Source organism: Dama dama, chromosome 21, assembly GCF_033118175.1.
Source record: "Dama dama isolate Ldn47 chromosome 21, ASM3311817v1, whole genome shotgun sequence".
Taxonomy (NCBI): domain Eukaryota; kingdom Metazoa; phylum Chordata; class Mammalia; order Artiodactyla; family Cervidae; genus Dama; species Dama dama.
In genome coordinates this window covers 21,805,000-21,949,178 of record NC_083701.1, presented here as the reverse complement: position 1 = coordinate 21,949,178, position 144,179 = coordinate 21,805,000, and the positions used below count along the sequence as shown (strand labels likewise).

The 144,179-nt window shown below is 42.9% G+C and overlaps 2 protein-coding genes and 1 long non-coding RNA gene across 4 annotated transcripts; 1 reads left to right on the top strand and 2 right to left on the bottom strand.

Moving 5' to 3' along the window:
- Positions 1–1,542: 1,542 nt before the first annotated feature.
- On the bottom strand, positions 1,543–2,538 carry NPBWR1 (neuropeptides B and W receptor 1). Its single transcript, XM_061122748.1, has one exon. It carries the CDS (start codon positions 2,536–2,538, stop codon positions 1,543–1,545), a length of 996 nt encoding a protein of 331 aa, XP_060978731.1.
- Positions 2,539–83,793: 81,255 nt separating this feature from the next.
- On the bottom strand, positions 83,794–85,151 carry LOC133042286 (uncharacterized). The gene is made up of 2 exons (XR_009689466.1): positions 84,947–85,151; positions 83,794–84,190 (listed from the first exon to the last, which is right to left on the bottom strand). It is a non-coding gene; the product is annotated as an uncharacterized LOC133042286 (long non-coding RNA).
- Positions 85,152–85,302: 151 nt separating this feature from the next.
- RB1CC1 (RB1 inducible coiled-coil 1) lies at positions 85,303–125,856 on the top strand. Of its 2 annotated transcripts, XM_061123298.1 has the most exons (24): positions 85,305–85,515; positions 95,315–95,429; positions 96,351–96,471; positions 97,417–97,543; positions 97,687–97,857; positions 100,648–100,850; positions 102,244–102,670; positions 105,714–105,884; positions 108,552–108,736; positions 108,901–109,087; positions 109,168–109,249; positions 109,371–109,432; positions 110,646–110,749; positions 111,152–111,278; positions 111,367–113,267; positions 116,682–116,847; positions 117,396–117,504; positions 117,587–117,815; positions 118,380–118,434; positions 119,303–119,350; positions 120,529–120,587; positions 122,109–122,245; positions 124,126–124,196; positions 124,910–125,856. In XM_061123298.1, exons 3-24 carry the CDS (start codon positions 96,401–96,403, stop codon positions 124,985–124,987), a joined length of 4,770 nt encoding a protein of 1,589 aa, XP_060979281.1. In that variant the 5' UTR covers positions 85,305–85,515; positions 95,315–95,429; positions 96,351–96,400; the 3' UTR covers positions 124,988–125,856. The 2 variants fall into 2 exon arrangements, with proteins under 2 accessions (XP_060979282.1, XP_060979281.1); XM_061123299.1 differs by lacking the exon at positions 95,315–95,429 and having other exon boundaries at positions 85,303–85,515.
- Positions 125,857–144,179: the final 18,323 nt, after the last annotated feature.

Here is a 144,179-nt window from a genome sequence, read left to right as displayed (position 1 = left end):
AAAGGAAAAAAAAAAAAATCTTTTAAAACACTCATTAATGACTGAAGTTTGGTTAATGCTCTGCCCTCAGGTCTGAAGACTATAGATTGGCTGTTGCCAATGTCACTCCTCTATTAATTCACTTTTGTCTCCTGTAAGTAAAGATAAAATAAAGATAGGGTGCTGTCTGGTTTCCTTTCTCAGCTTGAACCAGACATCACCCAGGGCCCTGTGGAAAGGAACCCAGGAGAGGTTATTATAAGGTGTCATCATTTCAACTCCCTCTGAGGTGAAGAGGATGAAGCATATGAGGAGAAAGGGAACGCTGGAATGGATGCGCATCTCCTCTTGATCTCATTAAGTCTACAAAAGCCTGTGAGGTTAGTACACGTTTTTGTACACGTTTTAGTACACACATATTTATAAGGTTCTCAACTTCGAAAAGCAATATGCACACAAAGAATTGCAACGAACTGCTCCAAGCTGAACTAGAGGTCGTCAGGGGCGGAGGGGCGTAGGGGGAGAGAATCCCTCTGCAGAAGGAAGCGATGACCAGTAACCGAGCCACAGAAAGAGCGGCTTCGCAGCTGCGCTCGGTCACCTGTACACACAGCGCTGTTTGGGATGCTCGGCGCCTGCAGTGGCTCCACCAGGGGGCGCCTCAACCCTGCCGGGGACTGGGCTCCTGGCCTTTCTGGAGCCTGGCCGGCGGGGCTGCGCGGTGACCCCAGGGGTGGGAAAGTGGAAAGGCTAAGAGAGAAGTGGCTGGGGTTATCACCGCTTTTATATTAATAACTGCTACGTAGACATCACAGCCCATTTCCATCCTCCTCCACCCAAAGCCCCGGCTTCCGCTAGACGCGCGCGCGCGCGCGCGCACACACACACACACACACACACACGCACGCACACATTCGTCTCCTGCCCCGCCACCCAAGCTGCTCTGTGTCCCCCGCGAGGCCCCGGGCGGCCTCAGCCTCTCTCCAGCTCGGCTAGGTGGGAGCGCCCGCGCGCGCCCGGACCCTCTTCCCCCGCGGCGAGAGCGCGCGGAACAGCTCCAGGGGCCCTCGCCAGTCTGCTCTCCAGCTGGAGCAGCGCAGACGGTCGCTGCTGGAAATCCGAGAAGCCGAGTATGGAGCCGACGCCAGGGCGCCCGAAGCATCCTCGGGCCTCTCCCCTGACGGCGCCGAGGGCTCCTTCTAGATCCGGGCTGCGCTCGGCTGGGGCGGGAGGCTAGAGGGGAACGGGAAGAGGGTCTCAGCATCACGACCCCCTTCCTCCCCTCCCGTGTCAAGGTCAGGGGTTGCCTCGGTGCTCTTTGGCATTAGGCAGCCGTCTGTGCGCTGTCAGCCGCAGCGGTCCCCAAGCTCCGCGGGCTTCCGGAGCACCCCGAGGTCTCGGCAAATTCAAGTTGCGCGCGCAGCCACAGAGCTTCCGAGGCCGGAGGTGCCGGGACAGGCCGGAGAATCCGCATCTCTAGCAAGCTGGGAGAGGGGTTGCGGGGGCGCCGCGGGTCCGGAACCACCCTGAGCGACCCCGAACGCCGGCTCCTCGCGAGCGGGCTTAGCGGGCGGCGCGACATGTCAGCCGCTGGCGGAGGCTCCGGCGGAAGCTGTCGTCGAGGAATGCGTAGAGGAAGGGGTTGAGGCAGCTGTTGGCGTAGCTCAGGCTGGTGATGAAGTAGGACACGGCGATGACCAGCGGCGTCTGCGGGAGGTCGGTGGTGAGCGCCACCACGGTGCTCAGGTGGTAGGGCGTCCAGCAGAGGAGGCACACGGCCAGGATGGCCACCACCAGGACGGTCACCCGCTTCTTGGCGCGGTCCAGGGCCTTGGCGTGGCTGTCGAGGCGTATGGCGCGCAGCCGGCACAGCAGCGAGGTGTAGAGGGCGCAGATGGTGGACACGGGGATGGCGAAGCCGAGCACCAGCGTGTAGAGGCGGCTCGCGCGCCACCACAAGGCCTCAGGCTGTGGGAAGACCAGCACGCACTGGCGCCGGCCCTGCTCCTCGTCGAGCCGCGCGAACACCGCGAAGGGCAGCACCACCAGCGTCGCGACCCCCCAGACGGCCAGGCTCACCGCGCGCGCGGCGCCGTACGTGCGGCCGGCCACCCGGCGCGACTCAGCGGTGGCCAGCACCACCAGGTAGCGGTCGGCGCTCATGACCGTGAGGAAATAGAGGCTGGAGAAGGTGTTGTACTGGTCGACGGCCACGACGAGCTTGCATAGGAGCTCCCCGAAGGGCCAGCGCCGCAGCAGAAAGTCGGCGATGTTGACGGGCAGCACGAGCGTGAAGAGCTCGTCGGCCACGGCCAGGTTGAGGATGAACAGGTTGGTGACGGTCTTCCTGCGCGGCGCCCGCAGCAGCACGAACAGCACCGCCGAGTTGCCCGCCAGCCCCACCGCGCAGATCACTGCATACACAACGGGCACGGCCACGGCCAGCGGCGGCGGCAGCGGCGGCGGCGGCCCGGACGCGTTGGGGCAGCCGAGCGTGGGCGCGGGCGCGGGGCACGACGTGTTGGCGCGCTCCGGCCCCCAGTACGACGCGTTGTGCATCCTGGCGAGGACAGAGACTCGGTCTTCGCCCCCGCTGCCCCGCGGGGGCTCTGCGGTCCCGGGGACCCGACCGGCGCCCGGAGCCCGTCTCCGGCCTTCCAGGGGAGGTCCGTTCCTGCCGCCTTCTCCGCGCACCGGCGCCGCGAACTCCGGGGCTGCGAGGCGGAATGGACGGAGGACACCACTGAGGCTCGCGGACCACGCGCAGCTCTGCGGAGAAGAGCAGCTCCGAAGGGAGGGGGCGGTCGGCGCCCAACCTGCCCCACGTGATCGCTGTCGGCCACCTGTTGAAATCTTCCTCTGACCCGTTGGCTACATCAAGGAAGTGCTAGAGAGAGGAGTCCTTACCTTTATAGGAAAAACACAAACCCACTTCCCCTACCTGAGCTCCCACCTCGGCCCCGGAGGTCCGAGTCAGCCCAGAGAGTCCTGCAGCGGCCAGCTTGGGTCCCTCGATGTTCCGTGCGCCCCCCGGGAACAGCGCGCCCAACAACAGCCGCTGCGTCACCCGGCCAATGCAGGGACCGGGTCTGCGTCTTCGCGAGCTGGCTGGAGAGGCAGCGGCGGCGCGGGCTGGCTGCGCGCCCTCTCCCGGTGTGAGCCCCGAGGCGGCCGCCCGAGGCTCCGCGGGTCCCGCCTCGCGCCTGGAAGCCGTGGGCTGGTGCAACCCAGACCGCGCGCCCTGGAGACCTGACCGCTGCCCCCAGCGCCCAACCGCAAGCAGAATAAATAGGTCTCGAATCGAGAACCGCATTACCCGAAACTTAAGGAATCACTTTCTTCCTTCCAGGAGTGTGACCTCACTTGGTTTGAATTAATGAAAAACTCTTCTGTTAAGACTTAAGGAAAAGCAAACTTAGAGTCTGTTTTAAAATGCAGTTAAGGCTCCTATTCCAGTTTTTTTACACTATACCCCCAATTTGTTGTTTAGTCGCTAAGTCGGCCGGAATCTGTGCGATCCCACGACTGTAGCCCGCCAGGCTCCTCTGGCCATGGGAGTCTCCAAGCAAGAATACTGGAGTGGGTTGCCATTTTCTCTTCCAGGGGATCTTCCCGACCTAGGGATCCAACCTGGGTCTCCTGCACTGGCAGGCGGATTCCTTACCACTAAGTCCTCTGGGAGGCCCCGTAAAAGAAAAAATATATATATTGAATGCTACAAAAAATGCTCACAACAATTTTAGAAAGCTACATTCAAAACAGTAAACAAAACATTTAAGAAACACAAAAAATTTTAAACATTTTCTAAAAGTTTTAAAAAAATTCCTGTTTTCTTCCTCCACCATCCTTTGGGAGAGCCAGCAAATTACAGCTCAGGAGTCTGTCCTGCGTCCCTGGGATCAGACACCCTTTCACAGGAGCAAGAGCCCGAGTAACATGCATGTTTGGTCCTTTGTGAGGCCTTGATAGAGGAGAGGGCCTAAGACACTGGGGAGGAGACTGGAAGCAGCCAGTGGAAGAAGCTTGGAAGGGGCAGAAATCCAAATGCTTTCCTTTACCCACTCAGTCCTCTTTTTACTAGAATCTGTATAATTTTGATTTCCCTGCAGTTTCATGCTTTGTGTGAAAAAAATGACAAGAGAGTCAGGCTACGTCCATGAGCAAAAAATGTGACAAACACCACGTGGTATTAAGTGAAAGAAAAAAATATATATAGCACAGATAGTGTACATATAACACATATGTATACTTATGCATCCCTGGATAGGGAAAATCCCCTGGAGAAGGAAATCACTCCAGTATTCTTGCCTGGAAAATCCCATGGACAGAGGAGCTTGGCAGGCTACAGTCCACGGGGTCACAAAGAGTCAGACACAACTGAGCAACTACCTAACACATGTGCATGTATATGTCTATATGTATGTGAATATAACTGCTTCATTTGCAAGCATTTGAATACTTTCTAGCTTTTAAATTACTGACTTCCAGCTTAACTGCATGTGGACAGAGACCAAACTCAATACGATCTCAATTCATTGGCATTTGTTGAAATATTACCTTGATACCAAAACCAAGAAAAGACCTTAACAAGGAAGGAAAACAACAAATTCATGTATTTCATGAACAGAGATGAAAGAGACTCAACAAAAATCTTAGCAAATTGAATCCAACATTGTGTCAAGAACATTGTACAACATAACCACATGGGATTTACCCCAGGTATACAAGCTTGTTTCAACGTTTAAAAATCCATTCATATAATCTATCACATCAACAGCCATTTGAAGGGAAATCACATATCGTATCCATAGAAACGGCAAAAGCATTTGACCAAGTTCAACCCCCATTCATGATAAAACTCTCAGCAGGAATAGTGAAGAACTTCATCACCTGGAGAAGGAATATTTACCCAAAAAACCCTCCAGGTAACATCACACCGGATGATGTGAAGTTAATACACACTTTCCCCCTAGATTGGAGCAAAGCCAAAGTGTTCCTTCTCACCACTCTTTTTCATATTGTACTGGAAATCCTAGCTAATGCAATAGGAACTCTTTCTTTTTACTTGCTCCTTACCTGCCAACAGGACTCAGGGGAAGGTCCTGGCACACAAGGGCACTATCCCCAGAGATCTACAAAGAGCATGGGGTGGGGGTCGGGGAGTTGGACAGGGCCTAGAGACCAGAGTCTGCTCTGTGTTCCATTATCCCTGCAAGCCCCACAACCATCTGTTCACCAAACACCTGCTTGTCCATCTCCATGTGACCTGCCTCATTCTTGCTGAAGTCCCCACCCCCTCTCCTCCTCTCAGATGCCATAGAACCCTTGACTTGTCCTGGGGCCTCATAGGACTGGGCCCCTGTGTGTATGTAATTAAATCTGAGTTTCTCCTATCAGTCTGTCTCACAACAGTTTAATTCCTGGACACAGCCATAAGAACCTAGAAGGAGGAGGGAAATGCTTTTCTTCTCAAATAGCACTCTAGCATCAGTTTGCTTTTGCAGCTTAGGAAGATAATAAACACAAATTGCTCCTAATGTGTCTTCATATTGGAACCCCGTGTGCCATAGGCATCACTAAGACTGAGAGATGGGCGATGAAGGTGCTGGCAGCCTCAAGTCTGAGGGCAAAAGTGTATGTATAATGCTGCTTTGTTTACCCAGATGTTCCCTGGAAGACATTTCTAGTAATAAAATAAGTTGCAACATTTTTCTGCAGTTCATTTGTTTTTTTTTGACATAAAGCTTCTTAGAGCTGCTTGGTTATTACTGTTGCAAAATGAAATGCTTTGATGACACTAAACAGATGACAGCACTTTCTGAGTTCTGCGCAATGTACTCCTGAGGGATTCACAGAAGGAAACAATGATCAAAACAAAGTGGTCACTGAGTTTATTCACCAAGTCGTGGCAGGGGGTTGGGGGGTGAGGGAACAGACAAAGCACAAACTCTGTTACAAACCATGGACTTTGATTAAAATAATTGATGGATACCAGTTCATTGATTGTAACAGATGTACCACACTGGTTCAAGATGTTAGTAAGAGGATAATTCCTCATCATTATACTGGAAGGCAGGTCAGTAGCACAGAAACTAACACCGCAGTAGAGTTGAAGTCCAAAATATGGTACCTACGGGGACCAGGCACTTACTGGCCAACTTATGGCTGATTACGCGTTATCCCAGGCTGGTGTGTTCACCCAGGAGAGGCTGGGTGCTTTTCTGACCAGGCTGACTCAGCAGCACTTTATCCAATAGAACAAGTGCTCTAATAATTAGTTCAAATAGTGAATCTTAAAATTTGTATGTCTTCTTTCATCCGAGAGTTTATAATTGTTCCATTTAAAATCTTGCTGTGTCGTTTATTCACCTTCCTTTCTTCTCTCACTAATAGTGGCCCCAAGCAGTCCTAATTTCTTAGTCAGCTCTGTCTGGTGATAGTTTATTTATTTATTTCCTTTACTTCCTGATGGCCGGGGTCAAGTTCTTGCAGAGTAGGCTGGAAGAAAATATCACCAAAATGTTATCTGAGATTTGTCTGCCTCAGGGTGTGGGGAATGCATGACATATACAACAGTCACCGAGGAATCCTAATGCAAAAGACAATGTGTAGAACACCAAGAAACAGGATGGTGAGAAAGCAGCCATCAACAAGGCAAGAGTTCTGCAAGGTAATCATAAATCGAAGTGAAAAATGGTAGAACCAGGAGGTGAAGGCCAAAGACGTTTCTTATTGCAAGTCCTCTCAGAATCCTGCGTATACTAACGTTAATCAGGAATGCCAGTTCATACCGCAGTAGGTTACCGGAGAACATTTCTTTACGTGGATGCTTCCCAGAGATAAGCATTCTTCAGAACACACCTTAGAAAATGCAGCAAAGAATAAAGTGCCATAATAAAGATGAAGTAGTGCTGAGGCAAAGTCTGGTGAGAAGAATTGTTCTTCCCAGTGAGGGGAAAGCAAGGGAGGCCCCACTGAGGAGGTGGTGTTACAGCTTATTTCTGAAGGATACGATGAGGGAAAGCTGGAACGGGCAGTCCTGGTCAAAGAGCATGAACGACAGAATGAGACATGAAAGTGTATAGTGTACCTTGAGAAGAGAATGATTTTCACATTCTGTTCTAGGAGACTAGGAGAATGGTGCACCATTGACCAATAATAGAGAGAAGGAAACATAAACTTTGACCAGAATGACCTGGAAGATGAAGGAAGTGCAATGTGGGAGACAGAGGTAAGGGACTATTTGGGATTCGTTAAATGTGTGGTGAAGAAGTTCTTGGTGTGGTTTTCAAGAGACAAGTGAGACTGGAGATTAGAACAGAGCCCTAAGGAGGAAATAAAGATTTGAGGGATCCTTTCCCATCCAACATCCAGAAATATGGGACCAGAGAAAGTAGCCTATTAGAGATCAACCCTTGATGATGTTAATCCCAATACCTCAGAAAGCAAATTACTTGATAAAGCTCTCAAAATCACATCCATCTTTACAGCAGCAGAGAATATGAGTTCTGATCATAGATGTAATCCTCTTAAAGATGAAATGACCTTCTTTGTTCTTTGTTATGAGATCATAACACACAGGACAGTCAAATGGTAGTCTCTCAGGAAATTACAGCAGAATTCCATCCTAACTCTGATATCTCAGCCATCTTTCATGTTGTTTGAAAGAAAACTGGTCTACCTTCTCTGGTGTGACAGATAATGGGAAATATCCACCTATATCAATTGGTGTGTGTGTGCTAAGTTGCTTCAGTCATGTCCAACTCTTTGTGACCCTATGGACTGTAGCCCACCAGGTTTCTCTGTCCATGGGATTCTCCAGGCATGAATACTGCAGTGGGTTGCCCTGCCCTCCTCCAGGGGCTCTTCCTGACTCAAGGATTGAACCTGTGTCTCTTATGTCTCCTGCATCGGCAGGTGGGTTCTTTACTACTAGTGCCACCTGGGAAGCCCACATCAGTTCATTATCAGTAGTTAATGGATTGGCTGAATGGTCAGTGAGGGACACAGAAAGGACAGGATTGGAAGACTAGTGACAAAGAAGCTTGGGGTGTCCATGTACCTCGGTGGACAGATCTCTCAAATGGGGTTTGTATTAATTATGTGTTGCTATCTGTTACAGCAAATGACCCTCCAAAACTTGGTGAATTAAAATAACAACCCAGTAATGACTTAGCTGGTTCCCTGCTTCACCATCTGCTGAGGATGCAGTCCAGGTATTAGAACTGCTGTCTCCTGGAGAGGATCTACCTCCAGCGAAAGTGATTGTGGGCAAGAGTCAGTTTCTGGATCAGGAAGCCCTAGTCCCTCACATGGGCTACTGGCCATGACCCGCCCCTCATCACATGACAGGTTGCCCTCACGGTCAGGGCAGGAGGAGCCAGACAGTCTCTTGTCACCTCAGTGGCATGTGAGCACATTTCGTTTCCTGGAAGCAGGACCTTGAGTCCAGCCCATGCTCAGTGGGAGGGCATCGCTCAGGAATATGAATGCCCGGAAGCAGAGACAGCGGGAAGCACTATTTGAGGCTGCCCACCCACCACACTCTCCTGTGAATACTCATCCAAGGGCACCCATGGCCTAGGGGGCTCTCAGGACCCAGGGACACAATGATGCGCTCTGTGGATTCAGTCAGCATCCTCCCCCAGCCCCCTGTACCTTTCCACAGACAAGAGAAAGGTATCCATGGCAATAAGGATGCTATTCATGGCTTTGGCCAACACACACTTCTCTTCACCAAGGCTGACCTTGCTCTCTGCTGCCTCATCTGCCAACAGCAGAGAGAAATGCCTTAGACCCAAACAGGGAACAATTCTCCAGGAGGAACAACCAGCTACCTGGTTGCAGGTTGGCCACTCTGGTTCTGTTCTATCACAGAGGACAGAGATTCATCCTCATTGCATGTTGGCTTTACATGTTAGTCTTCAGGGAGCAGATTTTTCAGTGGAAGATGATTGAATGTAAGGATGTTCACATGGGCTGTGACAGGCACGATGACCTGTGGGACTGTGGGGCTGACTCAAGGAGGTGAACATAGCCTTCATCTCTGTGTTTTGACTGTCAGTCACATAGGAGGTGCTCAAAAAGTGTTTAACAGATGAATCAGTACATTCAAATTACTGTATCGAAGAATGCTACTGAGTTCATCATGAACCTTCTCAAGTGATATTGTCATTTCAAACATTTCAGAGAAGATGTTTCGATCCAAGCGTTGTCTTCAGATTTTCAGTTACTGCTCAGGGTAGTGGAGGAAACTTTGCAAGCAAGGAAGCCTTCAGATGAAACCAATTATGTGCTGCCTGCATGGCACCCATGCAGAGGTGGTCCTGGCTGTTGGTCATTATCCGTGTGTCTCTGTGGTTATGCTCGGCCAGCCTTGTAACTTGCGAGGCGTCTGTAAAACTGACCATGTTTACAGCTCGACTGTCAGATTGGCTGGCAGGCAATGCATGTATGGCTTACGTTTCTGTCACTTAAAGGTCACAAGACTTTAATAAAAGACCAAAGGCTATTATCATTCATCTGCTTTCTTTTATGGCCCTACGTGAGAAACACAGGTAATACTGATAATTTTGGAGGTTCTTATTAAGGTACCTAGAATATAATACTGAGACCTGGAAAAGATGTAAGATGGCATAATAACCCTGTATGTGTATGGTAATTTACTACTCAGGACTTAACATCTCTACACAACATGGGCTTTCCCCCTCTTTGCTGTGATTTGAAAGAGTTCTGCTGCCGTGTTCCTGGGCAGGCTCCCCCAGATGACCTGTACCTTCCCAGTACTGCACAGGCCTGAAAAATCAAAGACACACACCTTGGCTGCCCCCAGAAGAGCTCTGGGCCCCACAGCGTGATACCCAAGACCACATTGCACTAGAAGCTCTGAGAAACCAACACTGTTTGCAAGGCTTCCCAGGGAAAACATCATGTGTGTGGAACCCCAGCATCTCCCGCCCAAGTTGTAGGTGCCTTACATACATGCGTGCTTATTCGCTTCAGTCATATCCAACTCTTTGCGACCACATGGACTGTGTCCTCTGTCCATGTGGATTCTCCAAGCAAGAATACTGGGGTGGGTTGCCATGCTCTCCTCCAGGGGATCTTCCCAACCTAGGGATTGAACCCGCATCTCTTATATCTCCTGCATTGGCAGACATGTTCTTTACCACTAGCACCACCTGGGAAGTCTGAAGATGCCTGAGGGAAACTGAATCTATGAATCCTGTAAAGTTATAATTGTTTCAAGACTAGCTCATGTGAAGGAACTGGTCAAGAAGTCTTACAGTTTTGATGATTGAAACCAAGATGGATATTTTCATGTCACTTTCTGTGATAGCCCAAAGGAAAGTGGGAGTGTTTGTAAGGACAATGGCAGAAAACTCATTCTGCTAAGAAACTTAGGTTTATTGGAAGTGTGTGAAGTGCCAGGTTCACCTGTGTCATCTTGTCTAATTCTCAGCTCAGTGCTGTTACTTCCTGCCATCCTCTCAATGAGGAGGCTAGGCGTAGACAGCAGGATTGAAGGTCACAAAGTGGTAAGCAGATGCTGGCGAGTTTAGAATCAGACCAGCCATTGCTCCTAATTACTCCCCCAGACTGCATTTCTCCTTCGATTATTGCTATACAAGGCCAGGAAAAGAAATAAGATATCCAGGACCCCTTATAAATAAGTAACACAATTCTGAGTATTTAAGAAAAAATATAGGCCATGCAAGCAAGCCTTGAAATTATATCCAATTAAGCTGTCTGATTTGCCTAATATTTTTCCAAACTACAGACACTTTTGTTTACCAGAGAACACTTTACTTAAATTTTCAGTTCTTAATAGCACTCAAGGACGTCCCTGATGGTTCAGTAGATAAGAATCCACCTGCCAGTGTAGATGACGCCTGTTCGATCCCTGGTCTGGAAACAGTCCACATGCTGTGGAGCAGCTAAGCCTGTGTGCCACAACTTCTGAAGCCTGAATACCTAGAGCCAGCGCTCTGCAACAAGGGAAGCCACAGCCAGGGGAAGCCCAAGCAGTGCAGCTAGAGGGCAACCCCACTCACTGCAACCAGAGAAAGGCCACGCAAAGCAATGGAGACCCAGGGCAGCAAAAACTAAATAAACAAGTATATAAATTATTTTTAAAAATAGTACTCAATAACTCTTGATAGTATGTTAGTGACATGCAACCATCGTGTATCCGGGTTACTTCAGGTCAGTTTGATAACTGTTTGATAAACCAAGAGGGTGATGTCATAGCTACCCAGGGGACTCTTTGTGTCCTCTCCTCTCCCCGCTCAGCTGTTTTCTTTTCACTGATGAGGCCAGAGACAGCCCTTAATAAGGTGCAGGAATAATACGGCAGCCTCTCTAAAATATCACGTTATCAACTCTCTGATAAAGCTTAATTTTCTGAAGAATTTTTCTTTTGTAGATGCATTCAGTCTATAGTCCCTGGGGTCGCAAAGAGTCAGATACGACCGAATGACTAACACTTTAATTTTTCACTCTTTTCACTCACTTAATTTAGGAAGAATATGTACTTTTGTATTACATATAATGACTCCATATAATAGTTCAGTTCAGTCGCTCAGTCATGTCTGACTCTTTGTGACCCCATGAACTGCAGCACGCCAGGCCTCCCTGTCCATCACCAACTCCCGGAGTCCACCCAAACCCATGTCCATTGAGTCGGTGATGCGATCCAACCATCTCATCTTCTGTCATCCCCTTCTCCTCCTGCCTTTAATCTTTCCCAGCATCAGGGTCTTTTCAAATGAGTCAGCTCTTCGAATCAGGTGGCCAAAGTATTGGAGTTTCAGCTTCAACATCAGTCCTACCAATGAACACCCAGGACTGATCTCCTTTAGGATGGAGATCATGTAATAAGTAGATATTAATTGAGTGCCAGACATTCTGATATGGGTCAGTTATAATCATCATAATTTGAAATAATTTTTTACATTTATATTTTATGATCTTCCTAGCAAAGGTTCTGAGAGAGTCATTTCCTAGGCAGGTTGATAAGAAGTCTAGGGGTCCCCAAGGAGAGAGATGTCTGGGATATTCAAGGAGGAAGAAAGGACAAACTTTTTTACTTTTTTTCCTCTACATTCCTTAGGATTATATAACAATAATGTATCCTGCCTAAGCACAGTCTTTGGATTAAACCCTCTGGCTAATTCTGTTATATTAAAACATAAATTATGGGAGTAGGTCTGGTCTTTACAAGGATGTATCCTGCCTGAGGACGATCTTTGGATTAAGCCTTCTGGCCAACTCTGTTATCTTAAAATGTAAATTATGGGAGTGGGTCTGGTGAGGTCTTTGCAACCTCCAGACATTCTTTGGATTCATTGTAGAGTATATAACTCCATTGCTAACACTAGGAAAGGGGGTACTCTTTTGCCCCCTTCTGATGCCTATGTCAGAGCTTTCTCTATCTCTTTTATACTTTAATAAAACTTTATTACACAAAAGCTCTGAGCGATCCAGCCTCGTCTCTGGCCCCAGATTGAATTCATCTCCTCCGGAGGCCAAGAATCCCGCGTCTCATCGTTCAGCAACAACCTTTCAGTTCTAAATAATTAAAGTTTATTTCCAATTAAAATAAAGTTAAAATATAAACTCTGGTACATGAATTTGTAACGAGACCATAATTCTAAAGAAATAGAATGCCACCATTATAATTAGTCTATTCTTTTAACTTGAAGCCCTTTAAAACTAAGAAATGGAGCTGTCTACACCTCAAGTTTGGTCAGTGCACACTCCACATAACCCCACTCAGGGACTCTTGTTGAGATGCACTTTTGAGCAGGTTCCAGGCCCAGCAGTAATCAAAAGGCACAATAAGCTTGAGAAGTTCCATGAGGAGTCTTAACAGGAGGACCAAGAAATGTGTAGGTAACACTTGGGAAAATAGGCAAGAAATAAGAAATAATGCATCCTGCAACTGGCCTCAGTGCAGGAGGAGGGTCTCTGGAGTGCTGAACCCCTGAGTTCTCCAAGTTGTAAGGAATGACTCAGGGTGCAGGTCCCCCTTTAAGTTGGGCACGAGAGGCCGGGGGTGAAAGAGAAAGAGAGCAATGAGTTAAACCAGCCTGGGGCCAACTATCTAGAAGAACCGTGGGTGTAGTCACCAGCAAATAGGACTGACTGGAAAGTGAAAGTGAAAGTTGCTCAGTCATGTCTGACTCTTTGCGACCCCATGAACTGAAGTCCATGGAATTCTCCTGGCAAGAATACTGGAGTGGGTAGCTGTTCCCTTCTCCAGGGGATCTTCCCAACCCAGGGGTCGAACCCAGGCCTCCCACATTGCAGGTGGATTCTTTACCAGCTGAGCCACAAGGGAAGCCCAAGAATACTGGAGTGGGTAGCCTACCCCTTCCCCAGCAGATCTTCCTGACCCAGGAATCAAACCCAGGTCTCCTGCATTGCAGGCAGATTCTTTACCAACTGGGCCATCAAATAGAAACAAAGTCTCCGGGGATTCAAAGAAGGCTGCCCTGCTGGGACCTGCAGGTGGGGCTCGTTGAGAAGCAGACTGCATTTGCAGAGCCCCTGGAACCCCCCTGGGGGAAGGGAAGGGAGGAAAATGGGACTCACAGAGAAGCTGAGCTCTGAGGCGGCCTCAGTGGTGGCTGCCCCATGGGGGCTCTGAAGCTGGTGTGATGTGGTCAAGTTGTCCCCACCTGGGGCAGGGGTGGGGGGCTTTGTACTCCTGCATAGACCATCTGGATGTAGCTACCCCAGGAAGGGGCATAACCTTGGCAAGTCAGCTCCCTGCCACTAATGCCTGCTGAGGCCAACTGTCCACAGCACTACAGGTTACCAGGAAAATAAGTCCTTCCATTATAAACAGAGGTCTGGGCAGTGACCACTTTACCAAGAAACCAGTCTGAACTACAAGAACCTGTGACTTGTTGAGCCATAAAATGACACTTGAATCCCAATCAACATGGTAGGTCATGAGCTTGAATCCATAGGGAGGAGAAATTCTGACATGCAGTAGATGTACTTTCCCCTGCTGTTTCTAAGTACAACTAAAACCTTGGACACAACATATGAGACAAATATAAGAGATCTCAGTGACTTCCCTGGTGGTCCAGTGGATAAGAATCCGCCTGCCAATGCAGGGAACACAGGTTTGACACCAGGTCCAGGAAGATTCCACATGCCAAGGGGCAACTAAGTCCATGCACCACATCTGCTGAAGCTAGAGTGCCGAGATCCCACGCTCCACAATAAGAGAAGCTGCTGCAGTGAGAAGCCCGCGCTGCAACTAGAGAGTAACCCCTGCTCACCGCAACTAGAGGAAAGCAAGGAAGACCCAGCATAGCCCAAAATAAAGAAGAGAAAACTCAAAGGGGTGGAGAGCAAGCAGGCCAGCCAGGGACCCTGTGGCCTGAGGGACATGGGGAAGTTACTCAGCTTTTCTTCTTGCCTCTCTCAGCCCAGATGTGGAGCCAAAGGAGCAGGCAACCTGGAAACACCAGCAGGTGCAGATCAAAACAGTCCTCCTGCCGCCAAAAAAATCTGTGCTCTCTAGCTAAAGGACAAGGAAAACCACAATCTGTAAGGACAGAAATTTATAGACAATAGCCACAATACTGCAGCCAAATGCCATGGAAAACACTGCATCCCACCACACACACACCAGCAAAGGAAAGTGAGGACCCCAGTCACCCCCCAGCACTGGCCTATAATGGTCATTCCGAATCTCCACAGTGGAAGGAAGAACCAGGGGCTTTTGTGACCACATGCATACTAGGAGATCCCACACAGTGTCACCAGACCCCACAGGGGAGATGGCTTTCACCTCCACCCACCAGGAACCAGGAGACCAAAAGCCCTGGGGAGTCAGTGTGGACTTCCACCTCTGCTGGCAGTGTCATGGGCTTGTGTCCCTTCTTTTGCCCGGGAAATGCCAGAAAAAAAAAAAAAAAAAAAAAAAAAACAGTTAAAATATACAGTTTAATTAAGATGCAAAGTCTCATAATAGAAGGCAAAAATGTCCAGCTTTGAATAGAAAATTACCCGTCACACCAAGAACAAGAAGACCCAGGTCGAAAGAATGAAAGATAATAAATGAAGCCAGCAGCACAATGACAGCAATGTTAGAATTATCCTGCAAAGATACCAGCGGCGGTGATAAAAATAGTTCCGTGAGCAATCACAAAACACTTAAATTAAGTGAAAAACAGAAAGCCTCGGTAAAGAAAAGCAGCCCAATGGGAATTTTAGAACTGAAATAAATACAATAATGGAAATTAAAAGCTCAGGGGATGAACCTAGAGCCTATTGTACAGAGTGAAGTAAGTCAGAAAGAGAAGGATAAATACCATATACTAATCCATACATATGGAATCTAGAAAGATGGTACCGAAGAATTTATTTGCAGGGCAGCAGTGGAGAAACAAACATAGAGAATAGACTTATGGACACAGGGAGGGGGGAGGAGAGGGTGAGATGAATGGAGAGAGTAACTCGAAACTTACACACCATATGTAACATAGACAGCCAATGGGAATTTGCTGTATAGCTCACGGAACTCAAACAGGGGCTCTGTACCAACCTAGAGGGCTGGGATGGGGAGGGAGGTGGGAGGGAGGTTCAAGAGGGAGGAGGCATATGTACACCTATGGCTGATTCATGCTAAGGTTTGACAGACAACAAAACAAACACACACCACAAACAACAAAATTCTGTAAAGTAATTATCCTTCAATTAAAAAATAAATGATTTTTTTAAAAAAAAGAAAATCTGCTTAACTGATACCATTCAACTTTGGGATAATTTTATTGTTTTCAATAGCCAAAAAACTGCCTTACTAACTTTATACTCCTATATTAAACTTGAATATTAAGTTTAAATTAAAGGGAAAAAAAAAAAAAAGCTCTGTGGATGAGCTCAACAACAGACAGGAGGGGACAAAGAATTGGTATATGGAAAAGGGGAAAAATAGGAAATTTCTAATCTGAACAAGAGAGAAAACAGGTTTTAAAATAAACAAACAAGGCTTCCCTGGTGGCTCAGTGGAAAAGAATCCACCTGCCAATGCAGCAGATGTAGGTTCCATCCCGGATTGAGGAAGATCCCACGTGCCCCAGAGCAACTAAGCCAGTGCGCCACAACTACTGAGCGTGTGCTCTAGAGTCCCGGAACTGCTACTGAGCCCTCGTGCTGCAAGTGCTGAAGCCCAGGCACTACTACTACCAGTAGCCCAGGCCCAGCAAGAGTAGAACGTGCTCGCCGCAACTAGAGAAAAGCCCACACAGCAATGAAGACCCAGCACAGTCAAAATAAGTAAGTAAAATGTGAAATAAATACACAAACAAACAGAGGAAGGGATGAATCAGAAGCTTGGGATGAACATACATGCACACTATTACACATAAGGTAGATAACCAACAAGAACACTACTAAATATTCTGTGATAACTTATATGAGAAAAGAATCTAAAAAAGAACATGTATGTTCCTGCGGAACTGAATCACTTGGCTGTATACCTGAAACACCCTGGCCAGGCACCATAGTAACCATTTGCATGAGTTGTTTTATGGCAGGAGATCCTGATAAGGAATACGGAACTAATAGGCCACCACCAGCCGGAAGAGTTCAGATCGAGAGGAGACACTACCTGTCCGTCCACTTCCCAGAATCCCTCTTGCTGGCATCCATCTTGGCTGAGCGATGCGTGCGCCACCAGGAAAGACTCTGAATTAGAGTGATTGGCCAAAGACCACCCGGAAACTAATCCCATCACCATAAAACCCAAGACTGCGAGCCACGCGGCAGAGCAGTTCTCCTGGGTTCCCTTACCTACTGCTCTCCACCCGGGTGCCCTTTCCCAATAAAATCTCTTGCTTTGTCAAAAAAAAAAAAAAAAAAACAAAAAAAACAACTACACTCCAATAAAATAAAATAAATAAAGAGGGACTTCGCTGGTGGTCCAGTGGTTAAGACTCTTGAGATTTCACTGCTGGGGGCAGGGGTTTGATCCTTGGTTGGGGAGCTAAGATCCAATATGCTGCTTAGTGATGAAAATAAATAAATAAACAGAGCCTGGGGGCCCTTCTCCCTGTGGGATAAGAACTAGGGGTTACCAGTGGGGAAAAGGGTGGCATTAGGAGCAAGATAGGAGAAGGGGATTAAGAGGCACAAACTACTAGGGATAAAATAAATAAACCCCAAGGGTGTATTGTGCAGCACAGGGAATACAGCCAATATTTTATAATAACCTTAAATAGAGTATAATCTCTCAAAAGATCAAAGAACTCTGCTGTTCTTAAAACTATAATATTGTGAATCAACTATACTTCGGTTTTAAAAAGAAATATATTTAAATTCTTATGTTAAGTTTCAACAAATTCTATCCCTCCAAAGGCTCTTGGTGCCAAGTCTGTCTTCAGACCGTTGGGTCTGTGGGCTCACCTTTTCTATAATTGCTGGTATTTCTCTAAAGGTTACAAAGGAGAAAAGTTCTTGAAAAGTTAATGAGTCTGTCTTCTGGGGCTCCGAAAGGAAATCGAGATTGTCCGTAGCTTAATGATGGTCTGGCTGCCCTGTACAAGGACGTTAAAAAGCATGTGCTTCCCTCATCAGACAGGTTTTGACTGGCTACCTGCTGCCCTCCCTAGGAGCTCTGAGGCAGGCAGGGAGCCTGTATCAAGCAGAACCTTCATCTCTGATCCATTAAGTGACTACATTCAAGCTCATACCTTGACATTTACCTTAAAGATGTCAAACACATCACACCACATCATCCTGTTGCTCATTTGATCAAAACCTGCTCTAAAGGGCTAATTTTAATGGGCACACATTGGCCTTGGCATCCAGGACTTCACTGCTTCCAGTGACTCATAGATGAAGACAAGGTAGAGAACATCTGGCTTCTTTAACGTTTAATTCGAGCCAGCACTCATTTACGCAGCACACACTGTTGTAGCCTCCAGTCCGGGTAGGTCCTTCTCCAACTCCATCATACCTGTCACCATCTGCCCCATCAAAGTGCTCCTTTTCCCTCCTCTTGGCTTAATGAAACCACCATGTAAATGATCATCATTTTAGACTCACAGACGTAGAGAACAGACGTGCAGTTGCCAAGGTAAAGGATGAGGGAGGGACATATTGGGAGTTTGGGACTAGCAGATGCAAACTGTTATATAAAGAATGGATAAACAACAAGGACCTACCATACAGCGCAGAGAACTTTGCTCAATATTCTTCGCTCAATTTGAAAAAGAATAGATACATGTCTATGTATAACTGAATCACTTTGCTGTACACTTGAAACTAAGACAACATTCTTAATCAATTATATTTCAATATAAGGTAAAAGAATGAATAGGGACTTCCCTGGTGGTCCAGTGATTAAGACTTCATGCTTCCAGTGCAGAGAACACGGGTTTCATCCCTTGATCAGGGAATTAAGATCCCGCATACCTCGCAGAGTGGCCCTCAAAAAAGAATGGATAAACAAGAAGGTCCTACAATATAGCACAATATATTCAATTTTGTGTATCAAATACATGTACATTGAATATACATGTACCAATGTATATTCAATATCCTGTAATAAATCATAACAGAAAAAATTTGAATAAGAATACATATATATGTGTAACTGAGTCACTTTACTGTACTGCAGAAATTAGCACAACTCTGTAAATCAACTATACTTCAATGAAGTAATTTTTTTAAAAAAAGTAATCAGTGTTTACTTCAGTACCTTCTCTCCATCTATATCTAGTCAATTAACAAAACATGCTGATTTTCTCAAATTTCTTGCCTTCTCTCCAACCATCTACCCATTTTCGGGCTGGGTCTGCTGTAATGGCTTTCTGCTCCTTCTTGCCACCATTAGACTTGCCCTGCTGGACTCTGGCCTTGGCGCAAATCCCAGGTCATCAGTACGACCCCACCTCTGCCCCAACTTCTGCCCTCACTCCGTTGTCCTCAGCCATCCTTCCTCCATGCCAGCCAGCTTCCTGGCAGGTATCACCCCCTTGACTGGAACCACCCCATCACTCATGTCATTTTACGGCTTCCTGCCTATAATATGAACCACAGAAAGGCTTACAACCCATGCACTTTTTGCCTCATGGATTCATTCATGTAAGAAAATTTTAGTAAACTACATGCTCTCTGCAAGGCTGGAAGTGTGATGGTGAACTGAATGTCTATACAAGGTGACAGTCTAGAGGACTCCTCTGGAAATCCCAACTCCTAACCCCAAACCCAGATGAGTCTTACTGGGAGAGACTTCTGACCAGCCAGGCTCCCACCCCCATTCTGTTTCACACCAGTCTCCTCCCCCAATTGTGCTTCCTGCTGTGCTCATAAATATAAGAACAAATAGATCTGCTCTCCAAGATCTTATAGTCCTTCAGAGAAGATGAGAACCATGTGCATGTCCCCCTAGAAGTGCAGAGAGCAGTCGGAGAAACACAGCATCGCTGTCCTAGGTAACAGAGAGTTTCCTCCAAGAGGCAAGCCCTGGGCACCTGGTGAGAAGCATCTCCTGGTGCCTGGAGATGAGAGGAGTAGGTAGCAGCCCACACATCTGAGGACATCACAGAATGACAGGGGATGCAGAAGTTTTCATGGGGAGGGAGCATTAATATGGGTAGAATTTGCAGAAAGGACGGTGAAGAAAGGGCAGGCATTGTGGACATGAGCGGTCCCTGGCAGTGGGAGACCAGGCTGGGGTTGTTTCGAGGATCAATTTCCCTGGAAGGGGAAAGGACAGCCAGGGGATTGATGTCTTAATAAACAAGTGACCAATGTTTTAGGAGAAGGTATAATCTCAAATTGGCTAAATTTGTTTGATTCAGTTTTTATTTAAGTTTTCTGAGTCGGCGGCGGATGGTCACCATTAATTTAGAGTGCTGTCTGTATCCAGGCAACAGCTTGGGATGTCAACATACTGTGCATCATTCAACAATCTACTTGTTCAATCTGAGTTTCCAAACATATTTTTTCTTTCTTCTCTCAGTGTGCTAAGCATGAATTTAATGCACAATTATTGATGGATTTATTTCAGTTCTGATATAAATAGATAATATGCCTTCTGAGTCATGTAGCTGCATCCTTTTGCTTTTTGTCTTTAAATTTGATTTGTTTGAGGACTTCCCTGGTGGTCCAGTGATTCACAATCTGCCTACAAATGCAGGGGATACGGTTTGAGTCCTGGTCTGGGAAGATCCCACATGCCAAGGGGAAACTAGGCTGGTTCACCACAACTACTGAGCCTGTGGGCTCTATAGCCCAAGACAAGAGGAGTCACCACAATGAGCAGTGCGCCCACCACAACTAGAGAAAGCCCACATACAGCCATAAAGACTCAGCACAGCCATAAATAAATTTATGGTAAATAAATAATTTCCTTCTTTTTTAAGACTGAGCAATATTCCATTGTATAGATGGACTACGTTTTTAAATAAATTTGATTTGCTTGAAAGTTAAATGAATTCCTTATAAAATTATTAAAAATACTCATAAAATTTCCCATGCATAGGTTAGTTAATTATGCCTTCCTTATGGCCTGCTTACATCCAAATCAGCAATGGTGTTCTACCTACTTTTCTTTCCAACATTTCCAAGGACTTCAGTTTGTGAGGCCATGAAATAACTGTTGGGATTGCTGCAAAGCAAATATTGGTCTGGGTCACATCCAACTCCATAAGACAAGAAGACACGTTCTTTTAAAATATCCATGAAACATCTGTGAACACCCTGAGCCATAGGACAGACCTCAATATATTTAAAAGAATTGAAACCACACAATGTGTTCTCTGGCCACGACAGAATCATTGAGATGGATAACAGGAAAATCTCCAAATATGTGGTGAGGGTGGGTATGCTTAATTGCTCAGTCGTGTCTGACTCTTGCGACCCCATGGACTGCAGCCCACCAGGCTCCTGTGTCCATGGAATTTCCCAGGCAAAAATACTGGAGTGGGTTGCGGTGCCCTCCTCCAGGGGATCTTCCTGACACAGAGACCGAACCCAAGTATCCTACATCTCCTGAATTGACAAGTGGATTCTTAACCACTAGTGCCACCTGGGAAGCCTGTGGAAAGTAAGCAGTAAGTTTCTAAATAATCCTGGGTCAAAGGGGACATCTAAATGAATTAAAAAATACATTAAATTGGATGAAAATGAAAATACTATTTCTTAGTTTGTAAGACATACCTAAATTAGTGCAGAGAGAAATAGCACAAAATGTTTACATTAGAAAAGAGGGAAAGTCTCAAATTGACCATCTAAGATTCCACCTCTAGAACCTAGAAAAAGAGGGATAAAGTAAGCACAAAGAGTGCTTAAGGAAGTAAGTGATAAACAGAAACTGGTGAAATTGAAAGCAGAAAAAGAGAAAATTAATGAAAAAAACCAGTTGGTTCATTAAAAGAATCCATAAAATTGGCAAACCTCTAGCAGGACTGACAAAATAAAAAGAGAAAAGACACAAACAGCTCTCAGGAATGAAGCAGGAGACATTAGTACAGACTCCTAAGACTCAGAAAGGGTAATAAGGAAATACCGCAAACAACTCTACAGACAGACAGATAGACCATTAACAACTTAGATGAAATTTCCTCAAAAACAAATTACCACAGCTCACTCGATATGGGAAAATGATTTGAATAGCCTAGAATGATTAAGGAAATTTAAATCTTACTTTAGAAACTCTAAAAAAATAATTTGAAAAGATACATGTACCGCAATGTTCACTGCAGCACTATTCACAATAGCCAAGACAGGGAAGCAACCTAGGTGTCCATCAACAGAGGAATGGATAAAGATGTGGTACATATACACAGTGGAATACATCTCAGTCAGAAAAAAGAACAAAATAATGTCATTTGAAGCAACATCGATGGACCTAGTGGTTGTCTTATTGAGTAAGTAAGTCAGAGAAAGAAGTATCATATGATATCACTTATATGCAGAATTTTTAAAAAATGGTACAGTTGAACTTTTACAAAACAGAAATAGAGTAGAAAACAAACTTCGGCTACCAAGGGGAAAGGGGAGGTGAGGGAGAAACTGGGAGATTGGGACTGACGTATACATACTGCTGTATATAAAACAAGTACTAAGGAACTACTGTATAGCATAAGGAACTCTACTCAAAACTCTCTAATGGCCTATATGGGAAAAGAGTCTACTTCAGTCCGAGCATCTAGAAAAAACCTACAGTTAGCATTTCACTAAAAAAATTGAACACTCATGGGCAAAAGAAAATGAACCTTTACTTAAACTTCACTTCCCCACCAAAAATTAACTCAAAATGGATCACTTATTTTTAAAGTAAAGCATAACACTATAAAGCTTTTAGGAAAAAAAGTAGGAGAACATCTTGGGATATAGTAGTAAAAAGAGTTCTAAGACACCAAAAGCACAATACATAAAAAGAAAAACTAATAAATTGGACTTCATAAAAATCAAAATTTTTGCTCCATCAGGAGAATGAAAGGAATGAATGAAAGCTACTACAGATGGGGAGAAAATATTTGTATACTGCATATTCAACAAAGGACAACTACCTAAAATATATAAAGCCCTCTCAAAACTCAACAGTAAAATAAACAACCGAGTTAGAAAATGATTGAGGGACTTCCCGAGTGGTCCAGTAGTTAAGACTCTGAGCTCCCAATGTAAGGAACACAGGTTCGCTCCCTGGTTGGGGAACTAAGATCCTGCATGCCACAAGGTGCAGCCAAAAAATAAAGAAAATAAAATTAGAATAATTTATTTTTAAATGGTTGAAAGACATGAAGAGACACTTCACTGAAAAGAATACACAGATGGCAAATAATCACATGGAAATATGTTCGCCATCATTAGCCATTAGGAAATGCAAATTAAAACCACAATGAGATATCTCTATGCACCACACAGAATGGCTTAAATAAATAATAATGACAACACCAAATGCTGATGTGGATGTGGGGAAACTGGATCATTCATACATTGCTGGGGGGCAAGGGTGATGTAAAATTGTACAGCTACTCTGAAACACAGTTTGGAAGTTTAAAAACAAAACATTCCATAATCGTAGAGTCCTTGCACTTCTGAGTATTTATTCCAGAGAAACAGAAACTTGTGCTCAAACCAAAGCCATACACAAGTGTTTGTGGCAGCTGGATTTGCAGAAGCCCAACCTGGAAATGATCTAAATGTCCGTCAGTGGGTGAAGAAGTGGTACACCTATACAATAGAAATCCTGTGTGTATTCAAAGTCGTTCAGTTGTGTCCAGTTCTTTGCAACCCATGGACTATATCCAGCAAGGCTCTTCTGCCCGTGGGATTCTCCAGGCAAGAATACTGGAGTGGGTTGGCATTCCCTTCTCCAGGGGATCTTCCCAACCCAGATCGTCTGTGTCTCCTGCATTGGCAGGCGAATTCTTTGCCATTGAGCCACCTGGGAAGCCTAAAGGAAATCCTGTTGCTGCTGTTCAGTCTCTCAGTCATGTCCGACTCTCTGTGACCCCATGGACCGCAGCACACCAGGCCTCCCTGACCTTCGCTATCTCCTGGAGTTTGCCCAGGTTCATGTCCATCAAATCAGTGATGCCATCCAACCATCTCATCCTCTGCCACCCTCGTCTCCTTTTGCCTTCAGTCTTTCCCAGCACCAGGCTCTTTTCCCATGAGAACACTAGATCACTCCATTAACAGGGCAAAGAATATGGTCAAATAACCAGAACTCCAATGTTGCACCTTCAGAAGGAATCAGCGATCACATTTCCCCAGTTCTCACAAGGCACAGGCACCCCTGCTGGTGCTGAGAACAATTCAGAGGAAAAGGAAGGCTGCAGCCTGTTCCTGCATGTCTGCCTGCACACACCTGGGTACCCAGCACAGACAGAAAGGTGGGATAAGAGGGCATCCTTCCTCATCAACTCTCAGGAAACACATGTTCCAGGTCACAGGCAAGCAGACGAGATTATGGCTATGTTCATGAATCCTGCCCTTTCAATCTCACTGAGCTCCTGGTGGCACTGTGGTCTTAACCATGAACTTTAGGAACCTGAGAATTACATTCACTGGAAATGCCAATGTGCAGAGAACTGGAAATAGGGACTTAAAAGTCTAAGCCAAGTTAGCTTGCACTTTATTTTGTGGACTGATTTTTAAAGACATGGAGGACAATGTCCTGAAAGGTGGTGGCAGCATAAATGAGAGGGACTGAGGACAAAGCTGGAAGGATGAAACGATGTGAGAGGAGGGAGTAAGAATCAGAGGGAAGAGGGGGCAGGTGGACTGGAGCCAACGAGAAGAAGAAACACAGTCAACCACAGAGAAGGTTTCAAACGGAGTAAAGGCTCAGGCATCAACATGAGGTATCCTCTTAGAAGCAGTATGTTTATTTGTACATAAGAAAGCAATCTAGACTTACGGGACTTTTCAAGCTATTGAGTTTTGGCTTAATCCTGGCCAAATGTCTCTTCCTGATACCATTTGGATTCTGAGCAAACTACTTAGCCTCATTCTAATTTAAAACTTGTTGCTAGGTAACTACATCCAAGGTTCTTTCTGATCCCTAGATCAAGATATCTGTGCCAAAAAGTAGGTGAGCTAATTTGAAGGTTAGAGTTGATACATGCACCTAAGAACTTTCATTGTCTGTCATTTATGGAACCATCTCTGTGTGAACCGAGTCAGGTATAGTCTCACAGAAGATGAGTATTCACTTGTTGTTACCCTTAGTACTGCGAGGATGCCAAAAAAAAAAAAAAGATTCCAAATGTAGAAGGAAGTGTAGCATAAGGACTAGAAGGAAATTCCTCACAATGTAGCATTAGATGGTTTTTGTAAGTTATTGTAAAACATATATTTTCATATATTTCATTTTATCATGAAATGATATATAACAATATATGCTATATATAACATATATAAAACATATAATATATATATAATATATAACATATATAACAATGATACATAACTATATACATGTATATATATGTGTATATAACAGATGATATACAACAATATGGGGTTAAGTATTAAAAATGTTTCTTGGCCTTAAAAAAATAAATAAAACATGAGGAAATAGAAGAGGTCCCTTCCACTCAGTGACCAACACCCCTCTGTCCTCGACTTCAGAGTTACAGGAGTGTGAAGAAGCATTTAGTGAGCTGAAAACACACGACCTCACTTGTCTGCACCTTCTTGGGGAGGAAATGGGAGGCCACAGAGACAGAATAAATTGTAGCATTTGGGTCCGCCAGAGGTCAGGCAGCCCCGAGGATTGCCATGGTGATGGGCTCGGGGGGTTTGGGGGGACTCTGGTCTATAGGATACGGGAAGGGCTGGGGTAACTGAGAGAGAAACAGGGCACCTACAATACACTTGAAGGCAGCTCATTATACCATTAGCTGTCAGCCTGGTTCCAGGTCCTGTGTGGACACTGAATACTGCCCAGCATCATGGTGAACTCATGCACGGGTATGTGTTGGGCACGTATTGCTCTGAGGGCAGTACACAGCCACCACATATAATGCTAAACACCTCCTGTGCATTTTTGACAAAAAATATTAACAAATAAATAGCACAAACCTATAGTGTGTCTACACAGACTTTAGAGGAGGGTGTTAAGTGCCAGTGATTCTTCTTAATCCATTAAACAAGAATGCTTTGGACGAAATCACCAAGATAGGAAGGAGACCTCATAAATCATATCTGAGCAGAATGTGCTTGAAATGTGGCACATTTGGGGCAATAAACGAAATCAAATCAGGACAGGGACTGTTCCCATACAATCCCAGTGGTGCATTCAGTCACTCCCTTTCCTCCAATTGTTTTTTTTTTTTTTTTTTTTTTTCATTAAAATCCAATCAACAGCACAGTTCAAGTTCTCTTGCACCCAACAGTAACACATAGGAAGCAATAAGCTGTGTGTGCCCTGGGGGGACACCAAGTGAAGACTGGGTTCCAAACCCCACAAGTCGACAAGACTTGACAGTCGCTGATTACATAAATCTGACACACTGCCAGGTGAGACTGGGTGAAATATGTTGATAATAAATACAAGAATGTTGGAACTGAGTCACACAATTGTTTCTTGTTTTATGGGGGAAAAAATGAAAACAAACAGTTCAAAAATTAGGCTGGAGGGAAAATCACTTCTTCCCTGGACATCTGAGAGGCTGCGTGGCAGCTCCGCCTATTCTAATTGTTCTGAAAATCAGATTTGCTCACAGTGATGCATTGGGTTTTTTAATTCAACAATATTCTTGCCTGAAAGCTCAAAAACTAATCATAGTTTTCATGCTATTGCCAACAGCTTTCAGTGCTTGTCAGAGTGCATCCTTCTTTCAACAGAAACCTGCAAACAAACACACAGACAACCCTAAATGATCGAAGAGCTTCATTTCATCCTTATTTGGGTACCATGGGAAAACAGGTCTTCAGTTTTTTAAATATATTTACAGGAAATTCATCTACTTAATGAGTGAAATTAACTTCCTTCCCCTGAAAGTTCTTGTTGAAAGTTAGTTAATTCCGAGCTCAGTACTGAACTTTGGGGAAAAGTTTCCATTTTTCTCCCTACATAAAGCCAAACTGATGGATAACCAAAGGTAAAGGCAATTGCCCTAGGCATTCCACTGAACATAAGGATGGAATGACGTTGCTGTGCCATTTCCGTGATGTTTGTTATGCCAGGAGATGGCACTTACATAACAGCTGGTACAGCACTGTTGTTCTTTTGAAAATGCCAAGATCAGAAGATTCACTAAGCAAAAGCAGGCTTGTGGGAATTCACCAACTCTTACAGAAGGTGGTGATCAGGCAAGGACGGTGTATAAATTCCTTAGCATGTGCAAAAGAAGAGAGCTGACCTCTTCAGTTCTGGAAGTACCATGAGGGCTTCCCATAAGGCAGAACTTGTAAGCTGACTCCTAAAGGGAGGAAGAGATGGATAAAGAAGATGTGGTACATATATACAACAGAATATTACTCAGCCATAACAGGAACAAAACTGGGTCACTTGTAGAAACATGGATGGACCTAGAGTTGTACAGAGCAAAGTAAGTCAGAAAGAGAAAAACATGTATCATATATTAACATGTATATGTGGAAACTGGAAAAATGATTTAGATGATCTTATTTACAAAGCAGAAATAGAGACACAGACATAGAGAACAAATGTATGGATACCAACGTGGGGAAGGGGAGGTGGGATGAATTGGGAGATTGGGACTGACGTACATACATTACTGATACCATGTACAAAATAAATAACTTATGAAAACCTTCTTATAGCACAGGGAACTCTACTGAATGCTCTGTGGCAGCCTAAATGGGAAGGAAATCTAAAAAAGAGAGAATATATGTATACGTATGACTGGTTCACTTTGCTGTACCACAGAAACTGACACCGCATTGTAAAGCAAGAATGCTCCTATAAAATTAATGAAAAAAAGACAAGAAAAAAGAGGGAGAGGGTAAGCTGGGTTGGAGTGATGAAAGCAGAAGGTGAGACGTGGGAAGGGCCTTCCACATAGTGAGTGCAGCTCCTGGACATGTCAGAAGCTTCAGGAACTCCGCTAGCATGCAATCTCATCCGCAGCGTCTCCGGATGTGGCAAGAATACTGGAGTGATTTGCCATTCCAGGGGATCTTCCCCACCAGGGATGAACCTGCATCTCTTGAGTCTCCTGCATAGGCAGGCAGATCCTTTACCACTAGCGCCACCTGGGAAGTCCCTTAAGAGTCACAATAACTAACATTTTTTAGAGAGCTGCCTCTCCTTAAAGGACCACGTCAAGTTGCTCCATCGACGATCCCTAATGACCTTGATAAGCTTTCTTGAAACTTTTAAGGCCGTGAAAGCAATTTATAGAGTAGATCACACAAAGTGAAAGTGAAAGTTGCTCAGTTGTGTCCAACTCTTTGTGACCTATATGATATTTTTGCATATAATTTGGAAGTTCTTTGGAACAGGTCTGTTTCTTAATGAGAAGTAAAATAGACATGCAAAGAAAATAGTAACTCTCCTATATAACAGCCATGCTGTGCTGTACTTAGTCGCTCAGTCATGTCTGACTGTTTGTGACCTGAGGGACTGCAGCTGCCAGGCTTCTCTGTTTCTGGAATTCTCCAGGCAATACTGAAGTGGGTTGTCATGCCCTCCTCCAGGGGATCTTCCTAATCCAGGGACTGAATCCAGGTCTCCCACATTGCAGTCAGATTCTTTACCATCTGAGCCACCAGGGAAGCCCAAGGATACTGGAATGGGTAGCATATCCCGTCTCCAGAGAAACTTCCCGACTCAGGAATTGAACTGGGGTCTCCTGCTTTGTAGGCAGGTTCTTAACCAGCTGAGCTATGTGGGAAACCCATATAACAGTCATGGCCTACCATGAAAAGTGATAGGAAGAGAACCCCGTTTATGAGAGCAAAACAGGAGTAAACCTAGGAATGTAACTAAAAATAAACTTGCAAGGCCATTATAAAGAAAACTTTATTGAAGGAAAGCAAAGAAGACCAGAAAAAAATAGAGACACACCATTGTTTTTATAGGAGGCTCAATACTCTAAAAAGGCAATGCTTCTAACAAATTAATCTCTCAAACTAAATGACTCCATATTTTGACAAGTGATGTCTAGCTCATTAAGGAAATAAAGCAACTGGCAAGAACAATCTGAATACTTTTAAGGAAAACTTCCTACAGCAGATAATCAAACATTTAATAATTATTTAGTCATTAAAATAGTGTTGTCTTGGAATAGCAATAGAAAAACAAAAAAATGAGAAGAACTGGCATACTATTGTAAAATACAATAAAGTAGCATTTCAATTGATAAAGAAAAGACCTGCTGTTTAATGTATGGCTGAGTAAGCATATTATACTAAACACAAAAATAAATATCAGATAGATTAAAATCTAAAAATTAAAAAACAAAGCTAACCATTCAACTTTTTGAAATTATGGTAGAGGTAAAAAAATTTGAAAAGCACTGTACATTTGTCACCAAAGAAACAGTTAATAAAGTACAGTGTAACAGTATGCCACAACCTTCACCACCAGAAAGAGTAAGGTACATTTCTTTGTACTGACATTTAAAGTTTCCAAGAAATTAAAAAAGAATAAAGTAGACTCATTTGTACTGACATTTAAAGTTTCTAAGACATTTTGCTGCATGGAAAAAGCCAGTGGAATGAGCAGACATCAACCTTGATCTCATTTATGATTCCATAATGAGACACAAAGAGATTAATACAAGTTGGCAAGAATACACAGAAGAACTACACAAACAAGGTATTAATGACCCCAATAACCATGATGGTGTGGTCACTCATCTGGAGCAGGATATCAAGAAGGCCTTAGGAGGCATTACTAAGAAAAAAGTTAGTGGAGATGATGAATTTCCAACTGAGCTATTTCAAGTTCTAAAAGATAATGCTGTTAAAGTGCTTTGCCCAATATGTCAGCAAATTTTAAAAACTCAGCAATAGCCAGGACTGGAAAAGGTTGGTTTTCATTCCAATTTGGGGATTGGAATGAAAAATTCAAACTACTGTACAATTGTGCTCATTTCACATGTAGCAAGTCTATGCTAAAAATTTTTCAAGCTAGACTTTAGCAGTACATGAACTGAGAACTTCTGATGTACAGGCTGGGTTTTAAAGAGGCAGAGGAACCAGAGGTCAAATTGCCAATACTCATTGGATCTTGAAGAAAGCAAGGAAGTTCCAGGAAAACATCTACTTCTGCTTCATTGACTATGCTAAAGTCTTCGACTGTGGGGATCACAACAAACTGTGGAAAATTCCTAAAGAGATGGGACTACCAGACCACCTTACCTGTCTCCTGAGAAACCTGTATGCAGGTCAAGAAGCAACAGTTAGAATAGAACATGGAACAACGGACTGGTTCAAAATTGGGAAAGGAGTGCAACAGGGCTGTATACTGTCACCCTGCTTATTTAACTTATATGCAGAGTACATCATGTGAAATGCCAGCCTGGATAAATCACAGGTTGGAATCAAAATTGCCAGGAGAAATATCAATAACCTCATATATGCATATTATACCATTCTAATGACAGAAAGTGAAGAGGAATTAAAGACCCTCTTGATGAGGGTGAAGGAGGAGAGTGAAAAAGTTGGCTTGAAATTCAACATTCAGAAAACTAAGACCATGGCATCTGGTCCCATCATTTCATGGCAAATAGATGGGGAAAAAGTGGAAGCAGGGACAGACTATTTTCTTGGGCTCCAAAATCACTGCAGCTGGTGACTGCAGCCATGAAATTAAAAGATGCTTGGTCCTTGGAAAGAAAGCTATGACAAACCTAGACAGTGTATTAAAAAGCAAAGATATCAGTTTGCCAACAAAGGTCTGTCTAGTCAAAGCTATGGTTTTTCCAGTAGTCATATATGGATGTGAGGGTTGGACCATAAAGAAGGCTGAGTGCCGAAGGATTGATGCTTTCAAACTGATGCTGGAGAAGACCCTTGAGAGTCATTTGGACTGCAAGGAGATCAAACTAGTCAATCCTAAGGAGCTTAACCCTGAATATTCATTGGAAGGACTGATGCTGAAGCTGAAGCTCCAATACTTTGGCCACCTGATTCAAAGAGATGACTCACTGGAAAAGACCCTGAAGCTGGGAAAGATTGAGGGCAGGAGGAGAAAGGGATGACAGAGGACAGGATGGTTGGGTGGCATCACTGACTCAATGAACATGAGTTTGAGCAAATTCCAGCAGATATTGAAGGATGGGGAAGCCTGGAGTGCTGCAGTCCGTGGGGTTGCAGAGTCAGACACAACATGGTGACTAAACAACAACAAAAGAAATAAATCACATAAGTGAAAAAATAGATGTGTTTACAAAGATATTCAATGCAGTAGTATATATGATATCATGTAACTGGAGGCAACCTGAGTGTTCACTGACAACCTGATGATTAAGCAAGTTACTGATCACCCATACTTGGAGATGGTGCCAAGGACAAACTGTAGACATTGAAAGAGCTCCATGGTACGTTGTTAAGTGAGATTGTGTGGGCTGTACCACTACCCAGGTTGGAAAAAGACACTCAGTCTACACGTAGTTTGATGGGCTGACTGGTGTCCCCAAATGCATGTGCTGGAGCCCCGCCCCCCAGCACACTGGACTGTGTCTGTATTGGAGTCAGGGCCTTGAAGAGATAAGTTATTATAAGATGAGGCTGCTAGTGTGCGTCCCAGTCCAATCTGACCAGTGTTCCTGTAAGAAGACAAAATGTGGACACACAAAGATTCCTGGGGGAAGAAGGGGCATGTGAGGACACAGCCAGAAGATAGCCATCTGCAGGCCAAGGAGAGAGGCCAGGCCTGCTGTCACCTTGATCTTGGACTTCCAGCCTCCAGAACTGTGAGAAAATAAGCTTCTGTTGTTTAAGCCGCCTGGACTGTGGTGTGTGTTACAGACGCTGCAGCTGACTAATACTGACGAGTAAGGGTGTTAGGAATATACGCACCCAGCTGAAAATAGAGGTCACTTCTGGAGCTCTGGAATAAGAGGGGGGAAAAGGAAACAGATTAAATATATATATATACACACACATATACATATATATATATACACACATACATATATACTTTTACTATATATACATATATATATATACACATATATTACTATATATACACTTTACTATATGTATATAAAATTTTACTACATAGATATACTTTTACTACATGTATAAAGTGTAAGTATACTTTATATATGCTTTCATGTTGCTAGAAATGTTGAGAACAGTTATTTCTTTCCTAGTTTTTAAAGCATAGTTGATTTGTAGTGTTACTTTCTGCTGTACAGCGAAGTGACTCAGTTATACACACATACACATTGTTTTTCATATTTTTCCATTATATTTTATCACAGGATATTGAATATAGTTTCCCATGTTCTATAGTAGGACCTTATTGTTTATACATTCTATAATAATTGCTTACATCTCCTAACCCTAACCTCTCACTCCATTCTGCCCATCTTTCGTAGTTAAAAAAGAAAAAAAAGGGGGGGTTGCTCTGACAAGTAGGGGAACATTTGTAGATACACACAAAGTAAGACTTTCACCCGTTACATGATATTTTAAACAGAGTAGATGCAAATAGTACATTTTGAGTTTAGTTAAACAGGAATGTCGTAAAGTTTATATATGGAATATATATTTTTGAAAAGACTTATAATATCACTTCTATTTTCAGATGGTACATTTTCAAAAAAAGAAACTTCACAGCCAGTGTAATTTTAGGTCCAAAGACCCTAATAGAAGACTGCTCCATTTCCTCGATGCCTCTCCATCACTGCAGCAAGCTGCCACCATATTTAGCAAAATCTGAGTTATTCCAAATTAAATAAATAACACATACAAAGTCAGAAACATTTCCACCCCAGAGAGGGCAGCAGAATCCACAGCAAAGTTCTGTGACTCCATCATTCAAGGCCATGCCTCCAAGCCACAGGTTCTGATGGGCTGTCTGACCCAATGGTTGGCTCCAAGGACTTACTATGTGTTTAGGTCACTAAAGGACAAATTCAAGAAAAAGAAGCAAAGCAATGAGGAAGTCATCATGATTCCCAGTTCTATAACAGGTGGAAACTTTGCATAAAAACTCTACCATCAAAGAGTCAAACCACCTAGAGGGGTGGGATGGGGTGGAGCAGGAGGTCCAAGAGGGAGGTGGCATGTGTATACTTGTGGCTGATTCATATTGATGTATGGGAGAAATCAACACAACGCTGTAAAGCAATTGTCATGCAATTTTTAAAAATTCAATCTTAAAAAAAAGATTTCAAACAGCTGGAAGCTGTGTTTTAACCCAGCACTACTTTCCACTCTCTGACACCTTCATCCTCCCTATCCAACCCAGGATTAGGGTTTGGATCCGTATTGTGACATATTTTTTTAACCTGAATCTTGTGGTGTGGGTTTTGCCAGAGAAGAATCCACTCTGAGACAAATGATCTTGGAGGCTCTGAGAAGAGGAACCAGGGACTTAGAGGAGAGCTATAAAATGACACTCTGGTTGCTGCATCAACAATAGATTGCTAGGGGGAGCATGGGAGAGCAAGCAGGCAGAAGAATTAAGCATCAGTAGTCTCATGAGTAAGAGGTGGTGTCTTGGACCAGAGTATAGGAAGGGAGCGATGAGAAGCAGTCAGATTCTCGATCTTTTGAAGATAGCACCAAGAGAATCTCCTGGTGATTGAATCTGAGGGGTGAGAGTGAAAAAAAGAATAGAGGATCAGTGGAGTCTGGGGCAAAGTCAACTGGAAGATTAAGTTGCCAGGTGCAGGGGTTTTGGAGAACCAAGAGTGTGTTTGGGCACATTTTGGAGAATTCACATAAAACACTGGATATAGGGAACTGCACTGGTGGTCCAGCGGTTAGGATTCTGCTCTTCCAGTGTAGGGAGCAGGTTTGATCCCTATTCGGGGAAGTAAGATCCTGCATGCCTTGTGGCACAGTCAAAATAAATTAATTAACTAATTTAAAAAAAAGGATGATACCAAGATTTAAAACAAAACAAAAACACTGAATATATGATTAGACTTTAGAACAAAAGTCTGAGCTAAAATAAAGATTTGGGAATGGGACTGTGGAACTGGTGTCTGACACCAATGAGCCTGGGTGTGACGGAGGTGTGGTCCAAGATCAGAGAGACGAAGAGGGACAGCAGAAGAGAGGAGAGGGAGGCGCGATATCCTGGAAGCCCAGGGGAAGAAGGGGCTTCCCAGAAAGGAGATGACCAAGCATCCTCGTCCGCTCTTGGAACCTGAGGGGCAGGGAAGGGCCACTGGCTTCCCGTCCTGCAGCTATTGCTGTTGTTGTTCAGTCGCTCAGTGCTGTCTGACCCTCTGTGACCCCATAGCCTGCAGCATGCCAGGCTCCTCTGTCTTTCGCGTCTCCTGGAGTTTGCTCATACTCATGTCTGTTGGGTCGTGCAGTTACTGGGCACAGTGATAAAAACAGTCTCTAGGCTGTGGTGCTGCGCTGTGCTCAGTCGCTCAGTTGTGTCTGACTCTTTGCAACCCCATGGACTGCTCTGTACATGGAATTCTCCAGGCAAGAATACTGGAGTGGGTTGCCTTCCTCCAGGGAATCTTCCTGACCCCAGGCTGTGGCGGTGCAAAGCAATTTCATATGATTATGAACAAAATTGCAGCATACCGTCTTCTATTTCTTTCACTTATGTCATAGGAGGAAGAACAGTAATGAATAATATTATTTGGAATCAGATTATTATGAGATTTCTGGTAATATATTGCTATGAATCTATGCTGTTATGATAAAGAAGAGATACATATGCATTGAAATATTATAAATTAACTTGAGAGGAAATCATGGAAGCACAAATAAAAATCACAGAATCTTGGCAAAAGTTTATTTTTATATTAAAAAAAAAACTCCTTCCCATTGAATCTTTTCCAAATCCAGTAAAGAGGACAAAACTGATTGGCTGATGAGTCACCTCCCAGTGATCTTAGGTACAACTGGCAAATGCATTAAAACAGAGGCAAAACCAGGAGGAGAAGCAGAAACCCTGGGTGACCTCCAACCCAGATAATCAGCAAACCTTTCAGAGTGTCTGCAGTTCAGACAAAGCTGGCATGCAGTTCCCAGGCCTGTGTTTCTGCATCACCTTTGCCATGAGCCAGCTGCCTGCACTCTGACAGGGCTCTGGGCCTCCAATTTTTCACCTATAAAATGAGGGATGAGGACAAAACCTCCAATTCTAAAACTCCACAAGTCTGTGTGTGTGGGGGTGGTGTGTGTCTGTATGCTCAGCTGTGTGTCTGACTCTGTGCGACCCCATGGTCTGTAGCCCGCCAGGTTCCTCGGTCCATGGGATTCTCCAGGCAAAAATACTGGAGTGGGTTGCCATTTCTTCCTCCAGGGTATCTTCCCAACCCTGATACTGAACCCAGATCTCCTGCATTGGCAGGCGGATTCTTTACCAACTGAGCCACCAGGGAAGCCCCCACAAGTCTATACCAGCATGAAAATGTGAGTGTCATCCAGTGCAATCATCGAGGATATATACAAGTGAGCTCCATTCTTCTAGACATATTTTTAAGCTCAGAAGATTACTCTCATGTACAAACTTGACGCTCCTGACAGCTTTAGTTCCTAGAACCCCATTCTCTGTGCAAATGGACTGACCCATGGATGTACTGAGCTGATGTGACACTGTTGGATTGTTACCTGCAGGGAAGATTCAAATATTTACACCTTTCTCTTCCTCCCCAGAACCAGTCAACTCAGAAGATTTAGTAATAACATACGACTATTGCCCTCAACAGTCATGAGGAGGGAGACGGTGACATTGTCCCCCAAGGGCCTTCATGGACTGTGGCACTAAAGGAGATGTTTAGTTTGCTTCTCCAACAAAGAGATCCTGAATCTAATATTTCAAGCTTTGTCTATTAATGTAGAAGAAATGAAAGAAAATCAAATCAAAATGAAACAAAAAACTCATTATAAGGAAAGGCAAGGGTTAGATGAAGATATCTTTGCCTTCCAGAAATAAGTCACAAAATGCAGACGCTTGGCTTATAAGCATTTACTTTTCTTATGAAATAGGTTCGAGAAAATAAAAAATAACAAAAGTGCAAATTGGCACTCTAGGACAATAAAAGTCTGAAGAAAGAACAATGTTAGCTTTCAAGTTCTCGTTAGGTGTCAGAAGATGCTCATGAGCAAAAACAAAAAAACACTGCTTCGTCTAGCTGATGTCCCAGGTGGTTCTAGTGGTAAAGAATCTGCCTGCCAAGTAGGAAACGCAAGAGACCCAGGTTCGATCGCAGGGTCAGGAAGATCCCCTGAAGGAGGGCATGGCTACCCTCTCCAGTATTCTTGCCTGGAGAATCCCATGGTCACAGAAGCCTGGCGGGTTACAATCCATAGGGTTGCAAAAAGTTGGACAAAACACAAGACTGAGCATGCACACACGCCTAGATTAAAATTTTCCAGATTGATCCTTTATTGTGAAGTAAATAAGTTGTTGTTTCTTATTTTCACTCTCATAAACCAAGATATGGTGAGCCTTTTTGTAGTTTTCCCATTATTTCCTATGGTTAAATTCCTAGGATTGAGTTTACCCTTGTTCAAAGGATGTCAATTTTTGAAATTTTGATACAAGTTCAAATTATTCTCTAGACAAATGCAAATCAAAACCACAATGAGGTACCATTTCACACCAGTCAGAATGGCTGCCATCAAAAAGTCTACAAACAATAAATGCTGGAGAGGGTACAGAGAAAAGGGAACCCTCCTACACTGTTGGTGGGAATGCAAACTAGTGCAGCCACTATTGAGAACAGTGTGGAGATTCCTTAAAAAACTGGAAATAGAACTGCCATATGACCCAGCAATCCCACTGCTGGGCATACACACTGAGAAAATCAGAAGTGAAAGAGACACGTGTACCCCGATGTTCATTGCAGCACTGTTTACAATAGCCAGGACATGGAAGCAACCTAGATGTTCATCAGCAGATGAATGGATAAGGAAGTTGTGGTACATATACACAAAAGAATATTACTCAGCTATAAAAAAGAATGCATTTAAGTCAGTTCTTATGATGTGGATGAAACTGGAGCCTATTACACAGAGTGAAGTAAGTCAGAAAGAGGAACACCAATACAGTATATTAATGCATATATATGGGATTTAGAAAGATGGTAACAATGATCCTATATGCAAGACAGCAAAAGAGACACAGATATAAAGAACAGACTTTTGTACTTTGTGAGAGAAGGCGAGGGTGGGATGATTTGAGAGAATAGCATTGAAACACATATATTACTCTATGTGAAATAAATGACCAGTCCAGGTTCAATGCATGAAGCAGGGGACTCAAAGCCAGTGCACTGGGACAACCCAGAGGGTTAAGGTGGGGAGGGAAGTGGGAGGGGTGTTCAGGCTGGTGGACACATGTACACCCATGGCTGATTCATGTCGATGTACAGCAAAAACCACCACAATATTGTAAAGTAGTTACCCTCCAATTAAAATAGATTAATTAATTTTAAAAAATTATTCTCTGGAAAGATTGATTCAGTTTTCACTCTTACCAACAGCATGAGGTTTCCAGTAAAACTGTCTTGGATGGTTAATGAAACCTACTCCCCACTTGATAGACTAACACTCCTTCATCCCATGCACACACATGTATTGGTTCTTTTCTTTTCACATCATTCATCATTTCTGTGATATATCTAAACATCTACATAACATTTTGACTAAAAATATTTTTCCAATGTAAAAATCTATACAGAATACTCCAAATCTCATTAAAATATATGCATAGAAAAAAACCTGGGGACTTCCCTGGAGGTCCACTGGTTAAGACTTTGCCTTACAATTATATTTAGAAATTTGAATGCATTTATATGTGCACATTTTTCTTGAAGAATTTTTATATATTTCATCAAATTCCCAGAATGGTCCCATTCCAGTTCTAGTATTAGAGATCCCAGTAATAAACTCATGGAGTCCATTTCCCAGAGGAAGAACTATAACAGATGACTAAAGAACACATCTGTAAGTGCAACAATTGAGTTCCCTATGGTTGAGACCAATTATGAGTTTAGCTTCACAAGTAAGTCTATTGTATTATAGTTATCTGTCTAACTAGAAGCAATTGTACTCCTATTATCTACTGCTAACCTCCAAACTGCTAAACTGTGCAAGTGGTCATTTTTCTACTATAAAATACTCATCTGGGTAAAAATGTCTGTGATAATAAAAAATTCCATCTTTTTAAACACTCTCGTATGTTAAAATAAGAATATTGGGAATCAAATAAACCAAAGACTCGTAATAAGAGACTATAAAAAAAAGACTTTGCCTTCCAGTGCAGCAATGCAGTGGATGGTAGGTTCGATCCCTTGTCAGGGAGCTAAGAAAATCCCACCTGCCTCAAGACCAGGAAGAAAAAGCCTGGAAAACACCCTCCCAAATATTAATAATGATTATGTTTTGGTGGCAGGAGAGAGTCAGAAAACAAAATGAACAAATGAACACATCAATCTACAGCATGATTTCTGCCTGTGAAATGTTCTTTCTCTGGGAAAACTAGAAAGGGCGATGTGATAAAATGGAAGCCTGAGAGGGTGGGAGGAAGCTGTGCAAGGCTGAGAGAGAGCAAAGGCCCGCTGAGATTCAGATAAGCTGAGCTCCAATGATGAGAAGGAACCAGCTCACAGAAAATGAAAACGAGTGAGGGAAGGAAGGGGCCAAGAGATGAGAGAGCTGGATCAGATCCCAGGAGGCCTGCGGGGCTCCAGTGAGGAGTAGGGCTTTATTCTACCTATAGTGGGAGAAGGTCGGAAAATGCTAGGCAAAGGCCTGGCAGGATATGAGCTTTGTTAAGATGGAAATGTATCTGGGAAGGGAGACAAGCTGCTGCCAGTTGGAAATAGAAATGGTAATTCCATAGCTGAGCAGAGCAGAATAATTCTGGATGATCTATGCCAGCCACACTGAGTAAGACTAATTGGACACCTCCGTGTGGGCTTGCAGATGCTCCAGGATGCCCCAGTCCAGCAGGAAGACAAGAGGCTCCTCTGGGCAGGAGGGAAAAACACACTGACAAGGTGCTCCCCATGCTCAGGGATCTAGCCAATAGCAGCCAGTGTCCTAGAGGCTTAGATACTGCCTCCAAAACACAATAGTTTTCTACCCCGAATTTTGCCCTTGCCTGGCATCCTTTCATTCATCTCTTGTCACTAACTCTGATCCCCCTAAACTCACCAGAGAGAGGAGGTTGCTAAGAAAGAAAGAAGATGTCTAGTGGGAGGCAGGAGGGATGGTAAAGTCACTGTTTCCAAGATCTCAGACAGAAGTTGAGTCTTTCCTCAAAGCTTGGGGTCCTGGAAGGAAAATCAGAGTTCTGGAAATTTAAATCAGCTGGAGAGCCCTGCATATAATATTGTGAGATATGGTCTTCTGTGAACAGAACCTCTTTGTATTGGACGATGAAATAGACAGTGCTCAGGCTCTGAAGTCAAACAAGCTGAGATTCAAATTCCACGGGTGAATCACTTCATGGTCTGAACCTCAGCTTCCTATTATGGAAAACGGGTTTTATAATCATGCTGACTACACATGATTCTCAGCAGGTCAAATGAGGCAAATACATAATATGCCAAAATTCCTCAACAGCCTCAGATATGCAGATGACACCACCCTAATGACAGAAAGCAAGGAGGATCTGAAGAGCCACTTGATGACAGTGGGAAAGGAGAGTGAAAAAGCTGGCTTAAAACTTAATATCCAGAAAACTAAGATCATGGCATTCGGTCCCATTGCTTCATGGCAAATAGATGGGGAAAAAATAGAAATAGTGGCAGAGTTCATTTTCTTGGGCTCCAGAATCACTGCAGACAGTGACTGAAGCCATGAAAAGACATTTGCTCCTTGGAAGGAAAGTTATGACAAACTTAGACAGCATGTTAAAAAGCAGAGACATCACTTTGCCAACAAAGTTCCGTCTCGTCAAAGCTTTAGTTTTTCCAGTAGTCGTGTGTGGATGTGAGAGTTGGACCACAAAGAAGACTGAGAGCCAAAGAATTGATGCTTTTGAATTGTGGTGCTGGAGAAGACTCTTGAGAGTCCCTTGGACTGCAAGGAGATCAAACCAGTCAATCCTAAAGGAAATCAATCCTGAATATTCACTGAGAGGACTGATGCTGAAGCTGAAGCTCCAATACTCTGGTTACCTGGTGCAAAGAGGCAACTCACTGGAAAAGACCCTGATGCTGGGAAAGATTAAGAGCAGGAGGAGAAGGGGATGACAGAGGACAAGATGGTTGGATAGCATCACTGACTCAATGGACATGAATTTGAGCAAACTCCATGAGAAAGTGAAGGACAGGGAAGCCTGGAATGCTTCAGTCCATGGGGTCAAAAAGAGTTGGACACAGCTTAGCAACTGAACAACAGCAACAAAAAATTCCCTGGCCTGTAATGAAAGTGTAAGTGAAAGTCACTCAGTCGTGTCTGACTCTTTGTGACCCCATGGAATCTTCCTGGACCAGGGATTGAATCTGTGTCCCGTGCATTGGCATGCAGATTCCTATTCACTGTACCAGCAGGGAAGTCCTCCATTTATGTTTGAGTCATGGCACGCAGATTCCTATCCACTGTACCAGCAGGGAAGTCCTCCATTTATGTTTGAGTCATGTAGGTATGCACTCTATTATTATACCTAGCATAAGAACCAGGGGAGAATCGGTAAACAATATTAGAAGCAAAGTCAAACTGAGTTGTGTGGTTGTTTTGTGCCTTGTATAATATGCATATAAGAATCCCCAAGCAGGGGGTACTCTTTTGCCCCCTTCTGATGCCTATGTCAGAGCTTTCTCTATCTCCTTTATAATTTAATAAAACTTTATTACACAAAAGCTCTGAGCGATCCAGCCTCGTCTCTGGCCCCGGATTGAATTCATCTCCTCCGGAGGCCAAGAATTCCGCGTCTCATCATTCAGCAACAACCTTTCATCTTGGGGGCTCGTCTGGGATCCTTCAGGACAAGATGGGAGCTAACAATTCCAGCCTCACTCCTTTGAACTGTATCCTGAAAAACTGGGATAGATTTGATCCCCAGGGCTTAAAGAAGACACACCTGGTCTTCCTATGTGATACTGCATGGCAGCGGTACCCACTGGAGGATGGCGAATGGTGGCCAGTTGGAGGGTCTCTTAAATGGGCCTGATAATCTATGTGAGCCTACTTCTGCTGACTCCAGAAATCCTGAGTCTGCCGTTTGATACTCAAGACAATGCCTTCCTGTCCTGGGCTCACTCCTATGCTGCATTCCACAATCGGTCTAACTGCTGGGTCTGCGGAGCCCTCCCCTCTTCATCAGTGGAAGGCGTCCCATGGTGGACATCTCCACTTCAAGGAAAGGACTTTCTCCAAGTCTGCAAATACCTTCAACAATCGCATGTGATGCCTCTTCTTAAACTGATGACATCTAACAGCCTTAAGATGGACTGATGTAACTATGGACATAATGTGACTTTTCATTTTGATCTTAACTTGGTTTAATGACTATTTTGCCTTACATCTGTAACTGTATAATGGGGTTTTCTAACCATCTAAAAGCTTTTAATTTACAAATAGTTGTCCGAGCTCCTATGAGTCCACAGCCTCCTCCAACTATTACTTGGGGCCCCTGGACCAGACATCCTCACTATGAGGATTAGGAGAATATCTTGCCTCACCAATTTAGGGACAATGCCCCTTGTCAGCTCGGAAGCAGTTGTGGAATGAGAACGACACCCCCTTTTCCCTAGGCAACATAATTCTCCTAAAAGAAAAGGGGGGAATGAGAGAGTCATTTCCTAGGCAGGTTGCTAAGAAGTCTAGGGGTCCCCAAGGAGAGAGAGGTCTGGGATATTCAAGGAGGAAGAAAGGACAAACTTTTTAACTTTTTTCCCTCTACATTCCTTAGGATTATATAACAATAATGTATCCTGCCTGAGGACAGTCTTTGGATTTAACCCTCTGGCTAATTCTGTTATTTTAAAACATAAATTATGGGAGTAGGTCTGGTCTTTACAAGGATGTATCCTGCCTGAGGACAATCTTTGGATTAAACCTTCTGGCCAACTCTGTTATCTTAAAATGTAAATTATGGGAGTAGTTCTGGTGAGGACTTTGCGACCTCCAGACATTCTTTGGATTCATTGGAGAGTATATAACTCCATTGCTAACACTAGCAAACGGGTGCTCTTTTGCCCCCTTCTGATGCCTATGTCAGAAGCTTTCTCTATCTCCTTTATACTTCAATAAAACTTTATTACACACACACACACACACAAAAAGAATCCCCAAGCAGTTAGCAAAATACTAGGCAAAAATTGAGAGAAAATATGCATCTTATGGACACAATCCAAACCATTCCTATACTCTGTTCTCTCTCCTAGTGTGAAGCCATTTAATCACTTTAATCTTTTCTAAAATTTTATATTCTATTTTCTTTATGTTCTTGTTAAAAGCAAAGTCAGAATAAAATCAAATACTCAAGAAAATCCAACTTTTTTGCATTGCATTAAAAAGTAAATGAAATTCATGACAACCCTAACTATAATCTCATAGTCTTTTTTATAGGAATTGACTAGCGAGTTCTTAAGTTTATATGGAACTCAAAGGCCCTAGAATAGTCTGAAGAAGACTAAAACTGGAGAATTTACACCACCTGACTTCAATACATAATGCAAACCTACAGCTTTCAAAACAGTGTAGTACTCAAATAAGGATCAATAAATACACCAACTGGACAGAATACAGAGAAGAAAAACAGACCCAGGCTTATAGGCTTATTTGATTTTCAGCAAAGAAGACAAAAACATTGGAAAAATGGACAATCTTTTCATCAGATGGTACTAGAACAACTGGATATTTGGTGGTGGGTGGGGGGAATAAAGTGTGATCCCTATCTCACACCATATACAAACATTATTTTGAGATGGACCATACACCAAAATGTAAAATCTCAAACCATAAAATTTTCAGGAGGAAACATAGGAGGCTGGTTTTCTGACTTGAGGGTAGGTAAATGTTTCCTTAAAAAAAAAAGGAAACAATAATAATATAGGGGGAAAGTAATCATTAAAAACAAAATATTAAAAGGAAAAGTGATAACCTGGACTTAATTACAATTAAAAATTTCTTATTAAAAGACACCTTTTAAAAATGAATAAGCAGACTTGCCTGTTGGTCCAGGGGCTGGGACTCCGAGCTCCCGATGCAGGAGGCCCAGGTGTGATCCCCTGACTGGGTAACTAGATCCCACATGCTGCAACTAAGACCCACGGCAGCCAAATAAATAAATATATTTTTAAAAAAATGAATAAGCAAGAGTACCAGATGATAAAACTATTAATGAAATCCTAAGACCTTACGTTGATCCTGAAAAGTCTGATCCTGTAATTCATCAAAGGTTGAAAGCCTACATTTGCTCTCAGACTGGGGTCCAAATATTAATGAAGGTAGAAAATATGCAGCAAAATTTAGTGAGATGTTATGAGCTGGATCCTGACAAAAGTCTCCTTGACAATTTGAGGGGCAAAGTGATCATTGAGTACCCAACATTACATGTGGTATTAAAAGAATACAGTAATGATATGAAAGTTCTTCACCAAGTGAAAACTGGATCTACTAAGAACATTGGTGATGAAAATTGAGCACTTCTCTTGGAGGAAGAATATGACCGTGCCCAAGTAGCGGCAGAGGACCCTGCTGGAAGATTTGGGGGTACTTTCACTTGCTCATTGGAAAGTTTTGTTTCTCTGAAAAGTGATTAAACCATCTTGGGGAAAAAAAATGAATAAGCAAGCCATCAACTGAGGGAGCATATCTATCAGAGGACTGGAATTAAGGGTAAAGCAAGAACTCTCTATTTAACAACTGGGATACACATATCTCAGTGAATAAACAGAAGGTTTGAGCACATATGTCACAAAGATATGATTGGTTAGTAATCTCATTAAAAGCTGTCCAGTGTCACTAGTCATTAGGAATATGTAAATTAAAACCATGTAAGGTGTCCCTGTGGGGCTTCCCTGGTAGCTCAGCTGGTAAAGAATCCACCTGCAAAGCAGGAGACCCTGGTTCGATCTCTGGATTGGAAAGATCCCTGGAAAAAGGAAATGGCAACCCACTCCAGTATTCTAGCCTGAAGAATCCCATGGACACAGCCTGGTGGGCTACAGTCCATGGGTTTGCAAAGAGTCGGACATGACTGAACACAGCACATAGCACAAGGTATCACTGCAAGTGCTAGCAAGCATGAGGAGTACCTGGAGCCCTCAGACCTTGCTGTGGGAATGTGAAATTGGAGCAACCACTTTGTAAGATGACTCCATGTTTCCTGCAGAATTACTCTAGCATATTACTAGAATTACTCCTCCTGCATACAACCCAAGAGAAATGACAATGCATGTCCTCAAAATACTTGAATATCCTAATAGTTTTATTCAGGATAACCCCAAACTGGAAATAGCCAAGTGTTTATCAATCAGTTTGGTTCAGACTCTCAGTCGTGTCCGACTCTTTGCAACCCCATGAATCGCAGCACGCCAGGCCTCCCTGTCCATCACAAACTCCCTGAGTTTACTCAAACTCATGTCCATTGAGTCGGTGATGCCATCCAGACATCTCATCCTCTGTCGTCCCCTTCTCCTCCTGCCCCCAATCCCTCCCAGCATTAGGGTCTTTTCCAATGAGTTAACTCTTTGCATGAGGTGGTCAAAGTATTGACATTTCAGCTTCAGCATCAGTCCTTCCAATGAACACCCAGGACTGATCTCCTTTAGGATGGACTGGTTGGATCTCCTTGCAGTCCAAGGGACTCTCAAGAGTCTTCTCCAACACCACAGTGCAAAAGCATCAATTTTTCAGCGCTCAGCTTTCATCACAGTCCAACTCTCACATCCATACATGACCACTGGAAAAACCATAGCCTTGACCATATGGACCTTTGTTGGCAAAGTAATGTCTCTGCTTTTTAATATGCTATCTAGGTTGGTCATAACTTTCCTTCCAAGGAGTAAGCGTCTTTTAATTTCATGGCTGCAATCACCATCTGCAGTGATTTTTGAGCCCCCCAAAATGAAGTCTGACACTGCTTCCACTGTTTCCCCATCTATTTCCCATGAAGTGATGGGACCAGATGCCATGATCTTAGTTTTCTGAATGTTGAGCGTTAAGCCAACTTTTTCGCTCTCTTCTTTCACTTTCACCAAGAGGCTTTTTAGTTCCTCTTCACTTTCTGTCATAAGGGTGGTGTCATCTGCATATCTGAGGTTATTGATATTTCTCCTGGCAGCTTGTGCTACCTCCAGCCCAGCATTTCTCATGATGTACTCTGCATATAAGTTAAATAAGCAGGGTGACAATATACAGCCTTGACGTACTCCTTTTCCTATTTGGAACCATTCTGTTGTCCCATGTCCAGTTCTAACTGTTGCTTCCTGACCTGTGTACAGGTTTCTCAAGAGGCGGGTCAGGTGGTCTGGTATTTCCATCTCTTTCAGAATTTTCCAGTTTATTGTGATCCACACATTCAAAGGCTTTGGCATAGTCAATACAGCAGAAGTAGATGTTTTTTCTGGAACTCTCTTGCTTTTTCGATGATCCAGTGGATGTTGGCAATTTGATCTCTGGTTCCTTTGCCTTTTCTAAAACCAGCTTGAACATCTGGAAGTCCACGGTTCACGTATTGCTAAAGCCTGGCTTGGAGAATTTTGAGCATTACTTTACCAGCGTGTGAGATGAGTGCAATTGTGCAGTAGTTTGAGCATTCTTTGGGATTGCCTTTTTTGGGGATTGGAATGAAAACTGACTTTTTCCAGTCCTGTGGCCACTGCTGGATTTTCGAAATTTGCTGGCATATTGAGTGCAGCACTTTCACAGCATCATTTTTCAGGATTTGAAATAGCTCAACTGGAATTCCATCACCTCCACTAGCTTTGTTCATAGTGATGCTTTCTAAGTCCCATCTGACTTCACATTCCAGGATGTCTGGCTCTAGGTGAGTGATCACACCATCGTGATTATCTGGGTTGTGAAGATCTTTTTTGTACATTTTTTGTGTATTCTTGCCACCTCTTTTTAATATCTTCTGCTTCTGTTAGGTCCATACAATTTCTGTCCTTTATCGAGCCCATCTTTGCATGAAATGTTTCCTTGGTGTCTCTAAATTTCTTGAAGAGATCTCTAGTCTTTCACATTCTATTGCTTTCCTCTATTTCTTTGCACTGATCACTGAGGAAGGCTTTCTTATCTCTCCTTGCTATTCTTTGGAACTCTGCATTCAGATGGCAATATCTTTCCTTTTCTCCTTTACTTTTTGCTTCTGTTCTTTTCACAGCTATTTGTAAGACCTCCTCAGACAACCATTTTGCCTTTTTGCATTTCTTTCCCATGGTGATGGTCTTGATCCCTGTCTCCTGTACAATGTCATGAACCTCCGTCCATAGTTCATCAGGCACTCTGTCTATCAGATCTAGTCCCTTAAATCCATTTCTCACTTCCACTGTATAGTCAGAAGGGATTTGATTTAGGTCATACCTGAATGGTCTAGTGGTTTTCCCTACTTTCTTCAGTTTAAGTCTGAATTTGGCAATAAGGAGTTCATGATCTGAGCCATAGTCAGCTCCCAGTCTTGTTTTTGCTGACTGGATAGAGCTTCTCCATCTTCAGCTGCAAAGGATATAATCAATCTGATTTTGGTGTTGACCATCTGGTGATGTCTATATGTAGAGTCTTCTCTTGTGTTGTTGGAAGAGGGTGTTTGCTATGACCAGTGGATTCTCTTGACAAAACTGTATTAGCCTTTGCCCTGCTTCATTCTGTACTCCAAGGCCAAATTTGCCTGTTACTCCCCGTCCAAGGAGCTGTGGCTTCGCCGGCGGGGCGAGAGGAGCTACTCCATGTTCAAGGTGTTTATCAATAGGAGAATGGAAAACAAGCTTAGTGTTTTCATAAAATGTAGCACTAATCAACAACAACAACAAGGAACAAGCTAGGAATACACACAACTACTGGTGGAGTTGGGGGGGAGTGGATCACAAAAGTATTATGCTGAGTGACACAGAAGAGTACAAATTGTATGATTCCTTTTACATGAAGTGCTGAAACAGGAGAAAATAACCTGGAAATAGAAATAAAGATAGTGACTGCCTCTGGGTGGGCAGGGACAGAGACTGACTGCAGATAAGTGAGGGGGAGTTTCTCAGATGAAGAAAATATTCTGCACCTGAAATGCCTAAGTATATGCATTTGTCAAAACTCGTAGAACTCAAGAAGTGTTCATTTCATTGTGTGTAGATTTTACCTTTAAAAAACTGTAAACTATTGAATTTAGGGAAAGAGTACTGATTCCTGTAACTTACTTTGAAATGCATCAAAAAATAAGATGGGTTGATGGATGGTAGAGGCATCAATAAAACAGGCATAATCATATGTTAATAGTAAAATCTAGATTGTGGGTATACAGTTTTATACTGTAAAATTCTTTCAACTTTTATGTGTATTTTAAAGTTTCCATAATTAAATGATGGGAAAAATGAACTTGAAAGCTTTTTTTATACTTCTTGTAGTTTGGAATGAACACAGAACTATATTATTAACATCCATCTGGGACTGTCTACATCTTCCAGATCCTGGGCCATAGCTGGCATTGCCAATCATGTTCTCACCCAGGCACCCCTTTTTATACATGCACAGTTCTTCATCCCACCCCCGTGCTCCACACTCTGTTCAAATCTGTCAAGAAGCATCATGACAATTATTGATCATTCCTCTATCTTTAGGTCATTTTGAAACCAAACCTGTCGATCCTTTCCTATCAGCCCCACACCAGAGCTGTGGTTTTCACGGCTTTTTACCCTGTCCCGATCTTTGTGCAGAGGCTGGGAATATAGCCCTCTCCTGGGCTGGCCACCAGGCAGCGTGTTTGCCCAGATGCCTAATTTCAAGAGTCGTCATACTGACATTATTTTTGACTGTATAACTTTTTCAACCAGCAGGTACCTTACACACCAGATGCCTTCCTGCTCCTGCCTTTCTCAATAGGATCTTCTAATGAGACCATGACATGGCATGTTTACGGTATCATAACTAGTCAGAGGTAAAATGAAGAGAGAAACCCAGGCTTTCTGACTTCACAAAGCTCCCTCCAGTGATCTTAACTATCTTAATCTCATTTTAAAAAGAAAAAGAGAACAGGTAAGGGGAAAATTGCCTTCATGCAGCTCATTCAGAAAATATAAATATTATTCCAATGGTTATTTGTGGAATAATAGGAATTATTTATAGGAATACATTTCCTCTTGTAAAGCACAGTAGGATTTCTGTGTGCTTAGAAGTTTGGGTGTCTGTGGCCCATGAAGGCTGTGATTAGAAGGAACTAAATAGTCTGAATGCCAACAGCCAGGTGTCATCGAGATTCTTAGGTGAACAGACATGGATGGAAAGAAACTCAGACGGGAGAGGAGGAGGGGGTAGGACAGTGAAACTGAGGATTAAACCGTCATTGTCATCTTCTCAGTTCTGTGAGGCCATTTTCTGGAATTCTATCATGTTGAAGGGTTATCTTACTAATGATCATGAGCTTTCCTTAGAAGATTCCCACCTTCTCCATACTCTGGTCTTGCAAAGATGATTTTGAATGTGGATTCAGACTTACTGCTCTCTGCATGGCAGGGGTTAGGCCCACTCCTCCAAGGACAGGCTTACATGAACCCCATTGCTGGCCTCAATGGTGAAGATGGGGTAACAGTGAATTGCCTCTAGGCAGGGGAAACAGGGGAAAGAAGTGATTGCTTTTCACTTTCTTTTTTTTTTTTTTGCTTTTCACTTTCCTAGGAAGTTTACCAAATAAAAATTTTAAACGAATAGCTCTCTGTAATGTAAATTCCTCCATGATTTTGGTGCTTCAGCGATGCCAGTAAAGAGAAACCATGAAGGCTGAGGCTCTCCATATTGGAGAGCTGCTCCGGTCAGCCTGCCTGGAGTGAAGACGGAGGAGCAGCGGGGCAGGCTGGGGGCGGTGGGGGGTGGGGGGGCAGGTCCTTGCGGAATTTGTCACCCCTAGGGAGTTAGGGGGAAAGAAGGAAGGAAGGTGCCAGGATTGGGTGGGCTTTGGGGAGAATTAGTCTAAGGTTGAACTAGGGGATGTTCTGGACAAAGAGGAGACTGAAGACCGGATATATGCTGAATAATGTCGAAATCAGCCATTGTTAGTATCCTTGAGGTGTTGGGGACACAATGTTTCATGAAAGAGTTTAGCTGGTTTGATTTACCTTTAACACATTTCTGAACGCAAAAGCCTTTTACAAGTCCCTTGTGCAAAGAAACTCCCCCTAGAGTTCTATAGTCTTACAGATGTCTTAAAAGCATCTTCTGGATAATAAAAATCTGATTGCAGTTCAAAGGTACCAAAGCTAACCTACAAGTAAAATCAGGAAAACAGCAACCCACTCCAGTATTCCTCCCTTGAGAATTCCATGACCAGAGGAGCCTGGTAGGCTTGAGTCCATAGGGTCACAAAGAGTCAGACACAATGAAGCGACTTAGCACACATGCACACAGCAACATGGATGGATCTAGAGACTGTCATACTAAGTGAAGAAGTCAGAGACAAATATTATATGATACCATTTATATGTAGAATCTAAAATATGATGCAAAGGAATTCATTAACAAAATGGAAATAGATTCACAGACATAGAAAACAAACTTACGGCTATGAAAGGGGAAAGGGGGGAAGGAATAAATGTGGCATTTGAGATTAGTTAAAATATAAAAACAACAAGGATTTACTGTTCAGCATAGGGAATTATATTCAATATCTTATAATAATTTTTAATGGAAAAAATCTAAAAAATATGTATATGTATAACTGAATCATTTTGCTGCACATCTAAAACTAATACAGTACTGTAAGTCAACTACACTTCAATTAAAAAAAATAAAACAGGCCTGATGATGGTGATAATATTTAGTGACTATTGATAATATATGTCTGCAATTTTTTTTAATCAGTTGTAAGAACTATTTACATTAAGCAATGGTTAAGAAAATTTACTCTAGGTCTTTTGAGAAGTTCCCCCGGAGGAGGGAAGGGCAACCCACTCCAGTATTCTTGCCTTGGAAAACCCATGGACAGAGGAGCCTTGTGGGCTACAGTCCAGTGGTCACACAGAGTCGACACGACTGAGGTGACTGAGCACATAGCACCACACTTCAGGGTAAACACTTTAGATCAACAGTCTTTCAGTACAAGTGCCTTTTATTACATGCTAAAAAAAAAGTTCAGCTCCAGGATAAGTGAGGGTTAGACAGATGTGCAATTTGTTGTAATTTTCTGTCCAAACCAGCAAACTTCTGAGAGCAAGAGGGGGTGATATTAATAATCACACTAATATACATGGTCATCCTGAGTATAAGTATAACATGGGTGATTAATTTCAAAACACTTATAAAGTTAGTGTGAACAGACATGGCCTTGAGATGATGTTAGTCAACTTTAAATGTTTCTCACAAAAGCATTGCATGACCAGTAGTCTTACAGACAGTCTTGAAAATTTTCCACTGTGAACCAAATTCCAGTAATTTCTTTCCCTGTAGTTAGGTGGTTTCATACTTTTGTTTCAAAAATATAATTGTGATTGGTTCAGTTCAGTTCAGTTGTTCAGTCGTGTCTGACTCTTTGCGACCCTATGAACTGCAGCATGCCAGGCCTCCCTGTCCATCACCAACTCCCAGAGTCTACCCAAATCCATGTCCATTGAGTCGGTGATGCCATCCAACCATCTCATCGTCTGCTGTCCCCTTCTCCTCATGCCCTCAATCTTTCCCAGCATCAGGGTCTTTTCCAATGAGTCAGCTCTTCGCATTAGGTGGCCAAAGTATTGGGAGTTTCAGCTTCAACATCAGTCCTTCCAGTGAACACCCAGGACCAGGACTGATCTCCTTTAGGATGTACTGGTTGGATCTCGTTGCAGTCCAAGATACTCTAAAGAGGCTTCACCAACACCACAGTTCAAAAGCATCAAATCTTCTTTATAGTCAGCTTTCTTTATAGTCCAACTCTCATATCCATACATGACCACTGGGAAAACCATAGCCTTGACTAGACAGACCTTTATTGACAAAGTGATGTCTCTGATTTTTAATATGCTGGGTAGGTTGGTCATAACTTTCCTTCCAAGGAGTAAGCATCTTTTAATTTCATGACTGCAATCACCATCTCAGTGATTTTGGTTAGATTTCTTAGATTTCTAAAAATCAAACACATACAAGCACACACACAACTTTTCTTTATCATTTCTACTCTAAGTTTGACCTTTACTATAACATGTAGCTTCCTTTGTCCTTTGAATGGTAGCTTGGGAAGCATTAAAGTTTCTGCAAATATGTCTTAGTAATCTTTTCTTTTTATATTGTGTTATTCAAAAATCCTAACTTCATAGGTCAAGTTTATTTGTATTTTTTTGCCCTTTTTCCTTCTTTAACAATATAGCTAAATTCTCCAAACTGTTGCAATAAAGAACTACGTATGTATGTGTATTAAACCACTAAGACCTAAATGCTGGTGTATTGCATCTTTCCCAAACACATTTTTATAGGATTGGAGTATATGGAGGTGTCTGAATTACTACACAGAGGGGCCGAGGCCATGACAGAACTTATTACTAACATTTCCCAATGGAAGGGGGCTCAGGGGAAGGTGCAGCCAGAGTGTGTTGTGGTGCCAGAAAGTAATAAAAAATACACTTACACTCATGGTGACTGGGGTGTGTCAATGTGACATGGAGTACCCTGAAAGAGCTCTAAATGGTCACAACTGGAACTACCTAAACAACATAGTATTGGATAAAACCTTAAAATATAAAGTAAATATCCATGAGTCTATACTCTATGTGAGTAAATATCCAAGAGTCTATATCCATGAATCTATTCATAAATCAATGACTGAATTTTTTAATGAGGAAGAATGCACAAATCTGCACTGGAGCAACTGTGAGGAAATACCCCACGTCCAAAGGCAGAGAAGCCCCAGCGAGAGGGTAGGTGCTGGAGTGGCTGTGAGGAGATACCCCACATTGAAGGGCCTTTGCCCTTTGAGAAAGAGAAGGGCAAAGCAAGAAAAGCCCTAGCAAGATGATAGGAGGAGCAAAATCACGCTTAGAATCAAACTCCATACCCAACAGAGACGCTCAGAGGGCTCAGACAGAACTGTGTTTGAGTGTCTCCTGCAAAGGTATGGGTCAGCAGTGGACTGCTGCAGGGGCAGGGGATCTGGGTGCAGCAGACCTGGGTATGGCATAAGCCCTCTTGGAGGAGGTTGCAAATAACCCCACCATAGAGCCACCAGAACTTACACAGGGCTGGGGAAACAGACCCTTGGAGGGCACAAACAGAACCTTGCATGCACCAGGACCCAGGAGAAAAGAACAGTGACCCCACAAGGGACTGACCTAGACTTGCCTATGAGTGTCCAGCAGTCTCCGTCAGAGGCATGGGTCAGCGGTGGCCTGCTGCAGGGTCAGGGGCACTGAGTGTAGCAGTGTGTCCATGGGACCTTCTGAAGGAGGTCACCATTATCTTCATTAACTCCACCATAGTTTGGTCCCAGGTAAATAACAGGTGGGGAACACAGTCCCACCCATCAACACAAAATTGGATTAAAGATTTATTGAGCATGGCCCTGCCCATTAGAACAAGACCCAGTTTCCCCCTAAATCAGTTTCTCCCATCAGGAAGCTTCCATAAGCCTCTTATCCTTCTCGATCAGAGGGAAGATAGACTGAAAACCACAATCAAAGAAAACTAACCAATCTGATCACATGGACCACAGTCTTGTCTATCTCAATGAAACTATGAGCCATCTTGTAGGGCCACCCAAGTCAGATGGGTCATGGTGGAGAATTCTGACAAAATGTTGTCCACTGGAGAAGGGAATGGCAAACCACTTCAGTATTCTTACCTTGAGAACCCCATGAACAGCATGAAAAGGCAAAAAGATATGACACTGAAAGATGAACTCCCCAGGCTGGTAGGTGCCCAATATGCTACTGGAGATCAGTGCAGAAATAACTCCAGAAAGAATGAAGGGATGGAGCCAAAGTAAAAACAACTTCCAGTTGTGGATGTGACTGGTGATGGAAGCAAGATCCGATGCTGTAAAGAGCAATATTGCATAGGAACCTGGAATGTTAGGCCCATGAATCAGGGCAAATTAGAAGTGGTCAAATAGGATATGGCAAGAGTGAAAATTGACATTTTAGGAATCAGTGAACTAAAATAGACTTGAATGGGTGAATTTAACTCAGATGACCATTATATCTACTACTATGGGCAAGAATTCCTTAGAAGAAATGGAGTAGCCATCATAGTCAACAAAAGAGTCTGAAACGCAGTACTTGGATGCAATCTCAAAAATGACAGAAAGATCTCTGTTTGTTTCCAAGGCAAACCATTCAATATCACAGTAATCCAAGTGTATACCTGACCAGTAATGCTGAAGAAGCTGAAGTTGAACGGTTCTCTGAAGAATGGTTTTCTGAAGACCTGCAAGACCTTCTACAACTAACACCCAAAAAAGATGTCCTTTTCATTATAGGGGACTGGAATGCAAAAGTAGGAAGTCAAGAGATACCTGGAGAAACAGGCAAATTTGGCCTTGGAGTACAGAATGAAGCAGGGCAAATGCTAATACAGTTTCGCCAAGAGAACACACTGGTCATAGCAAATACCCTCTTCCAACAACACAAGAGAAGACTCTACACATGGACATCACCAGATGGTCAATACCAAAATCAGATTGATTATATTCTTTGCAGCCGAAGATGGAGAAGCTCTATACAGTTGGCAAAAACAAGACTGGGAGCTGACTGTGGCTCAGATCATGAACTCCTTATTGCCAAATTCAGACTTAAACTGAAGAAAATAGGGAAAACCACTAGACCATTCAGCTATGACCTAAATAAAATCCCTTACAATTATACAATGGAAGTGACAAACAGATTGAAGGGATTAGATCTGAGAGATAGAGTGCCTGAAGAACTATGGATGTAGGTTCATGACATTGTACAGGAGGCAGGGATCAAGACCATTCCCAAGAAAAAGAAATGCAAAAAGGCAAAATGCTTGTCTGACAAGGCCTTACAAATAGCTGAGAAAAGAAGAGAAGCTAAAGGCAAAGGAGAAAAGGAAAGATATGCCCGTCTGAATGTAGAGTTCCAAAGAATAGCAAGGAGAGATAAGAAAGCCTTCCTCAGTGATCAATGCAAAGAAATAGAGGAAAGCAATAGCATGGGAAAGACTAGAGATCTCCAAGAAAATTAGAGACACCAAGGGAACATTTCATACAAAGATGGGCACAATAAAAGACAAGAATGGTATGGACCTAACGGAAACAGAAGATATTAAAAAGAGGTGGCAAGAATACACAGAAAAACTGTACAGAAAAGATCTTCATGACCCAGATAATGACAACCGTATGATCACTCACCTAGAGCTGTTGGTCCTTTAATGGACCGGAACCTGGTGGTCTGGAGTCAACGATAAGAAAGTAAGAGAGAGAAAGAGGCTGATATCCCCTGGTTTACTTGGAAAGCCAATAAAGCCCTGTTCTTAGAGCTTACACTGCTGCACGTAGGCACTGGGCGCCCTCTCGAGTGGGTGAAGGCACAGTGTGCCTTCTCAAGAGGGTCTTAGAAGCCCGGGCAAGAAAGTGAGCTCAGCAGGCCTCTGCGCTCCAAGGAATTAGCCTGAAAGAGAGAGAGAAGGAAAGAAAGAAAGAAAGACACGGGGACCCAAGCTCTGATGGAGCAAAGGCGTTTTAATCAACATGGTGTGGGCATATATACTGTCTTACAAGATAGTTATTCTCAGCAAAGATAAAGATTAAAATTCCAGACTTACAAAAGCTAAGTTGATCCTTATCAAAGAGAGAGAGTCCTAAACAATCACTTTTTACCCTATGGTTCATAAGAAGGAAGAGGGTATTTATCACCGTATTGAAAAACTAACGAAGGACATGCCTGGATTCCTCGGTGCCAGGAAAGGAGTGCCCCTCCTCTTAATTCCTGAATATTCAGGAATTAATAAGAGCTAGAGGGTTCCTGACAGATCCAAACAGCACACAGGAAGCCTCTTGTTAAATGCTTCCTGACACAGAGCCAAACATCCTGGAATGTGAAGTCAAATGGGCCTTAGGAAGCATCACTACAAACAAAGCTAGTGGAGGTGATGGAATTCCAGTTGAGCTATTTCAAATCCTGAAAGATGATGCTGTGAAAGTGCTGCACTCAATATGTCAGAAAACTTGGAAAACTCAGTAGTGGCCACAGGACTGGAAAAGGTCAGTTTTCATTCCAATCCCAAAGAAAGGCATTTTCAAAGGATGCTCAAACTACTGCACTGTTGCATTCATCTCACACGCTAGTAAAGTAATGCTCAAAATTCTCCAAGCCAGGCTTCAACAGTACACGAACCATGAACTTCCAGATGTTCAAGGTGGATTTAGAAAAAGCAGAGGAACAAGAGGTCAAATTGTCAACATCCATTAGACCACTGAAAAAGCAAGAGAGTTCCAGAAAAACATCTACTTCTGCTTTATTGACTATGTCAAAGCCTTTGACTGTGTGGACCACAACAAACTGTGGAAAATTCTGAAGGAGATGGGCATACCAGACACCTGACCTGCATCTTGAGAAATCTGTATGCAGGTCAGGAAGCAACAGTTAGAACTGGACATGGAACAACAACCATATTGTTCCAAATTGTGAAAGGAGTACATCAAAGCTGTATATTGTCACCCTGCTTATTTAACTTATATGCAGAGTACATCATGAGAAACGCTGGGCTGGAGGAAGCACAAACTGGAATCAAGATTGCTAGGAGAAATATCAATAACCTCAGATATGCAGATGACACCACTCATGGCAGAAAGTGAAGAACTAAAGAGCCTCTTGATGAAAATGAAAGAGGAGAGTGGAAAAGCCATCTTAAAACTCAACATTCAGAAAACTAAGATCATGGAATCTAGTTCCATTACTTCATGGCAAACAGATGGGAAAACAATGGAAACAGTAACAGACTTTATTTTTGGGGGCTCCAAAATCTCTGCAGATGGTGATTGCAGCCATGAAATTAAAAGACACGTGCTCCTTGGAAGCAAAATTATGACCAACCTAGACAGCATATTAAAAAGCAGAGACACTACTTTGCCAACAAAGGTCCATTTAGTCAAAGCTATGGTTTTTCCAGTAGTCATGTATGGATGTGAGAGTTGGGCTATAAAGAAAGCTGAGAGCCAAAGAATTGATGCTTTTGAACTGGGGTGTTGAAGAAGACTCCTGAGCGCCATCCCTTGGACTGCAGGGAGATCCAACCAGAGGAAATCAGTCCTGAATATTCATTGGAAGGATTGATGCTAAAGCTGAAACTCCAATACTTTGGCCACCTGATGTGAAGAACTGACTCATTTGAAACGACCCTGATGCTGGCAAAGATTGAAGGTGGGAGGAGGAGACAACAGAGGATGAGACGGTTGGATGGCATCACTGACTCAATGGACATGGGTTTGGGTGGACTCCAGGAGTTGGTGATGGACAGGGAGACCTGGCGTGCAGCAGTCCATGGGGTCACAAAGAGTCAGACACAACTGAGTGACTGAACTGAACTGAACTTGTGCAAAAGAATTCTGGATAATTTATGTAGATACTCTTCTGTCAAGGTGGTGGAGTGGGCTATATGCAAAGCCTCCCAGGGAACACAGTGGTGAAGGGGAAATGACAGTAGCTGTATCAGGGGATCTGAGCAATTCCATCTCAGTCAGTCGATCCAGGTGAGCCCTGACCATGGTGAGTCCTGTTGGTGGTGTATATCCTGGATACAGATGATAAGAACAAACTATACCTTGTCAGTCCCCCCCAAAACATAGAGTTGCACTTGAATCAACAGAAAAACATGGGACACATCTCAACTGAAGGACATTCTACGAAATACCTGCCCACTGCTCCTTGAAATTGTCAAGACTACCAAAAACAAAGACATGAGAGAAACTCAACGGAGACATGACAGCCAAATGTATGGAGATATGATCACCTGGGGGCTTCCCAGGTGGCTCAGGGGTAAAGAATTTGCCTGCTAATGCAGGAGATGCAGGTTCAATCCCTGAGTCAGGAAGATCCCCTGGAGAAGGAAATGGCAACCCACTTCAGTATTCTTGAATGGACAAGAATACCATGGACTGAGAAGCCTGGTGGGCTACAGTCCATGGGGTCACAAAGAGTTGGACATGAATCTGTGACTAAACAACACACAAAGGTTATTTTGACTGGGTCCATTCACACATCACCAGCAGAGATAAATGATGAACTGAGAGGTTGAGAGAGAGGGAAGCGTTTTCTCTTTGACAAATTCTTTTCTGATGCTCAACACGTTGTCAGACCCTCCCCTTCCTGTTGAGGATGTGTGGGGCTCTGCATTCCCCAGGAGACTGGAGGGTATCGGCCTTCCCCGTCCACCAGCAACAGAACAACACATAGGTCCTTTGGAAGGTGGCATTTCAGCTCTGCAAACACAAGAGAAAATTATATTTTTAGAATGATTGTGTGTATGCTGCAAACAAAGTTAAAAGACCAAGAAAATGATTGCATGTCTCTGTAGGAGTCGTTGTGCGTATCTGCACCCTGGTTTCTGTGTCACCATTTAGCCTTACTGGAGAGACCAGCGCTATGACTAGTCATAATAATTTTGGTGGTTGTTCCATCAATTTCAGAGTACATGGTGAAAATAAAGCATTGACAGATCATGAATCATTTATGTTCCACCTTTTCCTAAACAGATTTGATGGAGCAGTCAGTTAATGTGTGCCCCTAAGCATATGCTTTATTTTGTGCCAATGTTAGTTTTGAGCCACACTGATCATGACACACAATCGTTATTCAGATAACTACTGTAGCAAGAATTTGGCTTGGGGTTGCTGCTAAGGTCTGCCTGTTAAGTTTAGACATCACAGGGTCAGAAAGTAGCATCTCTTCCCTAAACTGTTCTTAGATCATTAACTGCTTCCACATTTAAAAAAACTTAAAATCACCAGCCATTCCACAATTCCTAGTTTTATTGCTGTTAAAAATAAAAAATTCAACTGAATAAATTTGAAGACCTAATTGGTTATCCTAAATAAATCATGAGTCAGGCAGCATCTCACCCAGCTTTAAGGCACCCTGAAAGTATGTGTTAGTTGTTCAGTCATGTCCAATTCTGTGAGACACCATAGATTATAACCTTCCAGCCTCCTCTGTTCATGGGATTCTCCAGGCAAGAATACTGGAGTGGGTAGCCATTTCCTTCTCCAGGGGATCTTCCCCATCCAGGAATCAAACCCAGGTCTCCTGCAGTACAGGAAGATTCTTAACTGTGTGAGCCACTGGGGAAGATGAGGCACACTGAGAGGTTGTACAAAAGCGGAAGATTTTAGAAATAGGAGGAGGGTTGGGCAAGAAGGTGTTAGTAAAAGAAAAGAAAAGACAGAGTGGGCCAGTTTATTTTGGGAGGAGGGAACAGCAGAGTCTTTGTCATGTAGACCATCTTTCTGGTGAACTAGGAAATTTCACATGGACTGTTACAGAGGTCTGGGAGGGATTGAAATTGAAATCAAGTGTCTGTTTGCCGTCCTGGGCAAGTGAGTCTGATGCTTATTACTTCTTCTAAACAGTCAAGTTTATTTCCTGATTATGCCCACCATCCATGTAGGGTTCTGGGGATTAGATAATCTTAATTAAAGCTCTTAGCACAGTGCCAAGCACACAGCAAAGGCTCCATTCTCATTAACTGTTGTTGTTATGATTACTTGAACACTTTGACTCATAATCTTCCTTTCCTTCCCAACTCCTGCCAGCGTTATGGTGGTTCTGAGATAGGAGCGAAAGGGGCAGGGCACAACCTTTGAAAGAAAGACATAGCCTGAGGACAAAACATAAACTGATTAGAATCAAATGAGTCAAAGATGGCAGACAAATCAATTTCTGAGACTAGACCTTGATCCTCCATCAGCAAGCTAAATGGCATACCTAGAGGTGCCACAACATTTCCAAGGCACTGTCCAAAGACCAGAAAGTGGGTGGTGGCCCAGTTCCTGGAAATCTCCATGCTTAGTTGCTCAATTGCATCTTTGTGACCCCATGGACTGCAGCCCTCCGGGCTCCTCTGTCCATGGGATTCTCCAGGCAAGAATACTGGAGTGGGTTGCCATTCCCTCCTCTAGGGGATCTTCCCAACCCAGGGATCAAACCCAAGTCTCCCACATTGTAGGTGGATTCTTCACTGACTGAGCCACCAGGGGATCCCTTCCTCCAAATAGTTGAAATAATCCTCCCACTCATTAGCATATGAAATTACCCAGCCCATAAAAACTTACCACTGCATATTTCAGGGCTGCTCTTGAGACAGGTATAGGAGTTCTTGTCTGTGAAGCGGAAGAATGGAATCCATAAACATGCAGACACTTATGGTACCAATTGAATAAAGGGGACGACAGAGTATGAGATGGTTGGATGGCATCACTGACTCAATAGACATGAGTTTTAGTAAACTCCAGGAGTTGCTGATGGACAGGGAGGCCTGGTGTGCTGTAGTCCATGGGGTTGCAAAGAGTCATACAGAACTGAATGACAAGAGGAGGAAAGTATAAAGTTTCCAGCCTAGACAATGAGAGGGGGTAAAGAATACTTTGCCATTTTCTTCTCCAGGGGATCTTCCCAACCCAGGGATCGAACCCAGGTCTCCTGCATTGTGGGCAGAAGCTTTACTGTCTGAGCATATCCTTCTTTAGATCACCTTATTTCTAACCAATCAATTTAAAGGTCAAGATACTTAACATCTCTATGGCTTCTCTTGATCCTTGGATTAAGTCACCACCCTTTTTCATGTCCCCTGGCCATTTTACCACCAGATGTACGGGTTTAAGATTAAGGATCACCAGCTGTTTTTCCCTCAGGCATAGGAACAGAAGTTCTGGATCTGAGTGCTGATAATTTATCAGACTAAAGACACATTACAGGAGTTTAGGACAACAGAGTAGGATGTTTACTGACTGAGGTCTCAGAGTTCTACACTGACTGCCTAGTAATTTCTAGCTCAGTCTCACTTTCTAAGATAGCTTACACTCTGTCTATAGATGCATATCCATCTAAATAAAGCTGCTTTCACTTTACCAGGGCTGGCTCTTGAATTATTTACTTTAGAAGCCACGGACCCCACTTGGCAGCCCACCCCATCCGAGGGGCTTGCCTGACACCTGGGGCCTGATCCTCCACTTGCACTCTACTCTTTCCTGCAACAACATGGAGTTCTTCCATGTGAATTTTCAGTGTTCTCCCTTCTAATCCAAGCTCTTTCTGAGGATCAGGGCTGAGGTGTGATCTTCCTGAAGTATGAGTCTGATTATGACATCAGCCAATTAAAACAATACCTGACCTGTAGGAACCAGGCTGCATAGGAGGTGAGCAGTGGGTGTAACTGTTGACTAAAAATGATATACAACTTGAAAGTTGAGACTGAAGTTTTATTTGTGTCAAAATGAGGACTGCACCCAGGGAGGCAGCACCTCAGACAGCTCTGAGAGACTGCTCCAAAGAGGTAGTGGGGAAAGGTTGATATATAAGGTTTTGGTGAAGGCGGAGTTCAGTGTGTCAGGGGAGTGTGTAATTTCCTCGGTTCTGTCTCATCACAACAGAAATCTGAAGCGATGGACCAGTGTTACAGCCTTCAGACAGAACAGTGTTACAGTCCTCGTGCAGACCAGTGTTATAGCTCAGTTTTATATAGAAAGTAAAGGAAAATACATCCTCCAGGCGTGAGGGCGAAAAACCCAAAAGAACAAAGAGAAGAGAGGCCCCAGGCTTGATTTTGGCTCCTCTTTTTATATGTTTTTCCCTCCTCCCCCTGGGCCTGCCCTATGTAAATTAGGCTAGCCAGGAATGCTGTTTGTTTTACCTGAGGTCCTCACTCGGGTCCTCAGACCTTCCTTTGCTCTATTTTCATGGACTTTCCCCTTCCTTATCTTTTAGCCACTGCCATTCTGGACTCCTTTTTCCTATTCTAACTACCTAACAAATGTAATCAAGCTTACTTTACAAGAGGCTTTCTCCTAGTCATGAGGATCTGATGTCACCATGAACAGATTTAGTGCTTCTCTAGATATGAGGAGATGCAGGGATTGAGGTCATAAAATCTGTTCCTAAAAATATCCAACCATCTAAAGACCTGTCCCACCAGATTCCCTGGAGCACAGAGCACCTTACTCCACCCTGAACTCCCTCAGGGGTGTTGAAGGTCAACAGCTGCAGCAGCACAGGCTTCAGTCTCCACAGAGGCAGATGGCAAATGCCCTTGTTGTCATTGTTGTTTAGTAGTTGGCAAATGCTCTTGGCAAGTGCCAATTCATAGTTGACAAAATCAAACACTCCCCTCCCCCATGCCTGAGAAAATTGTCTTCCATGAAACTGGTCCCTGGTGCCAAAAAGGGTTGGGAACCACTGACTTAAAAAACCTTCAAGGGTTCCCCGAGTAAAATCCAGCACCTTTAGCTTGTCATGAGTAAATTCACAATCTTGATTGAACGTACTTCTTCTTCTTTAATCTCGAGCCACAGATACTACACCCTCTAAACCCAAACTTCAAGGATAATTTATTCTTCCTCCCTTTCCAGCCTGGGCAGTTGCAGACACTGGTCCTTAGCCCAGAGCATGGGAAGGGGACGGGCCCTTCTTCCTTCTAGGCCAGAAGCTCCTGCTCACCTTTCATCTGCATAGAGGATACTCTTGCTTTCCAAACCCTTCTCTGACTCTCATCTCCCTTCCCTTTGTGTCCCCTGAAGGTCACTGTCCCTCTGTGAAGTCCTGCTGTCCAGCTCAGTTTCGGGATCAAGGCACTTGCCACAAAACAGGTGAAATTGCACCTGAGGGCTTTCTTCTCACTCCTTTTCAAAAATTGTAAGTTCTCTGAGGACAAGACAGTCTGATAAGATTTTTTTTTTTTTAAACTTTCTAGTACTTAGTGCTGCCTGGAACACAGGAGGGGTCCAACAACTGCTAACTGACTCAATCTCATCATCTCCTTCAGCCTGAAACTTGAAACTCTGCCACAAAGATTCACAGCCTCCTTACCTCCAGGGATAAGTCTACCTTTCAGCTCCTCAAGGACAGAAGTAACTCCTACCTGAAGACGAAAAGGCTCCTCAGTCTTCTTTTAAATTTAAATTAGATGGTTAGGGGAGGAGCATAAGTATAAATACCCTCAAGAGACTTCAGAATTGAAGTCTTCTGTGAATTGACATTAAACTTTCCACAATATCTGCTTTCTTCTACCAGGAGATGGTGAGTGAGACCAAATTTTTAAATTGTAAATAACCTGGTTTTTCTAATTGCCTTCTTTTTTTTTTTTTTTTTTTATTAGTTGGAGGCTAATTACTTCACAACATTTCAGTGGGTTTTCTCATACATTGATATGAATCAGCCATAGATTTACATCCTGATCCCCCCTCCCACCTCCCTCTCCACCCGATTCCTCTGGGTCTTCCCAGTGCACCAGGCCCGAGCACTTGTCTCATGCATCCCACCTGGGCTGGTGATCTGTTTCACCATAGATAGTATACATGCTGTTCTTTTGAAATATCCCACCCTCACATTCTCCCACAGAGTTCAAAAGTCTGTTCTGTATTTCTGTGTCTCTTTTTCTGTTTTGCATATAGGGTTGTCGTTACCATCTTTCTAAATTCCATATATATGTGTTAGTATGCTGTAATGTTCTTTATCTTTCTGGCTTACTTCACTCTGTATAAGGGGCTCCAGTTTCATCCATCTCATTAGGACTGGTTCAAATGAATTCTTTTTAATGGCTGAGTAATATTCCATGGTGTATATGTACCACAGCTTCCTTATCCATTCATCTGCTGATGGGCATCTAGGTTGCTTCCATGTCCTGGCTATTATAAACAGTGCTGCGATGAACATTGGGGTGCACGTGTCTCTTTCAGATCTGGTTTCCTTGGTGTGTATGCCCAGAAGTGGGATTGCTGGGTCATATGGCAGTTCTATTTCCAGTTTTTTAAGAAATCTCCACACTGTTCTCCATAGCGGCTGTACTAGTTTGCATTCCCACCAACAGTGTAAGAGGGTTCCCTTTTCTCCACACCCTCTCCAGCATTTATTGCTTGTAGACTTTTGGATAGCAGCCATCCTGACTGGTGTGTAATGGTACCTCATTGTGGTTTTGATTTGCATTTCTCTAATAATGAGTGATGTTGAGCATCTTTTCATGTGTTTGTTAGCCATCTGTATGTCTTCTTTGGAGAAATGTCTGTTTAGTTCTTTGGCCCATTTTTTGATTGGGTCATTTATTTTTCTGGAATTGAGCTGCAGGAGTTGCTTGTATATTTTTGAGATTAATCCTTTGTCTGTTTCTTCATTTGCTATTATTTTCTCCCAATCTGAGGGCTGTCTTTTCACCTTACTTATAGTTTCCTTTGTAGTGCAAAAGCTTTTAAGTTTCATTAGGTCCCAGTTGTTTAGTTTTGCTTTTATTTCCAATATTCTGGGAGGTGGGTCATAGAGGATCTTGCTGTGATTTATGTCGGAGAGTGTTTTGCCTATGTTCTCCTCTAGGAGTTTTATAGTTTCTGGTCTTACATTTAGATCTTTAATCCATTTTGAGTTTATTTTTGTGTATGGTGTTAGAAAGTGATCTAGTTTCATTCTTTTACAAGTGGTTGACCAGTTTTCCCAGCACCACTTGTTAAAGAGGTTGTCTTTTTTCCATTGTATATCCTTGCCTCCTTTGTCGAAGATAAGGTGTCCGTAGGTTCGTGGATTTATCTCTGGGCTTTTTATTCTGTTCCATTGATCTATATTTCTGTCTTTGTGCCAGTACCATACTGTCTTGATGACTGTGGCTTTGTAGTAGAGTCTGAAGTCAGGCAGGTTGATTCCTCCAGTTCCATTCTTCTTTCTCAAGATTACTTTGGCTATTCGAGGTTTTTTGTATTTCCATACAAATTCTGAAATTCTTTGGTCTAGTTCTGTGAAAAATACCGTTGGTAGCTTGATAGGAATTGCATTGAACCTATAGATTACTTTGGGTAGAATAGCCATTTTGACAATATTGATTCTTCCAGTCCATGAACACGGTATGTTTCTCCATCTGTTTGTGCCCTCTTTGATTTCTTTCATCAGTGTTTTATAGTTTTCTATGTATAGGTCTTTTGTTTCTTTAGGTAGATATACTCCTAAGTATTTTATTCTTTTTGTTGCAATGGTGAATGGTATTGTTTCCTTAATTTCTCTTTCTGTTTTTTCATTGTTAGTATATAGGAATGCAAGGGATTTCTGTGTGTTAATTTTATATCCTGCAACTTTACTATATTCATTGATTAGCTCTAGTAATTTTCTGGTAGAGTCTTTAGGGTTTTCTATGTAGAGGATCATGTCATCTGCAAACAGTGAGAGTTTCACTTCTTCTTTTCCTATCTGGATTCCTTTTACTTCTTTTTCTGCTCTGATTGCTGTGGCCAGAACTTCCAACACTATGTTGAATAGTAGTGGTGAGAGTGGGCACCCTTGTCTTGTTCCTGATTTCAGGGGAAATGCTTTCAATTTTTCACCATTGAGGGTGATGCTTGCTGTGGGTTTGTCATATATAGCTTTTATTATGTTGAGGTATGTTCCTTCTATTCCTGCTTTCTGGAGAGCTTTAATCATAAATGAGTGTTGAATTTTGTCAAAGGCTTTCTCTGCATCTATTGAGATAATCATATGGTTTTTATCTTTCAATTTGTTAATATGGTGTATTACATTGATTGATTTGCGGATATTAAAGAATCCTTGCATTCCTGGGATAAAGCTCACTTGGTCATGGTGTATGATTTTTTTAATATGTTGTTGGATTCTGTTTGCTAGAATTTTGTTAAGGATTTTTGCATCTATGTTCATCAGTGATATTGGCCTGTAGTTTTCTTTTTTTGTGGCATCTTTGTCTGGTTTTGGAATTAGGGTGATGGTGGCCTCATAGAATGAGTTTGGAAGCTTACCTTCATCTGCAATTTTCTGGAAGAGTTTGAGTAAGATAGGTGTTAGCTCTTCTCTAAATTTTTGGTAGAATTCAGCTGTGAAGCCATCTGGTCCTGGGCTTTTGTTTGCTGGAAGATTTTTGATTACAGTTTCGATTTCCTTGCTTGTGATGGGTCTGTTAAGATCTTCTATTTCTTCCTGGTTCAGTTTTGGAAAGTTATACTTTTCTAAGAATTTGTCCATTTCATCCAAGTTGTCCATTTTATTGGCATAGAGCTGTTGGTAGTAGTCTCTTATGATCCTTTGTATTTCAGTGTTGTCTGTTGTGATCTCTCCATTTTCATTCCTAATTTTGTTAATTTGGTTCTTCTCTCTTTGTTTCTTAATGAGTCTTGCTAATGGTTTGTCAATTTTGTTTATTTTTTCAAAAAACCAGCTTTTAGCTTTGTTGATTTTTGCTATGGTCTCTTTAGTTTCTTTTGCATTTATTTCTGCCCTGATTTTTAAGATTTCTTTCCTTCTGCTAACTCTGGGGTTCTTCATTTCTTCCTTCTCTAATTGCTTTAGGTGTAGAGTTAGGTTATTTATTTGGTTTTTTTCTTGTTTCTTGATGTAAGCCTGTAATGCTATGAACCTTCCCCTTAGCACTGCTTTTACAGTGTCCCATAGGTTTTGGGTTGTTGTGTTTTCATTTTCATTCATTTCTATACATATTTTGATTTCTTTTTTGATTTCTTCTATGATTTGTTGGTTATTCAGAAGCGTGTTATTTAGCCTCCATATGTTTGAATTTTTAACAATTTTTTTCCTGTAATTGAGATCTAATCTTACTGCACTGTGGTCAGAAAAGATGACTGGAATGATTTCAATTTTTTTGAATTTTCCAAGACCAGATTTATGGCCCAGGATGTGATCTATTCTGGAGAAGGTTCCATGTGCACTTGAGAAAAAGGTGAAGTTGATTGTTTTGGGGTGAAATGTCCTATAGACATCAATTAGGTCTAGCTGGTCCATTGTGTCATTTAAGGTTTGTGTTTCCTTGTTAATTTTCTGTTTAGTTGATCTATCCATAGTTGTGAGTGGGGTATTAAAGTCTCCCACTATTATTGTGTTACTACTAATTTCTTCTTCCATACTCGTTAGTGTTTGCCGTACATATTGCGGTGCTCCTATGTTGGGTGCATATATATTTATAATTGTTATATCTTCTTCTTGGATTAATCCTTTGATCATTATGTAGTGTCCTTCTTTGTCTCTTTTCACATCCTTTATTTGAAAGTCTATTTTATCTGATATGAGTATTGCGACTCCTGCTTTCTTTTGGTCTCCGTTTGCATGAAATATTTTTTTCCAGCCCTTCACTTTTAGTCTGTATGTGTCTCTTGTTTTGAGGTGGGTCTCTTGTAGACAGCATATATAGGGGTCTTATTTTTGTATCCATTCAGCCAATCTTTGTCTTTTGGTTGGGGCATTCAACCCATTTACATTTAGGGTAATTATTGATAGGTGTGGTCCCGTTGCCATTTACTTTGTCGTTTTGGGTTCAGGTTTATACAACCTTTCTACATTTCCTGTCTAGAGAAGATTCTTTAGCATTTGTTGAAGAGCTGGTTTGGTGGTGCTGAATTCTCTCAGCTTTTGCTTATCTGTAAAGCTTTTGAATTCTCCTTCATATCTGAATGAGATCCTTGCTGGATACAGTAATCTAGGTTGTAGGTTATTCTCTTTCATTACTTTCAGTACGTCCTGCCATTCCCTTCTGGCCTGGAGGGTTTCTATTGATAGACCAGCTGTTATCCTTATGGGAATCCCTTTGTGTGTTATTTGTTGTTTTTCCCTTGCTGCTTTTAATATTTGTTCTTTGTGTTTGATCTTTGTTAATTTGATTAATATGTGTCTTGGGGTGTTTCGCCTTGGGTTTATCCTGTTTGGGACTCTCTGGGTTTCTTGGACTTGGGTGGCTATTTCCTTCCCCATTTTAGGGAAGTTTTCAGCTATTATCTCCTCGAGTATTTTCTCATGGCCTTTCTTTTTGTCTTCTTTTTCTGGAACTCCTATGATTCGAATATTGGGGCGTTTCACATTGTCCCAGAGGTCCCTGAGGTTGTCCTCATTTCTTTTGGTCCTTTTTTCTTTTTTCCTCTCTGCTTCATTTATTTCCACCATTTTATCGTCTACCTCACTTATCCTATCTTCTGCCTCCGTTATTCTACTCTTGGTTCCCTCCAAAGTGTTTTTGATCTCATTCATTGCATTATTCATTTTTAACTGACTCTTTTTTATTTCTTCTAGGTCTTTATTAAACATTTTTTGTATCTTTTCAATCTTTGTTTCCAGGCTATTTATCTGTAACTCCATTTTGTTTTCAAGATTTTGGATCATTTTTATTATCATTATTCTAAATTCTTTTTCAGGTAGATTCCCTATCTCCTCCTCTTTTGTTTGACTTGGTGGGCATTTTTCATGTTCCTTTACCTGTTGGGTATTTCTTTGCCTTTTCATCTTGTTTAGATTGCTGTGTCTGGAGTGGGCCTTCTGTGTTCTGGAGGTCTGTGGTTCCTTTTTATTGTGGAGGATTTACCCAGTGGGTGGGGTTAGACGATTGGCTTCTCAAGGTTTCCTGGTTAGGGAAGCTTGCGTCAGTGTTCTGGTGCGTGGAACTTGATTTCTTCTCTTTGGAGAGCAATGGAGTGCCCAGTAATGAGTTTTGAGATGGGTCTATGTGTTAGGTGTGACCTTGGGCAGCCTGTATGTTGACGTTCAGGGCTATGTTCCTGCGTTGCTGGAGAATTTGCATGGTATGTCTTGCTCTAAAACTTATTGGCTCTTGGGTGGTGGTTGGTTTCAGTGTAGGTATGGAGGCTTTTGGACAATCACTTATTACTTAAAGTTCCATGTAGTCAGGAGTTTTCTGGTGTTCTCAGGTTTTGGGCTTAAGTCTCCTGCCTCTGGATTCCAGTTTTATTCTTCCTGTAGTCTCAGGACTTCTCCAACTATATAGCACTGATAAGAAAACTTCTAGGTTAATGGCAAAAAGATTCTCCCCCATTAGGGACACCCAGAGAGGTTCACAGAGTTACATGAAGAAGAGGAGAGGGAGGAGGGAGATAGAGATGAGCAGGAGGAGAAAAAAGGGGGACTCAAGAGGAGAGAGACAGATCTACGCAGCTGTCTGTTCCCAGAGTGTTCTCCGTAGCCCAGTCACCTACAAAGATTCACAGAATTGGATTGGGAAGAGAAGGGGAAAGGAGGAAATAGAGGTGTTCTGAGGTAGAAAACAGAGAGTCAAGATTGGGAGAGAATAATCTTCGGTTTAAAAATAGGGCATCTTTTCTTTTTTTTTTTTTTTTGTAAGGTTATAGTGTATTGAAAATGAAAATTAAGGAGTAGTAGAGGAGTACTAGAGGACTTTAAAAGAAATAAGAGAAAAAGAAAAATAGAAAATCGAAGAGAAAAAGGAAAGAAAAAAAAGAAAAAAAAAAAGAAAGAAAAAAAAATTTTTTTTCCCCTAATTAAAAAAATCGTAAAAATCTATGGAAATGAAAGTTAAGGAGTAATGGGGGAGTAATAGGGGATTTTAAAGGAAAATAAAAGAGAAAAAAGAAAAGAGAAAAAAGCAAATTTATATCTAGGAGTTTCTCTGGAGCTGTTGCGGTCAGTGTGGGTTCGGGTCAGTTTCAGATAGCTCCTCGTTCCAGCTTACACTTCTTGATATCTACAGGCCCCTTCCGGTGTAGTCTAGAGGGATTTTAATCTGTTGCACCAGTCCCTTCTGAAGCGGTTCCCTTTGGTTATTTGGCTTCTGTTTGCAGGTCTCTTCAGAGCCTCATTTCCGCCCTGACACAGGCGGGCGGAAGTGGACTCTTATTCAGGTAGCTAGTTCTGTCGCTCTGCGGGGAGGGGCTGGCACCGCGGGGAGGGGCTGGCGCTGCCGGGAGGGGCTGGCGCTGTGGTGACGGGCTTCCGCCGCGGGGACGGGCTGGTGCTGCCGGGAGGGGCTGACGCTGCTTTCTCCGTCTGCGCTGCTCAGGCTCCCAGCTGTTCTATATGGAGCGCGCCCCGCGCTGCACGAGGATCCAGCCCTCGGGTGTTCCACAAAAGCGCGGAACGAAAAGCTGCGCCTGCTCTCTGTGCCTTCCCCGTCAGAGCGGTCCAGGCAGCCAGGGGCTTGGTGGGCGCCCTCTCCCCAGGTGTGGCGCGCCCACTCCCTTCCACGGACCCAGTCTCAGTTTCCGCTGGCGCCAGTCGGGTGCCTGCGCCTTCTGCCCTCCGAGTCCCCAGCCCCAGTCCCCGCCCGCGCCGGTCGGGTGCCTGCGCCCTGTGTCTCGCCGCGACCTTCCCCTCCCCCCTGCCTCCTGCCTCCGGCCGGGCTGGGCCAGTCTGCAGCCTGCGAGCTCTTCTCTGGATTTTCTCGGTCTCTTTGTTCTGCGAACGGCCGGCAGTGTGTTCGGGCCGGTTAATTTACTCTCTCTCTTTTGGTCTCCCACAGTTCAAGTTGGCAACTCACAGAAGCTCCCTCCGATTGTCCTCAGGGCACTCAGGCCCGGACCCTACCCCAAGCAATGCCGCCTAAGACTCCCTTCCCGGGACGGACCTTCGTCCTTAGCTCTTTTGTCTCACTTTTTATCTTTTATATTTTGTCCTACCTCCTTTCGAAGACAATGGGCTGCTTTTCTGGGCGCCTGATGACCTCAGCTAGCGATCAGAAGTTGTTTTGCGAAGTTTGCTCTGTGTTCAGTTATTCTTTTGATGAATTTGTAGGAGAGAAAGTGGTCTCCCCGTCCTACTCCTCCACCATCTTGGCTCCTCCTAATTGCCTTCTTTTTTTTTATACTCCAAGTACTAAACAAAAAGCAATGACATTTTTTTGTTAGCTTAAAGAGTGAAAATACTTGTTCTATGAACATTTAGTTTGCCAGTGAGTCAGATGAATTTGGGGAAAAAAATGCAAATACTTTAAAAACATTCTACCTTATAGATTCTGTTGAACTGTGAATTAGATAATTTTAAACAAAACTATTCTTTGAGTGAAAGTTTTTGATCAAAGCCTACTCAAACCAAAAACATTTTCAAAATAAAATTCTGCAGTCTTTGAACAAACCTGGAAGTAAAGCACAGTGAAAATTTGCTAATTAGAGAGGAACAGCTTTTAGCGGAAATGTGCTAAGGTATGTATGCAGTTGAGAAATGTAAGATTTTTGACAAATGAAAGACATTTTCTGTGATAAGAACACATATTTTAAAAATTTCCTCAGTTTGTCTTGGTTGTGCTGGACTGTGCAATTTCTTAGCCTTGGCAATTTGTCTGTCTGGGTAAACATAACATAAACAGGCGTGTCTGATTTGGAAACTTCTGTGAAATTCAATACTTAGGAGAGTTCTACAGGAAAGGATTATTCCAGGAGAATAACTATTGTGAGTTAGATCTCAATTTGTCAAAAACAGTGATCTTAGAAGTATTCTTAGCTTATTAACTGTTCCACAAAGGGCTTCTGGCCTTCCCAGCTGGCTCAGAGGTAAAGAATCTGCCTGCAATGCAGGAGACATGAGTTTGATGCCTGGGTCGGAAAGATTCCCTGGAGGAGGAAATGGCAAGCCACTCCACTATTTTCCCCTGGAGAATCCTGTGGGTAGAGGAGCCTGGTGGGGCTACAGTCCATGGGGTCCCAAAGAGTCCGACTAAGTGACTGAGCATACACACACATGTGATGTCTTACCAGTTGTTAGTCTCATTTAATATATATTTTTTCATCTTAGATATAGTATTTTTTACATCTAGCAATTTAATTTGGTTCTTTCTACAATTTACATGTATTTTCTGCAACCTTCTTGAGTATATTAAGTACACTTCTAATAGCTATTTTAATGTTTTGTCTATTGACTATGTCATTTTTGCATCTGCATCTTGGTTTTCTTCCTATTGATATTGAGACAACATGTTTTACCACTTAATTGTTTGTCTTGTAATTCATGACTAGACATCAGTGCTGTCAATTATGTGCTATTGGATGTTCGAATTTTTAAAAATTTCTGTAAATATGTTTGGGTTTCAGTTCTAAAATGCAGTTAAATTGTTTGAAATCCATTTGATCCTTTTGAGGCTTATAGCTCTATCAGTGTAAGTAACTAAATAGTCTGTTTAATCTGATTTCAATTATAACCAAATACCTTGAAAAAAAAAAAAGCGGGTCTGAGAGCAAATCCAATTCCCTTTATTCAGTCAAGGCCAGACGTAGAAATTCATCCAATATCTTTTTTGATAGCAGTTCCATGAGAACACTTAAGTTCACCTGTCAACTTTCAAGTACATAATGCTGTTAACTGTAGTCACCATGCTCTCGATTAGATGTTTTATATGCATCTACATTAGTTAGAGATGGAACTTATCCATCTTATAACTAAGACTTTGTACCCTCTGACTAACCTCTCCCTGTTTCCTCCACCCATGAGCCACTGGCTATCCACCACTGTTTCTATGAGTTCAGTTATTTTGTTTTGTTTTTGCCATGCCACATGGCTTCTGGGATCTTAGTTACCCCACCTGGGATGGAACCCAGGCCCTAGGCAGTGAAAGCACTGAGTCCTAAACATTGAGGTAATTTCCTCCAGTGTCTTTTAAAATTCTCTCCACATGGATGTGTGCTAAGTAGCTTCAGTCTTGTCCAACTCTGTGTGACGCTATGGACCTAGCCCTCCAGGCTCCTCTGTCCATGGGATTCTCCAGGCAAGAATACTGGAGTGGGTTTCCATTCCCTCCTCCAGGGGATCTTCCCAACCTAGGGATCAAACCCCTGTCTCTTATGCCTCCTGCATCTGCAGGCAGGTTCTTTATCACTGGCACCATTGCATGCACAGTCACGTAGCAAGTCAAATGAAATAGTCACATTCTTAGAATGAACTTCATGGTAATGATTATTTGTGACTGAAAACTGCACACATTTTTGTTTATAATTCTGTTGCCCCCTAACTTACAGACTCTAGAGGGGCAATTCACAAATCAAAGGATGAGGTCAAGCATTCAACCTCAGCAAGAAGGGCTCTTGGGTGAAAGTACTGATGCAGGTAGTGGTTGCTTGCCTGCTCAGTTGCGTCCCACTCTCTGTGACCCCATGGACTATATGCAGCCTGCAGGTACCTCTGTCCATGGGATTTCCCAGGCGAGAATACTGGAGTGGGTTGCCATTAGGCTGCTGATAAGCAGAACTACACTTAACAGGAAAGGCTAATGGCTTCTGCAGAGCAGGTTTGCTGCATGCTGAATTAGCCCAGCACAGACCTAAGTGTCAGTCAGTTCAGTTGCTCAGTTGTGTCCCACTCTTTGCGACCCCATGAATCACAGCATGCCAGGCCTCCCTGTCCACCACCACTCCCAGAGTTTACTCAAACTCATGTCCGTTGAGTCCGTGGTGCCATCCAGCCATCTCATCCTCTGTCATCCCCTTCTCCTCCTGCCCCCAGTCCCACTCAGCATCAGGGTCTTTCCCAATGAGTTAACTCTTCGCATGAAGTGGCCAAAGTACTGGAGTTTCAGCTTCAGCATCAGTCCTTCCAGTGAACACCCAGGACTGATCTCCTTTAGGATGGACTGGTTGGATCTCCTTGCAGTTCAAGGGATTCTCAAGAGTCTTCTCCAACACCACAGTGCAAAAGCATCAATTCTTCGGCACTCAGCTTTCTTTACAGTCCAACTCTCATTTCCATACATGACCATTAGAAAAACCATAGCCTTGACTAGACGGACCTTTGTTGGCAAAGTAATGTCTCTGCTTTTTAATATGTTATCTAGGTTGGTCATAACTTTCCTTCCAAAGAGTAAGCATCTTTTAATTTCATGGCTGCAATCACCATCTGCAGTGATTTTGGAGCCCCCCAAAATAAAGTCTGACACTGTGTCCACTGTTTCCCTATCTATTTCCCATGAAGTGATGGGACCAGATGCCATGATCTTAGTTTTCTGAATGTTGAGCTTTAAGCCAACATTTTCACTCTCCTCTTTCACTTTCATCAAGAGGCTTTTTAGTTCCTCTTCACTTTCTGCCATAAGGGTGGTGTCATCTGCATATCTGAGGTTATTGATATTTCTCCCGGCAATCTAGATTCCAGCTTGTGCTTCCTCCAGCCCAGCATTTCTCATGATGTAGTCTGCATATAAGTTAAATAAGCAGGGTGACAATATATAGCCTTGTCATACGCCTTTTCCTATTTGGAACCAGTCTATTGATCTATGTCCAGTTCTAACTGTTGCTTCCTGACCTGTGTACAGGTTTCTCAAGAGGCAGGTCAGGTGGTCTGGTATTCCCATCTCTTTCAGAATTTTCCACAGTTTGTGATCCACACAGTCAAAGGCTTTGGCATAGTCAATACAGCAGAAGTAGATGTTTTTTCTGGAACTCTCTTGCTTTTTCGATGATCCAGTGGATGTTGGCAATTTGATCTCTGGTTCCTTTGCCTTTTCTAAAACCAGCTTGAACATCTGGAAGTCCACGGTTCACGTATTGCTAAAGCCTGGCTTGGAGAATTTTGAGCATTACTTTACCAGCGTGTGAGATGAGTGCAATTGTGCAGTAGTTTGAGCATTCTTTGGGATTGCCTTTTTTGGGGATTGGAATGAAAACTGACTTTTTCCAGTCCTGTGGCCACTGCTGGATTTTCGAAATTTGCTGGCATATTGAGTGCAGCACTTTCACAGCATCATTTTTCAGGATTTGAAATAGCTCAACTGGAATTCCATCACCTCCACTAGCTTTGTTTGTAGTGATGCTTTCTAATGCCCACTTGACTTTATATTCCAGGATGTCTGGCTCTAGGTGAGTGATCACACCATCGTGATTATCTGGGTTGTGAAGATCTTTTTTGTACAGTTCTTCTGTGTATTCTTGCCACCTCTTTTTAATATCTTCTGCTTCTGTTAGGTCCATACCATTTCTGTCCTTTATCGAGCCCATTATTCATGAAATGTTTCCTTGGTATCTCTAAATTTCTTGAAGAGATCTCTAGTCTTTCCCATTCTGTTGTTTTCCTCTATTTCTTTGCATTGATCACTGAGGAAGGCTTTCTTATCTCTCCTTGCTATTCTTTGGAACTCTGCATTCAGATGGCAATATCTTTCCTTTTCTCCTTTGCTTTTTGCTTCTGTTCTTTTCACAGCTATTTGTAAGGCCTTGTCAGACAACCATTTTGCTTTTTTGCATTTCTTTTCCATGGGGAGGTCTTGATCCCTGTCTCCTGTACAATGTCACAAACCTCCGTCCATAATTCATCAGGCACTCTGTCTATCAGATCTAGTCCCTTAAATCTATTTCTCACTTCCACTGTATAGTCAGAAGGGATTTGATTTAGGTCATACCTGAATGGTCTAGTGGATTTCCCTACTTTCTTCAGTTTAAGTCTGAATTTGGCAGTAAGGAGCTCATGATTTGAGCCACAGTCAGCTCCCGGTCTTGTTTTTGCTGACTGTATAGAGCTTCTCCATCTTCAGCTGCAAAGAATATAATCAATCTGATTTCAGTGTTGACCATCTGGTGATGTCTATATGTAGAGTCTTTTCTTGTGTTGTTGGAAGAGGGTGTTTTCTATGACCAGTGTGTTCTCTTGGCAAAACTGTATTAGCCTTTGCCCTGCTTCATTCTGTACTCCAAGGCCAAGTTGCCTATTACTCCAGGTGTTTCTTGACTTCCTACTTTTGCATTCCAGTCCCCTATAATGAAAAGGACATCTTTTTTGGGTGTTAGTTGTAGAAGGTCTTGTAGGTCTTCATAGAACCTTCAACTTCAGCTTCTTCAGCATTACTAGTTGGGGCATAGGCTTGAATTACTGTGATATTGAATGGTTTGCCTTGGAAACGAACAGAGTTAATTCTATTGTTTTTGAGATTGCATCCAAGTACTGCTTTTTGTACTCTTTTGTTGACCATGATGGCTACTCCATTTCTTCTAAGGGATTCCTGCCCACAGTAGTAGATATAATGGTCATCTGAGTTAAATTCACCCATTCCAGTCCATCTTAGTTCGCTGATTCCTAGAATGTCAACTTTCACTCTTGCCATATCCTGTTTGACCGCTTCCAATTTGCCTTGATTCATGGACCTAATATTCCAGGTTCCTATGCAATATTGCTCTTTACAGCATCGGACCTTGCTTTTATCACCAGTCACATCCACAACTGGGTACTGTTTTTGCTTTTGCTTCATCCCATCATTCTTTCTGGAGTTATTTCTGCACTGATCTCCAGTAGCATATTGGGCACCTACCGACCTGGGGAGTTCCTCTTTCAGTATCCTTTTGCCTTTTCATACTGTTCGTGGGATTCTCAAGGCAAGAATACTGAAGTGGTTTGCCATTCCCTTCTCCAGTGGACCACATTCCTTCAGACCGCTCCACCATGACCCGTCCTTCTTGGGTGGCCCCACACGGCATGGCTTAGTATCATTGAGTTAGACACGACTGTGGTCCTGTGATCAGATTGGCTAGTTTTCTGTGATTATGGTTTCAGTGTGTCTGCCCTCTGATGCCCTCTCGCAACACCTCCCGTCTTACTTGGGTTTCTCTTATCCTGGACGTGGGGTATCTCTTCACGGCTGCTCCTTACCTTGGACGAGGGCTATCTCCTCACGGCCGCCCCTCCTGACCTTAAACGTGAAGCAGCTCCTCTCCGCCCTCCTGCAGCCGCACAGCCGCCGCTCCTTGGGCGTGGGGTAGCTCCTCTTGGCCGCTACTGCGCCTTCGCAGCCTGGTACTCTCGGTCGCCGCCCCTGACCTTGGGCGAGGGGTAGCTCCTCTAGTCCGCGCTTCTGCGGTCCGTCGCAGCCGCCGCGCTTGTGCGCGGTCCCTCACAGCCACCACACCTAACTGTAGCTGAAAGCAAACCTGTAACACAGCTTAGCCTCACTTATCCTCTACAAATAAGAGAAATCAGACTGAAATGCCTATGGTAGAGTTTCTCAACTTGAAATCCTTGCTTCTTTATTGGTAAAGAATTTTGTGCATTTTCCTGGGTCAGAGTATCTGTAGCTATAAACAAATTCTGGAAGGAGGGAATGATCTCTTAAAATGGTAAAATCTAGAGTTTGTAACAGGAATTCTATTTCTGTAGACACAGGGTGTCCCACTCTACCAGAAAATTGAAAGTTTTTTTTACCTAATCTTCAACCTGCATTTACTCTTTCTGTTGTCTTTATCCTTCATCTGCCTGTTTATTTTGAATAATAAATACTGAATTTATTTTGTTGTTGCATAATATTCAGATAAAACCATGTGATTGATATTAACTCAACCTTTAAAAATGTTTAAAGGTTTCTAGCTTATAGTGACCCCTGGTGTTGTTTTAAAAAACATGCAGTATTCTATTCTTATCTTTCATCTTTAAGACCATCCACTGATGTTACCTGGGGCTTCTCAGGTGGCTCAGTGGTAAAGAATCCGCCTGCCTGAAGAGACATAGATTGGATTCCTGGGTCAGGAAGATCCAGGGCATGGCAGGAGGAGGGTATGGCAACCCACTCAGGTATGTATTCTTGTCTGGAGAATTCCATGGACAGAGGAGTCTGGCGGACTACAATACATGGGGTAGCACAGAGTTGGCCATGAATGAAGCAACTTAGCATGCACATGCACACACATTTTGGAGATATACATAGCTCTAGATCATGCACTTTAAACTATTGGGTAGTCTTCAGTTGTATAACTTGAGTATACTGCTATTTACTTATCTGCATCCCCACTAGTGGGCAATTATGCTTTTCCCATATCACTTTATCCTTTGTCAGAGTGCCTGTTGTTATTTAGTCGCTTAGTCATGTCAGAGTGCCTGCTGCTGCTGCTGCTGCTGCTACGTGGCTTCAGTCATGTCCAACTCTGTGCGACCCCATAGACGGCAGCCCACCAGGCTCCGCCGTCCCTGGGATTCTCCAGGCAAGAACACTGGAGTGGGTTGCCATTTCCTTCTCCAATGCATGAAAGTGAAAAGTAAAAGCGAAGCCGCTCTGTCGAGTCCCATTCTTAGTGACCCCATGGACTGCAGCCCACCAGGCTCCTCCGTCCATGGGATTTTCCAGGCAAGAGTACTGGAGTGGGGTGCCATTGCCTTCTCCAGTCAGAGTGCCTTGGTCCCTGATAAATGTTTCCTGAGTGAATGGATAAACTAAATGGATCATCCGTGAGTAACAAGGAAGCTTATTGTGAAGCGTGCTAGACTTCTGGTATGGACTGTAGTTGAGAAAGCTACTAGAAATTGCAATGTCAAAAGGATGCCCAGGAAGATCCAAGCCCAGCCCCTTGCTTTGTTTTCATGATCTTAGAGGCAGATAGACAGGGTTGGGGAAGAATAGCCTTTTACTGCTTTCAAGCTCTGTATAGTTTTTCAGTGTTATGATTGGCATTAATATCCTCAGTCATCTCTCAGCTGAAGAAACAGTACATCTCAAGGATGATCTTTCTACTTTTGAATTCAAACAGCACTCTATTAGCCATCTTTTGAATTGTATGGACACACCCAGCTGGCAGGCTACAGGCCTCACAACCTGAGTGTGGCCTATATTTACTGAGTCAAGAATAAATCTGCCTTGGCTGCTTTGTTGTTACAAGGAGACAAGTTATTTAATGCTCAAGTTTGAGTTCAGATACTCTGGTTCCTCAGTTGGTTTTCATATCGTGACAGAGGGCAGCTTCCAATGAAGAACTCGACAACACTGACTATGCAGTGATGGCAAAGTTTTGGCATAGGACATTATTTACTATTTGGGGATGATGCATTTTGTGGCTGGGGCAAAGCAATGCTGAAATGTGGTTGACTGAAACCATGCTTAGAAATTTCTGATTTTTGGCAAAATGCCACACATACTTTCTCCTGGTACCTAGCTTCTACATCCTCTGAAGCATCTTGATGCCCTTCTTGAAAATCAATTAACTTTAACCATTCATTTCTGGACTCTCAAGTCTTTTCCTTTAATCAGTATAACCTTATGTCAGTACCACACTGTCTTTTATTTTTTAATAAATATTTATTTGGTCATCATCCCAAAGTTGGTGGTTGTTCTGTTGCTCAGTCATGTCCGACTCTATGTCCGCATGGACTGCAGCACACCAGGCTTCCCTGTCCTCCCTGTTTGCTGAAATGCATGTCCATTGAGTCAGTGATGCCATCCAAGAAGCTTATTCTCTGTCGTCCTCTCCTCCTTCCTTCAATCTTTCCCAGCATCAGGTCTTTTCCAATGAGTCGGCTCTTCACATTAGGTGGCCAAAGTATTGGAGCTTCAGCTTCAGCATCAGTCCTTCCAATGAGTATTTAGGGTTGATTTCCTTTAGGATTGACTGGTTTGATCTCCTTGCTATCCAAGGGACTCTCAAGAGTCTTCTCCAATACCACAGTTCAAAAGCATCAATTCTTCAGGGCTCAGCCTTTTTTATTGTCCAACTCTCACATCCATACATGACTACTGGAAAAACCACAACTTGGACTAGATGGGCCTTTGCAGGCAAAGTAGTGTCTCTGCTTTTTAATATGCTGTCTATGTTTGTCATTGCTTTTCTTTCAGGATTAAGCATCTTTTAATTTCATGGCTGCAGTCACTATCCACAGTGATTTTGGAGCCCAAGAAGTAAAGTCTGTCACTGTTTCCATTGTTTTCCCATCATTTGCCATGATGTGATGGGACTGGATGCCATAATCTTAGTTTTTTGAATGTTATGTTTTAAGCCAGTTTTTTCCCTCTCCTCTTTCATCAAAAGGCTTAGTTTGCTCCTCTTTGCTTTCTGCCAAACTTGGTACTGTTGCTGTTGTTGTTTAGTGCTAAGTTGTGGCTGGCTCTTTTGCAACCCCATGGACTATAGCCCGTGAGGCTCCTCTGTCCATGGGATTTTCCAGGTAAAAATACTGGAGTAGGTTGCCTTTTCCTTCCCCATACACTGTCTGGATTACTGTAGCCTTGTGGTACGTTTTGAATTTGGGAAGTGTAAATGCTCCACATTTGTTCTTTTTCAAGATTGTTTTGGCTATTCTGGTCCCTTGGATTTCCATATGAATTTTATGATGAACTTGCCAATTTCTGCAAAAAAAAAAAAAAAAAAGAAAGAAAAGAAAAAAGAAAAAAACCTACCTAGGATCTTGGGAGGGCTTATGTTGAATCTGTAGATCAGTTTGGAAAGCATTACCATCTTCGTAAGTCTTCCAGTTCATGCACAGGGGATGTCTTTAATTTCTTTCAACATTTGTAATTTTCGGTGTACAAGTCCTACAATTCTTTGGCTAAGCTTATTCCTATTATGGGCTTTTAAGATGGATGCTGTTAAAAGAGTTGTTTTCATTTCTTAAATTTTCACTTTTTAAATTTATTGCTACATTACACAATTCTAATAAAAATAAAAAAAGTAAACAATACCACCGAAGCAGACTCATGAAGTAGGAAATCACTTGGTGGGGACTTTTGCTGTTTGTTTGTTTTTTTAAATATGTACCATCTGCTCTATTGAAGGCATCCATTCCATAACTTTTTTTAAAAGGCTGCATGAACTTCCTTTCAGGAAACCTGTGATTCTCAGTTTATTCCTTGGTGATGTTGGACATTTTTCAAAAAGATAATCTCCTTGAAACAGGAATGTTCTTGGGAGACTTGTATAGAAAGAAGTCAAGCATTTCACACAAAGATCTCTATTAGGTAGGTTTCCAGAAATTTAGGGATATAAAGAAATGAAGGGGGAAAGAGGAAGAGATAAAAAGCCTGTAATATGAATGTGATAAGAAAGAAAATTTTGAAATTCTTTTATGTTTTAAATGCAGCTAGATGTGTGTACTGAAATACATACTAACACTTCATTAATTTCAAGAACTGATGGAGTTTCATTTTTCAAAAAAATTATTTTGAGTGGCCAATTATTATTCTGGGACCACACAAAATGTCTGAGTTGTAGTGTATTTTATATGTTCTTTTTTTTTTTTTCTGGCCATGCCTCCTGGCTTGTGGAATCTTAGTTCCTCTGACCCAAGATTGAAACCAGGCCCTCAGCAGTGAAAATGCAGAGCCTTAATCACTGGACCACTAGGGAAGTCCCTACATGCTACTTTTTATCCTAACCTAGAGAGAGATGTGAGGTAGCTACAGCAGGTGTTGCCACCATTTTAACAGGAGGAATTTGAAATCATAGATTTTCCAAATACAAATGAGATCTCTGGTTTTCCTAAATGCTAACAACTTATGATCTAGTTATGTATAAATATACATATTTTTAAAAATTAGGGCACATTTGAGAATAACAAGTGATTTCAAATTAATTCCTTTAAAAGTACAAAGATATAGAAAGCTGTGAATGGATTAGGATTTATCTGATAAATTCATCTTGACAGAGAGAGTAGCAGTACAGGGGAAAAGGAGAAGGAAGATTTAGGAGGACTGTAAGGATCTGTGAAGATTTAGTCCTTTGTTTCTCAAGGCCATCACCTGTATTAGAATTTCCTTTGCTTTTGTTTAGTTGCTAAGTCATGTCCAACTCTTTGCCACCCCACTGACTATAGCCTGCCAGGCTCCTCTATCCATGGGATTCTCCAGGCAAGAATACTGGAGTGGGTTGCCATTTCCTCCTCCAGGGGATCTTCCTGATCCAGGGATTGAACTCATGTCTCCTGCTTGGCAGGGGATTCTTTACCACTGAGCAGAATTCCCTTTACAATGTGTTTAAAAAGTCCTGGGCCCTGTCAATGGTATATATCCAGTGTATTTGACACTAAAAAGTGGATAAATTTCCAATACTCCATTCTTCTATACAACGAAATTGACTTAAGTAACAATCATGCACTAACAATGGCCAAAAAATAAAGACTGAAAATTTTTATTGTAAAGTCACATAATCAAGGCAGCCAAAACTAAGTTAAAAAGTAGCATAAACATTACAGAAACAGAAAGGAAAAGAATCTCTCTATAGTATTTGTATCTACCTAAGAGTTTTAATTCTGATCTTTTGTTAAGAGATCAACATGAGATTTCATGTAAATAATTGTCTAGCAATTAATAAATCAATTTTAATAAAACTGAAAGATCAAAAGTTACCTTTGGTAAGTACTAAATCATACTGCTGATGTAATGCTTTATTACTTTAATCTTAAGAGGAACAATAAGCAATTAAGGATAAATTCCAATTTTAAAGATGCTTTAAATTCTGTAAAACGTTTGGCATATGCACTGAATTTGGCATGTGTCAACTGGTCTCACAGAAGGACTGACAGATGATGGAGTCAAGAGCCATGACTCCCTTACTGGAAGGGGCCAAGTACCTGCAGGGGAACCAACAGGAGGCGTGGATAGGTCTGCAGATGAAGGAAGGCAAGAAAGGGTGGAGGAGTTCTTTCTCACAGCTTCCTTGTGATGTAGGAGGTAAGATTATTGATCAAGCAAGAGGGATTGGAAAGAGGTGGGGCTTAGGGATTTAAGAGCAATATAATCTGATGGAGGGTTGAGAGCTGACTAGGGAAACAGCACAGTAGACAGGCAGGACGAGACACCAGTTTTTAAGACACCCAGTTCAGTGCATCTCTTAATAAATCACATTAAAAAGGATGTCTGGTGGTTCCGTGGTAAATAACCTGCTTGCCAATACAGAAGACACAGGTTCCATCCCTAGGTGAGGAAGATGCCCTAGAAATTGGAAAAGGCAACCCACCCCAGTATACTTGCCTGGAGAATCCCATGCACAGAGGAGCCTGGCGGCTACAGTCCATGGGGTTGCAAAAGAGTCAGGCACGACTTAGCAACTACACAACTGGGAGGTATGCTGCCTGCATGGGAGGCAGGGAGGGCTGCCTGAAAGAAATGAAGTGGAGGAAGTAGTAGTTTCTGCTTCAGGACATCCCAGCTCTACTTTTTAACATTTTAAGCACGTTTTCAAAATAATGAGACAGGAATTGACATGAAAGATGACTGTTTTGTCTTGATCTACTGGTGTAAATCTGTTGGAAAATAAAGTGTGCTGCATTTTCTTGTGTTGGAGCACTAGAAACAGTGTTGCTCACCAGCTCATCAAGCTCCTCACTAGCTTGAAGACAGTCACTCATAACTATCACCATTATCATTAATAATATGTGTGAACAACAACAGGCCAGCTGAGTAGGGCAGCTGGAAGGTCTGTAAATAGTACTGGACTGATTAACTTAATAATCACGTGCCAGCAGCCTCTAAGTAGCACATGACCACACTTTACACACCAAACTAGCTATGATCTTCAAAACAAAGTCTGAGGCTTTTAAAAGGAGTTAACTTTTAAAAATGGGAAATTATGATTCATACTGTGAGTAATGTCATGTCAGTCGTGGTTGCTGGTTGTTTGAACATAATCTTTAAGAAATTGTTTGAGAAATACCAAGTGCAGATGGGGAATGAAATCCCCAATCAGGCAGAGTTAACAAAATTAAGCTGTGTACTATGATCTTCCTGATACCCTAATGTATTTTTTTGGTTAAAAGATGTCATCAACTTGTTACTAGAGCGATTTTTGAACAGTCCCCCATCCAAGTTTTTTAGATATTTAAGGGCAGAGGGCAGAAGTTTTCCACAGTACCTTACCTAGTCAACCTTCAACTTGAATATTTGCATAATTCATTACTTTCAATATTTTATTAAATGCGAAGCTCTCTGTAAAGTTCTAGGAACTTAAAAATGAGTCATTCATAGTTCCTTAAGGGTTTTAGATTTAGATGAGATGAGTTTACATGTGTAACATGAAAGAGGTGGTGGAAGGGAGAGTAGTCACTATCTAGAAGCTGGCAGCTGGCTGAGCTCCCAATTGTTTTGAAGGATGGCTTTGAGATGAACAAGATCGGAAGAACATTCCTGGATGATGAAACTCATACCAGGCAAGTGTGAAGGTGAGAAGTGCCAGAAGATAACCTAGAGGTATGCTGGTACCTAGGAGATTCTTAGGCTAAGAAGTTTAAGTTGTATCTAACACACAAAACAAAATCAGTGAAGGTCATAAGCAGGTAAGAGATAGGATGAGAATGGTCTTAGATAAAGTAAATAACAAAAGATGAGTTGGGAGGTAAGCTGAGCAATAAACTGAAAAATGTGTTGGGTGCTGTTAATAAATGTGAGTGTCCAGCAGGCACTGGGCAAATAGCTTTATTAGAGAAGGATTTCCATTTTGGCAGGTCAGACAGATACTGAAAGATACTGGGTTAGCCATAGTTTGTTTGGGTTTTTCTGTAAGATGTCATGGAAAAACCTGAATGAACTTTTCACCCACCCAACAGAAGGATCTAGGTGAACTCTGGGCATGTCAGGGAAAGACTCCTTGAGAAGGTGACACTCAAGTTGAGACCTGGTAGGAAAAAAAGCTTTAACAACTGGACTGACCTGAAGTACTTACAGTGTTTTAATAGTAGCCTTTTAAGGATTCCTAAAAAGAAACACCTTCTTTTGTCTGCCTGGGAAATCTACAGAAGGACCTAAAATGTTTATTAATAAAATAATGTGATGATGACAACATTCAGTTTCTTCTCTGCTCCTCCAGCACCTCATGTTCTCATCATTTGCATTATCATTACTTTTGAGAATTTGGAAGAGGCCTAAATAACAGATTTAAGAGCAAAGAGGGAGACACTACAGAAGGCAGCAAGGAGAGAAAAAGATTTAAAAATGTAAAGGAGCAGTGGTTTAGAAAGTTCAAATTAAGTCTCAGCATTGTCCATTTAATACAGTAACTTGGGGGGCTGGTCCTTGGATTTTTTGTTTGTTCTTGTTTTCATTTATTAAGGAAGGGAGAGTGTAGAGGGTTGCTAATATCCTTGGCTTTAAGGGAAATATAACTTGCTGAGAATTATTATGGACACATGAAGTATTAGGAAACTGCAGTAGTGTTTTCTCTGTTGTTCAGTTGCTAAGTCATGTCCAACTCTTTGTGACCCCATGGACTGTAGCATGCCAGGCTTCCCTGTCTTTCACCATCTACCAGAGTTCGCTCAAACTCATGTCCATCGAGTCAGTGACGCCCTCCATCCATCTCATCCTCTGTCACCCCCTTCTCCTCCTGCCCTCTCTCTTTCCCAGCATCAGGGTCTTTCTCTAGATATGTGCATATGTCAAAAAACTAATCTTGATACATTTTCACTTATCACTAGGAAAGAATATCAGGCATATAAGTTCCTACTATTTACACTCTGGAAAAGGGGAAGATGAGGACTGAATTAGTTTTATTCTCCCTCCCACCCCAAAGAAAGAAGTCAGACAAGAAACATTTGAAACATTTTATTCACTAGATTTGTCACCAGCACATTCCAGTCATGATTTTACATACTAAGGTGTATTTAATTTGTAATGATGAATGTCATTGATGACTAAGAGGAAGGTCAAGCACCAATATATTTTTTAAAGGCCTAAGACTGTGCTTTGCTTAGCAATTTTCTGGCTGAATTCCTTCTTACCGCTTACTCTCTTTGTGCCTATTACTATGCTGTGCCTGATAGAATCAGCTTTCTTCAGTTCTTGCAAGCTCACACCTTCCCTCAAGGCATAACAACAATTTAGCCTCTTAACTTCAGTTCCTTGCTGTACATCGTTGGCATGGTGTAATAAGACTCCACTTCAAAAAAATAAATAAATAAAGTAAGATGATTTGCCTCTGTGGGATCTGTAGGAGTGTTAAAACAAACAAATAGATAAAGTAGTACCCTGTAGGTCCTTCTCAACCTTTCGGATACCGGGTCAGTGAGATGGAAACGGAGAATCCCTAACGCTAACCAGCTGTTTAGTGTTTCTCAGTTCCCAACATGACAAATAAAGGTTCGAAGACTGTCTCCCGGTAGCGTGTGTTCGGCTTGGCAGCCCTTGAAAAGGGTGTTAATACCCGTTTTTTCCGCAAACACAACTCTAAAGCCCTCAAATGATAGCCCTACCACCCGCAAGCTGTTAACTCATACCAGATATTCCCCGATTTAACAGGAATTCTAAAAGTATCATATATATTATTCCACCTGTAACTTCTGATCACCAGACTTAATACTTAAACGCTGCGGCTTCAAGCCATTGCCCGTTGATTGGTCACCTTCACAGAATCAGGAGCTCCCGGGGATTGCTACAGAATTCAGGGTCGAGCTGAAAGGGGTGGTCGCGGCGCTTTCGACCTCTTCCACCCGACCCAGTTTTAGCTCCCTTCTTCCCCGTTCCTGGTCTTAGAGCGTGCCGCCCGCACTGTGGGACCCGGCCTGGGACAGCCCTCCCGGCGCCCAGTCCGCTCACAGGCCCTGGTCCGGTCCAAACGAGGTCCCGGACCCTCGGCTGCCCTCCACCTCCGCGACAGGTCGACCTCTTCCGCCCAGGCTAACGCAGGATTCGGCGGGTAGGCGGGCGCAGGGCCACTAGCTGTAGTGGAGAAGGTCAGGCTCACCTTGGGGCACTCGCGCCCGGACGACGGCCAGCACCGCCCCAGACCGCCCGGCGGAGTCTCCGGGGTCACGGGAGGACTCCCAGGTCACCAACCCCGGCATCCGCAGCAGCAGGTGCCAGGACAGTTGGAACCGGCCCTACCCGGAAGCACGCCGACTTCCGGCAGCCCGCCGACTTCCAGGCCTGCGCGGAGCTGCGCTGAGCGCGCCCGCCCCTCCCCCGCCCGCTTCCCGGCGTGCCCCGCGCAGGAAGGGCCGGAGTCGACAATAACAAACCCGTGGCGGCCGTGCCCGCGGCCCTACCGAGCCCGGCGCTGCCTCGGGTTCCGTCGCCCGGCCCCTCGGCTCTGACCGGCCGCGGCTCGCCCTTCCCCGGCCCCTGACGCAGAGCCGAGGGGCCTGCCCGTCCCCGTGCCCGGAGGTGGCTGCCTCGGCGGCGCCGGCGGTTGTGTCGGTTGGCGGCGCGGATGGGCGGTTGGTAGCCGCCGCCGAGGACGAGGCGGCGGCGGAAGATGGTGCCGGGGGCCGCGGGCCCTGCTGCTGCTGCCGGCGGAGGAGGAGGCGCTGCCCGGTGAGCGCGGCGTCGGGCCCCTCAGGCGCGGGTCCCCGGGCGTGAAGCGGAGGCGGACGGCTGCGCGGGGCCTGTGCGGCCCGGACTCTTGGGTGCCCCCGACCTCCCAGTGCCCCCCTACCTCCCGGTGCTCCCAGCCGGCGTCGGGAGCGCCGGGGCCTGGGACGCACCCTCGCCGTCGCCGCCGGGCCGGGCCTCGAGGTGTCAGACGGCGAGCAGGCCGGGGCGAGGGTCGCAGACGCGGCTATGTCCGGACCCCGGAGCGCAAGGCTCCCCGAGGGCAGCGTCCGGATAAAGTTACTCCCGGGAATGACTCAGCCTCCGCCGGCCCGCGGGTGGGTGCGGGCCGGGGCGTATGTGCGGATTTCACAACTTCCCCGGCCGGAGCCGGGCGTCCCCGCCGGGAGTAGGGGGGTGGGTGTGCATCTCCCCGGCTCCCCGCTGGACGCGCCGCGGCGCTGGGGCTTGTTTGGTAACCGAGTCCCCGCACCGGGCTCCTGCCGTGTGGTCACAGCGCGGGGCCTGCGGGCCGGGGCGGGCCGCGGTGCTCGCGGTGGATACGGAGGCTGAGAGACCTTAAGCCGGAGAGGGGAGACCCCACGCGGGCAGCAGGATGCGGGCCGCAGGAGGACCGGCCTGCTTTGCTAGCCGCCGTATTGTACAGTTTCTCGGTTGTCGTGTGTGGGTGGTGCTTGTGTGTGTGTGGTTTTTTCACAGGGTGGGGAGGTTAGCAGCTTAGGAGGGGTACTCAGTTTGAGGTAGACAGCCCGCGTGATGAGGAGTCTCGTTGGTGCGTTTCCATGTTTGATACACACAGGGTTCTTCAAGGTCCGGTGTTCCTGTGGGAAGACGCAAGGGGCCGTCGAGGAAGGCGGCTGATTGGATCTGTAAGCAGGCCCTCCTGGGGATCTGAAGATGGTTTTCTCCTTTCTGTTTTTAACAACAGAATATGGTCTGAATGAACATATTTTCTCAACATTTTAGTGTTTAACATTGTGTCTAAAACCTAGAGTTTTATAAAACAGGGTGCTTTATATTGATAAACGGTTGTGTTGGTAAATGCCTGTTGATGGAAATCAGATACGGACTCAGACACGGTTTTAAAAAGAGTAATTTAATTTCGTCTGTTTGGAATGCTTTATGTTTGTCACGGTTAGGATTGTGTCTGGCCTGATTCTTGGGTGGAGATGTTGGATGATAGGAGAGGAGGGCCGCATTTTTCTGGCCCTTGCTGAACACACACACGGTCAGAATACAGGGCAGGTTTACTTCCAACAAATGAAACTCATTGAAGGGGCAGAGGGCACAAGACCTTTGTTTTTGGGGGAGGGGGGGAAAAAAACAAAAAGCCCCACACTTTTGAACCTAAATTTTTATTATGTAAGCTTGTTCATTTCAGTCAGAAGCTTGAGAGGAGCTCTTATTGGGCCTCTAATTTTGAGACTATCTTTACACTCTCCTGCATTCAGCAAATGTTTGAACACCTGCTTTATGCTTTACTTTGCTGATGTGTGTAACTTTTCAAAAAAAGCAGTGGGTAGTAAAATGTTCTCTTCCAGACGGTACTGTTTGGTAACCCCAGTCAGCTTTTTGTATTCGGAAAACACTGGCTCAGGCACCTCCAGTGAAAGTCTAGCAGCCCCCTTCCACACTCACTCACTCACTCAGGTGGTTGTTGCTTCCTTACGGACAGACCATGGAGCCGTCTCTGCAGGGCATACGGGAATGTGTACCATATTGTCTTTGCCCAGTGAGAGAAGGGAGATTGAAGTCCTGTATACAGTCCATTACTATTTAAGCATTGTCTGAAATCTGAAGGCAAGACCCAAGAAAAGTGAGGAAGCTAACTATTTCTGACCATCTCGGATTAGAAGGAAACTGCAGCAGCTCTGAGGTCCTTGGCATATACAGGGAAAGGAGAGATTACTGAAAGGTGGGCAGACAGGAGTGAGGGGAGAGCAGTAGGAACAGGTGGTTTGCTGGAGGCTCAACAGATACTTAGAGGAGAGTAGCATCCTGTAAACTGCTGTGTTCGGAGGCACAGTGGTTTGTTCAGTAAACCTGGTGAATCTGGGAAGCAGTTTAGATTGAGAGTCATTCATTATTTTCATGAAATGTTAAACCCCAGCAAGACCCAGTTTTAACTCTAGCAATGAGCAGTGAACAAGGGGAACTTTATATGTAAGCTTTGTGTGAAGTTGTAGAAAGCGGCGGTGACACTGGTAATTTTAAGGAAGATCAGTTGCAAGTTCACACTGTGTTGAGATGCATTGAAATAGACACAGTGCTGGAGGAGCAGATTGCGGAGTGCTGGGTTGACGATTCCATACTTGCTATGCCTGTCATTACGCTGCTGTGGTTCTTCCGTTATTGTGGACCTGAGAAACCTGTAACCTGGGCCTCTTGTTTAGGGCCCTGGGAGGGTGGCCTTTCTCCATCCCTCAGTGAAGCTGCTGTTCTCCTAAGTGACTCTTTGCAGGCACAGTGCTTGAATACCTCCATACACCCCTTCTTCCAGCTATTTAGTGACTTCCCTGAGGGTTATGGGATGTTCCTCCAATTTTGCTCTCTGTTGAATTCTCCTTTAAAAATTTTTTTATTGTAATTATTTTTGGTCCTGCCATGCAGCCTGTGGGGCTTAGTTCCCTGGAAGACCAGGGATGGAACCCTCGCTCCCTGCAGTGGAAGTGTGGATTCTTAACTACTGGACACCAGGGAAGTCCCTAAATTCTCACTTTATTGGCTTGAAATTGTGCTTAGAGATGAACGTAATTGTGACTGGTTCAGGACTATCTAGGTCATATTTTTCTTTTATATGCTGCACATAATTGGCTAGTAATCATCAGAATACTGAAATATTAGTCAATATTTCCGTGACTGTGTTTTTAACCATTATGCTGCAAATTCCAGCTGCGCACATCCTTTTTTGATATTGCTGTGCATTTACATGCTGTGAAAGATTAGAAAATGTTGTAGATACTATTGTGTGAGACGTTAGACTTTAAACAAACAGAATTCACATTTACATTTAAGGACAGTGTCATACGTTGTTTCATCACTAAGTCGTGACCGACTCTTGCAACCCCGTGGACTGTAGCCCACCAGGATCTTCTGTCCATGTTATTCTCCAGGCAAGAATACTGGAGTGGGTAGCCATGCCCTCCTCCAGGAGATCTTGCTGACACAGGGATCAAACCTCGGTCTCCTCCATTAGTAGGCAGATTCTTTAACACTGAGACACATGGGGAGCTCATATTTGCAATTGTTTAAAAACTACCATGTGCAGTTCTGATGTAGCGTCTTTTAACAGTTATTCTGAGAATCTATCAAATGACATGCAAATTTTAAAAAAAATTTATTTTTTTTTAATTGAAGGATAGTTCCTTTACAGAATTTTGTTTTCTGTCAAATATCAACATGAATCAGCCATAGGACATGAAGATTTTTAAATTACATTAAGGATAAAGTAATAATAATCTCTATCGGGACACAGATTTTAGACTGTTATTTACTAATATAATCAGTTCCAATTTATCTTTGTCATGTGTTTTCCGCAGCTTTTATGAACGTCAGGACACCACAGTGTGAAATACGTTTATATGTACTGATACGGAGAGAGTCTCGTGTTATTACGCTATTCAGCTCAAACAGATTGCGTGTGTGCGTGCTGTTACCTCATTTTTGAGAAACTGCTTTTTCCATGTATACTTCCTGTATCTGGGGGACGACCCCAAAGGCCCAGCTCTATCCACACTGCCAGGGGTCTCCCTCTCACTCCATTCCTGTCCTGCTGTCCTCCCATCAGGTCTGGTTACAGCACCCTGGACCTTTCTGGAAAGGCTCTCTAGGGAGTGTGAGGAAGATGGCTGACCTACTCTTCTTTCCTTCTTTTTTCTTTTCTTGGCAGAGAAAGAGGAGGATCAGGTGGGAATAAATCTGATCTGGAGAGGTTGAAGCCCAGTTTGCAGTCCCTGGGTGACCTGGACACTCCCATTTGTGGTGAACACCATTAGTTTCATTGATGCAGCACCCGTGGCCCTCAGGTTCAGTTGCCGAATTACAGTTTGCAGAATTGCAAATCAGACAGAAGTTTTCCTACTTATTCTTTCTCTGAAGCTTTTGGTCCACCTTGTCCAGCATTATCCACATTTCATGTGGTCTGCTAGACTTGAGAGCAGCTTGAGGGTCTTTGGACTCCTAACACCTGACATAGAAGTATTGGTTGCTTAGTTATGTCCAACTCTTTGCGACCTCATGGACTTTAACCTGCCAGGCTCCTCTGTCCATGGGATTCTCCAGGTAAGAATACTGGAGTGGGTAGCCCTTCCCTTCTCCAGGGGATCTTCCCAACCAGGGATCAAACCTGAGTCTCCTGCCTTGCACGCAGATTCTTTTTTACCATCTGAGCCAGAATCTGGCTTTGTTGGGTGTTCAGTAAACACAGGGTGAATAATGACCAGCTGTGTGCCATTTGGGAGGTCAGTTATGGTCTGGGGCTTTCCCTTTGTCTCCCTGTGTAAGGAAGCTGTTTCTGAGTTTTGAATGGACGAGACAGGTTGACAGTAAGCTAGAGTGACAGACCTGATTGTTGTGGTGGTAATGCCTCAAAGAAGAAATTGCAGATATCCAGTGATAAATGATGGACACTTGCGTGAATATGGGAGATGCTTTCTTGTTTTTACAAGCATGAAAGTACAGTTGTAACACCTGTATCTCTGGGAATAAATGCATTGGAATCAGTGTTTTTAAAAATACCCCCTCATTTATAGCTTACTGTATCCCAGAAGGACCCAGGAGGAACAGATGTCCTTTCATGATGTGAGATTGTTCTCCCCACATGAGATACTTCATACGACTTGACAGCTTGAGAGAGTTCTGTAAGTTCAGAGTCAGAGAGGGAAGACTAAGGGCCGTCTGTGACCAGGGGCGACTTCCAAAAGGGCTGATGGACCCAGAAGGGCTTTCTGACCACACTTGAATGAGTAACTTTCAAATGAGCAGAAATGGCAAGTATGGGAAGACTGTGTAAAGTGAGAGGATGGGTTTCATGTAGGGAAATAGCTGGAGATACTTTTGGAAAGGCAAATGGGTTGATTATGAAGTTCTAAAATGTTGGTAAAGTTATGGCTGTCACCATTTTTGGAGTTGTTATTATATTCCTTGCACCGTGCAGTAATCTGAGATGCATTATTGCTATCCCTCTCTGCAGAGGTGGTATTTCAGTTCTTGATGTGCAGAGGTCATCTGAGTCTCTGTGGGAGAGTCGGCATTCAAGTACAGGTGACTCGCCATTTCAGTGGTCATCTAGCCTTAGGCCAGAGTTGGTGGGTTCTCTTTAAAGGGGCGGGCAGACGATGGAGTCCAAGGAGACTGTGTATGGAGTGGGTCCTGTCCTGAGGTCAGTGGGGCAGTGGCTGTGAAGAAACAGATGATAGGTTTGTGACCTGCGGTGGCCACAGCCAAGCTCCAGGGGGCGGAGCATCTGGCCTACCTGTTTGTAAGTGGTGGGCGTGTTCAGGAAGGGCTCGAGCAGAAGAGAGTTTCCAGGCTCTAAAATAAGGATTATGTCATTGGAAAATCAGGGGTTGGATTATATAGGAAAAAAGGGATAGGATGCAGACAGAAATAACTGACGTCTTGGGTAGCAACAGAGTGATAGTTTTGTTCACAGAGGAAGTTAGGGAACCGTTTTAAAGGGAAAGCACTGAAGTGAAGTACAGACCTGCTGAGTTTGAGAGACAGTGTGGTTTCTGGTTGGAGATCCTTGGAATGGCTGAGCACCAGTCCTGAGCTGAGGGCAGAGGTCTGGGAGGGTTCATAACCCTCGGTGGTTGTCTTGCCCTTGGTTGGCATAGCCCTTCTCTGCATGTATACATTCTCTGTGTTCTCACAGCCCTATGACTTGGGAAGTCTCCTGCTTTGTTGTATCAGAATAATTTAGGTTAGTTGAGGTCCATCAGAGTCACACAGTCAGTAGTAGGAACAGGACTTGAATATAGGTCTTCTGACGCAGGATCCACGTTCTTTTCACAGTGCTCTTCTACCTCTTATGTGCATATCTAGGGAAGTGTGTGGAGTGAGGGGGTAATTCTCCCTGGGAGCCCGATGGGGGCCAGCCTAGGACCAGCAGGTGAGGAGCCTTGTCCCTTAGCTGGACCAGCTTGAGATGGTGGGTTTTCAGGTCCTTTATTTCTTTGTAACTGTGTGATGTTCTTTTTTTCTTTTTCAAAAATGGAAACAAGTATTTTTAACCCCCAATTGTGATTTTTAAAGAGACCAAAGTCCGGCATCCAGAGATAGCCTTTTAAAAAAAATTGACGTTAAATTGTTCCAGACTTTTTAATGCTTGTGTCTACACATACATCCCTCAGTATTAGTTAATAAACTAAAACCCACAAACAGAATCACATGGTACATTCTGTAACTGAATGATAAATATGTCACTTATCTATAGGTATGGATTTAATGAACATTTTAAACACATTTGAAACACAATAAAACATGGGTGGGCTGCACATCCCCACCAGGAGGAGGCAAGACTGTCCCTCCTGACCCCGGAGAGGACCCCCAGAGCTCTGCACCTGGAGCGCTCTGGACTCCCTGCCATGCAAATCTTCCTTTGCTTTTACCGTTAATGTGTATCCTTTTACTATGATAAAACGGTAATCCAAAGTATAGCACTTTCCTGAACTCTGTGAGCCTAGGGGACGCCTGAACTTGTAGTCTGCTGGTCTGAAGTGAGGGTGGTCCCGGGCACCACCGGACTTGTGGCTGGGATCCCAGGGGATCCCAGGGGAGAGTGGTCTTGTGGAGCCTGGTCCATCTAAGTCCGGGTTTGACTGAAACCACTGCACACCCATATGTGGAGTGCATTTTGGGTGTCAGTGTTGGCTGTTTATGAAGTATTTGTAATAGTGTGGAAAGACAGTTGCTTGTGAAGGACAAGTAATTGATGAGTCAAGATATACTAGATGATGCTCTAGTATGAAATCCTCATGTAGAGTTTTTGTGATTGTTCAGTTTTTCTCTCACCACAAGCCTCCAGGGCGGGCAGGGGTCTGCACTGACATTACTCACCCTGGACCGGCTCTGCCACTTGGGAGCTCCTGACAGTCAGCTATCCATCACTTCAGTCTGCTGGCTTCCTGCCCTTCGTTCATTAAGGATTTGGTTCTGATCTGCAGTGGGACAGGAACACGTCTCTCAGTGTTAGTGTAGAGCCGCTGGCGTGCATTTGGGGAGTAACTGCCTGCTCTGTGATCAGTAGTGGGGTGAGTGTAGGTGATCTTACTTATCCTTGGTGGAGATGACAACGTTGAAAACCTTAGGGGTTTTCCTTAGGGAACTAGCTGAAGAATCCTGTGGTCAGTGTCAATTATGTGACTTCTCCACAGTCTTCACAGGCATATAGGATAATTCTTTGCTGCTAAGTCGCTTCAGTCGTGTCCGACTCTTGTGCGACCCCTTAGACGGCAGCCCACCAGGCTCTGCCGTTCGTGGGATTCTCCAGGCAAGAATACTGGAGTGGGCTGCCATTTCCTTCTCCAGTGCATGAAAGTGAAAAGTGAAAGTGAAGTTGCTCAGTCGTGTCCGACTCTTCGCGACCCCATGGACTGCAGCCCACCAGGCTTCTCTGCCCATGGGATTTTCCAGGCAAGAGTACTGGAGTGGGGTGCCATTGCCTTCTCCAAATTCTTTGCTAGTGTGGGATTATTCATTCATTTTATTGAGAAAGTATTTTAGAGCTGGTTTCCAGGAGTGCAGGATGCTTGCTTTAAAGAAGCTTGTTATTCAAGAGAGGTGAGAACTGTGTGGAGAAACATCCCAGTATCTGCAGCAGAGTAGTGCAGTGGATATAAAGTCAGCACAGTGAATGGCAGGATTGTGTGATTAACTCCATGAAAGAAAATGTGTGTGTGTGTGCTGGGGTGGGGGGGTTTGCAGTAGATCATGGTGGGTGATGATCACAGTGGGCAGAGGAATGAGGGTCCAGGCTGGGGAAGAGCCTCAGAGACTTGAAGTAGCTCATTTTGTTCAGAGTTAAGCAGTGTGGCATTTGGGAGTGAAACCTGGGGAGGGGAGGAGAGGAAGACACCATACAGTGTCTGCCGTTTTACTGGACTGTCTAGGCTTGGATCCTGTGATATTACTGAAGCCCTGATTTCTTAGTTTCCTTATCTGTGAGGTGAGGATGATGATAGTATCCCTCTTAAAGGATTCTGTGTGTGTGTGAGTATTGCTCAATCATGTCTGACTCTTTGCATTCCCATGGACTGTAGCCCACCAGGTTCCACTGTCCATGGGATTCTCCAAAAAGAGCAGTTTGTCATACCCTGTCTCCAGGGTAATCTTCCTGACCCAGGGATCGAACCTGGGTCTCCTGCATTAGCAGGCAGTTACTTTACCATCTGAGCTGCCAGGGAAGCTCAGCTTAAAGGATTCTTGTGAGGATCAAATGAAACATTTCATTTAGTTTATTAGAACAGTGACCTAGAGCACAGTAAATAAACACTTATGAATGGTGGCTGCTGCTATGAAGGTCATCCTGATGGTGGTTGGTGTTCAGGAGCGGAACCACATTACACACACAACCACCCCCGCCCCGCCCCCCACCCCCTGTCCTCCCTGAGGACAGTGGGAGGATGCTGAGGGAGGTGAGGAGTTGAGGATGCAGGGAATAGATTGAGAGACTTTTATGGAAGTCAGAGACAAGTGAGGGCTTCATGAACACAGGAGCCTCAGGAGTCAAAGTCGGTGGTCAGTAGACAATAAGACTACTACTAACTGGATTGTTACTGCTGTTTACCTACCTGTGAGGAAGACAGGATGGTCTGTAAGACAGCACGTGAGAGATGGGGTTTGTTGGTTCCATCAGTAAAGAGAGGTTTTAGGTGACAGCTGTTGGGGGTGGGGTTGTATAGAGAACTTGGGTCTAGGGAGGCGTGCAGCTGGGTTTGGTCATCAGCAGTGGTGCCACGGGAGGTGGTGGGGTCCCAGCCAGACACTGGGGAGGAGGAGCAGCCGCCCAGCAAGGGCACTTCCTGTCTGCCCAGTGGTGTGATGGTCTCTATCACTGTGTTCCTGCGATGCCCCTGTGATATTGGTACTGTATGTGAGAAGTACCACAGTCCTAGCTGTTGGAAACACACAGACATATTATTTTTCCACATTTGCTGGGTGCTCTGTTTCAGGAGACTCAGTGATGGTCTCTGGCAGGGGTGGGGTCTTGTCTGATGTTCAGTAGGAATTGTCGTGCTTGTCAAGAACCAGCTCCTTGCAGGTTCCTGAACAGAGGCTTCTTGCTGGCTCTGGCTTCCGTTTTTTGCCACGTGGGCCTCTCCATATGACAGCGTGTTCTGTGAAGCTGGCGGGTGGGAGCGGTCAGCTGGCAAGGTGGAGGTTATGTTGAGGAGGTGCTGTCGTGTAAATGACCTCCTGTTACCTTGGCCGAGTTTCAGTGGTTCCAACAGATCCCAGGCCCTGCCCATGTCCAAGGGGCTGGCTTTGAGGCTTGGGGCTATGGTACCCTTATTCCTCTTTTACAGAAGAAACTGTAAGTATTAAATATACAAGTAATGGGGATCATTGTGTGTTAAAGACAGAAGGGACTGTAGGCTTCGACAGTGTTGGGGAGCTCTCTGGGGACTTTGTCTGATGTCTTCTAATGGGATGGTGTAGGTTAAGGTCATGTGCTTGTGGTTCAGTGAAGAAGAGTAGAGATCACTCTTTCAGAAGAGCATGCTGTTGTTATTGTTGAATTGTTTCTCTCTATAATAATCCAGAAATTTTTCTTTTCTAGTTCACTGAGTTTAACCAGTAATGCCATTCAGTTGCCAATATCAAGCAAAGCAGACATAAGCCACTTGTAATCTGCTTCTTAACAACAGTGGTAGTCCTTTTAACAGTGCCTGCTGGTGAGTCACAGTTCCTGCCTTTATAATGGAGTTTTGATCTAATGCATTTAAAATAATGATTTTGGAAACATTAATTTTAAAGCCTTGCTTCCTTTCCCCTTCTTCCCTCATAATTCTACTGTAAGCTCATGTGGAAAGAGCATAAAGAAAGATAGCTACTTGTTTCTGAAAATTTAGTTTTTTGTCCTCTTTCATTACTTACATTGATCTTGGGGATTTTTACCTCTAGTTGTTAAAAAATAAAATACTATCTCTTGACATCTGCCCCTTTATTCATACATGAGGAAGCTTTATTTATATGTAGGGTTTTGACTTGGATAACTGGGTAGTGGCAGAGTTGGTTTAAATATTCAGATATCCTATGCACTTTCTGCTGTTCCACAAAGTGATGAGCTCTTAGGGCCAGTGTTTCTTGTGTGGAGTGTTTCTAGCTCAGCGCAGAGGTGGAACTTGGATTAATCAAGTCTGTCCCTCCTGTTGCAAGTGGTGGCTCTTATTTGCTGTTAGTAAGTTTAACCTTAAAGCTATTTTTTGTTGTTGTTCCAAGGAAGAAGTGGCGGGAACTTTTGGAGTTAGAAAAATGTTTGACCACATTTTAAATTTTTATTCTTAATGTTGTGTGGTACATGAGAGCAGTGTGAAATATACACCTAATGTTGTAACTCCTGGCCTCTTTCTTCCTGAAATAAATTATTTTTTTTTTCATGATAGAAGTGATGCCTCTCATTAGCCTCATTACTGTTCATTATTATTTTTTAAGCACCAGGTTTACTGAATTATCCAGTTAGCCATGTTAGACATCAAATCCTATTTTCTTTTTTTGTTGCTTGTGTATTATAACTGTGCTCTGTCTTACGGGAACATAACCGCATTTATGCATGTGTTTGTAAATTGACCAGTTCTCTTGTCTGTTTCTTTCAGTAACCGTATCAGAGTGTGAAGTGTAAGCTTACAGAATCCAGGAAACCATCATGAAGTTGTATGTATTTCTGGTGAACACTGGAACCACCCTGACATTTGACACTGAACTTACAGTGCAAACGTGAGCTATGTTTTCCTTGATTCTCATCAGTTTTTCATTTTGTAGAAAGTTAAAGATTTGATTTTGAAGATACTGTTCCTTTGTTAAATAAGAGTGGCAACATGGAAAGTCTTAAATCTTTTGTCCTCATTGTTTACATGTACAATTGTCATCTTTCTCTAAAATGTTAACATTAAATTTGTTCAGTTGTGCTTTGTTGTTTGTGTGACTATATTTTCACAGTAAACAAATTGATTTGAAACCAAAGCAGTCTAATAGAAGTAAGTTTTCATAGCTGATTGTTTTCCTGAATTTCACAGTGCACTGCTGAGGGGATTGTTGCTAGCTGTATAAACCAGCATATACCAGTCCTATGGTTTTTCATCATTGTTTTTATTATTTTACATGAATAAAGCCAGTAGTGTTTGTTTTGTTAATGATAGAGTAAAATTTGGGATAAACCCTATCTTTTTTAATGGATGAAATTACTTTTTGAAAGTAAATTTGAAAGTCAAATATGATTTGACTTGTAATTGAATGGTTTTTTGAAAGATGAGAAAAAGGGAGCAATTTTCATGTGGTATCCACTTAATGTGTTTTATGTAATGGGATGTCTGTTGAACTCTCCACATCACATGAGGATTTTAACAAACGCTAATATAAGCAGCGTTGCTAGTTATGTAAGGATCACAGAATAAATATTTCTGCTGGCTGCACTTCGTGGGCTCAGTGTTAGATGTGGCACATGGGTGGTTTACTGACCTTGTAGTTGTTTATGATTGGCTTGTTGATTGTGGAATCCAGTTGCAGGAACAATAAGCTTATATATCTTACTACGGTTTTGGGGGAAACTTTTTGATTGAAGTTCATTTGTCAGATATTTTTACACAGAGTGACTTTGATAAAGAGAAAGGCCGTCCTCAGGCAAATGTAAATAACGGATTTTGCCCCCCTCCCTCTCTGAAGTGTGGCTGACCTGAAGCATGCAATCCACAGCAAGTACAAGATCGCCATCCAGCACCAGGTGCTGGTGGTCAACGGGGGCGAGTGCATGGCTGCCGACCGCAGGGTGTGCACCTACAGCGCCGGGACGGTAGGTGCCCGACCTCGACGCGGGCGGGCTCCAGCTTTCCAGCGGCTGGGAGCTGGGGTCTGACTCCTACAGAGGGCAGTGGGCATATTCTGTGTCTGTATCAGTTTATTTCATTTCTTTGTTTTTGTTTTTTACTTCTCTAGGACACAAATCCAATTTTTCTTTTTAACAAGGAAATGATCTTATCTGAGCGTCTACCTGCTATTCCTAAAACTACCTTTTCAACAGAAAATGACATGGAGATAAAAGTCGAAGAGTCCCTTATGATGCCTGCCGTTTTTCACACTGTTGCTTCAAGGACACAGCTTGCAGTGGTAATTGTAATATTATTTATATTTCAGTTCAGTTCAGTTGCTCAGTTGTGTCCAACTCTTTGCGACCCCATGAATCGCAGCACTCCAGGCCTCCCTGTCCATCACCAGCTCCCGGAGTTTACTCAAACTCATGTCCGTCGAGTCGGTGATATCATCCATCCATCTCATCCTCTGTCGTCCCCTTCTCCTCCTGCCCCCGATCCCTCCCAGCATCAGGGTCTTTTCCAGTGAGTCAAGTCTTCGCATGAGGTGGCCAAAGTATTGGAGTTTCAGCTTCAGCATCAGTCCTTCCAGTGAACAGCCAGGACTGACCTCCTTCAGGATGGACTGGTTGGATCTCCTTGCAGTCCAAGGGACTCTCAAGAGTCTTCTCCAACACCACAGTTCAAAAGCGTCAATTCTTCAGCGGTCAGCTTTCCTCACAGTCCATCTCTCACATCCATATATGACCACTGGAAAAACCATAGCTTTGACTAGATGGACCTTTGTTGGCAAAGTAATGTCTCTGCTTTTTAATATACAGTTTAAAATTTAAAACTGGTGTATTTAACAAAATAATGAGGTAATGTTTTTGTGGACAATTAGGCAACAGCAAATGATCTAAAAAACTGATTACTTCTAAAAGCATTCAGATCTAAATAGCATAGCAGTCTAAATTATAGAAGCATGCCCAAAACATGAAAAATAGCAAACTTTTTGAAAAGATAATTTTGTGATGCCTCTGTCTGGTTTATAATTTCAGGTACACACTTTGTTAGTCATTCTACAGTTACAGGACCTTAGCGCAGAACAACTATCTGAAACATTTGTTTACCATCTTTCCTTGAGGATGATATGCAGATGATAACTTTAGAACATTGCTTGAATTGTGTTCAGGTAGACAGACACAGGCAGAGAGCTTAAGGAGTGTGGTTCTTTCTTGTATCCATGGTCAGGTCCTGGAGGAGAACCCAGTTTCTTCCTGATACATATTCGTATTGCTGCTTGCAAACCCTATGGGTTGTTTCCCAGTCGTTTGGTTTCATTTTTGTTTATTTGTGTTTGTTTTTGACTTGCTAGTACTTTGCTGTAATACTAGCTGTAAGCTATCAGCAGGGGGACACATGTTGCTTTCAGACATAAAAAATGTCTTAGAATCAACCAATAAGTATTTACCTTTTATGAAGATAAACTAGTAAAATAATAAACTACTAGTAAGTATGAATACTTGCTTTCTGAAATATATTTCTTAGCAATCTGTTTTAATGCAGTACATGCATTTGTGAAACTGACTCATTCTTCACATGAGATGCAACATAAAAAAGAGAACCTCATCTCTCATCTTTCTGAAGTATGTTTAATAAACATTAAAGGGTCTGGAAATGGTTTTTAGAAGGCAGCATTATTTTTAAAGGCCAATCTGTCAACTGAATTTATATACTAAAGTTCTTTAGATATGTTTTCTGTTTTTATTGGTCTACAAATAAACTAATAAAGATAGGTTATACAGTTGCATGCCATTTAAAAACATCCATTTTAGGTGATATGATAAATATGTATATTTGGTAAATTTGAGAGAATTTAATAAAAATACATCAGAAAGAATTGTAAGGTTGATTGGAGTATGTGATAAAAATATATAAACATTATTCATATTTCTCTTATTGGTTCTCCTTTAGAATAGAAATGGGAAATATATTGCATTCTCAATAGCACCATCAACAAAAGCTTATTCAATTCTAGAACATAAAACATTATAAACAAATGGAAAGATATTCTTAATGTTCTTGATCATATTCTAATCACAGTGTTCACTAGCTTAATTAGTTAATTGCTGTGATGAAGCATTTTTGATTTTGGGGAATGAGGGGAGTTTGCAGGGTTTTATTTGTTTTGCTCGGAAAGATCACTGTCCAGGTGTAGGTAAGAAAATAAGGAGAAAGAAGAATGGGAAATGTAGAGAAGAAGGTACCTCAGGTTGTAGCATTCCCCCAAAAGCTGCTGTACATAACCAAGACTGTGACCTGCGGCTCAGACTGTCCACCGCATCAGCAATTAGAGACTTGTGTTTTGGGCCATTCCGCGGGGTTTGTGGGATCTTAGATGGCCCACCCAGGGATGGAACATGGGCTCCCAACAGTGAGAGCCTGTATTCCTCACCCCTGGACTGCCAGGCTCTGTCTTCTAACCATCCAGAGTGCAGTCTCCAGAGTCACATTTCCCAGTTACTTGTGTGACCTTGGACTTTTGTCTTTACTATTAGTAAAATTAATAATAGAGTATTGTTTATTAACATAAATATTTGAAAATGCACGTATCACAATTGGATATTCACTGTCATTGTATTTTCACAAAGTGAACACAGATTTAAAAATATGGCATCAGCCATGGCCCTCCTATGTATTCCCTTGCGTTCAGTCCCCATTATTCTCTTCCGTGAAGTTGATCGGTGTCCTGACTCCTTTTGTGACTGACCTGAGTCAGTGCAATGTTCCTGAGACTCAGTTGTGTAGTTGCAATTTTGTATTCACTGCCATGTAGTATGTTCCCTTGTGTAAATTCACAGTTATACTTTTGATGGTTATTGTTGCCTGACTCTGCGCAGACCTCCAGCCCTGTATCCTCCCCTAGGTGTGAGTTCCTCCTTGTTACCATGGCAGCAGGCAGGAGCCAAAACTTAGAACAGTCCTGAACAGTGCTTCCTTTGACATGAGTTCAGAGCACATTCATGCATGCACTTAAGTACACACGTGCAGACGTGTACATAGGCATTGCCTTCTCTTACCATTTTTTTCTTCTTTTCCAACATAGGAAATGTATGAAGTTGCCAAGAAACTCTGCTCTTTCTGTGAAGGTCTGGTCCATGATGAACATCTTCAGCACCAAGGCTGGGCTGCAATCATGGCCAATCTGGAAGATTGCTCAAATTCCTACCAAAAGCTGCTTTTCAAATTTGAAAGTATTTATTCAAATTATCTGCAATCCGTAGAAGACATCAAATTAAAACTTACTCAGTATGTTTGCCATTAAAATGGATAATAAGATGTTTGTTTAAAATATCTTTGCAGTTTATCAGTACTTTTAGTAATGGTCACTTCATTTCTAGTAGGCCACATGTTTATTATAATTGAGGTTTATTTTTTTGAGATTTCTGTAATGACTTTTATGGAGTGTAAAATTTGTAAAACTATGGTTAGTTTTATCCTCCACATATTATATGGATTTACCACATTTTGTTTTCTTGTATTTTCTTTATGTAAAAGACTCTATACTTTGAAATTATTTAGAAACCCAAGAATCTTTGTTTCTTGCCTTGCTACCAATAAAGTGAGGCAAAATGCAAATGAAAAGCTTTCAAATGCTAGTCAAAGAAAATTTTTTCTTTTTAAATATTGCCATATAATGTAGGCTTGCTAAGATGGAAAAGAGCCATTGTGTTCCAGTTCTCATTTAGATTCTTTTTTTTTGGTTCTTTGCATGTAAGCATCTGATACCCATTGGTTCTTTTTTAAAAGGGCTATAATGGATGTAAAAAATACGGCAATAATTCCACACAAATGTAGCCCTTTGTTGTGTGTGTACATGTATGCTTTCAATGTCTTGTATTCATTTTTTGTTCGGTTTTTCTTAAATTTTTTATTAGAGTTGGAGAGAAGTAGCATGTTCTTTTTTGAAGTCAAGTGGGCCTTATTAATTCAGGTTTCTGTATTTTGTGGTATGAATATTTAGAACATTTTGGTCTTGAGATGACAGTGGGACACATCTTGGAAAGGAAGAGAGTGATTAAGACTGGAAAGAGCTTTTAAAAGTTTCTGTAATAACCTTTTCAAGTAACTGTTCAGGGGTGCGAGGCAGGGGCTAGTCATCTCACATGTTAATGTAGGAGCATGAATGATTTTATATATATTTTTATAGCAGTTAAATCGTCAAGATTTCATCTTTGCTTTATGTTTTTTGACAACATGTATCTATCTGCGAGTCTGTCTACTTTCAAGGTGTGATAACCCCAAGAGTTGACCTTAATCTCTAATAAAACTGTTAATTTTATCCTCTGCTTTCATTATATCTCAAATGTTTGATTAGCTTAGAGATAAAACATTAAACTTTAAGGGATTGCTATAGTAAATCTTTTTTATAAGTTTGACTTTTTTATACCTTAAGTTTAGTTAAAAACTGAGTGTCCATATGCATAGTGTGGCCTTGGTACCTTTGCTTTAGAGGGTCTCACTGTGTAAAGGTACTCTCCTCCCTGCTTTCTTTAATGGACACCTAGTGGACTGCTCAGATGCATGTAGTCTAAGAGAGAGGGGGTGAGATTTCTGTGCAGTGATAACCTCTTCCTTTCAAAATGCTAACCTCTAACTTGAACAGTCCCATGATTTACTGACAGGTCTTTTGTACTTTAAGTTTAGGAACTGCGGTTTCAGTCATGGCCAAGATTCCACTGTTGGAGTGCCTCACCAGACACAGTTACAGGGAATGTCTGGGGAGAGTGGATTCCTTGCCTGAACGCGAAGGCTCAGAAAAGGCTGAGACGAAGACCTCCACTGAACTGGTGCTCTCTCCTGATACACCGGCAGCAACGAGCAAACCCTCTTTAACCTCATTTCACTCGTCTGTGGAGCATGTAGCCCCAGACACCGCAGATGCTGAAAGTGGAAAAGATGTGAGGGAGCCTTGTCCAAGCCCTGCCCAGCAGGACGCAGCTGCAGTAGAGGCTAAAGAGGGGGACCTGCCTTTCTTTAATGTTTCTCTGTTGGACTGGATCAACGTGCAGGACAGGCCTAATGACGTCGAGTCCTTGGTCAGGAAGTGCTTTGATTCCATGAGCAGGGTGAGGAGTCTTAGTCTGATCTCTTGTGTCACTGTGTTGTTTTCGCCACTTGAAGTTACATTGCCTACACTAAGTATTTCCTGTACAGTAATGGGAGAAAGGGTGCCTTGAGCCTTGGAGTGAAACTTCATAACCACGTGTAGGACTTTGGACAAACCAAATCATTTAATGGATAATGTTAATACTTATGAAACTGACAGCAAATTTGGAAAGATTACTAGAGGTAATATAGGTAAAATCTCTATGCAGGGCCGAGCCTTGAAGTGTCCACTCCAGTGGGGATGGTTTTGGTGGTGGTGGTGCTACTTAGAATTTTTTTCTTCATGGTCCTGTAGTATCACTTGGACTTTTTAATATCTCCTGTAATTTGTCTCTGCAGCTATGCTGAGATATAATTTTGTTTATATCTTTAACAGTTAAATTGTTTTACACCGAAAATGATTTACATTCAGTGAAATATACAAGTCTTGAGTGGTTAGGAACCAGCTTCCAAAGGAGGACAACACTGTTCTACCTCCCAGAAAATCCCGTGGGCCTCTTTCTAATCAGGCTCCCACCCCACCCTGGCAACTGGCCTCTGATGTTTAAAAGAAGTAATTTTAGATTCACCTGAGATATTTTAAAAGTCAGAACTTAGACATTGTTGTTTTACTTGTATTTTGTAATCATAGTGACTTGTGCTTAGGGTTATATTCTCCCCAAGTACACTTATAAAAGCTTTTAAACTTGGGGAGTAAATCTGGAATAAAGCTCTTCAGACCTGATCAGTAAGTGGTAGAAAATCTTGGCTGCCTGAGAGGAAGTTGGTGGGTCACGTGCGTCAGTGGGGCGGACCAGATGAAACAGTGCATGAAGGTGAACTTCTCGGTCGGACAGAGGCTTGGTCTGTGGCTGGCTGTTGGGAGAAAGGCCACACAGGTCTGGGCCCCTGGAAACAGCAACATTCTGTTCTTGCTGAAGGCGGAGTGCAGTCTGAGTCGTCATTCTCTCAGCACCCGCGTCCTTGATGACGTCCTGTGGGCGTGGCTTTCATTTTGGCCGTTTATTATTTGTTGTCAAAGAAAGCTTCAGTTAAGACGTTTGCCAGGGTAGAGAAGTGTGGAATATATTATGCAAAGATTACTGCCAGAAATGAATGAAAGCTAGTGTTCTATTCAAACTATTGATATTTTAGTAGCCTGAAAATTCCATTTGTGTTTGTGGAAAATCAGTCATGTGCTTGTGATAGAATGAAGTGTCATTTTTTATAGTTTTACATCAGTCTGAGAACAGGCCTCTAGGCCATGGCAGCCTCTTTTTAAAGGGCTTACAGGTGGCTGTGTGTTTGCATGTCTGAATGAAATCTAGCAAAGCCTCAAGTTTTATTCACTTTATATGACAAGGGAGAAGAAACAGTAATCCTTGTCTGGCTTGATGAAAATTCACATTCATTTACACCTACAGAATTGAACGAGTCTTAAGACACTTCCATATTCGTCTGTATACTTGTGTTGTTCTCTCAGAGTTATGAAATACAGGAACATTGTAACCAGCAGTATATGGTCCGGAGTTTTTTTCTTCCTTAAGCACTGCTGTTTTATGTGTCATAATTTTGCCCAAGATGAAATCTGTTTTAGTCATCTTCTATAGCCTTTTGTCACCCTAATAATTTATAGTTAGTCAGTACTTTGGGTATGTGTGCACTGGACTCACCATGAAAACAGAAAATGTTCACATATGCACACATTTTAGTTAGCTGTCGTACAAGGCAGATGCCTCCCGTGTTAAATAAGGGCTGTTGACATCTTCATGATCTTAGAAGTGCAGCTGCTTATGACTACACTGAATTCTGGGTAACTGTAGAATAGTTCATTTTTAATTGCTTCCATGTGTTGTCAGCGTGCTGAACACTATACCAAAAATAAATAATTTATGGTCCCTTAGCCGGTGGTGTTCAGGGAAGATGTGTTTGACTGGACTGCTCAAAGTGAGCAGAGGTGGGCTTCAGTAGCTCGTTGGGCAGTCAGCATGAACAGAGACCTAGCTGGAGAAACTCAGGATTCATTCATCTGCAGTTCTGTGTCTCTGGGCAGAAGTAAGCCATTTAGGAACTTGAGCAGAGGACAACTCTTAATGAGTCAGTGATCGTGGCTGATGTCCACGTGGAGATGCTAGCAGACAGGCAGAAACATGGATTGGACACTGGTGGGAAGATAAAGGGTTGAAAAAGGTTGAGAGTTACCTTATTCTGGTTACAGTCACTGCTGAAACCCTGTGAGAAGTAGTAGAAATGGGTTACCGCACAGAACCCTCCGGGATCGCCTGTTTATGGAGGAGGCGGAAGAGGAGCAGGGTCCAGCGGAGGTGACACTGAAACTGGAGGAGGTGGTCTCCGGTGGGCCACACATGAGCCCCGAGAGCAGCCAGTGGAGGGCCATCTGCATGGAAAACACCAGTGTGCAGTGTTCTTCTGAGGGGAGAGGAGCAGGTGGAGAGAAATGTTTGGGTTCCTGAATTACATAAATTCCTGGAAACTTAGAGGATTAAAGTCCAGCAACAGGAGAGATTACACAGCAAGAAAGTGTAGAGATGAAACAAGATTTCTGGAAGAGTGCAAACCGAAAATAAAGATACTGCCAAGGGGAGGGAGGTTTGAAGATGTTGATATGTTTTAGGGGGGAGGTTGAATTGATTAGACAGGTAATGACCAAAGAATATGTTTTTGTTACTAATTTTGCTCTACTTCATAAGACCTTGAAAATAGAATTTTCGGTGGGGCTGTTGAGAATTGAATGAATTGTGGCTTGAGTTGAAAGGTGTATGCCTGGAACTTGATTGCTTCTTAAGTATCCCAATATAATCAGTAAAAATTGTGTTTTTGTAATATCGTAATTACTCTGTTCTTGACCTTATAGAAATATAACCTTGATTTCTTATGTTTCCACTTTTCTATAATCTTTACTATCACTTTTTTTTTTTTTAAAGATGTGTATCAAAATAGTGTGAAATGTCTTTTAAGCTCTTGGCTGAAAATTTCATTCATACATATTTCCATGTCACTCAGCTTGATCCCCGGATCATTCGACCCTTTATGGCAGAATGCCGTCAGACTATTGCCAATCTCGATAATCAGAACATGAAAGCCATCAAGGGCCTGGAGGACAGGCTGTACGCCCTGGACCAGATGATTGCCAGCTGCGGCCGACTGGTCAACGAGCAGAAAGAACTCGCTCAGGTGCTTACTGCAGACCTCTCTCAGGAAAGGGGATTTGTGGTTTCTAGACTAGTCTTTTACATGCACTGTTTGTTTGCTGTGCCCTGTGTTTCCACATCACCCGTGAGTACTGTTAATGGTGGTATTACTGGCTCTGGTAGAACAGGAGGCGGCCGGTTCCTCACGTTCAGAGGTTTGAGCTGAGGCTGCACTGGGCGTTAGGGAGCCCTGCACACGCCGACAGCCCCTGTCCGTGATCCCTGAGCACCTCCTGCTCCCGCTTCAGGAAAATGGGGAGCGTTAGGAGATCTAGTTCAATGCCATGTTCCAAGAAATCAGGTAAAGAATCCGCCTGCAATGTGGGAGACTGATCCCTGCGTTGGGAAGATCCCCTGGAGAAGGGAAAGGCTATTCACTCCAGTACTCTGGCCTGGAGATTTCCATGGACTGTATAGTCCCTGGGGTCGCAGAGTCAGACATGACTAAGCTACTTTCACTTCCAGGAACTCTGATACCAGATTAGATTTATAACCATGAGAAGGTGGTGGGATTGTGGAGAGTGACTGACCTGGAAGTTTTCCCCATGTGGTGACGTTCTGTAATTTTTAACCATGATTGAAATATTTATAATGTTTTTATAGTTTATGGACTGAATTGATCCTGTAACTGCCAGATTCTCTTTTTCTGTCCCTTAATTTTGGATCCAGCCGCCTTAACTGATTTCTTCATCTTGTGTTTGCACTGAATGGGTCCCCGCCCCCACCACCGCCTCCCAGTGCAGTGCTGAGTGTTGATAGATGTTACACTGGCCGTCCTTGGTTAATTCCTGGTCTGTGGGAAATGGTTGACATTTCACCATTACAGTGTTTATCTGGTGGGTTTTTTTCCCCCTTGTTTTATTAGAAAGCCATATAAGGTTAAGGAAGGTACATTCTATTTCTAATCTTGGACCATCCTTGGATTCTTGGAATAAGTTGATCGTGGTCATAATATATTGTCTTTTTAATGTATTAGCAGTCTTCCCTTTAAATGATACATTTATCTTTGATGTATTAAAGTCTATCATACATTAAAAATGGGCTTCCCTGGTGGCTCAGATGGTACAGAATCCGTCTGTAATGTGGGAGACCTGGGTTTGATCCCTGGGTTGGGAAGATCCCCTGGAGAAGGGAAAAGCTACCCACTCCAGTATTCTGGCCTGGAGAATCCCCATGGAGCTTGGCAGGCTACAGTTCATGGGGTCTCAAAGAGTCAGACATGACTGAGCAACTTACACTACTTTTCTACAGTAAAGTATTCTTTAGTATTTCCAGCTTGTGGTAAATTCAGTTTTAGTCATTGGAAAATCCTTTGTTTCTCAAGGATATTTTCTCTTGATAGGGAATTCTAGGCTATTAGTGATTCACTTGTAGCTGTTTGCCTTTGGTTTGGTTTTTAGCAGTTTGTGATGTGGTGAGTTGTGGGTTTCTTTGTATTTCTCCTGTGTTGAGCTTGCACTCCATGGATTGTGGATTGATGTAGTATTTTCCTTGGATTCAGTAAAAAGTATTGAAAACCTCTTAAGATTTTATCAAAGGAGATTAAAGCAGTAAGTTTTTTTTTTATACTAAATTACAGAAAAAGCATAGCCACAGTTAATCTTGCAACATATTGGAAGAAAAATAAAGTATAACATTATTATTACTAAAATTGTCTTGTTTTCAGATATTGAACCATCTTGACTTTAACAAATCATTTAAACCTAAATTTATGTTCATGATATTTAGAAAAACATGAAACAGTAAAGAGAAAGAACTACAGAAAGAAGCTACGTGTGCTGTACTAGCTTGAGCCCTACAAATGTAATTGTGTACGGTGGCAGGTGTGATAGTAACATGGATGTGCACACCCCGAAACTTCCCTAGCATGTTAACTGTTCAGTAAATAGAACAGGAAGAAAGCTGTCACTACAGTGACTCATCATGATGTCTCTTCAAGATGTCTTTAGACTTATTTTTTTGAATTGTTTGCTGTTGGATTTGATACGTGTGTCTGAATTAATCTACAGCCTAAGCACAATCCTTACCTAACAAAAAGATGCAAGGCTTACTTGTGAAAATAAATAAGGATAGCTAAGAAAAGAGTCTAATCATTATTTTTCCTACAAAATAATACTGTGGAAATTCATTGTTCTGAAGACATGTACACAGGTCAGTGGAATAAGGTGTACAACAGCCCAGGATTATTGGAGTGGGGAATGGCTTTTCAGTGAGTGATGCAGTCAACTGATTGTTACTTTATTGGGAGAAGTGTATACTGTTGATATCACTGATTAGATTAAATCTCTTGTGAAGTCAGTGACCCTGTGTGACTTCCCTTGCGCTCTGACTGCACAGCAGCCTAGCAGGGGTTTACTGTCACTGGTTCTGGTTCTCATCTGCCTGCTGTGTCCTTGGACAGGTTGCTTTATCTTCCTGAATCTCTCTCTCTTTTTTTTTTTTTTTAAGCATGAAAATTGAACAGAATTAGATGAGCATAAATTTCTTCAAAACTCTGAATCTTTTGCTATGGACCCATTTACTACATAGGAGATTTTAAAATCTTATTTGAAAGGAGAACAGTTTGTGTCTAATATGAAGCTTTGCCTCTTAAACGAATATTCCTGTTTTTAATGAAAGTTAATATCCTTTAAAATGTTTTCTCTCAAAGGGATTTTTAGCTAATCAGATGAGAGCTGAAAACTTGAAGGATGCATCTGTGCTACCTGATTTGTGCCTGAGTCATGCAAATCAGTTGATGATTATGTTGCAAAACCATAGAAAGCTGTTGGACATTAAACAGAAGTGCACCACTGCCAAACAGGAGCTCGCAAATAACCTTCACGTCAGACTCAAGTAAGTGCTTCTCAGGCAGCTGGTTTGGGGTGTTGAGAGTTGACACTTCGTATTTCTCCCAAGTGATGGTGTGATTTTATTACCATGCTGAGGTACTTTGTTGGTTGACAACCATGGGCCCGGATGGTTTTTCAGAGTCTGTGCGTCTTGATCTCATTCTGCAGGTGGTGTTGCTTTGTGATGCTCCACGCTGATCAGGATGGAGAGAAGTTGCAGGCCTTGCTCCGCCTGGTTATCGAGCTCTTAGAGAGAGTCAAGATAGTAGAAGCTCTGAGCACAGTTCCTCAGATGTACTGCTTAGCTGTTGTCGAGGTTGTCAGGAGAAAAATGTTCATAAAACACTACAGGGAGGTACGCAGGCTGACTCTGTTTACTGTGTCTGGGCCTCAGTGAGTTGGTGCTGATGCTGACACGTGCTCTCCTTTCCTCAGTGGGCCGGTGCTTTAGTCAAGGACGGAAAGCAGTTATATGAGGCTGAGAAGTCAAAAAGGGAATCCTTTGGGAAATTATTTAGTAAGTGTTTTTTATTAATAACTTACATTTTTTAAGAAAAAGTGCTGGTTTTATTTTGTAGCTATGAGTGCACTATGCAGCCGGAGTTGTAGAGTAACTGCGTGTTAATCTCTTTACACAGGGAAGTCTTTTCTAAGAAATCGTCTGTTCAGGGGATTGGACTCCTGGCCCCCATCCTTTTGTGTACGTATTTGTTTTCTAACATGACTAAGTCCTGTGTGTTCAGACCTTTGTTTCAGAAGTGGAGATATTTATCAGAAACCAATTTTTAATCAAAATAACAGCGTTTTTGACTCTAAGATGAATTCATAGTTTTCGGTCAGGAGTCTTCTCTGCTCGGAACTGTGACGTCGTAGGACACTGCTGAGATGGGTGGGAATGGAGTCTCTCCCCCTCACTGGGTCTGTCTCCCTCCTCCTCTCCTTCCCCTGCTTCCCTTTTTTTCATTCATGTTGGACAATCCCCAATCAAGTCATCTTCATCAAAGCCATGAAAAATAGGTCCCTGTATTTCTAAACCAGAATGGGACCACTAATTTTATTACATGAAAAAAAACAAAAAACAATTCCGTGGTCAAATAAGTTTTGGAAATGCTGTCTGTTTTCTCCTCACACACGTGTTTTCTCTTCACACATGCTGTTTCACGGTCATGCATGTTTCATGCTACAGGATTCCTTAGGGCTATAGACATTGTGTTTTTGTGTGTCTGCAAACGGGCAGGGTTTCCTACACACACACCTTTAATGGGGAACCCTGCATAAGTCATGACTAAGGCCATGGCCTTGTCTTAAAAGCTGCATTTCTCAGCAATAATCAAAAGAATGGTAGGTGATTTTTTTTTTAAGAAGCTGACTAAGATTTCATACTTTGGAAAATGTAAAAAAAAAAAGTTGGAGAAAAGGGTATGGAAGGAAGTTTTACATCAGAAAGAAAGTCTTTTGCCTTAAAACAGCACTACACACCAGTGGTGACAAAAGTAGATGGAGGGCCAGGGTAGGCCTCAGGACTATGCTGACCAAGCTGTCAGTCAGGTGGAAATTTGGGAATAGCCTGTGGTATCGAGACAGATGGGTTCCTTTAATGTAGGTGGGAACAACAGCGTTCCTGTGAAAAGATGATGAGAGCAGAGAAGAGAGGGAGCAAGCCCAGCATCCCTGTTTCAGACTCGGAGATGGTCTCTTCATTGAGCAGTCCTCCATTTGTAGTTGATCATCTTATTCTGTTTCTATGGGATGAGTAGATCATTTGAAGCATTTTTAATTATCTATTGTATTGAATTATATAGTAAGAAATACAGTATTTATAACAAGAAATATAATAAGTATAGTCAATACATAGTAAGAAATCATATACAAAATTATCCTGTATATTTTTTGGTAATTTTTTTTATATATAGACACAGAAGCCTCGAAAGTTTGACTGTGAACTTCCAGATATTTCATTAAAAGATTTACAGTTTCTGCAATCATTTTGTCCTTCTGAAGTTCAGCCATTCCTCAGGTAAAGGCCTGTAGTTCCCACCTTGGGATGTTCTTGCTGCCCTGGGTGGTGGGAAGAGCACCGGTGCTCGCAGGGAACTCCAGAACAGAGGAGGATTTCGTGATGGTCTGGTTCTTCCATGGCTCCTTTGGGAAGCTTGCAGGCAATATAAAGATGATTAGAAAATAAAGATCAGAAAACGAAGATGATAAAGTAGAAGAAAATTAATGCCTTACATGAAATTAGTTTTTTCTGATAGTAACCTGTGTTGTTGCATGGTAATGTGTTAGTCTTCTTAAACTTGTTTGGTATTGATTGATAGAGGATGGTTAGTCATTTTGGGCACAGATTACAATATTTGGTTGTAGTTATCCCTTTATCATTAAGAAATCAGAAGTCTAATTTGGTTGCACTCTGTTTCAGGGTTCCCTTACTTTGTGACTTTGAACCTCTCCACCAGCATGTACTCGCTCTGCATAATTTGGTAAAGGCAGCACAAAGTTTGGATGAAATGTCACAGACCATTACAGACCTGCTGAGTGAACAAAAGGCAAATCCAGTTCTTTGCAGTGGTTCACCCCGTTAGCATGCATGCCTATTGTGTCGCAGCTCGGTCAGCCTGTCCCTCTCTCTTTCAGGCCTCTGCGAGTCAGACGTCCCCGCAGTCGGCTTCCTCGCCCCGGCTGGAAAGCGCGACAGGAATCACAACCACTACCTCACCCAGGACACCGCCTCCACTCGCCGTGCAGGATCCCCTGTGTCCTGCGGTCTGCCCCTTAGAGGAGCTGTCGCCAGACAGCATCGACGCCCACACGTTCGACTTTGAGACTATCCCCCATCCAAATATAGAGCATACTCTCCACCAGGCCTCCTTAGACTTGGATTCACTAGCAGAAAGTCCTGAGTCGGACTTTATGTCTGCGGTGAATGAGTTTGTCATAGAGGAGCAGCTATCGTCTCCAAACCCCATCAGTGACCCGCAGAGCCCGGAGATGATGGTGGAGTCCCTCTACTCCTCTGTCATCAATGCCATTGACAGCAGACGGATGCAGGACACCAGTGCCCCCAGTCAGGAGGATCTGGGCGACCACGCGTCCCTCAGCGTCCAGCTGGGGAGGTGCCGCACATCCGCCCACGACTCACACCTCAGCATTCAGACCCTGAAGGAGGACTTCTGCCACTTCCGGACGTTCGTGCAGAAGGAACAGTGCGACTTTGCCAATTCCTTGCAGTGTACAGCAGTAGAAATAAGAAGCATTATCGACAAAGTAAAGCACTCTTTGGAAATAACACTACATGAAAAACATCAAAAAGAACTAGAGTCTTTAAAAAGCGAGTATGAGGGCAGGCTTGCTACTCTGGTGAAGGAGAGTGAAGACAACAAGAGCAAGATCACCAAGCTGCGGGGGGACCTGGTGTGCCTGGAGGAGGTGCTGCAGAATAAGGACAATGAGTTCGCTCTGGTCAAGCACGAGAAGGAAGCCGTCATCTGCCTGCAGAAAGAGAAGGACCAGAAGCTGCTCGAGATGGAGCGCACGGTGCACACCCAGCACTGTGAGATGGAAGCCCTGCGGCAGTCGCACGAGGTTGCACTGGAGGACTTGAAGAAGCTCCACGTGGAGAATGACGAGAAGCTCCAGCTACTGCGGGCAGAGCTCCAGCGCCTGGAGCAGAGTCATCTGAAGGAGCTGGAGGACACACTGCATGGCCGTCACACACAGGAGTTGGAGAAGGCCGTGAGCGAGCACAGGCTCTGCTTGGAGAAACTAGAAATGGAAAACCAGCAGAGGATTGAGCAGATCCAAGACTCTCATGCCGCAGTCATCCAGGAGAAGGAGCAGCAGCTCCAGGAGTTAAAGCTCAAGGTTTCGGATTTGTCGGACACGAGATGTAAGTTGGAGGTGGAGCTGGCTCTGAAGGAAGCAGAAACTGACGAGATAAAAATGTTGCTGGAAGAAAGCAGAGCCCAGGAGAAGAAGACCTTGCAGTCTGTCTTTGAAAAAGAGACCGAAGAGTTGAGAGCAGAGATCAGTAAACTAAACCAAAAGATTCACGACAATAATGAAAATTATCAGGTGGGCTTGGCAGAGCTGAGAACTTTAATGACAGTTGAAAAAGATCAGTGCATTTCCGAGTTAATTAGTAGACATGAAGAAGAATCTGATAGGCTTACAACTGATTTAAACAAAATGACATCATTGTATCAGCAAGCATTTGAAATAGAAAAAGGCCTGAAAGAAGAATTAGCTGAACTGCAGAGTAAATTGGACTTAGAATTGAGTGCTCTTGAAAAACAAAAAGATGAGAAAATCTCCCAGCAAGAGGATATGTACAAAGCTATTATCCAGAAGCTAGAGAAAGACAAAGAGGAATTTGTCATGAGACAGGAACGGGACCGCGAACGGCTAGTTCAGAGGCTTAATTGTGAAAGAGAAGCTGCTATTGAGACTGCCAAAAAAGAAATGCACTTGGAAAGAGAAGCTGTTGAGAAAGAGTTGTTAGAGAAAGTTAAACATCTTGAGAGTCAATTAGCAAAAAGGTAAGAAAGAACTTCAGTCTGTAATCATAAAATTACAGTCTGGTGATTCAAATTTTAATTGTGTATGTAATCACAGTACCTTAATTTCCTCATTTACCTTAGGTAAAAGTAACCATTGAGATATTTGTGAAGTAAAGATGTCCTTTTTAAAGTAGTCTGTGTTACTTAAAAACATTTGAAAGAAGTAACATTGTAAATCCACTGGGATGGCCTCTAAAAATGGATTTGTATTTTGGATTTCAAGAGAAATCAATTTTGAAAATTTCAAATGTTTTCAGGATCTTTTTTTCCTTTTTTAACATATAAATTTCCTTTCGGTTTATTTGTAGTTTGTTCCCTAAATTTTTCATTTGAAAGTTACTGATTTTCATTCTTTTAAAATCATGTATGTATGTACGTATAAAAGAGCAGTAGTTAGGAAAGTCTAGGTTGCGACTCGCTTCCTGGTTGTTATTTTCTGATATTACAATCTCAGTTACTTCCTCTGTGATTCAAAAGATAATGTTAAATTCTGGGTTTTATACAGTGGTGGGGTTTTTTGCCTTTTTATTATTGTTGCTGCCTGATGTTACTACCTTTGATCAGAGAAAATGGTCTTCGGTATTTCTACTCATTAAAATATATTGAGGGGGTTTGTGGCCTAATAAACAATTTCTAGAGCATTATTAGTTGGTTCTATCGTTAATTCTTCCAAGAGAATATCTGTATTAGGTGTATGTGCTTTATGTAATTTAACCTCCAGCCGCTTCTTATCACTTATACGCAGTCTCTTGTGATTGACTATCTGCTGTATACTGTTCATATCCTGGTGCACAGTTGAACCTCAAAGTCCATTTTGAAAACAGAAGCTCTGTTTGTTTTCTGGAGGGATTGGAGGCTCTTAGAGGAACTGGACCTCTGAGTGTCCCCAGAGCCTGGGGGATGCAGAGGTCGAGGCAGTCACCACAGAAGGCCAGGGAGGCCGGCAGCACCAGGGTCCTCCAGGGGCCAGTGAAGAGTATGGTGCACAGTGTTCGGTCAGAGATTGTGGTCCTCGTGGGGTACTGCCCAGACACTGCACTCCCTCTCATCCTACCCTTCCTCATCGTGCTTTGAAGTCCTCTGAGAATCCTCTGGACATCGGGCCCTCCTGCAGGCTCGCCGTGGCTGCCGTGGGGGAACGGAAGCCCCTCCATACCTACCCAGTGCTGTCGGGACTTGTGTGGACCCCACCTTGTGTCCACCGTGTCACCTGAGTGTCCTAGCTCCAGGAGTGAGGCTGTGTCCACTTTATGGTAACTGAGGAGACCATGGCAGGGGTCAGTCTCCACAGACCAGGTACAAGCCTGAAGCCAGGTTCCCTGCTTCAGAATCTGAAGGGCCTCAACCATGGTTCTCCCGTAGGACTTGACAAAGCTCCGTTCAGTGTCCATTTTGGCAGAGCAGCCGCACGGGTATGGGCTGTTGGTGGTGGGGCGGTGGGGGGAGTGGTGGGGTGGGTAAATGCTCCCACAGCAGGGGGCGCACAGGTATTCAGGGGAGGAGCTGGAGCAGCAACTCAAATATGCTCTATCCTGCCTCTGGCTCTCAGAAATCCTCACGCTTACCTTGGACAGGCCGTCCCGTGTGCCTGAACTGCTGTATACTTAGAAATCTTGTTGTGCTGACAGGCTGTGGGTTCTCATGGCTCACGCCCCTGATAGCTCACCCACTGTGTCTTGCCCTGATAGCTCAAGTAGTTGCTAATTCCTTTTTTTTTTCCCTTTAATTTTAAAAATTAATTTATTTTTGGCCATGCCAGCCCCTGTGGGATCTTAGTTCCCTGATCAAGGATCAAACGTATGCTCCCTACTTTGGAAGCATGGAGTTTTAACCACTGGATTGCCAGGGACTTACTTTGTTTTTAACTTTAAAAAATTTATTTCATTGACACATAGTTGAAGTATAATCTGAAGCCCCATGGCTCAGACTGTAAAGAATCTGCCTGCAGTGTTGGGAAGATCTCCTGGAGAAGGGGTTGGCTACCCACTCCAGTATTCTTGCCTGGAGAATTCCATGGATAGAGGAGCCTGATGGGCTGCAGTCCACGGAGTCACAAAGAGTCGGACACAATATTTTAATAGCTGATGTACATCGTTATCCTAATTTCTGCTGTGTGGCAAAGTGATGCAGTTAAGCATATGTATATTCTTCTCCATTAAGGCATATCCCAGGATATTGAATAGCGTTCCCTGTACAACAGGACCTTATTGCTTCTTCATCTTATATGTTACAGTAGTCCATTTAGACTTTTGTGACCTGCCTCCCCCTCGCCTCTCACCTCATTCTCTTCCCTCTGCCCTGCCTACTTGCCTGGAACTTGGCTTTTTGTTTTCCCCACAATAGTTGGCTTACACTGTAACTGTAGGTGTGTCACTTACCTGCACGAAGTAGACATTAAGCAGACAGTATGAAGAGATGCTCATATGTAAGCCCTGCATATGGCTCATTTTATCCCAAGTCTGTTTTCTTAGTGAGCAAAGTCCCTGGCTCCATCTTGGTTCCTCAGTGACCTTGAAATGATGCTGCCTGTGATTTTTAATCCACCCCCTCCCCAGCCCCAAAGGAGAAACTTGGAAAAACATTGAAGTGTCCTTTTAAATTGAATAAATGTACATTTAAAACCCTCCATTAACTTGGTTGCTAGGATAGTGTGAGAATGTTTACACGACAGCCTCTTGAGCTGGGGATATTTTAACACCTTGGATGAGAGTATCTACTTGACAAGCAGTTCTGATGTAGAGGATTGTGAGGTTGAAAGCAGATAAAATAACCAGCAGCCTGGGCTTTGCGCTTTCTCGCTGACCTCACCTCTCAGCCCCTCAGCACCCTTTGGAGGTGAGCAAGTTCTGAGAGAAGTGAATCTAAATTCAGGCATATGTCAGTTTACTATGTGTACACATTTAAGTTTCGCTTTAGTTTAAGGTTATTTATTCATTAACAAAATGAACCAAAGCCTGTTTAAAGAATGAAAGCTCTTCAACAGATGTGTTCTGCAGGTGTATTTTTATTCAACTCTCAGTCTTGTGTCTGGCAGTTACAAGGAAGGTAAAACTAGAATTTGAAGCTGAGCTCTTGAAGTATATTGATTTTTATATTGAAAATGTTGCCTTTTGCTGTAGAAACTGATTATCCTAAATATTGGATAAACCACTCAACCACACTGCTGGGAGTATGTGATCTGTATTAGGCTTTTCCCTGGCACTTATTTCTCTTTTGTTGGTGGATAAAAAACGAGAGTTGACATAGAAAGATCTTTTAACACCAGTTAAATACTGTTAGGTTAAAGGAAGATGTTTAGCATTTCTGGTGTCGTCTAATTATGATACTTGGTATACTTGTGATTATATCTGTAATACTGGGGAAAAAATATAATACTCTATTTAATTTTTAAAGTCATGCCATGGAATCTGCCAGAGAAGATTCTTCAAGCCTAGTTGCTGAACTTCAAGAAAAGCTCCAGGAAGAAAAAGCTAAGTTTCTAGAACAACTTGAAGAGCAGGAGAAAAGGAAGAATGAGGAGATGCAGAATGTTCGAACATCTTTGATCGCTGAGCAGCAGGTGTGTGGACTCCTGGACTGAGAAGGTTAACAAGTGTGTCTGTGTAGTTGAGGTTTTTGCTGTCTTAAGTGTGACTTTTCCTACATTGATCCTGGTGGTATTTGCAAAGTATCTTCTTCATATTTAAAAGCATTTTCTTTTTAACAGTCATTATTTCACATGAGTACTTCAAAAAGGAAACAGTCCTAGTTTAGAAATTAAGAAATGTAAATTCTGTTTCTGACTTCCTAGCTTCCTCCCTGATCTTGTCAAAATCATTTAATGTTTTCACATCACATTGATTTTTGCAAATGAAAGTGTTTATAGTACTACATAGATAATATTTGAATTTTTTTTCTCTAAGCTGTGAAATTTTCTTCTCCATTGTGTGCTGTTAATTCTTATCCATGTGATGAGCTGGCATTTTTATTTAAAATGTCACCTTGTGAAGGATACTTTTCTTCTCCATGTCGAGACGTACCACCAGAAATAGATGTAGTGTGTTTTTTGTGTCCGTCACTGCCCTGTGCGTTCAGATCATGTGAGTGGTTCTCGTTCTGTTGTTCCAGACCAATTTTAACACTGTTTTAACAAGAGAGAAAATGAGGAAAGAAAACATAATCAATGATCTCAGTGATAAGCTCAAGAGCACAATGCAGCAGCAGGAGCGGGACAAAGGTGAGTGGGCCTCAGGAGTGCGGCATCTTTGGCTCTGACGGATGCACACCATGGGTAACTCTGTCCCCACCCCCGGCTGCAGATCTGATCGAGTCCCTGTCTGAGGACCGTGCGCGTCTGCTGGAGGAGAAGAAGCGACTGGAAGAGGAGGTTAGCCGGCTGCGGGGCGGTGCCTTCGTGCCCTCCCCGGGCATGGCTGCAGCCCCAGAGTTGTACGGGGCCTGTGCGCCTGAGCCCCCGGTGGAGGCCCTCGACACCCTTGGTGAGGGGAGGCCAGACTCAGCCATGGAGACCAGCACGATGTCTGTCCAGTGAGTGCCCTGTCCTCCTGTTCAGGCATGGCCAGCCAGCACTGAGGGTGGGAGGGCTGGGCAGCCCTCGTGGTGACCGCAGCCCACGGACTCGGGAGCTAGACCCGGTGGATTGGCTATGGCACAGGCTGTGTTACCATTACTAGTTATCTGTGGGAGCCCATATGGGCTTGTTTCACAGGGTGCCGTGGTGTCCCTGCAGTGTCCACAGGTAGTCAGGAACGGCTGCCGGGCTGGTGTCTGCAGGGGTTCCAGGGTTGAGCCCATTGCCTTGGGGAGCAGGGGTTACCAGAGGCTCAGGTGTATTCATGGGGCTGAGGCCGTGGTGGATGGAGTGGCCACTTACATGTAAAATCTGAAATGAAAGTCATGTAGGTAGAAGTGGAGAAGGAGGAGTGTGGTTTCCCCAGGGCTGTGGGTGCAGAGAGGAGGTAGTCATGTGAGGTGAGTGGGGTGTGGATTAGTGTTGCACAGTACACGTGTCTCAGACCACCTCATTGTGCACTCTAAGTATGTTAACAGTTTTATTTGTCAGTATGGCTAAAGTAATTCATTTTCTCTTAGAGAAAACGTCCACGTGCTCTCTGAAGAAAGACAGCGGATAATGCTGTTGGAACGAGTAAGTGCGTTTTGTCCGTGTTGAAGCATAGTGGGTAAGGCCTTCACTCTGGATTGCAGTGAAGCGACCTTACACGAGAACAGACTGTGTGTGTTTATATATTAGATCTTTTTAATGGTTATTTTGTGGTTATTTTTGAGAAGCTCTGTCATCTCTGATCCTAGTAGCTGGTAACAGTTCAGGATTCAGCAACACAGTTTAAGTGTGAATTCCACATATTAATTTTCAAAAACTAAGTATTAAGTGTTTTCCAAAATAGGGCAAAAATAGACTATGTGAATAATGAAGAAAAGTTAGGTTTTTTTATAGGGACTGATTGAGGTGAAGAGAAAAAAATGGCAATAGGGATTTCTTCTTAGTTGCAGACTTGCCTTTCTTTGTTCATAGAGCACTTTTCATTGCTTAGGCTTTGAAGATTTTTAACAGTTTCTTTTGCTGTCCACAAGATAACTGTCTGAGGATTCGGAGTCTGAACTGTGCAGACGTGTGCCCTCGCTGCTCCGGTCTCTCCCCTGTGCTCTGTTAGTGAAGGGTCATCACGTCTGCTTGCCTGTGTGTGTAACTGTGGGTCCCACCTCCTGGGCCCCACCTCCTAACACAGCCTCTGGGGACAGATCTCGGTAGTGTATATTTGCAAGTCCTCGAGGGCTTCTAATGCAGATTAAGCTTTGAGAACACCTAACATAAGGAAGTATACCTAAAAATTATTCCATTTGCCTTTTATGCTGGTAAATAAAACAGTTGGAGAGACTCTCTAGAAAAGAATGTCCCCAAGATCTTTTTATACTAGAGATTAGCATTAGTCCATTGTGTTTGGATTTGAGTATTTATGAGCATAAACCATGGTGTCTCTTTCTCTTCTCTGCAGACACTACAGTTGAAAGAAGAAGAAAACAAGCGGTTAAATCAGAGACTGGTAAGCTTTCTCGCCCAGTTGATCTTGACATTTAAACTGTTTGTGTCACATTTCATTATGAAGATCAGAAGGTTGTGTGGTCTGATTAATTCATTCCTGGTAGGTTTCGTTGACTAATCAGTTTTACAAGTCAGTCTTACGTGCTTTAATAAAGCAGTTGCTTCATTTTTCATACTCTAATGATTAGGATTTATGAGGCAATGGGTGCAGTTTGAGGCCTGTGTTCAATACCTTAAGGCACTGATTAGAGTGGAGTTATTTTAAAGTAAAGTGTCTTGTATGGAGGCATCCAGTTTCTTGCATGTGCCTGTCTTAACTCGAGCAGCAAAATTTCCACGTTACTTCCATAACTGCTAAACTGTCAGTCCTGAACTTATGACCACAGCAGCTTTAAGGCTATCTGCTGTCTGTGTGCCTGAAGCAGATCCTTTCAGGAAGAGGTGCAGAAGTTGCTGCCACAGCGGCTCCCCATGTGCTCTGGGCTGCGTCCCCGGGGGAGGAGACTCTGCCTGCAGGGCGTCGTCACTGTGTCCTCTGCGCTCCCAGAGCAGTGGGCAGTGCCCAGGACACTGTAAGTGCTGTTCAGTGTTTAAGACGGAAAGCCATTTATCTGTCCTTGGTTTGCGTGACTAGAGTTGGGCCACTCTGCTTGGGAGGGTTAGATGTCCCTGCCATCCTTTCTGGCCCCCAGACCTGGGGACCCACGTGCCCTGTATCAAGTAACAGTGTGAGGAGTGGGCTGAAGCCCCACTGAGACCAGTTAGCCCCGTCCCCTCCCACCTAGATGCTTGCAGGGGAGGATGATAGGCAGGCCCTTCCTGGGCTGCTGCTTGCTCAGAATTGTGGGCTATAAACTTTTATTGAAATCATCAGCTCCTCCCTTCTGATATTTGTTAGGATTAAGTATCTGTTTATTGATAAAATAATTCTATATCCAGTTTTTAATCCAGCCAAATTTGATTAAGAATAGCATAAGTAGAAGTATAGGTAAATTTGTACACTGAGAGTAACTGTTAAAGGAAAGGCATTACATTAATGAAGCATGGGAGTTTGGGCCCTGAAAGCTGGGATGCAGACGTGACCACACATCATAGTGGAAGAAGTCTTTGCAGTCAGGCCTAGAAAGTGCCCGGAGAGAGCACGTGACTTATGTAAGCTTTTGAACTGTTCTCTTCCAGATGTCTCAGAGCATGTCTTCCGTATCCTCGAGGCATTCTGAGAAGATAGCCATTAGAGAGTAAGTATTGTGTTTATTTTTTTTCTGTGAAAAAAAAAATTGCCAAATTGAATAGTACTGAATTGTTCATGAAAATGTGTTTCAGTGACTATAACCCTTCAACTTCAGTTTCAGTCAACAGAGTGTTATACATTCATTTGTAATTAATATTTTTTTAATTGAAAAGCAAGGTTTTTCTGTGTTATTTTGGGGACGCTGTTGTGCCCAGTCGTGTCTGACTCTTCTTGACCCCTTGGACTGTAGCCCACCAGGCTCCTCTGTCCATGGGCTTTCCCAAGACAAGAATATTGGATTCCTTCTCCAGGGGATCATTCCCACCCAGGCATCGAACCTGGGTCTCCAATGTCTCCTGCATTGGGATTTGGGGACATTGGGATTATACTGGAAGCCCTTCCTGTCCTAGCTTTAATTGTCACTTACATTGCATTCCTGAAGCCTCTTCAGTTGCTGCCACTTCTTTTAAATCCCTTTTACCACCTTCATCTTTTTCATTTTAGATTGGAGACTCTTGATTTTTTTAAGTTGCAGTGTTTCTTCCTTTTTTTATTACTTGGACTTTGTTTTATTGATATGCTACACATCAATAATGCACTGCTTATTAGCACTGACTTAAAAAATAAACAAGACTTTCTGTTTTGTCTCTAATAGATCTGTCAACCAAATGTCTGGGTTACTGACATTAAACTCGGTGATTTGAAAGGGCTGGGTGTATCTGTCTTTCCCTACCAGCTGTATGTCAAGTCAAATCAACTTACAGTTTTTCAAAAATGAGAGAGATGAGCTGAAAACAAAAACACCATCTCCAAGAAGCCCACCCTCCCTTTTGAGGTGTTGTCTTCTGATGTTTGTCCTGAACATGTCTGGTCCTATTCTTTTAGGCAGGCAGTTAATTCTGAGATAAACAGTTAATGAAGGAAAGACTGTTATCTTTGTAGAGTTTCCCTAGTGATGTTAATGATTTATCAGGTTCAGGACCACTGTTGTCTGAGATCCAAATTAATTTTGAACTGGTATTTCGAAGATAATTCTGAAGGACCCTGAGGAGACAGACAGACGCCATCTGAAACCCCAGGCCATCATACCCGGTCTCCTTGCTGCCTCTCCTCCCAGACCGAGGGGACTTTCCTCAGAGCCTGGAGCAGCACTGTTGGACGAGTTAGCGCTTCCCTCCTCACCATGACTACCCGTTTGCTCCCCCTATTTTTGTGCGTTGTTGTAAAATACTAGGTTTGGATGAGTACCTTCTTCCTGTAACTAGGTGAACTTGGGTATTTTTTTTCCTCCTCACCCAAGCCGTGTGTGTGTGTGTGTGTGTGTGTGTTATGTTGGTCTCTGACAGTTGCTGGTGTTACCCTTTGAACATACGTGTATGTCCAGCACTGCGTGAGCAGTCAGGTAGCTGAGACACCTGCTGTTGCACTGATAACTAAACGTTGGCTGGGCCCTGCAGCGTCCACAAGCAGACCGTCGAGGCGGGGTGGCGGTGGCTTCTCAGGTGACTGAAGCTGCTCCTCTGCTCAGTTTCCAGGTGGGTGACCTGGTGCTCATCATCCTGGACGAGCGCCACGACAACTACGTGCTCTTCACCGTGAGCCCCACCCTCTACTTCCTGCACGCCGAGTCCCTGCCCGCCCTGGACCTCAGGCCGGGAGAGGGCGGTAAGTGTCTCACTGAGACATAATCCCGGTGTGTGCTGCCTGATTGTGTCAGAGTTACATAGGCAAGAGGAGAGCTCTGCTTCCATCTGCTTTCTTGTTTGTTTGTTTTTATTTGGTCTGCATTATCCAGATTATTTTACTGGATTCTGTTGACAGTTCGGCCTGAGTGCAGCTAACGCAGTCAGGTCAGTTATCTCTTACCCTGGTGACGGCAGGATTGTACTGTTAAAGTGCTCATACCTGTGTAAGCTTGAATATAACGTGCTCATTTGTTTATAAGGGCACTCCTTGTTTTGGCGAAAATAAATTCTTTTAAATTATAGAATGTCTCTTCTGTGCAACATATCATTCTGTGTTTCTACTTTGTTTTTCATTATTAAACTTGTCACTACTTTCATTTTCTTTTCAAAGCAATGAGCTTTGTTAAAATATACCAAGTTGCGGTTAGTATGTTACAATTATCTGGTACTTTGGCCTTTAAAAGAACTCAAAAAGAGCATAATAGACACCCTGGAATACTTTGCCTAAATAGAAAGACTGTATCCATTTGGTTTGATCTTCCTGTTTGGCCTGAAGAATTCCATGAACTGTATAGTCCATGGGGTCACAAAGAGTCAGACATGACTGAGCTACTTTCACTTCACTTCACTTCCTGTTTGGAGTGGTCAGATGTCAGTTCTCTGACACTGGCTCTGTGGCTGTTGTTGGTGGGTTATGTAGAGTGTAACTGTGGAAAGTGAGACAAGACACTTGCAGTTTAATTTACTAGTTTTTTACCTTGAAAGCCATGAACTTGAGTTTTTCTTTCTTTTTTTTTGTTTTAATGGTTTTTTGACCAGGGTGTTATGCCCTTGACAGGGGTACTCATCACTCCTGGGACTTTAGTGTTAGACCAGGGGTCCCCAACCTCCGGGATCTAATGCCTGATGATCTGAGGTGGAGCTGATCGAGTAATAATAGAAATAAAGTGCACAGTAAATGTAATGTGCTTGAATCATCCCGAAACCATCTGCACCCCTGTCTGTAGAAAAATTGTCTTGTGCTAAACCGGTCCCTGGTGCCAAAAAAGTTTGGGGACTGCTGTGTTAGATGATTCTTTTCAGAAGCTGTGACTTGTCTGTGGAGCGCTTACTGGGCCTTAGAATAGGCTCGTCACGTCCTGTGGCCCAGGGGTTCATTGTCCATGGTGGCGTCTGTGTGTGTGTTTCTGATGGTTTATTCAGGAGATCTGGTTATTTACGTCTTGCCAAGTAATATTTATAGAATAAAATCAGTTTTATCTTCTCTTGGGAATTTCAGAGGTTTTACTCTAAACAGATAAATTATTGGTCAAATACTTTTGGAATCAACTTTTTAATGACAGCTTCTGGTGAATTTTAAAAAGAGAATGAGCATGTGTCTCTTGGCTTGTGACATGGGTTTTTTCATCCTGTCTCCTTCCACATTTTTTCCCTTCCCTTCACAAAAATAGTCCCTTTGATATTCTTTCATTCTTAGGTATTTATTTTGCACTGACTGTTTGCATTGTGGTGCCAAAAATAAAAATGCAGTACTTTGCTTTGAACCTAGAAAATCAGCTTTGCGCCTGTTTTCAGCAGCAGAACAGGTCATGTGTCTGCACTTACAGTAGGTGGCACTGCTGAGCTGCTTAGAATACCTGGATTTATTTGTTCCTGATTTGTACTCAGATTGTTTGCTTCTGATTTACTTACTATCTGCACTTAAAGTAAAATGAATCCAGTTTTGTTTTATAAGTCATTTTGCATTTCTGGGATTTCACTTGGAAGAAGGTCCTTAGTCTGTTTTGATTCTGGCAGTTTTGTTTTCATGAGTAATTATAATTGTACTTTCAAAAAGAAATTAATGATTTGATTCCATAGCTTCAGGTGCATCTCGAAGACCGTGGGTCCTTGGAAAAGTGATGGAAAAGGAGTACTGCCAGGCCAAAAAGGTAAGCTCCACGGTGGGATGCAGACCCGGGAGTTGAAAGAAGGTTCTCTGGCTGTGTCATGTAGAAGTCAGGAGCAGTGCTAGTCCTGGCCTTTTAGTTCACTTGAGTCAGGCCTTGAATTTCATGAGTGCGTTTGCACCAGCAGTTTTATGAATATTTGTGTTACTTGCCTTCTGAAAATAGAGCTAGATTACCAACAAACTGTCAACCTGTCCAGGAAAACTGCAGCAAGTTGCTGTTCTGTGTTGAGTGGCTGGTGCTGCTTGTGCAGTAAAGGAGCTGGTGATGAATCCGTCTGCTGGCAGAGCTGATGCGTCCTGACTCTCAGTGCCCCCCCACTGAGGAGAGACAAGTGAAGTGCTGCCGGCTCAGGATGCGCCTGACTGTGATGTTGGCAGTGTCAGTGTTGAGGGCTCAGTGACCCAGTGAGCAGCTTCCCCACCCTCCTCTGTGCCCCGTGCACCAGCAGGACTCGAGCCGGGTGCTGGGCTTTCTCTGATGCTCATCTTAATGACGTACAGCTCACTCGGCACCGTACCTTTATCAGTGATCACTGATTCTTGCTTCAGTATTAGTGGCTGAGTCTCCACTCATATGGGGAGGAGGCGGACGTCCTCTGATAAAGACCCCCTGCCCAGTAATCTAGCCGTGAGTAGTGTGATGGGATGGAACTTGGGCACTTTGGTTTAATCACCCTTTTCTTTCTGTCTTAGGCACAAAACAGATTTAAAGTTCCTTTGGGGACAAAGTTTTACAGAGTGAAAGCTGTGTCATGGAATAAGAAAGTATAATTTGAGGAAGAAATTGAGACCTTCTGTGATGTTTCCTGGTTTGTCCAACAGTGCTCTTTCATCACTCCAAAAACAGCAGGCCATCTTTTTATATAAAAGTCAACAGGACAATGTACTTCATTGGTGTATATCATTTACTTTTTACCTGACTACACTTTAGGAACAATAAATTCATCAAAACTCTGAGCTGAATTAAAATGGTTTTGTTTTTTTCTACCCAAGTAACTCAGAAATGGGGACCAAACTAGTTCATTTTCTCAAAGGGCATACCCTGTGCATTGTGGCCTACGATAAGCCATGCTAATTGCCTGTTACATATACATGAGCTTGAATTTAGATAGTCCGTGTTAGTTACTGTACCAGCATTTGTCTTTTTGTGAAGCCAATATCAGAAGACTTGCACTCTTTAACACATTCTTTATAAAATGTATACATTCTTCAAAACTATTTAAAGAGGAGTGTTCCTGCATGCGGATAATCATGATTTTGTTTGCCTCTGTAGATTACTAAAGCAAATTGTTTCATTTATTTTTTTAAATGCCCTTTGATGTTTCAAAACAAAAAGGAATTCTAATTCAATTGACTGACTTTAAGATCAGGCATATCCACAGTCTTGAGAAGCACTTTGAGCAGATGGTCGCCTGGGTTCTCCAAGGAGGAGTGTGCTGGGGGTGGTCTCCAAGTAGCACACAGCCCCTCCCAACACTTTCGTACTCTGTTTAGAAGAATCATATCAACGAGGTTCATGGTTCAGTTTCAGAAAAGCATATTCATTGTACATTAACCATTTAGAGGTCATTTAAATAACAAAATGTTGTATTGTAAAAGACATGTAGAATTTTAAAACAATAAAGATTTGAACCTGTAAATGTGTGTGCCTTTTAAAGACGGAAACATTTTTAATATATTTGAGTGATTGCTGGGAAGTGTGAAAAACTTGTTCTGTATCATATCAAAGAGAAACATGTTTATTACAAAAATGTTCTTTAACTGTATGCTATGTAACAGGGTCAAACAGCCTTCTGTAGAGTAGAATTGTGTAAACCCGGTCTTCAGATAAATGCCGCGAACAGAGGAATTTAAGTGAGCTGCCTGAGTGGATTGAGATTTGTTTCAGGTTTGTTGCTAGAGAACAATAATAAAATGGCTTTTTTTTTTTTCCAGAAAGTATTTAATTTCTTCATAAAAATAAGTTAAATATTTTTTTAAATATGTATATCTAATAGTACAGAAAATGGAATAAACACCATAGTGTATAGAAAACTGAATTTGACAACATATTAATGAATAAATGGACAAATGATTTCACGTTTCTCTTCAGTCCTTCCATTGCATCCTCACGCAGACAGCATCACCAGCAAAGAGCTCTGTGTAAGGGTGGGTCTGCTGCGCAGGTGTTCTTGGGTCTGAGTGAGTCTGCCCAATGGACTTTTTGACTTCAGATTTCAGAGTCATGCTGTGAGATGCAGGCTGAACCTGATCTCCTGAGTGGCGCTCTTTAATGTCGACTTTTGTTGCTTATCATTTTTCTTACATCCTATTCTGTATCCATGCTATCAGTGGTTACCTATGCCTTCATAAAGCAAACAAAAAGAAAGTATGGTTTTCTTAGTTACAAAGAAGAGAAATGAAGCCTGGTTGCGTTCTTAACTTTGGGTGGGTGAGGCCAGCCATGGCAACAGAGTGCCCAAGCTTCTGTCCCAGGTCTGACTTTATCTGGGCAAGCTGCATAAACTCTGAACTCCAGTTTTCTCATGTATAAAGTGGTGTAATAATAAGACCTGCCTCAGAGGGTTGTTTTGGAAAATTAAGTGGTGAAAATAATAAATGTAAAGGGCTTTGAACAATTTCAGATAAAAAGACTAAGTACTGAATAAACATTAGCTATTATAAAGATTTCTTTGTCTAATCAGAACCTGCAGATTCACTATTCAAACTCGAATAGAAATGTAGCCTTATTGTGAGAATGAAAGTTTAAGTCACATTTAAATGCCAGTATATTTCAAGCACATAAGAATTATGTGGATAGTTTTATTTTTGCAAAGGTACCTGGATATACTAACACCAGAATGAGCAAAAATTACGCAAACTTTTATTAAAAATCATCATGGTGTAAAACATGCACATGCTTTCAAAAAAAAATATGCCCTTAAAGTGAAAAAAGTGAAAGTGTTAGTCGCTCACTCATATCTGACTCTCTCTGACACCATGGACCGTGTAGCCTGCCAGGCGAATCCTCTGTCCATGGGATTTCTCAGGCATGAATACTGGAGTGGGTTGCCATTCCCTTCTCCGGGAGATCCTCCTGACCTAAGGATCGAACCTGGATCTTCTGCATTCCAGACAGGTTCTTTACTGTCAGACACTAGGGAAGCCCTTAAACCCCTGTCCTGTTTCCCAACTTTGCCAGGTAGAGGTAATTTTACTTGTTTGGCCACTTTTATCTGCTAAGCTATATGACTAAATTGGTATTTCTGGATAGAGCATTTTTATGATGTCATTTTACTTTCTCATATGAAAGGAAGATTTAGTTATTTTACAAGAACCTTTTCTCTCATTCCTGTGTAGTACATTTTAGTTGGCTAGCATTTATGTTATCATGACTTCTTTTTAAATAGCCATTCTAAGTGTGTGTTTTATGTGCCTGTGGGGAATTTGTGTTTTTGTTGAAGAAATACCAGTTCAAGCACTTTGTCCATTTTTTTTTTTTCAGTTTTTATTGTTGAGTTCTAAGGGTTCTTCATATACTGGATTCTACATTTGTATGATTTATAAATATTTTCTCCCATTTGGTAGGTCATCTTGTCAGTTTCTTGAAAATCTCCTTTGATGCACAGCCAGAATGGATCTGAAACCAGTTCTCACTTTCAGACTTTTGGGCTCTGGAGAAAGTGGAACCCACCACCACCACCACCACCCCTTACAGGGCCTGAGTTGCCTGTATCTCTGTTAAACTGTTCCTGCAAAGGAACTACTCTTATTTCATCTCTCTTCCCCAGGCACAACTGAAGGAAACCAATGGACACTTGCAAACGTTTCTTGGAAAACTTTCCTAGCCAGAAACACGTGTTTGTTTTGCCAGTTATTTTGCTGCTAAAAGACATAAGTCACCATCTTTACATCTTCCGTTCCAGTAGCAGTTTTTCTTTTCCAGCCTTCTCAGGCACTTCCCTGTCCTCCCAGCCTCATCAGGGGGCAGTGCCAGGTGCTCTGGATTTTCTTAGGCAGCGCCTCACTCTGGCTGCCGGTTGCTGCTTCAAGTATTTGGTAACCGCTCACCCAGAACAGTGGCTTACGATAACATTGATCGGCTTCACGTGGGTGTGCTCAGCTGGCAACTCACCTTGGGTTGGGAGCTCCGTGACATTGCTCAGGTCATCCAGGTGCTTTGGTTCCTTATATGTCCTCTCAGAGTACCCTGGTTTCTGAGCAGTGGCCACAGGATTCCTAAAAGTGGCAGGGGGCAGGCAGCAGAGTCAGAGGCTTAGAAGTCTTCACATCACTTCTACCAGTCTTTTGGTCATCCTGAGTCACTGAGCCAATCAACACAGGAGTAGCTGCATAGATATATATAATATCCATGTATGTGTATATATGTTTGATATATATGTATACATATATAAATATATATATATATGTGTGTGTGCACAGCTACTCCTGTGCTTCAAGTTGGGCCAATGACATATATATATATATATATATATTTTTTTTTAATATACAGTCTTTAAACCACCACATATATGCTTTAAAAATAAGTATATATATAAGTAAGTGTATGTATACTTAAGTATAAAATACATATATATGTAGCTATAAGTATAAATTCAAAGTATATACTTATAATTTATATATTTCAAAATAAGTATAGTATATAAATATTTTGTATATACAAAATAATACATATATACTTATATATATACACACTACAAAAATAAGTATATATATAAATATATATCCACATACATTAATAAATACATAGTGCTTAGTCACTCAGTCATGTCCGACTCTTTGTGACCCTTTGGACTGTAGCCTGGCAGGGTGCTCTGTCCATGGGATCTTCCAGGCAAGAATACTGGAATGGATTGCCATTTCCTTCTCCGGGAGGTTTTTCTGACCCAGGGATTGAACGCAAGTCTCCTGTGTTTCCTGCATTGCAAGCAGATTCGTTACCTGCTGAGCCATCAGGAAGCCCAAAGAGTGTATGTGTGTGTAGCTACTCCTGTGCTTCAAGTTGGCTCAGTGACTTGGAAATACATATATTTTTATATGCATGTATTTTATATATATACAATCTTTAAAGCATCGCATGTATTTTTGAAGTTAGGACTGAAGTATCTATTGGCCATTAATACTTAGGTGTAAATATCCTTTTTTTTTTTTTAAGCAAGTGATTTTAAAATTAATTTTCATAAATGTACCCTTTTACTTACACTTACTAGTGATAACTGGGAAGCAGTTTAATGTTATTAATGTCCATTAATTGACAGCTTTTATGTTAGCCATCCTCTTAGAATATAAACCAGCCACCTTTGGCCAATTTGTGAGAACACTGCACAGTTAACAGTGTTCATGGGTAAAATGGAAATTCAAATGGTTCCTGGTATATTGCTGGTGATTCACGCTGTCAGCTAAAAGCTATGTGGTTTGCAGACTTCTCAGGTGCTTCTGACGCCAGGGAGGTCGAGCCCCACCTGTTTGTTTGTGTCTCACCTTAAAATAGGTGAGGCTTCATAGCAGCATCACTTCCAGTGTTGGCAGAAACAAGCCTCCATATGACAAAATGCACAATCATTCCTCTCTAATGTACTTTTAGTGAAAGGTGTGTTTGTGTGCTGAAAATGCCGGGTGTGTGTGTGTGCACACGCGTGCATGTGTGCTGAAAATGCCGGGCCATTAACCCACTTTAACAGATGGGAAGATCTGCTGGAGGAGGAAATGGCAACCCACTCCAGTACTCTTGCCTGGGAAATCCCATGGACAGAGGAACCTGATGGGCTACAATCCATGGGGTTGTGGAGGAGTCGGACACAACTTAGTGACTAAACAATAACAATCCTTTCTCTTGAGAGTCAAGCACTAAGACCTACTCGAGGCAGGAATCCTCCACCTCACCATCCCTAGGGTTTAAGGCAATATAGGAAGTTTCAGCACTTTGGGGAACTCCTGACAAATGTCAAGTGTTGCTTCAGAGAGGTCTCTGCAGTGTTGTGGACCCTAATAGCATAGATGCTTCTCTGATGGTCTGATTCCAAACCCTTTTGTAATGCTTTTTTCTCAGGCTAGTTTAGAAATGCCCCCAACTAACTCCTGCACTGGCCATAGTGAATAATTAATTTGGCTGTCACTTGTAATCTCTTTGGAATTCTGTTTGGCCAGTGGGTGTCTCCTTAACCAGCCCAGGCATCTTCCATAAGTTTGGTTTCCTAAAGAATGAGTTCTTAAAGTGAACTCTTATGGAACTGAGCAGCCTAATCTCACAAGCTTATGCCTGAGTTTTCGGCAATTTCAGTCAAAATTTTAAGCTCCAGGCTTCTCTCTTCTTCCTCGCTGTTTGGGAAGTATGGAGATGTCACCACCTACGTATTACTAGGTACCACTTTTAAAACAAGTTATACATGGTGTATCTAAACCAGTCAATCCTAAAGGAAATCAACCCTGAATATTCATTGGAAGGACTCATCTGAAGCTGAAGGTCCAATACTTTGGCCACTTGATGCGACAAGCTGACTCATTGGAAAAGACCCTGACACTGGGAAGGAGTGAAGGCAGGAGGAGAAGAGGGTGACAGAGGATGAGATGATTGGATGGCATTACCGACTCAATGGGCATGAGTTTGAGCAAACTCTGGGAGATGGTGAAGGACAGGGAAGCCTGTCGTGCTGCAGTTCATGTGGTTGCAAAGAGTAAGATTCAGCTTAGCGACAACTCATGGTCTACAAAAGTGCATACTTTTCCCTTTATTTTCACGCCACCGTACACTTAATTAGATCCTTTTTAAAAAAATAACCTTTTCATGAGTATTCTTCAAACTTAGCTTGTAGCATTGAGGAATATACATGGGAGCATGGAAGAGCAATGAGCCATTGTCTTCTATGACAATGGACATTTACACTCAAAACCTTACCAGACAGATGGCTCTTCTTGTTACCAATTAGAACTAAAAGCAATTGGGCATAATTTAAAAATATTTTGAGATGCCTTATAAATAAGTATCATTATGTAATAAGTAAGAACATTAGAGGTCACCTTCTAACTGTAGTGCCTGATATTCCACAAAGCATTTCTACATTGACCCATTATAACATGAGACACTGTGCACTCTTTGTAACAGCAGAAGGCTTTCAAACTACAAAGTTTTGATTTCTTGAAAAACAGGCTGTTTACTGTCATCAGTGATCAAAGTCTTAGCTGAGATAGCTGAGACTTCACAATATGAATGAAATGATAATTTCTAGTAAGTAGAGTGGGGCTTCCCACGTGGTAGGTACAGTAGTAAAGAATCTGCTTGCCGAGGAGGAAATGCAAGAGATGCATGTTCAGTCCCTGGGTCAGGAAGATCCCCTAGAGAGGAAATGGCAACTCACTCCAGTATTTTTGCCTGGGAAATCCCATGATCAGAGGAGCCTGGTGGGGTCCTCATGGGGCCCATGGGGTTGCAGAGTCGGACACTACTGAGCATACCCACAGTGAGTAGAGACTTGTGGATATAACGAATGTTGGAAAAGTTTCTCGACTTTCAAGCATAAATGCTGCCTTCTTATTACTTGAACTATGACTTTCCTTCTGTTTAATACAAGTGTGTCAGTACTGCCCTGTCTTCTAAATAACTTCTCACAAAGCTTTTTCCTAAGGCATAAGTGTCCTCAGGGAAGTCCCCGGTGGTCCAGTGGTTAGGACTCCACGCTTTCACTGCCAAGAGTGTGGGTTCAATCCTTGGTTGGAGAACTAAAATCTTGAAAGCCTCAAGGTATGGCCAAAAAAAAAAAAAAAATCCATAGTCACAGTTCTTCCATGTTCATAAATAAAGGCAGAGAGCAGATGTGGTTCTGGTATAAAGCAAAACCCATGCTGATTTTTGGTGGCAGAGTATACAGGTGGGCCTTGATTTACAATGGTTCAACTTTTTGACTACGCTGTGAAAGAGATAGACATTCAGTAAAAGCCATATTTTGAATTCTGGATTTTGATCTGTATACGAGCCAGTGCAGGCAGACCGTGTGTGAGCGTCGGGGTTGTCAGACAAGGAGTGTGTTGACTCTTTCCTGCTTAGTGAGCCTCTTGTAACAGGAAGAACTGTTCTGCTACAGGGAGTCTCAATTAAACACAGGGAGGGGAGGAAAAAAGAAATCCGTCATTTCACCATTAAAGCTGCACATACTGCTGAACCTACTCTGGAACTTGGCACTTTCTGAGATGGACTCGGACATTTTCACAAGATATGAAGTGTGAGGGAGCCAGCACTTGTAGAAAATTGAACGTGATAAACTAGTTCCACTGGGTGCACCAGAGAAATTGTGAGCAATACTTAAATCATGTGATTTTTTTTTTAGTTGTCATTTTACAAAGAGTACATGGAATTTTCTTTCTTACAAATATTTGCAGATATTTCACAAAATATATATGTCACAACCAAACTACATACAAATATTTCTTGTAGCTAATGTTGCCATTCACAAGCAAGAGCTTAAAGTGTGCTTTTCTAATTAAAAGATAATTTGCAAACAGCATGACTGTAACACTATATTAAATGCCAAGATTAAAGATAAACTGATGTAGTGATATTTTTACTCATAAAAAACAGGAAAAGTTTAAATCCCAGGTTATAGCACTAGCTGTTTGCTCTCTGAGGTCTCAAAACATTTTTACAGTATTTCTAGTGAAAGGGTTAGTCTGTCATGTCTGACTCTTTGCAACCCCATGGACTGTAGCCCACCAGGCCCCTCTGTTCATGGGATTTTCCAGACTAGAATATTGGAGTGGGTTACCATTTCCTTCTCCAGGGGATCTTCCCAACCCAGGGATGGAACCCAGGTCTCCTGCATTGCAGGTAGATTCTTTACCATCCGATCCACCACTATCAGGAATATAGAAAATGAATTATGAATAATGCAAAATACAACTTCCACAGGCATTCATGTAATTTCACTTTGCTTTCTGGATATTGGGTTAAGGGGCATACTAAACTTTATATTGTTAAATTTTTTTTCTGTTAGAAAAAGTAGATGTAATAAAATTCATAATAAAAAATGTCTGCCAGTGCCTAGCCTGGAGCTCACTGCCACCTTTGTCCTTATAAAGAGATGGAAAGTAAGTTGGGGAAAAGAATCCAAAGAATTCTACCAAAGCAAAAGCATTCATGTCTTCTCCTAAAAATAGCATCTTGGGAAATGCCTGTCTCTGGCCTCACAAATTCAGTCCTGGGTTTCTGCTCACAGGATAAAGTGGAAAAGAGACAGAGTCCAGAAATAGACTCAGATGTATACAGTCACCTGATTTACAGCAAAGGCACCATGGCTATTCGTGCAGAAAGGATGGTCTTCTTTTTAAGCTGTTTATTTTGTGTTGTGGTGCAGCTGATTAACAATGTTGTGACAGTTTCAGGTGCAAAGGGACTCAGTCACACATGTACATGTATCCATTCTTCCCAAACTCCCCTCCCATCCCGGTAGCCACATGATATTGAGCAGAGTTCCCTGGGCTGTACAGTAGGTCTTTACTGGTTATTCATTTTAAATACAGCAGTGTGTACATATCCACCCCAAACTCCCTAACTATCCCATCCCCCAGGTAACTGTAAGTTCTTCTCCAAGGCTGTGAGTGGTCTTCTTAATAAAAGATCCTACATAGAAAATAGATGCATCGTGGCCTTGACTGCAGATTATGCACAAAATCTATTTGAAGCATAAAAAAAAAAAAAACATATTTGAAATGGATCATAAAATTAAATGTAAAAGGCAAAACAATAAAGCTTTTAGGAAAAACACTACAGAAAAATATCCTTTTTTCTCCTCTGGGGAAGGACTAAAAAAATCAACTAAAAGACTGAGACATTGGATTTCATTGAAACTAAGAACCATTGTTCATGAAAAAATAAACAAACAAAACTCTTAATTAGAGTAAAAAGGCAAGTCACAGACTGGGAGGAGGTATTTACAATACCTCCATCCAACAAAGGATTCGTATCTAGATTATATAAGAACTATAGATCAATAAAAAAAAAAAAGACAAGTTGATGTAAAAGTTAACAAAAGAATTGATGGGATCTTCACAAGAGGATAACCAATGGACAATAAGTGACTAATAAAGTGCTTAAATCATTAACCATCAGGAAAATGCAAGCCAAAACCACAGTGAAGTGCCACCGCACACCATTCCACTGGCTTAAATTCAAAAGACTAAGAAGTGTTGACAAAGAAGTGGGAAATTGAAACTCATACCCTGGCTCAAATCATGAACTCCTTATTGCAAAATTCAGACTTACATTGAAGAAAGTAGGGAAAACTACTGGACCATTCAGGTATGACCTAAATCAAATCCATTACGATTACACACTGGAAGTGACAAATAGATTCAAGGGATTAGATCTGATAGAGGGTCTGAAGAAATATGGATGGAGGTTCCTAACATTGTATAGGAGGCGGTGATCGAAACCATCCCCAAGAAAAAGAAATGCAAAAAGGCAAAATGGTTATCTGAGGAGGCTCTACAAATAGCTGAGAAAAGAGAAGTGAAAGGCAAAGGAAAAAAGGAAACATAAACCCATCTGAATGCAGAGTTCCAGGGAATAGCAAGGAGATGATAAGAAAACCTTCCTCAGTGATCAATGCAAAGAAATCAGTTCAGTTCAGGTCAGTCACTCAGTCATGTCCTCCTCTTTGCAACCCCATGGACTGCAGCACGCCAGACTTCCCCATCCATCGCCAACTCCCAGAGCTTACTCAAACTCATGTCCATAGAGTCGGTGATGCCATCCAACCATCTCATCCTCTGTCATCACCTTCTCCTGCCTTCAGTCGTTCCCAGCATCAGGGTCTTTTCCAGTGAGTCAGTTCTTTGCGTCAGGTGGCCAAAGTATTGGGGCTTCAGCTTCAGCATCAGTCCTTCCAATGAATATTCAGGACTGATTTCCTTTAGGATTGACTGGTTTGATCTCCTTGCAGTCCAAGGGACTCTCAAGAGTCTTCTTCAACACCACAGTTCAAAAGCATCAATTCTTCAGCACTCAGCTTCCTTTATGGTCCAACTCTCACATCCATACATGACTACTGGAAAACCCATAGCTTTGATTAGACGAACCTTTGTCGACAAAGTAATGTCTCTGCTTTTTAAAATGCTGTCTAGGTTTGTCAGCTTTCCTTCCAAGGAGCAAGCATCTTTTAATTTCATGATTGCAGTTACCACTTTTCCATCTTTGACTGCAAAGAATATAATCAATCTGATTTCGGTATTGACCATCTGGTGATGTCCATGTGTAGAGTCTTCTTTTGTGTTGTTGGAAGAGGGTGTTTGCTGTGACCAGAGCGTTTCTCTAGGCAAAACTCTGTTAGTCTTTGCCCTCCTTCATTTTGTACTCCAAGGCCAGATTTGCCTGTTACTGTATCTCTTGACTTCCTAAGGCCCACTTGACTTTGGATTCCAGGATGTCTGGCGTTACTGAGTGATCACACCATCATGGTTATCTGGGTCATTAAGATTTTTTTGTATAGCTCTTCTGTGTATTCTTGACACCTCTTCTTAATATCTTCTGCTTCTGTTAGGCCCATACCATTTCTATCCTTTATTGTGCCCATCTTTACATGAAATGTTCCCTTGTATCTCTAATTTTCTTGAAGAGATCTCTAGTAGGAAAGCTGACAGTAGGAAGCATCACTATGAACAAAGCTAGTGGAGGTGATGGAATTTCAGCTGAGCTGTTTCAAATCCTAAAAGATGATGCTGTTAAAGTGCTGCACTCAATATGCCAGCAAATTTGAGAAACTCAGCAGTGGCCACAGGACTAGAAAAGGTCAGTTTTCATTCCAATCCCAAGAAAAGCAATGCCAAAAAAATGTTCAAACTACCGCACAATTGCACTCATCTCACACGCTAGCAAAGTAATGCTCAAAATTCTCCAAGCCAGCCTTCAACAATATGTGAACCGTGAACTTCCAGATGTTCAAGATGGATTTAGAAAAGGTAGAGGAACCAGACATCAAATTGCCAGCATCCGTTGTATCATAGAAAAAGCAAGAAAGCTCCAGAAAAACATCTACTTATGCTTTTTTGATTACACCAAGCCTTTGTGTGGATCACAACAAACTGTGGAAAATTCTTCAAGAGATGAGAATACCAGACCACCTTATCTGCCTCCTGAGAAACCTGTATGCAGGTCAAGAAGCAACAGTTAGAACTGGACATGGAACAACGAACTGGTTCCAAATAGGGAAAGGAGTACGTCAAGGCTGTATATTGTTACCCTGCTTATTTAACTTCTATGCAGAGTGCATCATGTGAAATGTTAGGCTGGATGAAGCACAAGCTGGGATCAAGATTTCCAGGAGAAATATCAATAACCTCAGATACACAGATGATACCACTCTTATGGCAGAAAGCAAAGAGGAACTAAAGAGCCTCTTGATGCAAGTGAAAGAGGAGAGTGGAAGAGCCATCTTAAAACTGAACATTCAAACAACGAAGATCATGGCAGCCGGTCCCATCACTTCATGGCAAACAGATGGGGAAACAATGGAAACAGATATTTTATTTTCTTGGGCTCCAAAATCACTACAGATGGTGACTGCAGCCATGAGATTAAAAGATGCTTGCTTCTTGAAAGAAAAGTTATGACCCACCTAGACAGCATATTAAAAAGCAGAAACATTACTTTGTCAACAAATGTTCATCTAGTCAAATCTATGGTTTTTCCAGTAGTCATGTATGATTGTGAGAGTTGGACCATAAAGAAAGCTGAGCACCGAAGAATTGGTGCTTTTGATCTGTGGTGTTGAAGAAGACTCTTGAGAGTCCCCTGGACTGCAAGGAGATCAAACCAGTCAGTCCTAAAGGAAATCAGTCCTGAATATTCATTGGAAGGACTGATGCTGAAGCTGAAGCTCCAATACTTTGGCCACCTGATTTGAAAAGAAGAGCCAACTCATTGGAAAAGAGCCTGATGCTGGGAAAGATTAAAGGCAGGAGGAGAAGGGGACGACAGAGGATGAGATGGTTGGATGGTATCACCAACTCAATGGATATGAGTCTGAGCAAGCTCTGGGAGATGGTGAAGGACAGGGAATCCTGGTATGCTTCAGTCCATGGGGTCACAACTGAAAAACAGCAACAACCCTGTTGGGGGGAGAAGTGGGGAAGGGGTTTGAAAACACTGCAGGATCCTTTGAAAGTACACTCTTCCTTACTGGCATGGCAATCTCACCCTTGTGTGTGTTAGTTGCTCAGTCATGTCTGACTCTGGAACCCCATGGACTATAGCCCACCAGGCTCCTCTGTTCATGGGATTTCCCAGGCAAGAATATTGAAGTGCGTTGCCATTTCCTGCTCCTGGGATCTTCGCGACTGAGGGATCGAACCTGGGTCTCCTGCATTGGCAGGCTGATATTACTGTCTGAGCCACCATGGAAGCCCCATCTCACCCTTAGAATTTATCCAAGAATAATGAGTGTGTGTGTTTATTCAAAGATGCACAAGACAATGTAAATAGATAAAACCTGGAAACAATCAAAATGTTTTTTCAATAAACATTTTTCAACATTTATCCATTTCTTATTGAAAAATGGATAAATCAATCATGATATATTCACACAGTGGTATGTGCCCACCAGGGTCCTCTGTCCAAGGGGATTCTCCAGGCAACAGTACTGGAGTGGGTTGCCATGCCCTCCTCCAGGGGATTTTCCCAACCTGGAGATTGAACCCAGGTCTCTCTCATTTCAAGTGGATTCTTTACTGTCTGAGCTCCAGGGAAGCTCAAGAATACTGCATTGGGTAGCCTATCCCTTCTCCAGGGGAACTTCCTGACCCAGGAATTGAACTGGGGTCTCCTGCATTGCAGGCGGATTCTTTATCAGCTGAGTTACCTAGGAAACCCACAGTGGTATATTATGTAGCATCTTAAAAGAATGAGCTGTTGGTACACATAACATAAAGAAATATCATAGAAATAACAGTGAATTAAAATGACAGATATAAAAGATTACATACTAAATGATTCCATTTAAATGAAGTTCAAGTATGACCAAATTAAAGTACACACACTGCTTTATTTAAAAGGGATGGGATGACCATATATCTCTGGATATATGCCCTGGAGTGGGATTGCTGGCTCCTGTGGTAACTGTATTTTTAGTTTTTAAGGAACCTCCATACTATTCTCCACTGTGGTTTTACCAGTTTGCATTCCTACCTACAGTGTAGGAGGGTTCTCTTTATCCCACACCCTTTCCATCATTTACTGTCTTTAGACTTTTGGATGATGGCCATTCTGACTGGTGCAAACTGATACTTCATTGTAGTTTTGATTCACATTTTGCTATTTATTAGCGATGTGGAACATCTTTTCATGTGCCTATTGGCCTTTGGTATGAAGTTTGATGCAGTTTTAGACAACAGAACTCTTGGTCCCTGTCTTCTTACAAGATAAACATGCTTGAAGAGGGGAACTCCAAGCAAGAAAATGGGAAGGCTCTGCTTTCTTATTGCTGGCACTTTAAAGTGTGTGTAGCCCGTGGTTAACAACATGCCAGAAAAACTCAGGGCTCAGGACAGATGACCTGTCCAATTTTGAAACTCAAATCAAATTAAATGATGTAGTGTGTAGCCTAGGAGGCATGTGCATGAAAGAGAACGGCAGATCCATATCTTTAATGATGGAGAAAGGACAAGAAGTTGAGATGGTTTAATTTGTGTCTTTAAAGCAACCCCCTCCCCACATTGAGGGGCCTCTTTGGTCACTGTCCGGGTGCTGGTAGCACCAGTGGAACCCCACAAAGTGTCCCTCACTGGCGTCTCCTGCCTCAACCATGGACAAGACCTCCAGCATCTCTCCCTCTCAGCTAAACCCATCACCCAAGCCCGCAACACACCCCAGGGACAAGCAGAATCCTAGATCTGTCTAAAGCAGCAGAGGAAATAGGCCAGTTTAGCCAAACCAACACACTCTATACATGTAGTCAGAGGACACAGCTAGCTTGCTTGGAAAAAAAAAAAATTCAACCTAGTTTCTCACCCAAAATAACATCTAGATGAACTGAGGATAAAAAATGTAAATGCCATTTAAAAACAAGCCCAATGATGCAGTTAAATGTTTGTCATCACCCAGAAGGGGGAGACTTTCTAATCTTACAAAAAAGAAATTATGAAAGGAAGAGGAAAAGATAAACTTGTCTGTGCCAATGAAAAAGTCTCTTCAGTGAATGGAATAACCAAAATAAAATGGCCAACTGCTCGCAAAGAAATATTATTTCTACAACTATGATGAAGGTTTACTATTTTATACAATTAAAAATAATTACAAATTAATAAGAAAGTTTCTAAGATCATCACATGACTGAGTTCAATTACTACAACAGATGCCAAGAAATTTTCTAAACAAATTGGAACCTGTTTTATTTTTTAAATTTTGAAAAGAGGTTATCAAATGAGAAAGGTGAAACTAAAAATGTTCATGTGTGTGCTAAGTTGCTTCATTTGTGTCCAGCTCTTTACGACCCTATGCACAATAGCCCACCAGGCTTCTCTCTCCATGGGATTTTTGAGGCAAGAATACTGGAGTGGGTAGCCATTCCCTTCTCCAGGGGATCTTCCCAAGTCAGGGGTTGAACCCACATCTCATTATGTGCCTGCATTGGCAGGCAGGCTGTTTATCACTGTTTATCACTAGTGCCACCCGGGAAGCCTGAAAATGTTCTCTGTGGCCTAAATTACAGATTATTTCCTCTACCAGTTGCCTTAATAGTTTAATTCCACCTACTTAGTAGTTTAATTCCATCCACTTCTTGGTGGATTTTAATTTGTCTTCTAGGAGAATTCAACTTTTCAGAAGCATTGAAATTGTTCTATTACTATGTTTAGTTTTATTTCTGTTTGTGACTTTGAAACCTTTGATAATCACTCTTTGTTATAGATGGATCCATGCCTGCCCTTCACCTACCATTTTCTTTCTTGTTTCCTCCTTCTATTCTATGTGTTTCCGTTTAGTGTTTAGTGTTTTAGAACTACCTACTGTATGAACATGCTAGTCATATCACATACCGATGCTTGTGGGAACTCTCAGGGCTCCGAGCCTGAATTTGGAGAGCAAAAAGTGTAACTGTTGTTATTCAGTCGCTCAGTCATGTCTGACCCTTTGTGACCTCATGGACTGCAGCACACCAGGCTTCCCTGTCCTTCACTATCTTCCAGAGTTTGCTCAAACTCATGTCCATTGAGTCAGTGATGCCATCCAATCATCTAATTATTTGTCACCCCTTTCTCCTCCTGCCCTCAATCTTTCCCAGCATCGGGGTCTTTTACAATGAGTCGGCTCTTTGCATTAGATAACCAAAGTATTGAAACTTCAGCATCAGTCCTTCCAATGAATATTCAGGGCTGATTTTTCTTTAAGATTGACTGGTTTGATCTCCTTGCAGTCCAAGGGACTCTCAAGAGTCTTCTCTAACACGATAGTTAGAAAGCATCAATTCTTTGGTGCTCAGCCTTCTTTATATTAAAAAAAAGTATAATTAAGTATCTTAATAAATTCAATAGTATTGGGGCAATCTTGTCAAACTTGAATTTCTTTCTTTTCTTTTTCTTTTTGGCCACATCATATGACACAAGGAATCTTAGTTTCCCAACCAAGAATCGAACCCACTTCCCATGAGTGGAAGCATGGCATTCTAACCTTAGGACTGTCAGGGAATTCCCTCCTCAAACTTGGATTAATCTGTCCAGGACCAGTTGTTTGGGCAGAGCCCTTGAGAAGTTTTGGGGAACTGTCCTTTTTCAAGCACCCAATGTTCTGAACTTCCAGGACCAGCCATCACAGGCCTGTGCGCTGAGCTTCTGTTTGGCTGACCCTCCCGGGTGTCAGGCATTGTGGTAACTGCCTTGGGTGACTCCGCCCAGGCCACCCTGTTTGCTCTGTCCTTGGAAATTTAGTCCTCGGTGTCTTCTTCCAAAGTCAGCTTGTCTCGGTGAGCTCACTGGCTGCCACCTCCCTGAGGAAGGAGGCCTGGAAGGCAGAGGTGGTTTGCAGACTGCCCGTATGGTCCAGGACTTCGATGCTGGCTCGGATGGTAAAGCGTCTGCCTGCAGTGCAGGAGATCTGGGTTCGATTCCTGGGTTGGGAAGATCCCCTGGAGAAGAAATGGCAACCCACTCCAGTACTCTTGCCTGGAGAATCCCATGGACAGAGGAGCCTGGTGGGCTACAGTCCACGGGGTCTCAAAGAGTAAGACACGACTGAGCGACTTCACTTTCTTTCACTTTTGCTATGGTCCAGCTCACTGTGGCCATGGGCCGCACCTCCAGAAAGGGGTCCTTGAGTCTAAACATCACAAATGCCTGCGCTTGTCTTCTGTGGCCAAAGCAGGCTGTGCGTGTGCAAGGCTAACACTGAACGCATCCAAGGAACGTCTGTTTTTCTACATGTCCTGTGTTGTTCACGAGCAATTTTTAAATTACCATATGTTTAAGACTAAAATGCTTTTTTAAAGTAATTTTATTTATTATTTTTATTCATTAGTTATTTCTGGCTGTGCTGGGTCTTCGTTGCTGCGAGGGCTTTTCTGTAGTTTCAGTGAGTGGGGTACTTTCTTGTTTTGGAGCACAAGTTCTAGGGCGAGTGGACTTCTGTAGTTGTAGCTCAGGGGCTTAGTTGTAATGGTAGTCGTAATGATGGCTAAACGTCTACTTTACAGGGATAACATCACAGTTGAATGATATTTTCATACAAGAAGATTATATTTAGTTCTTCTAAGACTAATGTTTTTTTAAAAAATTCGGATTTCTCCTAAAAGCCTGAGGATCAATTTACAAAAAAGGCCTTATTAACATTATTAACATTCTGAGGTATGTTAAGCTGGAGGTACAAAAAGGCCTCAACTCAAATTGCTGACAATGTCAGAAAAAATGCAAAGCTCAGGTATTGGCAATGGAAACAATATCCCGTGACTGAGAGCTGCCTTCAATAATGGTGACTTCACACCCAAACCCTAACCCTAGCGCTAACTGAGCAGTCTAAACTCCTCTAATAGTACAATAAGGACACAGATAAGTGAAAGGACATTTAGATTTTAAGTGACACACTTAGGAAACGAATATTATTACTGGCCATCTGCTCCTGTAAAATATGCCTGGACGTGTTTCCTAGTGGCAGAAGGTGAGACTAGGCACAATCTCAGAATTGTCAGGGATGGTCCCACTGAAAACAACAATCACCATCTTGCCAAAGTGAGTGTGGTGTTTCCATGATGGGTAATCAAGTTTACGATGCTCTGTTTCCTCTCGTCTGCTTGATATCGATGAATACCGGTTACAAAGGTGGCAATTGCTTTAACAATTAGGACACCAAAAGAGCATATGAAATTAACCTTGTTTCTTTGAATTTGGCTACTATTTACATGCAGAGTGCAGCAAGTCTCTTTATCCTACATCTAAACTCAAATCTCTTTGAGCTGAGGAAAAATGTATGAAAAATCTAATACAAACGTAATTTTTTCACTCTCCAGATTTTATTCATGCAATAGATATTTGATGGAGTTCTTCCTGCAACGAATGACTTAAAATCTATTCTCTTCATTAGCAGGCAACTTCTTCGGAAAGTCAAAATTTAATAGATGATCTCTTTGAATGGCATATGAGTTTTTCCATTGTGATTTGGATACAAAGCATGAATTCAAACATTTGCTTGGCTCCAGTGTTCTAAAATTCAAGCCTACTATTAATCATCAGTGTTGTTGTTCAGTGGCTCAGTCATGTCCAACTCTTTGTGACCTCATGGACTGCAGCAGGCCAGTCTCCTCTGTCCTTCACCATCTCCCGCAGTTTGCTCAAATTCATGTCCATCGAGTCGGTGATGCCATCCAACCATCTCATCCTCTGTCGCCCCTTCTCCTGTCCTCAATCTTTCCCAGCATCAGGGCCTTTTCCAATGAGTCCACTTTTCATATCTGGCCAAAGTATTGGAGCTTCAGCTTCAACAACAGTCCTTCCAATGAATATTCAGGGTTGATTTCCTTTAGGATTGACTGGTCTGATCTCCTTGCAGTCCAACGCACTCTCAAGAGTCTTCTCCAACACCACAGTTCAAAAGCATCCATAGAGTTGTATAAAATCATAAGCTATCAGAGGCTGCCATAGCCATCATCATGAAAACCTGAAGCAATCCTTCTTGTCTGTAGTAAATACGAATTTCCTAGGACTACCCACCTGATGTTTGGATTGCTCCAGAGAGGGAAAAAGTTACTACCACTCAGGACAGAGTTGAAAATGTGTAAATCTTTACTCTGAAAGTGATGTCTGAGCAGATCTGAGGAATGAATGTCTCAACCCTCAGTGCTGAGGTTTCCGGGCAGGGTGAGAGATGCAGGAACACCTGTCCAGGGCGATGAAAGGAATAAGGCTACTCAGCAGTAACACGGCTCAAGGGACAGAAACACTATCCTCACTCCATACATGTTTAATCTCCGCAGAGAATTGCAGACGAGAAGCAGAGCAGAGAAGGAAAGTCTTCTCAGGTGAGATGTCCATGGCATGACCTTGGGATTTACCTGTGACAGAGATGAGGCTGGGGTGAAGGTGTCCTCTGTGGGGGACATGCAGTTCAGGTTCTGGCCCCAGGCTGGGAGGGAAGGATCAGCCCACAGACACCCCAGAAAGACACTGAACAGCTGGGAGGACAAGACTGGCCGTAAAATAGAGAGTAACTAATTCCCTCATAAAACTGTCAAAAACCCCCTTTTAGGACAGTTGAGTTTAAGTAATCATATTAATCACCCTTGCGAGATTTACATGGAGATTAGCAGATACATAAGGTCCCTTTTTTCCTTAAAGGGTTTGGATTGGTTTTATAGTTAAGACTGCTTAAGAAGAGAGAAGATGGAACTTTAAACAAACTTTTACAGTAGGTTTAACGAGCACAACATCCCCGGAGGGCTGGAGATTTTCCCCTTAACCGTGTTCTCAGCCCAACCATCGACCTCACTCAGAAAGCATT

Bases quoted from the DNA above. Each gene is read 5' to 3' on its own strand.
- NPBWR1 (XM_061122748.1), bottom strand. From the start codon at position 2,538: ATGCACAACGCGTCGTACTGGGGGCCGGAGCGCGCCAACACGTCGTGC.
- RB1CC1 (XM_061123299.1), top strand. From the start codon at position 96,401: ATGAAGTTGTATGTATTTCTGGTGAACACTGGAACCACCCTGACATTT. The intron at 96,472-97,416 runs GTGAGCTATGTT...CCCTCTCTGAAG, and splicing joins ACTGAACTTACAGTGCAAAC to TGTGGCTGACCTGAAGCATG. The intron at 97,544-97,686 runs GTAGGTGCCCGA...TTACTTCTCTAG, and splicing joins GCACCTACAGCGCCGGGACG to GACACAAATCCAATTTTTCT.